General features: G+C 42.7%; 13 protein-coding genes across 30 annotated transcripts in view; 7 read left to right on the top strand and 6 right to left on the bottom strand.

Moving 5' to 3' along the window:
• fsd1 (fibronectin type III and SPRY domain containing 1) overlaps nucleotides 1–5,286 on the bottom strand; it is an 8,409-nt gene extending 3,123 nt beyond the window's left edge. The window contains exons 1-7 of one of the 2 annotated variants that reach the window (XM_035647182.2): nucleotides 5,094–5,286; nucleotides 4,162–4,257; nucleotides 3,889–4,020; nucleotides 2,912–3,013; nucleotides 2,106–2,128; nucleotides 1,544–1,665; nucleotides 28–237 (exon numbers count right to left, since the gene is read on the bottom strand). In XM_035647182.2, the coding sequence (XP_035503075.1) occupies nucleotides 28–237; nucleotides 1,544–1,665; nucleotides 2,106–2,128; nucleotides 2,912–3,013; nucleotides 3,889–4,020; nucleotides 4,162–4,257; nucleotides 5,094–5,108 (700 nt within the window). In that variant the 5' untranslated portion in view covers nucleotides 5,109–5,286. The remainder of the gene's footprint in view (nucleotides 1–27; nucleotides 238–1,543; nucleotides 1,666–2,105; nucleotides 2,129–2,911; nucleotides 3,014–3,888; nucleotides 4,021–4,161; nucleotides 4,258–5,093) is intronic. The other variant, XM_035647183.2, reaches the window with a different exon arrangement.
• Nucleotides 5,287–11,343: 6,057 nt separating this feature from the next.
• Nucleotides 11,344–27,224, top strand: si:ch211-129c21.1 (uncharacterized protein LOC563087 homolog). The gene is made up of 14 exons (XM_035647181.2): nucleotides 11,344–11,629; nucleotides 18,302–18,806; nucleotides 19,199–19,341; nucleotides 20,026–20,088; nucleotides 20,475–20,573; nucleotides 21,783–21,882; nucleotides 22,153–22,263; nucleotides 22,445–22,596; nucleotides 23,598–23,770; nucleotides 23,985–24,141; nucleotides 24,240–24,462; nucleotides 24,935–25,050; nucleotides 25,181–25,400; nucleotides 25,515–27,224. Exons 2-14 carry the CDS (start codon nucleotides 18,698–18,700, stop codon nucleotides 26,282–26,284), a joined length of 2,436 nt encoding a protein of 811 aa, XP_035503074.1. The 5' UTR covers nucleotides 11,344–11,629; nucleotides 18,302–18,697; the 3' UTR covers nucleotides 26,285–27,224.
• A 1,121-nt stretch (nucleotides 27,225–28,345) lies between these two features.
• On the bottom strand, nucleotides 28,346–36,192 carry scamp4 (secretory carrier membrane protein 4). 4 transcript variants are annotated; one of them, XM_035647188.2, is made up of 7 exons: nucleotides 35,997–36,192; nucleotides 33,615–33,641; nucleotides 33,081–33,209; nucleotides 32,789–32,945; nucleotides 31,282–31,383; nucleotides 30,165–30,282; nucleotides 28,346–30,035 (listed from the first exon to the last, which is right to left on the bottom strand). In XM_035647188.2, exons 1-7 carry the CDS (start codon nucleotides 36,037–36,039, stop codon nucleotides 29,847–29,849), a joined length of 765 nt encoding a protein of 254 aa, XP_035503081.1. In that variant the 5' UTR covers nucleotides 36,040–36,192; the 3' UTR covers nucleotides 28,346–29,846. The 4 variants fall into 4 exon arrangements, with proteins under 4 accessions (XP_035503081.1, XP_035503083.1, XP_035503082.1 ...); XM_035647190.2 differs by lacking the exon at nucleotides 35,997–36,192 and adding an exon at nucleotides 34,133–34,311 and having other exon boundaries at nucleotides 33,615–33,687; XM_035647189.2 differs by lacking the exon at nucleotides 35,997–36,192 and adding an exon at nucleotides 34,133–34,309.
• Nucleotides 35,142–44,651, top strand: chaf1a (chromatin assembly factor 1, subunit A (p150)). 3 transcript variants are annotated; one of them, XM_035647177.2, is made up of 16 exons: nucleotides 35,142–35,446; nucleotides 36,948–36,995; nucleotides 37,513–38,183; nucleotides 38,382–38,444; nucleotides 38,567–38,811; nucleotides 38,939–39,020; nucleotides 39,098–39,166; nucleotides 39,932–40,149; nucleotides 40,587–40,755; nucleotides 41,002–41,082; nucleotides 41,691–41,789; nucleotides 41,902–42,151; nucleotides 42,763–42,928; nucleotides 43,050–43,371; nucleotides 43,523–43,607; nucleotides 43,792–44,651. In XM_035647177.2, the coding sequence occupies exons 1-16, from the start codon at nucleotides 35,383–35,385 to the stop codon at nucleotides 43,902–43,904; spliced, it is 2,745 nt and encodes a 914-aa protein (XP_035503070.2). In that variant the 5' UTR covers nucleotides 35,142–35,382; the 3' UTR covers nucleotides 43,905–44,651. The 3 variants fall into 3 exon arrangements, with proteins under 3 accessions (XP_035503070.2, XP_035503072.2, XP_035503073.2); XM_035647179.2 differs by lacking the exon at nucleotides 35,142–35,446 and adding an exon at nucleotides 36,415–36,721; XM_035647180.2 differs by lacking the exon at nucleotides 35,142–35,446 and adding an exon at nucleotides 36,415–36,718.
• A 769-nt stretch (nucleotides 44,652–45,420) lies between these two features.
• On the bottom strand, nucleotides 45,421–51,746 carry ubxn6 (UBX domain protein 6). The gene is made up of 11 exons (XM_035647232.2): nucleotides 51,532–51,746; nucleotides 50,808–50,971; nucleotides 49,841–49,905; nucleotides 49,581–49,709; nucleotides 49,398–49,495; nucleotides 49,166–49,241; nucleotides 48,954–49,038; nucleotides 48,548–48,767; nucleotides 48,122–48,252; nucleotides 47,844–47,992; nucleotides 45,421–47,690 (listed from the first exon to the last, which is right to left on the bottom strand). Exons 1-11 carry the CDS (start codon nucleotides 51,612–51,614, stop codon nucleotides 47,565–47,567), a joined length of 1,326 nt encoding a protein of 441 aa, XP_035503125.1. The 5' UTR covers nucleotides 51,615–51,746; the 3' UTR covers nucleotides 45,421–47,564.
• Nucleotides 50,874–63,712, top strand: uap1 (UDP-N-acetylglucosamine pyrophosphorylase 1). Of its 8 annotated transcripts, none has more exons than XM_035647223.2 (13): nucleotides 50,888–51,032; nucleotides 53,293–53,528; nucleotides 53,650–53,780; nucleotides 54,337–54,654; nucleotides 56,007–56,211; nucleotides 56,723–56,898; nucleotides 56,987–57,159; nucleotides 59,363–59,556; nucleotides 59,683–59,823; nucleotides 61,487–61,675; nucleotides 61,935–61,976; nucleotides 62,879–62,945; nucleotides 63,036–63,712. In XM_035647223.2, the coding sequence occupies exons 4-13, from the start codon at nucleotides 54,372–54,374 to the stop codon at nucleotides 63,126–63,128; spliced, it is 1,563 nt and encodes a 520-aa protein (XP_035503116.1). In that variant the 5' UTR covers nucleotides 50,888–51,032; nucleotides 53,293–53,528; nucleotides 53,650–53,780; nucleotides 54,337–54,371; the 3' UTR covers nucleotides 63,129–63,712. The 8 variants fall into 8 exon arrangements, with proteins under 8 accessions (XP_035503118.1, XP_035503116.1, XP_035503119.1 ...); XM_035647226.2 differs by having other exon boundaries at nucleotides 53,650–53,709; XM_035647224.2 differs by having other exon boundaries at nucleotides 53,293–53,519.
• Nucleotides 63,713–65,063: 1,351 nt separating this feature from the next.
• ddr2a (discoidin domain receptor tyrosine kinase 2a) lies at nucleotides 65,064–95,071 on the top strand. 2 transcript variants are annotated; one of them, XM_035648501.2, is made up of 20 exons: nucleotides 65,064–65,241; nucleotides 76,874–76,987; nucleotides 83,752–83,854; nucleotides 84,420–84,651; nucleotides 84,871–85,018; nucleotides 85,804–85,906; nucleotides 86,439–86,622; nucleotides 86,714–86,954; nucleotides 87,214–87,279; nucleotides 87,976–88,112; nucleotides 88,267–88,483; nucleotides 88,572–88,804; nucleotides 88,908–89,035; nucleotides 89,155–89,352; nucleotides 89,439–89,673; nucleotides 89,845–89,994; nucleotides 90,082–92,229; nucleotides 92,512–92,699; nucleotides 94,718–94,808; nucleotides 94,906–95,071. In XM_035648501.2, exons 2-17 carry the CDS (start codon nucleotides 76,906–76,908, stop codon nucleotides 90,211–90,213), a joined length of 2,589 nt encoding a protein of 862 aa, XP_035504394.1. In that variant the 5' UTR covers nucleotides 65,064–65,241; nucleotides 76,874–76,905; the 3' UTR covers nucleotides 90,214–92,229; nucleotides 92,512–92,699; nucleotides 94,718–94,808; nucleotides 94,906–95,071. The 2 variants fall into 2 exon arrangements, with proteins under 2 accessions (XP_035504394.1, XP_035504395.1); XM_035648502.2 differs by having other exon boundaries at nucleotides 65,066–65,241; nucleotides 88,318–88,483.
• A 2,426-nt stretch (nucleotides 95,072–97,497) lies between these two features.
• On the top strand, nucleotides 97,498–103,616 carry serbp1a (SERPINE1 mRNA binding protein 1a). 2 transcript variants are annotated; one of them, XM_035647659.2, is made up of 9 exons: nucleotides 97,498–97,978; nucleotides 99,472–99,655; nucleotides 100,204–100,353; nucleotides 100,481–100,549; nucleotides 100,898–100,972; nucleotides 101,159–101,324; nucleotides 101,739–101,783; nucleotides 101,894–102,115; nucleotides 102,279–103,616. In XM_035647659.2, exons 1-9 carry the CDS (start codon nucleotides 97,723–97,725, stop codon nucleotides 102,333–102,335), a joined length of 1,224 nt encoding a protein of 407 aa, XP_035503552.1. In that variant the 5' UTR covers nucleotides 97,498–97,722; the 3' UTR covers nucleotides 102,336–103,616. The 2 variants fall into 2 exon arrangements, with proteins under 2 accessions (XP_035503552.1, XP_035503551.1); XM_035647658.2 differs by having other exon boundaries at nucleotides 97,502–97,978; nucleotides 100,478–100,549.
• Nucleotides 103,617–103,951: 335 nt separating this feature from the next.
• il12rb2 (interleukin 12 receptor, beta 2a) lies at nucleotides 103,952–112,301 on the bottom strand. Its single transcript, XM_035647650.2, has 16 exons — nucleotides 112,124–112,301; nucleotides 111,730–111,855; nucleotides 111,331–111,591; nucleotides 110,537–110,660; nucleotides 110,275–110,456; nucleotides 109,799–109,944; nucleotides 109,382–109,526; nucleotides 107,990–108,063; nucleotides 107,148–107,358; nucleotides 106,851–107,033; nucleotides 106,547–106,648; nucleotides 106,189–106,335; nucleotides 105,696–105,827; nucleotides 105,264–105,360; nucleotides 105,030–105,117; nucleotides 103,952–104,952 (listed from the first exon to the last, which is right to left on the bottom strand). The coding sequence occupies exons 2-16, from the start codon at nucleotides 111,788–111,790 to the stop codon at nucleotides 104,494–104,496; spliced, it is 2,412 nt and encodes an 803-aa protein (XP_035503543.2). The 5' UTR covers nucleotides 111,791–111,855; nucleotides 112,124–112,301; the 3' UTR covers nucleotides 103,952–104,493.
• Nucleotides 112,302–112,460: 159 nt separating this feature from the next.
• On the bottom strand, nucleotides 112,461–122,698 carry il23r (interleukin 23 receptor). 2 transcript variants are annotated; one of them, XM_047336848.1, is made up of 17 exons: nucleotides 122,462–122,698; nucleotides 122,236–122,355; nucleotides 121,698–121,827; nucleotides 121,426–121,601; nucleotides 120,686–120,809; nucleotides 120,419–120,585; nucleotides 119,925–120,061; nucleotides 119,655–119,844; nucleotides 119,468–119,535; nucleotides 118,818–119,019; nucleotides 118,538–118,741; nucleotides 118,145–118,243; nucleotides 117,802–117,960; nucleotides 115,608–115,748; nucleotides 115,324–115,411; nucleotides 114,734–114,824; nucleotides 112,461–114,361 (listed from the first exon to the last, which is right to left on the bottom strand). In XM_047336848.1, the coding sequence occupies exons 2-17, from the start codon at nucleotides 122,297–122,299 to the stop codon at nucleotides 113,705–113,707; spliced, it is 2,697 nt and encodes an 898-aa protein (XP_047192804.1). In that variant the 5' UTR covers nucleotides 122,300–122,355; nucleotides 122,462–122,698; the 3' UTR covers nucleotides 112,461–113,704. The 2 variants fall into 2 exon arrangements, with proteins under 2 accessions (XP_047192804.1, XP_047192803.1); XM_047336847.1 differs by having other exon boundaries at nucleotides 112,461–114,364; nucleotides 122,462–122,697.
• An 802-nt stretch (nucleotides 122,699–123,500) lies between these two features.
• On the bottom strand, nucleotides 123,501–130,800 carry LOC118318215 (cytochrome P450 2J2). The gene is made up of 9 exons (XM_035647654.2): nucleotides 130,579–130,800; nucleotides 128,712–128,874; nucleotides 128,428–128,577; nucleotides 127,737–127,897; nucleotides 126,091–126,267; nucleotides 125,860–125,998; nucleotides 125,541–125,728; nucleotides 124,820–124,961; nucleotides 123,501–124,660 (listed from the first exon to the last, which is right to left on the bottom strand). The coding sequence occupies exons 1-9, from the start codon at nucleotides 130,798–130,800 to the stop codon at nucleotides 124,485–124,487; spliced, it is 1,518 nt and encodes a 505-aa protein (XP_035503547.1). The 3' UTR covers nucleotides 123,501–124,484.
• Nucleotides 130,801–131,744: 944 nt separating this feature from the next.
• LOC118318217 (cytochrome P450 2J2) lies at nucleotides 131,745–136,308 on the top strand. 2 transcript variants are annotated; one of them, XM_035647657.2, is made up of 10 exons: nucleotides 131,786–131,927; nucleotides 132,066–132,206; nucleotides 132,558–132,720; nucleotides 133,066–133,215; nucleotides 133,299–133,459; nucleotides 133,542–133,718; nucleotides 134,339–134,480; nucleotides 134,582–134,769; nucleotides 134,861–135,002; nucleotides 135,115–136,308. In XM_035647657.2, the coding sequence occupies exons 3-10, from the start codon at nucleotides 132,633–132,635 to the stop codon at nucleotides 135,288–135,290; spliced, it is 1,224 nt and encodes a 407-aa protein (XP_035503550.1). In that variant the 5' UTR covers nucleotides 131,786–131,927; nucleotides 132,066–132,206; nucleotides 132,558–132,632; the 3' UTR covers nucleotides 135,291–136,308. The 2 variants fall into 2 exon arrangements, with proteins under 2 accessions (XP_035503549.1, XP_035503550.1); XM_035647656.2 differs by lacking the exon at nucleotides 132,066–132,206 and having other exon boundaries at nucleotides 131,745–131,927.
• A 156-nt stretch (nucleotides 136,309–136,464) lies between these two features.
• LOC118318216 (cytochrome P450 2J4) overlaps nucleotides 136,465–137,567 on the top strand; it is a 4,687-nt gene continuing 3,584 nt past the window's right edge. Inside the window, exon 1 of the mRNA XM_035647655.2 lies at nucleotides 136,465–137,522. Coding sequence (XP_035503548.1) covers nucleotides 137,331–137,522 — 192 coding nt within the window. The 5' untranslated portion in view covers nucleotides 136,465–137,330. The remainder of the gene's footprint in view (nucleotides 137,523–137,567) is intronic.

Genomic DNA, 137,567 nt, shown 5'->3' on the forward strand with positions numbered 1-137,567 from the left:
AAAGTTTCCTCACAGTCCTTCTCCTACCCGTCAGTGTGTGCTCCATCACTCGGATCCCCTCCACCACCATCCAGGGGTAGTCCTCTCTGATGCGTGGCGGACCCTCGTGGTTTGTCCGTCGATGCTCCAGTATGTAGTGGTCTATCTTAGTGTCGGGCTCCGATAAGGTCCAGACTACAGACACCGTGTTGTCACACACCTGGCACTCTGAGACCTGGATCTCTGGAGTGGCGGGAACTGAATGTGCAAGAGAAGAAATGGCATTTCTGTTACGAGAGACATCCACAATCAAGCTTGTAGAGTAACAGTCAGTTTGAAATATTAATTCAAGGAAAGATTTAAATGTCCAATTCCAACTTTTATACAGTTTATTCTATAAGTTATTATTGTTGTCTAAAAAAACCAATAAATAAACTTCTACATGAACAATGTACCAATGTTTTGCCACCAATTTCAGAAACAACTTGGTAGGGACACAGTCTAGTATATTTTCCACTTGTAAGTTGCTTTGGCTACGATGTTCATGAACCTTTTTTCAATTCATACATTGCGCAGACACAACGCAACAATAGAGGAGTCGTTTTTCTGGCCAATGTTCAAATTTAGGTCCAATATTCTCTCTCTTTCCTTTGATATCTGACAGTTTCTGCCAGAAAATATCTGGCTCTTTAAGCCGCAACTTTCTTAGTCCGCTCGTCTGTCTGTGTCTCTGTCTGTGTGTCATCAGGTGCTGAAAGGCGGCGTGCCGCGGTTTTATCGGAGCTTTTCAGCAGAGGCCGACCCTTGCTCTGAAAACATGAGCTGTAAAACCACACCAGCTCTCTTAAGAGGTTAACAAGTCTCACACAACTGCAAAGATGGGAGGTAAATCTCTGTGGTTTCATCGCTGTGGGCGCACTCTTACACGATGCCTGTTGTTTGACTCTTTAAAACATGCAATACTGATAAGTGGAGCAGCTCAAAGCCAGTCTCTCAGGCTGCCTGTCTGACAGAGTGTGTAACACTGCAGTTAAACAAAGGCCCACACTCTGAATAACTAAGGTCTCATGGTTTTTGGTACAGACCAAAAGTTTGGACACACCTTCACACACACACACACACACACACATAGACAAAGATTGGTTTCAGATATCACAACATAGCCCAGTTACTTAAGTAAAAGTACAGTGTCAAAACTAAGTAAAAGTTCTGTAAAATGGTTAGTTTCATGGCGAAGATTATTTTATCTAATTTTATTTAAACATCAAAAATCCTCTTTATGTTGAATTGCAATTTAAGTTTAAGGTGCACTGCTGCAGTAGAATTAAAATGGCTTCAGAAAATTTATTTTTTCTTTTTGTGGGAGAAAAAATATAGCTGGTGAAATATCTAGCAAATGGAGCTGTTAAATAAATGTAGTGGGTCAGAAAATACCACATTTCTCTCTGAGGATAAGTATAAAGTGTCATGAGACGGAGATACTGGAGTAAAGAACAAGAACGGTGCTGGTGTAAACTCTCTCGCACAGTTTCTATCACTGTGTCTCTGTAGGGAAGGAGCAGACCTGGGAGAAACTTGAGGCCCTGCAACATCTCCCTCTCCTGGCTGAAATCCACCATCAGGTGACTCATGTTGTCACTGGCTTTAGCCTTGAGGGAGAGGCGAAAGGCTGGAGCCATTGTCACGCTGCAGACAAAGAGACGCACAGAGACACAGAGACACACGGGTGGAAACAACAAGCGTGGTGCATTATTCAACTGGAGCAGAGAGGGGGGAGGAAACAACAACAACAGGTGATACTAGTACTGCTCACTAAGAGAAGGCCACTAGCTAGACATCTGTTACTACTGAACTCATCACCCTGATCAACACTGAGGGAGCAGAGCTGGAGAGGGAGCTGCGTTTATCCAGGGAGGAGCCGACAGCGTATGGTACAGACTTTAAGAGACAGTGGGAAACGGAGACAAAAGGCTCTCGTGGAAAGTTTTCCATAGTGCTTGTTGTCAACAGAATGGGTGTGGTGGTGGCTACACGTTTGAATGCATGCAATTGCTATATGATGAGAGAGCTCATTGGTTACAGGAGGCTATGACAAAAGGGAAGCAATGGATGGCTGAGTACTATACCTATCCTTAATGTCTTTGGCCGCCTGGAGAGGAGAAGCAGAGAGGGAAAAGACAAGGAGAAAAGAGATACGGAGCGAAGAGAAAACTGAGTTGTAGCCCGTCACGATGTCATTTAACACACACACACACACACACACACACACACACACACACACACACACACACACACACACACACACACACACACACACACACACACACACACACACACACACACACACACACACACACACACACACACACACACACACACACACACACACACACACACACAAAGTTGCAGGTGACTTTTAAATCAACAGGTAGAATGACACCACAGATTAAATCATATATATGGTATATACTGTATATATATTGAGTTCATCCTCAATCATTAAAGGAGACATATTCTGGATTTTCAGTTGTTCCCTTTCCTCTAGTTATGTTTTAGAGGGTTTTTTCTGTATGCAAAAGCTATGTAAAGTTAAAAAGCCAAAAGACCGGAGTAAAGGGAGCTCCTCTCCCGGAACTGCGCTCCTGAAAAGGCTCGTCATTAGTCTGGCCGATACTTCGGTAATATGGTGACATCAGGGGGGACTTAAAGAGACAGGAGCTAAAACCAAGTGTTTGAGACAGAGGCTGACAAGTGGAGCTGCAGGAAACTGGTGTTTTACTGAGCATGTAAACCTTCTCAGGTAACAAGCCAAATTAACATTACGAAGCGGAATATGAGCATAATATGTCTCCTTTAAAAAAATTCTGTCTTAATCATCGAGCAGGGGAACAGTGCGGTAGCATCACAGCAGCAGAGGAGTCGCTCAAGTTACCTGAGTGAAGGTGTCCGTCTCGGAGGAGCAGAGCGTCTGGTTGGCCAGCTCCAGCAGCTCCTCTGAACTCTCCAGGGCTTTGGAGCAGGCGCTCAGCTGACTCTGGGCAAAATATCAAGTCACAGTCAAACATCTGCAAAGCTCCGGCCGTTCGTCCTCGGCATAATGGGACTATTATGTTCGCTGCACAGGCATCGTTTGAGAGTTGTGGTTTTGTCCTGCTACTGCAGGGTGTCGGGTGGTTGTACCAGAGATCAGGACAGAACTGTGGGAATATTTTGACCTGAGAGGGATTTTCAAAATGCTTATCTCATCGCGGCTGCGTTGAAATTATAACTCAAAGGGGTATTTATATAGGCATACAAAAAAATGAAGAGTACTGAAATCAACAAAGCCAGAGGTGAACGAATTACATTTTAATTTGGGCCAACACATCTTTTACATTAAGTTGATATTGAAGATGACCTTAACTGGTACATATATATTATCTTATCTTGAGAATTAACTTGCCCAGTACGTTTTAAATGTAGTACTTTACTTTTTTATATATATATTTTTTTAGATGCTCCTATAATACATTTTGTATTGACTTCTCTACTTGTCTTTTCAAAGACCAGACGTCTTTAACTTGTGTATTTGTGTAATGTAATTTTGTGTTTTGTTTGATTTTGCAGCAGACTTGGTGACATTTACAGTTTCCACAACTGAGCCTGATTTTCAGTCAGAGCTCCGACAACACATTTTTAGTCAGACACTAAAACACTCGATTCATTTGATGATCACGATATGACTGAATTTGTATGATACAGAAAAGAGAGAGAAGAAAATAAGAAAAATCCACCACGGTTTGAGTCGTTTTAAATTGAAAATGTTATTCGTTTTGTTCTAAAAAGAAAAAAAGCTTAAATAACTGCACCTTACAAACATACATACTAAAGTACATTTGTTGTAGTGAGCGCAGACATGGCAGCTGTTACCTGTAGCTCGTATGTGCGGCTGGCTCTCTCCTGCTTGATGCGCGTCACCATGGATTCCTTCATCTCGTCCAGAGCTGCGTGGAGGGAGGTGAACTCAGACTGCAGGTCCTCCTGCACTCGGCCGGAGTTTGCCTTGAGTCGTCACAATAGAAGATGAGTAAAAACAGGAAGTAGGCAAGAAGCCAGAATGAATGCATCAACGGAGACTAACTGCCAAAACTGTGCATCAAAACGAACAAGACTGGGGTGCAGCAGCACTGTGTGTGTTTGTACCTCCAGGTTGTCGAGGCTCTGTTTGAGGGTGCAGACGAAGTTGGAGATCTCGTCATTCTTCATGGCCAGCGTGTGGGTGATCTTACGCAGAGACTCCTGTGCAAAGGACAAAATATCCCTTAAATTCAATACTTTGCTTTGCCTGGAAATACAAAAAAACAAACATCTGAAGATTTCAATGAGTGCATGGTTGAATATTCTGCATCCGTGAGAGGCTGAATGGGGCTGCAGGTTTCTGGAGCAGATCAACTGAAGTGCAGCTGATCGGTGTGTGTGTGTGTGTGTGTGTGTGTGTGTGTGTGTGTGTGTGTGTGTGTGTGTGTGTGTGTGTGTGTGTGTGTGTGTGTGTGGTGTAGGCCACGAGCAGCTTTAGGCTGTGAGCTCCTTTTTACACATGATTGGATATGTGATCCAGATGGGACCAGAGAGGGCTAGCTCCTGAGCACAGGGAGGACACTTCACGGGCGGAAGGATGCGCATTCGTAATTGAATAATGCGGCTCCACATCCACCGAACAGCCGACTCGAAGAGGACCAATCGACCCACTGTGACCGGAGCCACAGTGGGTCGATTGTCAACCGAGTTCCACCTCTGAGATGTCGCCCCTCTCACGCGGCCCGTGTCCCTGGGAACGAGCCCGTCCGAACGGGAGACTGTGTGATGTTTATTGGTGCGAGAGGCTGCGCCGAGGCCCCCTGTCCGTCCCCGCTGCGCCGACACTCCGACAACAAAAGTCGTCGATGGCGCGAACGAGCAGACGCTCACCTGCAGCCGGACAAACCGTTAGAACAAACAGCGCCGCAGTGTAACACGAGCCCGAGCCGCATTCACACACTCCCCGGTTCCGCGGCGTCTCCCCCTCCGTCCTTTGTACACTACGCCCTGAAAGGCTCCCCCCATCAGAGACACCTGTTCCTCGGGCTCCGGCTCACCTTCTGGTCGCCCATCTCGCCGCTCACATGCACCGGCGCCGCTCGAGCCGCTAACACCGCCGGTGTGTCCTCCTCCGTCCCCCGCGTTTCTGGGTTTATTCGCACGGCGCAGCTGGTACTGATGCTGCCGGAGAGCAAAACGCATCTTCGGACGGACACCAACCACCAACGCCTTCGGGCCGTAGTGCGAAGAGCGCATGCGGCAGAGGAGGATTCTGGGTATTGGTGTTTCTCTCGCGTGTCCGACCGATGCTGCCTTCAGGGGATGTCGGAGAGATGAGCAGTAAGTAATATAACTATTTCAAAAGAACCTTTTCTTAGTTGAGTTTATTTTAGCTTTTCAAAAATTGTGTCAAAACAATCAAGAAAATAACGTCATAAAACTGACGTAATTTCTCACAAAAGAAGGTAAATACAACAAAGAGGGTTTTTATTGTGTGCTGGAATGTAGTTTATTTGCCTACACGAGACTATTTCGAACAAAAATAAATCAATAAAAGTGGATATGATAAGAATGGAAATAGTAACAAGATCTATATGTGTAAAATATTTACAAAACTCAAGCAGAAATATATTTTTGTTTGACAGAAGGGAGGAGAAGAGGGCGTTTCAAGTTTAATTCATAAACGGACACATTTCTGACCCTTTTTTACTACTTAATATATTTTATTTTACTTTTCAATTCTCAACATTTATCTAACAGATATATTCACTGGTTACTTTTAAGTTCATTTTATAGAAGAAAAATCAATAAGATAAAGTTATAAAATACAACACATTATCACAAATTAAATTGTTGGCTCACTGCCTCTCAGTATTGGGACCCCATACTAATATTCAGTGTCTTCTCCAGACACGCAGTCATGTCCTTTAGAAGTTGAGGATTTGTGTAGTAGAAATGCTAATTTTAATGTTTTATACTTCATTTAGTTTGTCTTTTTTATTACTTACTATCCATACATAAATTAACTTTTAAATGACACACTTTTAGTAAAGGTAACCAAGGAAATTTATAGTATGTTTCAGTTTCGTTAAAGATGTAGACAAGTTATGTTTCAGCGCCCACTCAAATCTTTGTAAACTATTGTCCTACAAAACAAATGATTTGAGATTATTTCCCTTCTACCACTTCCACTTTGAAGATCATGAGGTTGAAGTTTCTTAAGTTACACACCACCTGTAAACTTGATGTTTCATCTTGTTGACTTCATTACTTTTCACTGTCATAATCATACACAGTCACTTATTATCATGCTCCTTCAGTTGACTTAAAGTGGAGCAAAGACAGTTTTATGGCAGATAATCAGAGCAACATAGACCCCTCATTTATAATGTCTAACTATAAAATGTCAAACTCAGAGGTTATTGTGTTTTTACAGCTTCCCTGTAATCATCTCCTGTCTCCTGCATGGAACCACACTTTAAGGAATATAATTGTATTGTTTGTGTGATTTCTGTTGTCTCTCAGTCATTATGTATGTTGTGGTTGGAGATTTACCCATCATAGTTCTGTCTTCTCACAGGAAGCCAAGTGCTCCTTCAAGACACAGTGGGGAGACTGTGTGTAAAATGTGTGTTCGCACCCTTGCACCAAAACCCACAGGGGTTTCACGAACCCCTCATATCATCACTGTACATAGTACGACAAGTCTGCACATATGTCTGCAGAAGTGTGCAGGATGTACATTTTTAGCTTTGGCCTAGCAGTAGCGGGCCACTTTGATGTCTTTCAGTTAGGAGAATAACCAAAAGTGCTTTAGTGTTTGGTCCGGGTTCTCTTTTTGAAAGCCCATATGAGATTCCATCTTAAGTTTTTGTTCATATCCCCTCCACTACAGTCAGTTGTACAAGCAACTTTTGCTCATAGAAAAAAATAACCCCTCCTCCCACCCACACAGGTTTGCATCTAGTTCTGACAGATGTAAAGACGAGTAGGCAGCAGAGACAGGGTGAGTCTGAGAAGAAGAAGAACACATCTCACATGACAAGATGGAAATGTGGCTGAAACAGTCGACTCTGGTGCTGCTCACAGGTGAGACTGAATGAAAAGACTGAAATTTGTGTGTAGAGCTAATGACTCTAATTTCAAACTGAATAAGGATCAAATTATAATACTATTCTATCTATCTATCTATCTATCTATCTATCTATCTATCTATCTATCTATCTATCTATCTACAGTGGCAGTAGCAGTCATGGTGGTGACAGGCCATGAATATGTGATTCTGGATGAAATGCAGAGAAAAGTGGTGGTTGAATTTGGTTCCTCCATGACTTTGCGCTGTCGTCTGCGGACGGACAAGTACGAGAGATTTCGTGTGCGGTGGTATTTCAACCCCTCTGGATCTTCGCTCGATAAATCCACCAACATCTCTGAGAAGATCTCTTTCCACTCTGCAAACACCTCCACCGAGAAGACCGGGCAGGACTCGTGGAGAGGAGGGCGAGACAATGAAGAGACACACTGTTTACCTAATGTTTCACACGAGAACAGCGGATGGTACTTTTGCAAAGTCATAGAAGAGATTCCCTCTAATGAAAATATCAACAGCAATGCAACACAAGTAGTTATTAGTAAGTATATACAGTATATGCAGACAACATAATGTGGTTGTAAGCAGATGTGATGACTTTTTAAAAGGGATGTACAGCATTCGTCAATATATCAACATATCTTTACTTTTGAAACATATTTAATACTATTAGTTGCTACAGGCAAGTACATTAATAAACACTTACCTGTGATATCCTAGAGGCATAAATATGTTTATATGCTGCTTAGAAATGCAGAAAGTTAAGTCTTGCCATAAAACCAATTATGACAAACCATTTAATCAAGAGTATATTCATAAATACTGTGATTACTATGATTAAATGAATGCTTGTTAAAGCGTAATTGTGTGTGTGTGTGTGTGTGTGTGTGTGTGTGTGTGTGTGTGTGTGTGTGTGTGTGTGTGTGTGTGTGTGTGTGTGTGTGTGTGTGTGTGTGTGTGTGTGTGTGTGTGTGTGTGTGTGTGTGTGTGTGTGTGTGTGTGTGTGTGTGTGTGTCAGCCTCAAAAGCAAACATTCCTGGTGGAAGAAAAGGTGGAGATTCTCTGCTGAACTGGTCACATCTGTTTGTCTTTCTTAGACATACCTTGATACAGTTAATAAGTTGACAAAAATGTGATCACACTTTTTCTCTTACACCCACTCGCACAGAAGACCCCTGGTCTATCACCTGGTGGATGTGGGTCCTGTCGGGGGTATCGATTTTTATTCTGATCGCCCTGCCGGTCACATGTGTCATGCTGAGAAGAAGATGCCGCGGACGCAGAGGTACCATTCTTCCTTTTTCAGTTTGAAGGGTTTTAGACAATTGTTTTGACTGTGTTACTCTATAAACAACAACTACAGATTATGGATAAGCTCTGCAGACAAGAGCAACTGCAGGACTGTGGGTAAAAGTAAAGCAAGGCACGAACTGACAAGACCCCGTCAGTTCAGAAATGCTCTGGTTCAAGATCGATTTGTGTCAAAGAGGAGAAAAGAGGAAGAGCCAGGTATTTCAGAATGAAAGAACAAAAGTGAGAGGGGGCATTGTTCATATGATAGCAGGTAGTTAGAGCTGCACAAGCTATGGCTGGTGGAAGCAACCATGCAAAGAGTTTTGTAAAGTTAACCAGCACAGCGTGGGACAATCTTAAAGTGTCATCTTGAAATGTAGGACATGCAGCTGAGGCTGTCTGTCTTCTCCCGTGCGGTCTGAGCAAAAAACACACAAAGGTTTTAATTTCTAGAACAGAGCACAGACAAGACGAGACAGGCTGCATTTTGGGGGTTTGTTCGGACCAGTTCTGAGGACAACATCAGATATTTGCAGAAGTAAAGGATGCAACCCCGATAAAAATCCACCCACATCGCACCACCCACCACATTTATTGCTTTATGTGTCATAAAGAAAATGTTTACATGACAGTAATCTGTCACTTTCAGTTTGTAATTCACAAACAATATTAATTTCTATATAGACCTTTGCTGATTCATTTTCTATTTGAAAGGGAGGTGCAGGTACATTTCTAAAACAAAAATAACCTTAAAAAATGTATTCGCACAAACCTCAAATCATAATTATTCTTACATCTTTCACTTTCTCCATAGCTGAAAGTTTTATTTTATTAATACATTGGCACAGAATTAATCAGCAGCTACTTTAATAATTGAGTAATTGTTTAAATAATTCCATCAGTCAAGCGCTAGTGTAAACTAAACGGGCTTCAGCCCTTACAAAGGTAAGTACGTGGGTCTACTGACATCGGGGTGCCTGGGCTGTGGTTTGGCCACAGGAAGTAGCCCCAGAGGATGGAGCACCGGATACAAGCTACATATAAAAAATGGTTCTCACATGCCAAAATGTTTTAATTTATTTATTACTTTAACTATACAGGTATAGTAACTGTAATGTAAAACACACAAGAACAACTATTGTCTCATTACACCAATTTATATGTGAACTAGAAATCTTAATAATAAATTAAAACATTTTGGCATGTGAGAACCATTTTTTATATGTAGCTTGTAAAGTAACTGTAAAGTGCTTTACCGTTGAGTACTACAACACAGTGGAAAGGTGTACGTCAGCTTGTGGATGTAGGCTTTTGGTTGAAATATTTTTTTTGTTTGACATGTTATTATTCAACTTGCTATTTAAAACACTCATGCATACATGCAGATTTACTTTGCCTTTTATTAATTTTGACTTTACAGATGACTTAAATTTTAGCGTCACTGATGCACTTCTTGATTCATTTCCATCTCCCTTTGGAGAGCAGGTCAAACATTTTGAGAGCGTGATGGCTTTTTGCAGGATAAAGGAAGTTTTGTGCTGTGACTATAAACAAATGTGGTTTTAGCAGTTCGAGGACAATGGTACATATTTTTTTACGAGAGAAAACTTGAACTTTTAGGCAGCAGCCTTTGCGGTGGGCTTTCACCAGGCCAGACTGATTGTTTGATTGGCAGAGCATATGAACTACAGCAATGGCTGATAATTTAGTTACTGGAAATAAATGTGTATTTTATTTTTTTTCAAAAATGAGGTCATACATTGCCTAATGGACTTCTAACCTGACACCATTTACTTAGATGAGAAAATTGTTTACACAGTAAAATCTTAGCAAAAGAAATCAGCAATTTCAAAAGGTCACCATATACTTTCTTCATCAATCGTTACCCCAAATACATTTCATCTATCTTCAAAAACACATTTACTGTATAATTTTGTTATTCTCTTTCATCTGGAACCTCTAACATCTTTAATGATGTGCATCTCGAAGAAAAAAGGCAAAATACAGCATCTTTAAAAAAAGAAGAAGCTGCAAACCAAGACTAATAGGGTCACACATTCAGACAGCATCATACTGACACAAATAATATTTCAGATTATAGGTACACTATATGTACAGCATATTTGATTGACAGATTAACTCTGAGAGGCCTAACAACTGGAAGCGTGTTTCATCGTGCTTTTACTGTTTTTTAATGCAGCAGAAGATCCTATCTATTCAAACACCCGCCCTGTGGCCAACAAACAGCCCTCACCTCGGCCAGGTCTGCCGGGGAACCAGCTGAAGATTGTCCCTCCCTCCCAAGACCTCTGGACCCCGAGTCACAGCAGGAGACACGACGACGGCAAGCAGAGGCACAAACAGTGAGGAAGACACGGAGCTTTCACTGGAGGCCTTTTCCTAAAAACTGGACATTTGTTTATTATTTTATGTAGACTGTGGAGTGGAGCCTATATTCTGTACAGTAGCTATTATGTGCCACTAGATGGCAGATGGTGCATTCTGAGAAAAAGGTGCAAACTGTTATTTTTGCCTTTAGCCTTTAATTCTTAAAACACATTTTAATAATTCAATATGTTGCCAACAAGTTTTATATCGTATGTAATCATGCAGAGATACATTGCCATGTAAGTTATGTATAGTGATCGGGGGCCTAAATGTAGTTTAATGAACTATCTGCTTGTTTGTGTATTACATTTAAACATGCTTAAAAAAAACTGTTTTTGAAAAATTGATAACAGTTTGATTTAAATTGTGTGATAGAGGGCTGCCCCTCTATTAACATGCCTATTACAATTAAATTTTTGCATAAAAAAAGAGATCCCAAACTTTAAATAATACATACAGAACTAGAGTCTAGAGACACTGATATGACTTTTCCCTCCATGTGATATGTTGCGACGTGAGCGAGCGCTTTTAAAGAGAGTTACCACAACCAGTCACGTGACCAGGCTCAGCTCGGCGGCTGCTGGTCCGACGAGGAGCGCAGGAGTCAGACGAGGAGCCAACGTTACAGGTGGAGCGGGAGGCGCGCGGAGTCGGTGCTGGACGAGACGGAGACGGAGACAGAGACAGAGACGGAGACAGAGACGGAGACAGAGAAGGAGACGGGAACAGCGCGCATGTTTTGTGCCGCAGACCGCTCTCACAGCGCCGGACGCGATCGAGCCGCTGTGCCGACTTTTGACGCACGGACTTGTTTGCGCGCAGGTTTGTGTCCCTCTAGCTTTTTGTTTATGTCCACACTGCTCGGGCTGGTGTGCGAGTGTGTGTGTGTGTGTGTGCGTATGCGTGTGTGTGTGTGTGTGTGTGCATGTGTGTGTGTGCGTGTGTGTGTGTGTGCGTGTGTGTGTGCGCGTGTATCTGTGTGTGTGTGTGTGTGTATGTGTGCGTGTGTGTGTATGTGTGCGTGTGTGTGTGTGCGTGTGTGTGTATGTGTGTGTGTGTGTGTGCGTGTGTGTGTGTGCGTGTGTGTATGTGCGTGTGTGTGTGTGTGTGTGCGTGCGTGTGTGTGTGCGCGTGTATCTGTGTGTGTGTATGTGTGCGTGTGTGTGTGTATGTGTGTGTGTGTATGTGTGTGTGTGTGTGTGTGCGTGTGTGTGTGTGCGTGTGTGTATGTGCGTGTGTGTGTGTGTGTGTGCGTGCGTGTGTGTGTGCGCGTGTATCTGTGTGTGTGTGTGTGTGCGTGTGTGTGTGTGTGTGCGTGCGTGTGTGTGCAACCTGTGGTGTTGGAGAGCTGCCCTCTGCAACTTGTCCGTCCTAACCAAAGATTAAAGGATATCCTAATCTAATAATAGTCCGAGAGGCAGACCGAGCAGTGGCAGGGCACTTCACCCTCCGCAGACAGTGGGTGATCCGGGGTGGTGTCACACCGGACAAGTGTCTCGGGAAGTTCTGTGGACCACAAACTAAACCACTTTCATTAAATGTTTGATTTTTTTTTTTTTTTTTTAATCCCCAGAACCGTCGATTTGAACCGTCGGCTTTTCAGACTTTCAAAGGTTAGAAGCACCCTTCTGATAAATAATTCATAAAAAAAAGGAAAACATCAACTGTGCAAAATGTGAAATACCTTTTTAATCTTGTCTGCCATTTTTGGATAGGGCTGTATTTCTATTGCATAATGACTGAAAACAACAACCAATGACTACAGCACGTGCAGCACGTTAGATACTGGGTTTTATTTTGTCCACTTTATGACCTAATGGGTGAGAGCGAGACTCAAGTGGGTTAGTTTAATAGAGAGTCAGTGTCACAGCTCACGACCTGCAGGGGGTCAGTGTCACAACAACTTGCAGAGGATTCCACAGGGCATTGCACAAATTTAGCTTTCGTTCTGTAGCTCGGATGGTGTCACAGCTACACCACAAATAACACCTGCACCCTGTGGTCTGAAATGAGGCTTCACTGTGAAATGTGCACACACTCTCTAATTTGTTTGACACTGCAGGGAAATACTATAGATAAGTTACTTCTTGGAGGTCATGATCAGATGGGCAGTTTAAGAGATTTGAAAATCAATACAGAGCAGGAAAAAAAACTTCCTTGGTTTTGGTTTTAGATCTAAATTGGAAGTCCTGGGCGCAGTTTGTTTTTTCTTGGGTGTTTTCTGTCTGTCAGTGAACCTGTCACACTTAACTGGTGGAGCAGGCAGAGGTGTTCATATTTTCCTATTGTGCCCCAGCTCCTGCTGGGACTTGCCTCTTTGTGTGTGTGTGTGTGTGTGTGTGTGTGTGTGTGTGTGTGTGTGTGTGTGAGAGATTGTGTCTGTGTGTGTATGTGTGTGAGATTGTGTCTGTGTGTGTATGTGTGTGAGATTGTGTCTGTGTGTGTAGCGCATTTCACTGAAGCAGACTTGTCTCATCTCATGTCATTTGTCAGAGCACGACCTCATTGAACATGTTGTTGAATATTTATTCGGTTGTTTGCTTGTTGCCTTTAGTTGTGTTAAATGCTTTGACTGCTGGTCGTCCATTAGGCTAATGACACACGCTGTAGCGGCCTTGGAAACTGCGCACGCATGTTGTTGAAGTATGGCGTTCAGTTAATTACAACTCGCCTGCACGTCAAAACAAAAGGTGGTAAACTACTGTCATTATGACAAAAGATCGGTTTTGTTTTAACAAAACCAACTGTACTTGCAAAAATAAAAACCCGGTGCTGAACTGGGGCGTGTTTTCCAATGTGCGTTTCACAACACAGTCGGTGACACAAGGAGTGTCAAAGGTGAAACACCCTCCCACAACCGGTTTCCTGTTTAGGCCCCTATGATGGAATACTGTATCACGGCCAGCTCACCAGCCGGCCTGCTCTCAGCTTACAATTTAATCTTGACAGAGAGACGGGCAGCAAGCAGTCAACAACCAGCCCGTGACTCAACCTGCAGACCAGTTAGTCAGCCGCTAGTGAATCAGTTACAGCCGGAGGAGGCCTCACCCATACAGCACAGCCTAGTGCAGTCACACACATGAAGGCATGTTCTCCAGCCAGTCACCGTTTGCTCCAGCTGTTGGTTCACGCAGCCTTTTCAGAATTGGATTTGTTATGACTCACGGCGATGACAGCAGGGTGCTTGCCTGTGCACGCTTGGGGTTTTTCTTCGTGCGCTGCATGTAATTTGTAGTGAGACTCCCTCGTAGGCTATTGGAGATACGGGGGAAGCTCCTGAACGGGCTATAAATATCCTTGTGCTTCAAGTGGTTGGAGTCTCTGGAGATACGACCGTGGGCCTTCTTCATCGCATTGTACGAGTTCACGCGCAGCCTTTGAACCCCCAGTTGTTCACACTCTGCCGCTTGATGAGCAAAAAAACCCACCAGCAGCCTTCTAGAAAGATACACGTGGGAGATGCGTGAGCACATTTTACATCTGGAATTATAGACATGTGAAGAAACCGTTTCAGTCACCTTCGTGGTTTTTTGTTTTGTTCCACTTTTCTAGATCATCTTCTGACTCAGTGATACAAATGTCAGGTTGACTTTCAAGAGAAGAGTGTTTTGCAGATACTGTTTCCTTTCTCACAAACGATGTCAGTCATAAATTTGACGTCTTCAAAGAGGAGCATGCGTTGAGGTGCTTTATAATCTAGTTACATCTAGTTGTACGGAGCTGTGTAACAGCCGTGTGAATAACGGATCTTTGAGCAGGTTTTGCTGGATTTACTGGAATCACTCTGGCTCCCTTATGAACAGAAGGTGTAACTGGATTTTTTCACAACGTACGCTTTTCCACAGCGGAGAGCACACCCACTGCAATGGTGGTTTAATATTATTTTGGTCACTGAAGTGTGGGAGTAATGAGGATAAATCTGTGAAGAAAGCACAGAAGTGTTGAGACCTGTTGAGACCTGAGCGCTGAGAAGTAGTGAAATGTGTCACTTTACAGAAAAGTCATCTTCTCCCACTGATGGTTAAAAGAGAGAAGCTGTTGTACATGTCGTCAAAATACACAAAGCCATATAGTTAATGACTTACTAGTATTAATAAAGGTGTGTCATAAACAAATGGTCATAAGCAGCTTTGTAATAAGCCGACAAGTCTGCAGGTATTAAGACTGGCAATGATATTGAGCTGCCTATCCTCCCACAAGGTACGGGGCCAAAGTGTCCATGGGAGGGTCATTCATTATTAATTGATTGAGACAAAGCAAGCAGCTAATGTGGAGGAGAGATTAACATTAATGCTGCGTCATAATCTGGGGATACAAAAGCTCCTTTTATTCATGTGTTTTAATGGATAATTCAAAACATAATCATAAATCGTATTAAATAAATAAAAGATAACAACAGATCAAATAACTAAGTGAATGTGGAAGTTGTTGCGTCTTTTAGCTTGTTGTTTTGGTTTGATTTGGGCCCTGCTGAACCCACTTGCTGTTCTACTTCCCTGTTCAGCACCAAACAACAGACAGACAGAGACTGTGTTAGTTGGTGACCATCTATCAACACCTTTCATCTGAAGAGCAGTTTTCCCTGGGGAGTTGGTGAGGACCTACACAGACTGAGGGACAGAGTAAATATTGGTTTGTTTGTTTGCCAGACACGACTCCACATGGATGCTGCTTCTCAGTGACTGCTATGATATGCCAGTACAACAATGAATACAGCTTTAAATGAATGAATGATTCATTTGATTATTAATGATATATATATATATATATATATATATATATATATAGAATTGGTGCCATTTTTTTTTTACTTGAAAGATGTTGAGCTTTTTGGGGGGGGGGCTTTTTACTGTAATGCTCAGACTATATGATTTCATATTCTTTGTGCAAATATAAATATCAAACGATTGGGAAATAGATGTGTGCCGTTAAGCTGACAGACAAAGCACAATGAACAGATTGTTAGATAAAAAGAGCTGTGTTTGGCATGTGACTTGTAAAAACCTCAACCGTGCACCCGCCCACCCCCACCCCCAAAACACACACACACACACACACGTGCACATGTCGCTGTGCGAGTGTGACCCTGGATAAACAGAGGAAGCTGGGAACAGGGAACAACTGCTGCATGCTCTTCCATACCTGCCTGTCTGCACTGTAGTCTCTGTCAAAACAACCGGTCAGTCATTCCATCCAGTTGTTCCGCTCAGCACACAGCCTTGGGAGGGGGAGGCGGGGGGCTGCCGTCCTGTACATACATGCAGCAGCTCGTCCTGCTGTGTCAAGTAACAACAAGGTGGGAGCTAGGCAGTCTGATGCAAAATGAGGCACATTTCAAACCAGAGGTTGCTCAAAGGGGGGGTGAGGGACGAGCTGCCTCTCGAGGAAATTGGGATGCTGTCATTTTGGTGTCTGTCAACAGATGCATCTCTTTGAAAACGGCCGTACTTTGTATTTTTTACTTTGCGAGCTAACATCTACATAACAGTTGCAAAAGCAGCAGTGTGGGGCTGTCGCTTTGAAGCAGAGTGCAGCGGAAAAAAAGACAAGTGTATTTTTACATTTCTTTCACCCTGTGAGTCTGCTCTTAAGTGTGCTTTGTGTGTTACTCTGAGGAAAAAAAGTGCCTTGATGAATTTTGAATGAGGCTGCGCCGCTCGGCTACAGTAGCGGCTGGTGGGTAACTTCACCGAGGAGGCAGACTATGCAACGGCCACGTACACACACACACCTTCTAGTTTCCGTTAGTGCATCCCACGGCAATGGAGCTGCCGAGCCTGCTCACCATTCCCCTCGCGAGTATCTATCCATTATGAAGCAGCGGGGGTCCACCTGCCGTCTTCTGAGCTCTGTTTAGTTTCGGAGTTGGTCCTGCATCATTTTCTAATTTGAAGCTGGTGTTGGAATGTTAATCTCCAAAATGTATTGACAAGTAGGTATAGCAGTATATTCTCCTGGCCCAGTATATTCTCCTGGCAGGCCTCACACAGTAACGTCAGCCACGACAGGAGTCGAGAAGACACCCGGCAGAAACAACCTGTACTAAACTGCACTATATTTATTCAGTTAGGCTACTACACACAGAATCTCAAACTGAGTGTTATTTTTTATTGTCATCACATATAACTCCCCCCCTCAGATTTCGGAGGAGGCGCTGCCATTCAGGCTCCACTTCAGCATGAGTCCCTGGGTGGTGGTGGAGCGCTGAGGCGGTGCATCATTGTGATCTGTGTGCGTGCCCAAACCTGAACTGATCCCCTGTGCTGCCTGAACCCCGCTGAGCCCAGAGGAAGCAGGTTCTTATCAGGGAGGAGGACAGGAAGAGACGGAGAGTGGAGGAGGAGGAGAGAGTGTGGGGGTTGGTGGGCAGCGTGCGAGATCTTCAGTAACGTCAGCTCGCCCTGTGAAGTTCATTGTTTACCGCACAAGTTTTGCACAGCTATAACTAAGTGGTGCTTGACGTCTCTGGGGAAAGTATTCGTATTCGTCCCATATTTTTGCATTATGTTTTTCACGAATAGATCTTTGAAAACCAGAAAGCAAGTAAACTTTGCACAATATCACAGTCCCTTTCCTCAATATTTTTTAAACTCCGTGTGAAAATTGTTTTACTTCTCATGCAGAGTATTGGGGCCAGGCATAAGGACAAAAGTGAGAGAAGGAGGATCTTTTTCTTCCATTTTGCATTAAGAGAATTCAGGTGGAAAGTTTGAGAAAAAAGTTTGAATGTCCAGAATAAAGAACTTAATCAGGAGAATTTAAAAAAAGAAGAGATTGTGACGAAAACCGCTCACATCAGTCGCTCCTCAAATGGATGTGACGGACCAGAGGACCGACTTTATTCTTGGCATTCTGACTTTGTTCATGAAATTCCTTGAAGTTTTTATTGGTTTGCATGACTCCTTGGCATTTTGACTTTGTTCTAGACATTTCGCTTTCATGTAAAAGCAACAAATATCTTCCTCCTCATTATTTTTTCTAATTTCTGTCCCCAATACCTGATGCGTTCTATTTAAAGATGCTCTTGAGTTGCACTAAGGTAATTGTAGGAGCGAGTGCTTTTTTGGAGTTTGACTCATACAAGGGATTAAAACTCAGGATAGCCCAGCTTGACCGTTCTGTTTTCAATCTGTCTCTATCAGTTTAATGAAAGTGTAATGTTAAATTGCTGTGGTGCCTCTTTCAGACATTTTTTTTTATGGTTGTTGAAAGATGAGAATGATCATGTAAATATATCTTTCTCTTATTCTTGCTTACTGTCACGGCGTGCAGTTGTGTAAACACTAGATAATTAGAGCAACAAACGAGAAGCAACACCGTTGACAGACAACACCACATTCACAGGACTCTACCTACTTAATAATTATCCATGGATGTCAAGCATAGAACTGAAAAGGTGGAAATACAAGGCAAAACGGGCTGCCCTTTTCATTTTTTAAGTGAATAATGTCTCTTTGATCATTTTATTCATAGATGTTTTCATATCTTTTCCAGAAGTGGCGCCATGGACATGATCTCCCCCAGCACCCTTCACCAGTAGCCGGGCAGAATGGCTTCTGCTCCTCCTTCCAGAGAGGACACCAGCAGCTCATTAGCTCTGCGCTGGAGGCTGACGCCGACATAGATATCCACCACTCAGGACGCCAACTTCAAACTCAGTCAAAGCCGGCCGAGCTGCCCTCCGCAGGCCTGGTTCCACATCTGCGTGAGCTGCTCTGAACTCGTGACTCGTGCCAGAGCGGCACATGTCCAGGACAGCGTCGGCGTCCCCGCAGTGCAACAGCGTCTGGACTGAGACCTTGGACCATGTCCTCGCCCTGATTTCGTGCTTTGGTGGCAGAGCTGGACTGTGCAGCTCTTCCACACTTAGACAAACCTGGACTCTGAGCCATGTCTCTTCTCTCAGCCCTGAGCATCATCTGTGGGTTGATGCTCCAAGTGGCATGTGGTGCACCCAACACTCGCTACTGTGTCCCACGAAAGACTGTCCCTTATCACAGTAAGTCACACATTCTCACTGCCTCTGCTTCAATGGGCCAGTAGGTCATGACTGATTCTTCTCCTGCTCTGCACCAGTAAATACCTGAATTTGTTGCAGACTTATTTGAATATTTTAATCAAGAACAAATGCAAATGCATAGCCCGTTGGAGTCCCGGGCTATTCGGGCCATTTTTGATTTTGCCTTTATATACCACATTTATAAAATATAGACCATGGTCCATGTCAATGTTTGGTATCTTTTTTTTCCAGCATAAAATTGTCTATATGACCAGACAATAACATTTTCACTTTTGACATATCCCATAACAGACAGGGGTTACAGCGGCTAAAATTGAGGAGGAAAATATAATAAAAATGCAGTGTGGTGATGCAGACGTTCTCCTGTTTAGATGAGCTGAAGTTGTTCACAGAAGAGGGGATCTCCAACTACTCCACCATGTTAATGATAGATGACCTGGGAGTGCTGCTGCTGGGGGCCAGAGAGGCAATATACGCTCTGGACATCGACGACATCTCAGTCAAGAAGGCTGCGGTAAGAAAAAGTGAAGAGACGGAGATCGCTCTTCTCTTACTTGACGCCGTTTCTTTGTGTCGTACACCGAGTCGTCATACTTCTGCAAAAAAAAGTCCCAGTTGCAGAGACAGTAACTTGATGAAAGTGGGGATAGTATAATTTTTCCATCGCCATTATACTGTGCAAAAAGTGATAACATCATAATGACAAGTTAGAGACAAATTGTTGTATTTCTGCTTTAAGGCTTTGTAGAGGCCCGGCAAAGTGAGGAAAAAGCTCTACATATTGAGACAAATACATATATTAATATTTTCAGCATTGTCATAATTTAAGGAACCCTCAGATTCATCTTGGTTGGCAACAATGCAGCAGGCTGCCAGTTAACTGCTGTGTATTCTGGTCGAGATCAGATTGCAAGACTGAAAAGCAGATGCTCTCATTCAACACTTTTTTTTTTTGGAATAATGAACCATGGTCTGGTTGAACCTGCTACAGTGGTCTATTGAGTCATAGTTGTGGTTTCGCAGTTAACGGTCTGAACTGAAGAGGGATTGGACCCAGCTCGCATGTGCTGACCAGCTCCTAATGTTAGACAAACTGATGTGCGAGTGTAAACAGGGAACGGCTCCAGTGTCGTGCCGCCGGGTTGCGACACCGACCCTGCGTGCTTTGACAAAACTCTCTGGTCCTGTGTTGATGCAGGTGTACTGGCGAGTGACCGAGGAGAAGCAGAGGGAGTGCACTTACAAGGGAAAACACGCCGAGGTTTGTGTAATGTCTTTCAAAACAGAGCTCGCATACCGCAACCGCTAACCCTCTTCTAGGGCAAGGAAACAGCCTCTAAGATGACTTTTGACTGAAAACAGTTTACTCCCCTGTGCAATATATCTCTGCGCATTTGTAAATCATTTATAGGGGAGTGGTTTCTTTTTCCTTTTTTTTCTTTTCAAGTCTTTGAAGTGCTTTACATACATAAAAAACAGCTTCATACTGAAAGCCCTAATACAGGCATGAGAAGAGACCATGACCTTTGGGTCACCAGCTCAACTCCAGGCATGCTGGCCAGTCACTATATGTGGCATGTTTGTATTTTTGCGGCTGAACTAACAAAGCTCTGACCTTGTCGTTCTCTCTGCTGGATCTTGTTGCAGGTGGAATGCCGCAACTACATCCGAACCCTGCACAGAGTGAATAACACTGCAATGTATGTGTGTGGCACCAACGCTTTTAGCCCCACCTGTGATTATGTGGTAAGTTTGGAGCATGTGTTAGGTTTAGAGGATTTAACAAACTGAACCTCTGTTCATTAACAGATTATTTTCTTGTCACTGATATGATGCGCAAACCTTTGCCCCTTTACTTTGATCAAAGATTGGGCTCAGTAGTTTTGCCTCTTTTAAAACAGTACTGGTAGATTTGCACCTTTACAGGATAAGGTTGCTGTGAATGCTTTCATTCCCCGAAAACTACTTATTAGAGCGTTACTGTTTTTCCTCACAATCTATCACATATCTGAACAACATTCTCCGGCCTTACATTTCCAACATTTCATATTGCGGACATGTTCTCCAACCAAAGCAAATTCTTTGTGAACGGGAGTTTTCTGTTTTGACTCTGACATTTTCTTTCTTTAATATGTGAAATATGATTCAAACCATATGTTCTACCCATCTGCAAGATATTCTTTTAATAAATAAATATATAATACAACACTGACTTCATACGTGATCAGCAGGTCTTGAACCCTGGTCATCTCCGCACTGGACGACATTGTGAACCATTTCACCAACATATCATATTGCCAAGCCCTGAAGAAGATATCAAGTATTACATCAATTAATATTTAATTTCTATTTCATCCAATCTTACCCATTGATTAATTTGGCAGCAATTGCCTCCCACGCCGACTGTCTCTCCCTTGCAGCTGGAGCTGTGTGGCTCCGCTTTCTCAGAATGTGCTTATTTTTCCCCATGAGCACAAAGTTGAATCTCCAACTCTAACGGCGTGAAGTAGGAGGACCCATGTTTTCTCCCAGGTTGCCATGGTTACTCGTAGTATCGGAGCTCCATTGATGATGGCTCTTTATAGTCGGCGGGCACGTGCGTAACTCAGAGTGAACATACTCAGAGTTGATTGAACTAACTCAGAACATTTTACCAATGTCGGGGTTGGTCAACCCAGAGTTCAGGGTTAGGTTCAGAGTTTTTTTAAACCTGCTTTCTGGAATACACCCCTGATGTTCATTGCTTTCTAAACCAGGTTTCTAGCATCTTCAATGTATTATTCTGACAAAAAATCTGAAAGAAAGGTTGGCTTTTATATATGTTTAGTTTAATTTGGGAAATGGTGAATAATAAGTTAAATACAGACTAAACATCCCAATTCAGATAATATCCAAGTGGAATCACTGTACTTTGTCTGAAAATGGCGTTTTTTTTCCCTCCTTTATCTGCGACAGACGTTTGTTGGTGGACAGCTGAGCCTGCAGAGAAAGCCAGAGGAGGGAAAGGGGAAGTGTCCTTTTGATCCCTTCCAGAGATACTCCTCCCTCTTGGTTGGTGAGTGTCTGAGTCAGGTTTGCTGCCAAAGGGAACAAAGCACAGAATAATGCTGAGCGTTCAAAGTGCACCAACAGAAAAGATAAGTTTGTGATAACTGTTAGGACCAGGTTATAAATGTAATATCTTATATCTTTGCTGCCGCCACCTTCTCACTCAACATATGACAGTTCAGTTCATTAGCCGGTATACAAATTAGTTATTGTTCAAACTTGATGTGAATAATTGATTTCCAGGAATTTTTCCTCAACTCTTGTTCCTGTCCAACAGGAAGTGACCTGTATTCGGCAACATCCATTAACTTCTTGGGCTCTGAGCCGGTCATCCTGCGCAGCTCAAACTTGGCTCTCCGCACTGAGTTCAAGAGCTCCTGGCTCAGTGGTGAGTTCCTCTGCAGCAAAAAGAAAAAAACAAAGTTTTATATAATGATGTTCTTTAGAAGGAATTGACTGCAGCTACAGCAGCAGTTTTAACACACGATGCTGCTAATGATACACTGTGTGTTGATATTTGACTTTTCTCCACTCACCCAAAGCACTTATTTCATCCTTTATGATTTCAGAGCCCAACTTTGTCTACATGGACTTTGTGGGTGAGAGTTTTGATAGCTCTGATGGCGATGATGACAAGGTGTACCTGTTCTTCAGTGAGAACGCCATGGAGTATGACTTCTACAGCAAAGTTGCAGTGTCACGAGTGGCCCGTGTCTGCAAGGTATAAAAACAGGCCGAATAATCTATTGATGTCTCTGGAGAGAAGCACAACTTCTTTTCATCCATTTGCAAATTTTGAGTGAGATCATGATCAAAAACATGCTCTTGGGACTGTGCAAAAAATTGCTCGTCTGTGATCAGTCAAAGCATTCTTCAAAGTAGAAATAAATTCTTCAATAAATTTTCATATGTTGAATCAAATAGCTTTTGGTGTAGGTTTAATTGTTTTTTTTGCCATGGTATTTTAATCCAATCAGCTTCAGTTTGTGGTGAACTCCTCCTGCTGGCACTTTCAGGCAGCACATGGAAGGGCCAGGCTGGTTCACATGTTAATGTGGAGTCGTCTTTAGCCACTTCTCGCTTTAGCTGCTGCTCTCCCTGAAGGCTCCAAGTGAAGGCTCAAGGAAGAGGTAGGGAGGCGTGCTCTCCCTACCTCAGGCATTCCACGTTAGCACGTGGAAGGGCAGGGAGGTTAAGTTTTCCTGGTGTGGTTGTTTCGGGGGTCACACTGATTATGAGGATCTTGAGGAATAATTAGACCTTATTCAACTTTTATGCCTGTCTGTTCTTGTCAAAAAACAAACATACCAAGTGCCTCATTAAACGTCTTTGAACAGGCATGTCATGTAAACGGTGAACTTGCCAGACTTGTCAGTGACACCAGGCAGATCGAGTCATTGATGCCGGCTCTGTTCCCTTAAGGCTCATGGAATGGTAGGGAGGTGTGCTCTCCCTATCTCAGGCTTCCCACGTATCGACCTGGAAGGGCAGGGAGGTCCCAGAACAGAGCCATACCGCCAAATATAACTAATTGTGATTATTGAAATGAATTAATTTTCAACATAGTGGTCATGGATGAACAAAAGAAGTTGCTTGTGATTCAACTCCCATTTGTATAATTACCTATTCAAGACAATAGGCGTCTTCAGAGATCCCTGCGTGTGGCACAAGTCTGGTTGTTGAATATGTGCACATGACGGAGCGCTCTGTCTCTGTGTTCAGGGGGATATGGGCGGCCAGCGGACGCTGCAGAGGAAATGGACGTCGTTTCTGAAAGCTCGTCTGGATTGTTCCCTCCCTGAACCCAGCCTGCCCCCCATTGTCCAGGATGTCTTCCTGCTGAAGCATGAGGACTGGAGGAAGAGCGTCTTCTATGCTGTCTTCACCCCACAGTCGTGAGTACTTACTGTCAAATCCTTAGAATTTGATGGCTCCGGGGTGTTTACTAAGGGTTACCTACTGTCAGTTTGGACAAAGGGGTTAGCAGTTAATGATTTAATTTGACTGATTTGTGATTAATTCATTCATTCAAGATTTAATTATATTTTCTCCATTCATACAAATGTATCAGTTTGTTTGACTAAATGTGTTTGATCTGGTGTTTTCCAGGAGCTTGTCCCAGGTATCTGCAGTGTGCGCATACAGCGTGTCTTCCATCAGAGATATTTTCAATGAGGGAAAGTTCAAGACACCCGTTACTGTGGAGACGTCCTATGTGAAGTGGGTGATGCACACTGGAGAAGTGCCAGTCCCCAGGCCAGGAGCGGTGAGTGACACGACTCTGTTGCAGCCAGAAATGATGGTTTAAAGCATATGAGTGCAAAATAGAATTTAAAAAAATGATTATAAATGTCTGTATTGCAGTGCATCAATAATGTGGCTCGCAAAATGGGGATGAATCGCTCTCTGGACCTTCCTGACAAAACCCTCCAGTTCATCAGAGACCGTCCCCTCATGGACGAGGCTGTTCGTCCTCTGACAGGAGGGCCGCTGCTGGTCAAGGAAGGAGCTTTGCTGACTCGGATAGTGGTGGACAGTGTGTTGGCGCTGGACGGACAGAGATATGCCGTCATGTTCATTGGCACTGGTAAACCACGTTATATAACAAAATAGATTCAAGGAGAGGCGAGTCTTCCTGAGCTTAGTTTTCTGTATGAATATTTTGGATGATTAAACTTAAAGCCCCCGAAAGTTCTCTATGGCATTACATATTTCATCAGTCAAAGTTTGGAAAAATATATATATTTGGAATTTATATTTCTAGTAGATACGCTGTAGGTTTAACACACATCACTGAGACAGATCAGCAGTTCACTCAGTTTAGGATTTTTCTCTACGTTTCTCAATCTTTCTCTACTCAATTAATAATTCGTTGTCTGCAGTGGAATCTTTAATTTTTTTAAATATTTTTTCAATCAGTGCGTTTTTCATTTATTGACTGATGAAGACACATTGAGTTCATATAAATAATGACAGGGCACTGGTTAAGAGTTGTTTGTGTAATGGGCTTTTTGTATTATAATTACTAAACGTCAGTGATAATTATTGTCTCCTGATAGAAAATGGATACGTTCAGAAGGCTGTCAACTACGCCGGAGAAATGTTCATAATTGAGGAGATTCAACTGTATGAAAACCCTGAGCCCATCAGCATCCTGCGCCTCTCGTCCACCAAGGTAACTCTTACAGTGTGGATGAATCAACTTTGTTATCTCATCTAATTCACTGCTGTTTTTCATGGCAAATGTTAAATAATAAGCTTGAGTCAAAATGTGTGTGTGTGTGTGTGTGTGTGTGTGTATGTAGGGCCAGCTGTATGCAGGTTCACAGTTTGGTGCTATCCAGATGCCAGTCAGTAACTGCAGCCGCTATGACTCTTGTGTGGACTGCATCCTGGCCAGGGATCCGTACTGTGCCTGGGACGTCTCCACTGAGCAGTGCTCCTCAGTCCACAGCTTACCCCCCTCCTCAAGGACTGCAATGCAGAGTCTGAAGGAGGGAGACGTCTCACGTTGTCCTCAGCCAGGTATATTTTCATATACAGTACACAAAATGTACAGTGCATTGTTTACATGCATTTCTGTGAAGACTTTTCTTTTAGTAGAATGCAGTGAGACCAACCTTGTGTGGTTTTTTTTAGATCCACTAGTAGCTTTGGACTTCACCCTCGTTCCGGAAAATAACATCCAGCTGCCTTGCCAGCTCCACTCCAACTTGGCACAGGTCCTCTGGCGTTTCTCTGACCAAACACTTCACTCCAACCACAAATACTATATCTACGGCGGAGGCCTACTCATCCTGAGTGCCTCTGAATCGGATGCTGGTCTTTACACCTGTGTCTCAGTAGAGCAGATAAACGGCAGAACATACAACCGAACTGTAGCGGTTTATCGCTTACGGCTCTACTCTGGCCCAGACGCGGGGAACAGCACCACCACTGTCAACAAAGTGACAAACTCCCCTGACTCTATTCACACTCTGACCACAGCTACACCGGGGCCGGTGCCAAACCACGACAACGAGGACCTGCTGTCCCCTGAGAGTCACAGTGACACTGGCCGGGTCACTCATTTAGAGGTGGCTGTGGCTCTGCTCTCGCTGCTTTCTCTCTGTCTGATGGGGGCCATAGTTTGGCTCATGAGTCGAGGACGTTGGGAATGCTCCAAATTTGTACCAGTGCTCAAGAGCTCCAGTGAAAGCGAGGGCAAACGGCAGTCGTGCGAATACATGCACATCCCAAACAGAACCTCAGAGGTAAAGTTTTTGGGGCCTGATTCTGCGAGACCTTGTGCTGCCAATAACAATCACAGTGCTGTTGACTTCAAAGGGAACGGGGGCCACTTCACACCTATGGCCAACATTTCAAGTCTGGATGGTCTTGGATACATAAATGATGAGTCGGAGATTTGACTCTGCTGAGGTATAGAATTCCGTCCGAGGCCGACACCAGTGCACTAATTATCTTCCTATAGATGTACTTCTGAAGAGAGACAGTTCTCAGAAAAGATTTTCACATTACAAATTCTTTTGATAAGTATCCTGTTTCTCCTCGCCAATTTCCTGCACTGTCTATCATTTCCATACTCTAAGCAGGCGGCTGCAAAAGACAGCGAAAAGACTTATTTCTGGTGGAGGTTCCACTCCAGGAAATTGTTGAAAATATTTTTTTTATATATGTATTTTTTGTACAATGAGAAATTGTGAATACACTTTTGTGTAATATATTGTGTACAGCCAAGACCTTTTTTCAACTATTTATTTGTTGCAGTGAAAGTTTTTCTTTCACCTCAGAAAACACTGTAAATATGGTCAACAACAATGAACAAGTAGAAAACACTGTGACCTCCATCTTCTAGTCACATTTCTTTTTATGGATTCTACTGTTTATTTAAGACAACATTCATCATCCTCGCTGACTGTGTTAATGATTGAATACTCTGTACTAGTCTTTATAGCTCCCGGTGGATGTTAAAAACTTAACTACAGACTTTGTATTTAAACATTCTAATGACACTCAACAGGCGATACAGAGTGAACTTTATACCTCTATCTTCCATAGCCATAAAAAAAGATCATCTCACTCCAGTAAATTTGACATCATCATTTTACAAGTGTAGGAGTGTAACCAACGTTGTTTTTGGCTACACTGCTATACTTTAGATTCCAAGCATATACTGTGCTCTTACTTTGAAAAAGGGTCAAATGTCATTGGGATGTAGATATGTGGGTGTACATTTCTGGCAGTGAGTCGCCTCGGAGAAGCATTTCAGATTAAGTGTTAAGCTAAAGAAAATGCAGTCCATGTTCATATTAATAATAATGATAGTAATAAAAAAAAACTTAATTTGGAGTTTGATGTGTATGTACCTCATCCCTCACTTATAGCTGAGAAATGAATTTGAAAGTCGTGTCGGAACGACGCGCTTCTTGTCTTGATTTTTCCAACAGATACGCCAGTGGATTTTACGGCAGTTAGCTCAGACCTGCTTGTTGTTGTCTTTTTTTCCTCAAACTAAATTACAGGAATTTATCCAGAATCTGCGCTGTGTTTTCCAAACTCTGTCATTACCAACAGCAACTCAGATAGGCCCCATGTTTCATCTCAAGTACTGTAGATATGAAAGGGATGAAGTGGGTCTCTGCTCAATTATTCAACTGTGCATTATAAGAGAATTGGTCATGAACTGATTTAAGGATCTCTATTGGTCTCATCAGGTAATGGATTAAAAAAAAAGATGACCAGTGCAGTTGCATGGATTTTGTTGTTTTAAAAAACAAAAGGCGCTTTTAATGCGGAGCATGGGCATGTTTACACTGGGGAATTAAGACAACCAAACTATACTGTCTTCAGTTTCTGTATTCCAAAAACAGCCACTGGGTTTATACTGAGCTGTTTTTAAGTTCCAGAAATCACTGTCTAAGATATTTTTTTTAGCTTCCCTCTCTTTCCATCGCTCCTCATCTTCCTCCCTAGATTTAATGAGGTTTCTTCTCTCACTTTTAGTTCAGGCTGTCTTGTGAGTTCTGCTATGATGCTCACAGGCTTTTTCAACGTGACAGCAGCCTCTCATTGCCAGGGTGATATATTTTTATTCTAAGGCTGAGGGATAGAGATTCTTAAAAAAGAAAGAAAAAAAATGCATTGAATTCTTCCACTTTGTTTTGAAAGCATATGGAGGTTAATAGAGATGTCTAATAGCACAGACGGCCATTATTAACTTGATAGAAAAACAAAAACAAACTACCGCTGTAGAAGTTTCTTTTTTAACTCAACATTGTTATTGTAATCTTTCGTTATTGGACCTTTCAGTTCACCCATTGTCTTGTCAGATTGACTCGGCCAACGTTGTTTAGACAGTTGGGTGCTTTGAGTTTATGAATAGTCAAATTCAGACCCAACCTGCTTAACTGGCTGCTCATCAGATATTCAGCCATTAATGTTTATCATACAGTCAAGGAGGACAGACAGCACATGAGTAAGAATATTTATTGAAATGTTGCAATATTTAAAGGTTGTTTTAACATCCGTAATCTTTTGTCACTTATCAAATAACAGAAAAAACAAAATACTAAAATTTGGCAGTTGACCACAAAGGACACTTTGTAACAAAAAAAGAAAAATAAATCGTCAAACTATGAGACAGGCACCTCTTCCTTCCAGTTGGTGCTCGTACTTCATATGGGCTTCGATTTAATCATTGAAACAAAATAAAAACAAGTTGCTATATTACCTGCATACAAAGCCACATTCATTGGCTTCAATCAGATTTTTCCAGTGTGATATTTTGATGGAATGACGTAAAATCAGCTGGGACTACATTTGCATGCAAGATTTCACCTTACTGCAGATCCATCTACAGGTGGTTTTTCTTTAAATCAGTTGAGTTGTTTGTATCTGTTCATATTTGTTACATAAGGTCAGTATATTTTAAATGAAAAAATTACTCATACCCATGATAAACTGCATGCACACAGTCACTAAACACAAACAATCTGTCAATCTGAGGAGAATTGAAAAGTGTCTGGAACAGTGACACAGTTGATAAGGTTCTTTCACTGCAGGGCGCTAACCAATGAAAGCAAACATTGCAGATTGGGAAATACAGAAACTGAGAAATACTAAGGCAGAGTACAACACGCATCAACTTAGGTTGCGACATTTTGGCAGTATCAAAACAATGTAAAGACAAGCATTTTTGGCACAGAGGTGCTCAGTGAGAAATCACAGAAGAGGAGTATGCACCAACAACTTTTGAGATGTTTCCACATGTTGCTTCACTGAAGCATAAGTACAGTTTGACAAAAAAGGCATTTGTTAAGGCGACAGTCAAGCATTTTTCATATGCACAATCTACACGTAATAGTAAGGCGCATTTCAAGAAAGCTAAAGCAGGCGAGTGTGGAGATATCGAGCACATCGACTAAAACTTAGCTGAAGTTTGGCCTGAATAAACTTACTACACAGAAAGGAATTCCATCAGATAAAAATCGTGCAGTTTGCATACTTTCTCCTGTTGCAAAATAAAACAACAACAACCCTGTTCTTCAGCTCACTTTAATTTCTAGCATGCAGCTGTCAACACATAAAACAATCCATGCAGAAATGTCCATAAGGCACACGTCCTTCACATACTGCTCTCATGAAGCCGTTTTTGAGTTTGCAATTGCGTATTTGAAAAAAAAGTACATCTTCCCTTTCTTTTGAGCGTAAAATTGTAAATCAAAACTGAAATGGAATGGTACATTTTGAATATAACCCTCTAGAAGAAGTAACGGGCCTCAACAAGCTCTGCTGACAAAACTCTGGGATAAATCTTTCTTTAACAATTGTATCCTCTCATTCAAATAATAAGGATGCATTATAAATGCATTTAGTCATGTAATGGTGAAATGATATGGGCTTTTAGGTGTTCTGCTGTGCACCACAGACATGGTCAGCTATCTGTCTCCATCTAGAGGTGGTGCTTGGCTATCACCAGTGACTGTTGTCGGGATAGCTTGGCACTGCAGCAGGGTACTGAGGCAAGCTCGGGCCTTGGGCTGACTGAGCCATAGCATTGAATCCTGCTTCTCTCACCGGTGCACTCTTCCACACCCCGGAGCTCCACTCTTCCTGAGCGCGCGACATACTCCCGCCACCGCCACGGTACAGTCTGTGCACCTGCCACCGGAAAACAAGGGGGGGGGGGGGGGGGGGATAATTAATAATGTGTATTTGTGTCTGTTCTCAAGTGTCGATAAGCACAGGTGACAAAAGGCGTGTGTGTTTTCAGTGTATGTGTTTACTCACCCTAATGAGCACCAGTGCCATTAAAGCAGTCACCAGTGTGAAGAGCAGAGTTGCGATTAGCATCACTACAGCCGAGCCCACATTTTGGCTGAAAAACATCACTGTAGCGATCCAGCCGCTGTGATGTGTTGGTGAGAGTGAGATGGAGTAGTGCGGGTTAGTATATACGGCAAAGTGGATTTAACACAAATATCATCAAACAATCACTGCTGAGCCATTAAGAAGTGAGGAAACAGATGCAGCGACGAACAGCAGAAAGACAAACGATGTTACACTGACTGATCATGACACATCGTCTCTTGGGTGAACAGTGTTGTAATCATCACAGGCAATGTTCAGTTAGTCGCCTTGAATATCACTCAGTTTGAGGAGATTGTGTTGAAACTTAAAAAAAGCTAAGGGAGGAAACAGCTTTTCTAATAAAACAACTGTTCCACGTGCACGCTGAAAAAGACTCATGTGGCATTTTGATGCTGAGAAATTAGATATAAACAGATTATTTTATGATGCAAGCACACATCATCAAAAATACATCAAAAAGGATATATCCAAAAATAAAGTGTTTTTGTCGAATTCAATTATTAAAAATGTAACTGCAGAAATAAACACTGCTGATTTGAGTTTTGGAGCCATCACAGAATTGAAGCCTCAGTTTTTTGAGTTGAACTCAAATATACTGCATCTTCTAACTTGCCCAAAATACAAATCAAGAAAGTAATTAATTTATGAAATCAGTGGACATACGATCCCTAAATAGTCCCTTGTCTAGTTTTAAGGTTATGGCCAAAACCTTTCATCCTCAATTTACATTCAACATCAACAGGCTGATGGCACAGCAAAGCTGGCTGGCAAATGTTAAAACTCATTACAAATAAAGGTGCAAAAATGTAAAAAAAAAAGTGTATGAGTGAACAATATGGTTATTAGGTGTTGAAAAAACGTATCATGTGAACTAAATGGTTTTATTTCAAACTGTTCAATTAATTTCAAACAGAAAGACATGTGGAAACATGCACATTTTCCAGCTGCCTTGAGTTTTGACAGAAGCCTTCGTGACCTACTCTCTGGTAAAAAGTGGCAGGCAACATGCGCAGTCTTCAAAGCTGATTCCACTCACCATGTTCCCCAGTTAGATATGCCTATAGTCTGGATGAGGGACAAGACACACTGGAGGAAGAATATGAAGAAGAAGGCCATGAAGTTGAACGAGCTATCAGCCCTGTAATAAACAAAAAAAGAGAATACAAAAATATGATACAGTAGAAAAACTAATAAGCGTGGTGTTGCCATGTTTTTGTTGCATTGCTGCATCCTCCTACTGGTTGTCAACATGTCGGTCAAACTGGAAGCAAACTCACAACCCTGTCTGACAGTACGGCTTCCAGGCCGACTGAATAAGGAGACAAGTGTGTCTTGTGTTGTGCAAAATACTGAATACACTATATGTTCATGTGTGCACATATATATCTATATATATATATAGATATATATGTATAACTGTAAAGATCTTTGAAGCTGTGGTGAATTTTGCAAAGTATGATATGAACTACATGTATAGTCCATTACATTTACACTACTGTCACTTTTTACCCACAGGGCCACTCACCTCGCCAAGACAGTACCTAAATAATTGATCTGTGCTCATAAATCTTTGCATGGAAATTTCGGTAAATTTGGTACTTGTGCTGACCACGTCATTATAATTGGTTAATGTTAATGACACATCTGATTTTTCCCCTAGCCAACCCTTGACCTACTTCTACATGGTGGGCTTCCTGCCTCTGGACTGATCAGCTTCCTCTACTGCTCTGTCGTTAACAGATCAGTCTCTGATCCAATTTAACCTTCACATCAAAATTTTGCCGCCCAACTGATCGATCTGCTCTTGAATCGGAGTGGATTTAGCTGAGACCACCTGGTCCAGTGATTTCTACTAGGACACTGTAAAGATCACAAAATGGCACAAAACTATACTAGACTGATTTCGCCAGGCCTGAATCATGGCTTGTGCAGATAGTTATGCTCTGTGGCTATTTAGGTTTACCAAACCTTTTGCCGTTTGATACAGTTAATTTGATCCCATTCCAGTCAACCACATATTTTATTGCCGATTCAAATGTCACGGTCATGTCAATCTTAGAAAAAGGTGGTTGCAACTCACAGCCAATTCATTAGCAATCTTCTTGAAGAGTTTCTGTCTACGTTCAGATCCAACCATAACTGCACTGACCAGGGTAGAACACTACTTATTAAATGCAATGGATTCTAACCCTACAAGCTACGTCTTCCTTCAAGCATGTCAAGTTAAACAAGGCGTGCCCCTGGGATCGGTGCGTGTATCAGTGTATATACAACAGCTTCCTAAATTTGAACACCCAGGGGGTTAGGCTCAGTTTACAACCTTGATAGCATGATTTCTCAGGGACATACAGTCAAGAATTGGGATTTTGGCTATCTATACTGTATGTGCATGTTTTAACATGTGAAATCTGACTGCTGTGTGTCTGCTGTAAGATTTTAACCTGCAAAAGGGACAGAGACTCTTTGGATGATGTGCAGGTAAAATAAACTTTAGTTTTACGGGGAATCTCTTGTTTGTGAGGTTGAACAAGATGATGACTGACCTGAAAGCTTTGTAGAGTGGTCGGAACCAGCAGGTGTAACTACAGGGGCTGAAGAGGATGAGCCAGAGCAGGGAGAAGCCAAAGTTTATGGCACTTCCACCCCCAGCCCACCAGGCAATACATGCGATCACATTTATGCACAATGTGGCTGAATACACTGCAGAGGAGAGAGGAGACGTGTAGGGACAAGGAGAGAGGAGAGGGGGGCAGTAATTGTTTTTTTTATATTATTATTTGGCAATTGTAAAAAAAATTCCAAAATTAATGCATGTATGTATGTAAAAACACTTACTCATCCAAAGAGTGTAAACTCTGCGCACCAACTGCTGGTGGGGTGGGGGAATTTCCTCCTCTATGTTGTGGTAAAAGCATGGCTTTATTCTCAGGAACTGGGGCAGCGGAGGAAAGTTATTCACACGTTCTGAAACAGGAAGCAAAAAGCACATAGATAGATAGATAGATAGTTACTTTATTTATTCCAGGTTGGGACATTCCGTTGTTACAGCAGCACGTTTCACACAGCACACAACAGATAAACAATATATACACAAACAAAAAATATACGAATTGCAAAAATATAGAGAATAAAAATAATATATATAGCATTTACATGAATATTAATAGTGTAAATAGTGCAGAAGTACAATATTGCACAGTGTGTGTAACTACACTGCGGGAGAGGGGAATATGGGGTAGCAAGTGTGAATAGATAGATAGACATAAATATAGATAGATAGATAGATAGATCGATAGATAGATAGACAGATAGATATGAATATAGATATGATAGATATATATATCTATAGATAGATTTAAAGTGACAAACCTGCCATTTCTGAATCCCAATCCTCCCCTGGATGATGGGAATACACAGAAGTCGGAATAGGCAGTTAACACTCCTGCAGGCAAGAAACCTTTCACCAGTCTGCACGTCTTTTCAGTACATATAATCCTCAGCATTGCATGTTTTCGTTTGCTTCGCGGTTAAAGTACACACTGTAGACATGTTGATATCACGGGATTAAAGTGGAGATTTAAAACATGAAACCAATCCATAGGAACTTTGGTCAAACTGTTCACTTATTCTATCACTCAAACATGAAACAGCCCCGCGTCCTTTTCAACTGTACCAGTGCGAAGTTGCCATGTGTTAACTTTATTCGTGACACACAAGATAATGGCTACAGCAGCTGTGTGGTCCGACAGCAGCAGAGATGGGCTAACTGTCTCTTGATCGGCGTTCAGGCTTCATTCGACCGACTGGTTGAGCAGTTGACAAGGAGCGAAGAGACTGTAGCGGCAAACGAGCCCACGCGAAGCAGAATGTAGATATGTCCATATTACCGGAATAGCGTTGTAACTCCTCACTTTCCCGTCGAAAAACGCAGGGGTCGTGGAATCATTCAGAATGCGCTTGTCCAACGAGCCATCAGACATACTGCGCCTGCGCACCATCGTCGCTATTGTAGTTCCGAGCTGTTTGCGGGCAACAAGCCCGTGCAGCCGGACGAACTACAAGTCCCAGGATTCAAGTGAGCGGCAAATGGGAGACGCGTGACTTTTACATGACGCCCGTCCGCACGAATCCCACCCACAGACTAGCGTATCCCACCTCCCACCCACACGATCGCACACTGGGACGAATCCCCAATCGTTAAACAAACACGGACACCCCCATGTCATCTGATAGATAAATAGAAGATAAATTGAAATAGTATGGGTTCAGTCAGGATTAAAGTTTTTCTCGTTTACACATTTGACAACTTTCTCACGGATCAACCAAACTGATAGTAGTGACTGAGCGACAAAAAATCCTTTTGTCTCTCAAAATAAATGTCAAAGAAATGTAGACCTCTATGTTTTAGGAATATCTTGTGCAATTCCTAATTCCTGATATCTATTGGCCTTAATTCCGACACTCCTCTCTCATTTCGCCGCAAAACATCTGTGTTTCTCCGTCCCACAACATGGCAACCCTGACTTCTGACAGTCAAACACCGGGACCAATCACAAAGGCCGAAACATCTGACAGAAGGCGTGCCCTGAGAGACAAATGTTCGGGTTACTTCGCAAGAAGCGCAGGGGTGTCTTAGGTGGGGCGGGTAGTTTGTTTATGTAAAGAGATAACAGATTCATTAGATGGATTGAGATTACATAATTCCGTTCATCTGTTGAACGATGTATGCATCACATAACATTGCGATTGAAACGGGCGATTACAGATATTCCATAGCGCTTCAACACACGGGACACCGAGCAAAGTGCAACACATGTGTATGAATCAAGCGCCTCTAGCTGTGACCGAGGACTTTGCTCTGACCAATCAGCGAAGGTTATTGAAGGAAGCGACACACTCCCGCCAATTCCGACTAAGGAGCGCGAGGCAGGCAGCCGGGTGAACCAGGGGAGTGTGTGGGAGACGCGGAACGACAATGCGTCATGTTTCCTATGAAATAAATTAGAAATACATGTCGTTCCAATAGCAGCATAGTATTTTGGTTAATATCGGGGCAATTCCGGGTGTTTATTCCAATTGTTCCGTTGTCTTGCGGGAGAATATCGCAAACGAGAGGAGCCCCAGGTCAGTGTTTGCGATGTTGGCGGCGGAGAACCCATCTGTAGACGGACATTTGGCAGCATCGACACCCCGCAGAAGAGGTAATGCTAATGGCTTAGTTAGCAGGCTTGCAAATGCTCGTAACATCTTGCCAAGTTGTGTTCAGTTATAACGTGGAAGGAGTGAGGATTCGCCTGTTGTGCTTGGCGAGCACAGAGTTGTGACCACAGTGAAGGTGATCCACTCGCACTATTCACTGCTCAGTTCGGATAGACCAGCAGTCCCGTTCTTCCCCACGCCATGAGTTAACGTTTTCTGTTGGCACGGCTACCTGACCAGTGTTAGCTGGTTTAATGTGAAACTCTGAAGTTATCTGTGTACAGCTAACCTGAGACCCCTGTCGTGGTTGCGGTTCAAGCCCATCTCAGTTTATGACTTGACGTAGCGGGGACAACTGGTCGGGGTTATGAGAAGCATCACCCGGGAGACTGGTGGGGGCCAGAGATAATGGAAGAAATAATGTGATTCGAATAATGGTGTGGGGAAACTCATCCACAGGGAAACGGACTTGGACAGAACACCGGCAGTGCTAATGCTGCTTTGGAAGCGTAAACGTCACATATAAGAAACTATAAAGTGACGCTTATGTACCGTATGTGTCGAACCACCGTCCATGGTTCTGTTCTCGTGTCATTATAGTGGACAGAAGCCTTGTGCCAATCCCTGCTGCCCGGCTTGCTTTGTTGCTAGCTGCTAGCTCCGCCCGGGGTGCTTAGCAAAGATGCTAGCTGTGTGATGTTAGCAGAGGGGCTAGTCATGCTAGCGCCCCGAGATGGTTCACATTAGCACCAAACACGAAAGCCAGTCGCGTCGGTGAGCTCCTCTGCAACCCGCGACGGCGTCGTCGCTGGACGCACACGTCCAGACTGGTCGCGGCTCTCGGTACACGTGACAGCCGTTCGCCGCAGTTGTGCGAAGTCTTCCGTAAGTTGTAACGGTGGCCGGGCAGCCGTCCTTCGCCTGACAGCCCCGAGGTGCGTGCCCTGCGGAACCCGACCGGGCCTTCTGCACCGACGACTGCACCGGTTGGCGGGAGAGCAAACCAAACGCCAGCGTTGTACTCATCGCGGCACTGTCCCCCTGTGCACCGTGTTAGCACAGCGACGTTCAAAGACACCCGTCGACGGGCGGTGTTCTCAACGTCCCTGCTGTTCGACATGGGTTCGCAGCGATGCGGGCGATGAGGATTTGAAGCTTCACTGGCATCTGATCGTCACAGAGGCGAACTAACGCGGAGCTGATGGAAGCGGAGCCTTAAACAAAAAGTGACTGGGAGAAGTTGTTGGTCCGCGAGATGTGTGCTCCAAACCAAGGTTGTTGTTGTTGTTCTTTTCTGATACAGCAGTTTGAAGGAGGTCATATTGAGGCAGCACTGCTTTGTCTTCATCTGCCACAGGCTGCCATAACAGTTGTCAAAAGTGTCACCTATTGATTCATTTGGATCAAATTCGGTTTGACTTTATTATTTTAGACTCAAGTATTGTACAATGAAGTTCTGGCCTTGCTATGCTTTTCTGACGTCCCTGTTTTTGTTCTTTTCAGGCATGGATTGTAAGCCAAGTAAAAATGCCAACAAGAAACTCATACAAGGTAAAATCAAAGTTGATATTTCTTTTTACTGTGTTTTGACACAATTGAAAGATTATACAGGATAAACATCAGGTATTATTGATGATAATTGACGGTAATTTGAATACTATCTAGTTATTTAATCATATCTTACATATACACTGCATGTTAATCATTGTTGCAGCTTTGTTTATTTGTTCTTGCCTTTTGATAAAAATAAATCTCAACCTTTGTGTTTTTTAGCAAATTCCATTTCTTTTTTGCATTATAATTACCTTGTAGCACAAGCACAATCTGTGGAACTATTAACCCAGCTAATACACACAATGTCACAAGTTGAAATTTAGTCATGCCTCTGGTTATATCTGTAAATCTAATATTTAGATTTGTAGATTTGCTGTTTTAAGTCTTACATAATTTGTATTGCTCTCAGAGTATTTTCATGATCACAGTTTTAGGTAGCCTGTCATCTGTTTTACATTTCACAGATAAATACAAAATGGATATGATGGTGATTTTTTGTCCCTTCTGCCTGCAGCTCGACTCCCATTCAAGCGCCTGAACCCTGAACCTAAAGAGAACCACCTGCCTAAACGCCCCTGTCCACACGTCTACCCTGAATCTTCAGACAGGGAAATTGAGAACGAGTCGTCTCCCCTTCCTGAGCAAAGCAGACCACCCTTGGTTAATGGCCGTGGGCCCCTTGATGGCTTCCTGAGCCGAAGGCACCCTGCAGCCTCAGACGAGACCATGGTCATAGATCTGACTGAGGAAAACACTTCGAAGTGCCTTGTTTCACCTGCTGCTCCCTCTCCCTGCCTCCCAACAAAAGACGAGCATCAGGGCAAAGACAAAACCGCCTCTTCTGAGAAACCCAGCAACCTTGATAACGCTCACAAACACACTTTAGACTCTACAGCAGTCAGCGATGACGAAGTAGAGGAGGCGGACGATGAAGATGAAGAAGAAGAAGAAGAAGAGGAAGATGAAGAGGAAGATGAAGATGAAGATGGGAATCAAACAGCATCTATCTCGCAGCTTGACACAACACAGGATTCTGACAGTGAGCCAGAGGAGCAGGATGAGTCAGGAAATGTTTCCAGTTTGGGAAATAAGTCTATGCTGTCAGCTTCATCAGCCAGCTCCATGTCTGAAAGCTCACCAGAGAAGTCAAAGACTGATGACCTCACACCCACTACTACACCTACAGTATGCTCATCTCTCATTTACTGCTTTCTGTTTAATCCGCCCCCCCCACATTTTACTGTTGTTTGATTTTGTGAAACACAAACTGTATCATGGTAATATTATCTCAGTCAGTCTTGTAGTACTGTATCAATATTGTAATTATTGAGTAGATCTGTTGTCAGTCAATAATTATTATATTTATTTTCCCCCTCCTTATAGGAGCCAAAGACAACCCCCAAGATACCATCAGATCAGAAAAAGATCAAAAGACGCTCATTGAAGGTGAGACTTCTACTTGTCGTTTTTTAAAAACACAGCTTACAACATAATCTGATTTGTTATGGGTTGTAAGAGCATATTTTTTTACTCAAAGTGAAAAACTGGCTGAATTCTTGCAATTGTAGAGTTTACAAGAACAAGAGGACAGGCTTCGTTTGCGTCAGGAGAAGGAACGCCAGCGGGAAGAAGCTAAAGCTGCAAAAGAGAAAAAAAAAGAGGAGGCTCGCAAACAAAAAGAGGAACGAGAAAGAGAAAAACGGGAGAAAAAGGAAAAAGATGAGCAAGAGAAAAGAGAGAAAAAAGAGAAGGAAGAAAAGGAAAAAGCAGAGCGGTTAAAAGCAAAAGAGGAGCTGCGGAAATCCAAGCAAGAGTGAGTAATGCAAAGTTCCTGTTAACCTAAAGTCGTGTTTTCAGTTCCATAGGTCTGTGCTGGATGACAGTGGTTGTACTCAGATATTGATTTCGCTTTGCTAATGTTGTGCTTAAAATTGCCTCAGGGCCAAGGTTGAAGAAAAACGGAAGAAAGAAGAGGAGAAGCGAATGAAGGAAGAAGAGAAACGGGTGAAAGAAGAGAAAGATGTAAGTCTAAAGAGTTTTGGTATGAGCTAGGTAGATTTGTCTGAAACGTCTGTTGACCAATGTGTATCTGTTTACAGCGTCTCAAAGCTGAGAAAGCAGAAATTACACGGTTTCTACAGAAATCCAAGATTCAACAAGCTCCAAAGGTAAATAGATCAGTAACACCATAATGTGATATTACGGCACACAGCTCTAGAGTGAAATAACCTTTAATCCAATTAAATTTTATTTGCATAGTGCCCAATCAGGACAAACATTATATCAAGGCACTTTACAGAGAAACCCAACAGTTCCCACAATGAGCAGCACTTGGCGACCGTGGAGAATTTTTTTTTTTTAACAGGAGGAAACCTCTAACAGAACTGAACTCAGTGTCGCCAGAACATCTGCCTCCACCAGTTGGGGTGAAAGGAGAGAAATGGGGGGGAGAGAGAGAGAGAGAGAGAGAGAGAGAGAGAGAGAGAGAGAGAGAGAGAGAGAGAGAGAGAGAGAGAGAGAGAGAGAGAGAGAGAGAGAGAGAGAGAGAGAGAGAGAGAGAGAGAGAGAGAGAGAGAGAGAGAGAGAGAGAGAGAGAGAGAGAGACCAGGAACAGTTTTATAACTGTTGTTTTAAGCTCTGTCTGACTCTTATGATGACAATAATACTGACACTTATAGATGAAATGACATTGTTAATAGTAATAATAATAACAATAATAATACTGCAGGATAATGATAATAATAGTGTCAAATTTGGATCCAGCAGCTCTGGAATAGGAAACAATGACAAGTGTAAAAATATTTTGCCTGTTTCATTATGAAACTGGTGTGGGAAACGGTGTTCTGATCTCCTGTATCCCCCCTTTTATCTTAGACGGCCAATTGCATACAAATAATTTAACTACAACTTGTTTTGTCCCTTTGTCGTTTCAGAAGTTGGCCGCTGCTTGTGGGAAGTTTGCTCCTTTTGAAATAAAGGAAAACATGTCTCTGGCACCGCTGTGTCGGGTTCAGTGTGAGGACTCTGTTTTGGAGGAACTTGACCGGTGTTTGTTGAACCCCAGTAATAACCGAAATGGACTGAAAGACTGGATTGGGCAAAAGCCTCGCCAGTCAGGACCCACCAAACCCAGGCAGAGGGCTTCTCTCAGGTGAGAATAGAAATTATATTTTATACTTGCCAGAAGGTGGCATTGTCAGATCACTGGTTTTATCCAACAAGCAGTGCAGAACACAAAGACATTCAGTTTAATTTGTCGGACAAAGCAGAGTTTCAAATTCTCACACCTGAGAAGCTAAAACATGTATTGTTCACCATGGTTCATACGTTGGCATAGAAACCTCAGCCAAATGATTTTACTGTTGGCATAATTGTGTGGTCCTGATTTCATTTGCATGTTATACAAAATCACCAACTTGGACTGTGGGGGGAAAAGGCAGAGTGAAGAATTTTAACTGTGACAACTTCAGATACTTGTACATCACATGTATGTATGTATTTAGGATAGATTTAGAAATTTAGATTTAGGATAATTATTGTAAATTAAAACTCTTTCCCTCCATCTCTCCATGTTTACCATTTCCTCAGCGAGTGTGTAACAGTTGAGGGGCCTAAGGCAGATGGCGTACCGGACCGTACACGTTACGGACCCATGAAGCTTTTGCAGTTTCACAAGAACTACCGTCCGGCGTACTGGGGCACCTGGAGTAAGAAGAGTTCATACGTCTCCCCTCGTTGCCCCTTACGAAGGGACAAGGTAAAACTATTTTGAAATTACATTTTTCTGTTCAGTTCTGTTGTCGCCTCACAATTAAGAGATCTCTGGTCAAAGGCAATATATTCTTGTTTAATTGTAGATTGGCTGGATTATACTGTCTGCATTAACTGAGAACCCAGATTACATTCCTATGCTTTTTGATCACTTTTAAGAATTTAGCTTTGTTTCAATATTTACACTTATTAGCTTAGCTTTGATTCTAACAGCTGTGTTCTGACACCACAGGATTTGTTGGACTATGAGGTGGACAGCGATGAAGAATGGGAGGAAGAGGAACCGGGAGAGTCCCTGTCACACAGTGAAGGGGTAAATTTCATTTATTCTAATAATATTTCTATTAATGATGTGTCTCTTTTTTCAGCTTCTCTCAGTACACATTAAAAATCAGTTTGTAACTGGCAGAGTGGTTTTGAGCAGTGGCCATATTTGTAGAATCGACATATGATATTTTCATAAAACTCAGAAGATAACCAATACATGATTGTTGAGAAAACAATTTGGCTTGTGACGCACTAACACACAAAGTTGATTTGTCAATGCAGAAGTATCTACTTCCACTCACATGTAACGATAATGTAATTTTTACAAAAACAAATACGATTCAATGCAATGTGATTCTCTCATTAAGCACCTTTACGTTCAAGCTAAAAATGAATACTTCCTTCAAAACTTAATTAACAAGCACTAATTGTCCTTCTTAATACAAGTCTTGTTCATAATTGTTTGGCTATTGAAATTATGCCTTGGATCTGAATGCTCAATATTCTAAATGTATTAACAGTGTTGAAGGAAAAATATGCTCAATGTTTTTTGCCTGAACTTGAACAAGCAACAAACTACACACTGTTATTCATCTTGGATTCACAACACGGAGATGACGAGTGTATGTTTTTTGAACTGTTGATCATTTTCAGGAAGATGAGGAGGAAGGAGGTGAAGATGACGACGACGATGATGGCTTCTTTGTTCCTCATGGCTACCTTTCAAATGATGAGGGGGCACTGGAAGAGGAGGTATGATGGGAGCTAATTTGAAATTTCAATCTGACAAACAGGTGTTTGGGTTTTCTCGCTTCAAAGTCTCCCTTGTTTGCGCCACCATTAACACCCACATGCGACCTCCCAGGAGGGCGGCGACCTGGAGAAGCAGAAACTGCGTCAGACACTGAAAGCGAGGGAGTGGGATGAGCTAATGTCCACCAAGAAGAAGATGAAGGTGCTGGAGCCGGTGGTGAGAGGCTGCATCTGGGAGGGAGAAGGCCCTGGTTCGGAGCACCTCCAGCCGTATGCTGTGTGTCTGGTTGAACCTTTACCCAAGGCAGACTCCAGCCTCAGCCCAGAGCAGCTGTCACAGAAGTGTCAGAGAGAAGCACAATGTAAGTGTGTGTCATGTGAAAAACAGCCATTCTATATGTGACTGAGTTGGCCAGTAGGCTATGAATGTCTGACTGTTGAAAGTTTCTGTTGGTATCACCACTGGCTGAAGTTGCTCCTATCAATCTTTTCAAATTGTACTTTGAGCATACAATAAGCCTGTTAAATCGACATGGCTGGCTAGTTTGTTTGTGGTCAGAAACTTTAATCTTATGCATCAGTTATAGTTGTTTGGCCAGATATTCTGTACATGATGGTGCTACACTGACATAAGGTGGCACAACACTGTTGATCCTCTTTTTTTAAAGTGGAAGAAAAATTGAAATATGTTGGTGTTGATTGTGGCGGTGCCTCAGCTGCTAGAAATATAATTGGTCACTCTTATTTACGTGTTTTGTTTTAGTTTTACTTGCTCATCTCCATTTCCTGGTTCAAATATGATAACAATTATTAGTCAATAATGTCACTCTAGTATGTGTAATAATTGTAAGGCAGGTTTACTGTAGGTTCATCTAAAATTAAACTTTAAGATGAAAATAATCTTTCATGTATTTTTGTTCTTTATTTAAAAGTAGATTTTTCTAAAAACGGGCTCACAATCTTCCTCCCACAGTAATCAGTCAGCTGCTTCCTCTGCTGCACGGCAACGCCAACAGCAGCAAAGTGATCATCAGCGAGTATCAGGAGTTCTGTCGTCGCCAGACATCATCATCATCATCATTATCGTCACCACCTGAACTGTCCAGCCCTCAGAACCCAGCAGAAAACATTCCCACTAGGTGAGTTAATAATACAAATGTCTGAGACATTAGTATAAGAAAATCCTGGAAATGTCATCCTCCTATTCTCCTAAAACATCTTTCAAAAGTTTTTTTTTTTCCCCCCTCCCACTTTGACCAGAATACAGCTGAGGCGTCTAATCAAGAACAACGCTGTTTATGAGAAGCGCTCGACCTACAGACGTTGCTGCTGGTATGTACACACAGACGTCCTGTCCCGTCTTGGCAAGGAGGCTCTCCCCGTGCCCTGCCAGTGGACCTACCTCACCACAGGAGCTCGGGAAGAGTCCCGCGAAGAAGCGCAGGCAGCCACGGGCTCTCAGGGAAACTCCCCCACTACACCTCAGACATCCTCCACCACGTCTTCATCCTCCAACAAAAGGAAGAGCACAGGGAGCATGTCCATCACCAAGTTCATGAAGAGATGTACTGATCCTGGACAGGTAGAGAAGAAAAAACCTTGAACAGATCACTTCTTGTCCACTATGTGTACCTCAATTATTTTTCTTTTACGTCATCTTTTAAAACACATTATCATCTAATGAAAAACTGACTCACACTTACACACTATTACCACCTCACTTCTCTGTCCAGACGGAAGCAACGGAGGCAGACGGTTTTCAGGCTGACAATGAGGATGAGGATGAGGAAGACTGTGTCCTCATCTCCACACAGAGTGGTGAGTTGCACCAAATAGGTTGAAGAATGTCACATGGTCATGGCTTTTTAATATTAATGCCAAGAATCATTTTGACCCTCGTAGTCAGTTAGACTCATCCAAACATCTACAGATATATTTTCTTATTACTGATGAATGAGTTTGTATAGCTTCAATTTGAATAATTAAAAATATGACTCCCTAGGCCCGACCAGAGAGAACTCCTCCAGCAAAGCAGACGTCCTGATGGAAGTCGCCCCCTCCGACACCGCTGCTCTCCCCGTGGCCAGTGCTGCTCCTACACTCGCCACTGCCTGAGGACCAGGTAGATGGTCTCCCCCAACCAAGCTACTCCAGTTTCTTCACAAGTCTTCTCCTTCCTGGTTCTGAACTCTGGTGCTTCATCTTTGAGCAAGGTGACGCTCAACACCCTGGTACAGGCAACTCGCAGCTCAGTATTGTGAGTTCCCCCTCGCCTGATATTTTTTTAAGGAGTCAGGAGCCATTTTGCCAGTAAATGTAATTGTGCATAAAATCGGACTTCATTATTCAGGGCAGGTTTTTCCAGTGTCAATTTTCTATGGGTCTGATTTTTGCATTGAATTTCCATTCAGGCATGTTTGGGTCTCTTTAAAGTGGGAGCGGACCGTCCCTCTGGCACTGCTTTAGCCACAGCAGATTGGGTTGAACAGAGAAAGAGCAGAATGGAAAGCCCCAATTTTCTCGAGAAAAAGCACCCAAGACATTAAGAACAGCATTATTTACGTTTTTTGGCATGTGGAATTCAACATACGGATTTTGTTTATGCTCTAAATGTATATAGTTTACCAGAAATTAGTTGGGAAATGAGATGCCGAAAGTCCATCTCTACCTTTCCCTTGATTTCAGTGGGTGCATTCATTCTGCAAGTTCTGATTCTGACAACTCACTGGTGTAGTTGCTAGATCTGTACTTGTACAGTTAGGTCCAGTGTCACAATGTTTTATAAATATGTATTTTCTGTATTTTCAAGAATACTTGAACAGGATAAATTCATTAAACATGAATAAAAGTACTGCACTTTTATATTCTGTTAATTCCTCGTCCCCTTCGTCCGGGTGCCTCTACCAGGCTAATATGTCTCATCAGGAACTGCTTTAGTGCAGCAGACTGATCAACAGTGATGACACAAAAACAGTGCATGTAATATATATCCATATTTGGTAGAAGCATCTCTGGCAGAAGTTGCAGCTTGAATCAAAGTAATTTGTGCACAGCTGTACATGGCATTTTTGCAAACACTTTATTCTACAGGTTATTTCTTCTGAGGTTTCCTTGATAGGACTTTCCACATTTCTACATGTTCAGTTGACTTGATGTGCAGACTTTGGGTTGGCTGGCAGTTGACTGAAATTTGGTAGAAAGTTTTCCAACTAATGCTTTTCCCGCTGATACATGTATTACCAGATTGCATATTTCTCTACAAGAAATACCACCAAGATTCATGGTGGAGACGGATTGTTTCTGCTGACATGAAGTGTTCAAAAAGCTCAAGTTCAGTCTGATGAAACGGCCGAACTGAGTAACACCCAGGAGGTTAATGCAATCAGTCTTAATTTTCAAAGAATTTAGACCCAAAAAATTTGACAAACACCTCCAAAAGGCAGAGTTACAACCACACTGGTCCAGTCATTTGTTTTGATGAACACTGGAGTTGCAAAAAAAAGTGGTCCATTACTTAAACATTACATATTCAGACATTTATGAAACCCTTAACTGTTTAATTGGGGTTTGTTGTAAAATAGCTTCACTTTAGGTAGATGAACATGTGTCAGTTTTGATTACAAAAACAAGATGCAGTGCAAGCGATCTTTATTACAGGCCGGTTAAAGCGCTACAGAACACTGGCATAGATCACAACTAAGTATGTTAATAAGGTAACAAATCAATGCTGATAACAATAACATCCTTCCGTTTGAAGAGCAGACATGTTGCTTTTGGCTGACTCGGCATATAAATACAGGAACTGTATCAGATTCTGCATGAAAATGATCCTGGACCAACTAATTACTTAACACGCAGCAGTTACAGGTTCATCTCTTTTGGGTGTGCAACTGACGGTGGTGACAAAAAGCACAGACGCCACAAGTTTCAGGATCTACACGTATGAACAACTCAGTTGGTATGTATTCAATGTGTGTTGAGAGGTAGGCTGTTGTCATCTTAACCAACCACAAGCAGGAGAAACCAATGAGCTAATAAAGATTAGCCATGTATATATTCTCATACATCAAAACCACCAACTAAACAAAAGTTTGAAACCTTCAATGACACGTCTCCAGGGAAAGAAGTGGCTCTAAAACTTAACAAAAATTGGGTTGAACATTTTGCTTTTGGTGACATGGTGTTAATGAGTACCACTGTTTGAAATATAAACCCTATTTATCTCAAGTGAATGTGTTTGATACAAACAAATACAAGACCTGTGATTGATAAAACCACCACTATCGGGACAACATGCTGCCACTTAACACAACTATAATTCATCACAACTGCCCGCAAGCCAGAGAAGTTAGTGACACAAAGCTTCTGCAGTGAGCCTCCACCATTAATCCCGTGTGGAGAGTGGTTGTAATTTCACTCTACACCAAGTTTTTTATACAAACTAAAATAATCCTCATTAGGTGCTTACTCTGCTAAAATAATACTTTGGTATTAAATTGACTGCACATTAATAAAACTTTGAGCAATGGGCTAAATAAAGCCTTTGGACCTCACTTGTAAAGCTGGGCATACACTGTTCAATTTTTGAAATGCTGTTAATTTCCGCAGTAAATTTTCTGCGATGTGAAGCAAAAGCTCGAGATTTGTGTGCTCGCACTGTACGGTCCGATCGCCAGCCACGACTTGGTTGCTCACAGCGTATATGTGTGAGGCAGAGAAGTATGGGTTTACCATAGAAGAAGAATCCTGACGAGACAAAAACAGGGCAATTAATCGTTGCTCGCTCCCCCTGTACACTGCATGATGGCAAACGACGCACAACGAAGCGAGAAATCGGGCAAAAACGGGCTTAAATCGCACAGTGAATGCCTAGCTTAAGTCAAACTATCCAGAAAAAAAACAACATGTTTGATGATCTGGGCTTTGCGTTCATACAACTTGGTACATTTAAGCAACCGCAAAAGCCTGTTGTACAACAGTGAGGAGTGTGAGGCCACTGCATAGCCGAGGACAGACAAGCAACAGAAGCTCATGTATTTTTACAGTAAACAAAGCCAGACTTGTATCAGACCAGTCGACCATCAGCTGACAGACGAAACACTGAGCTAACCCAGAACACTGCCAAACTAAACTTCAAGCCGGTGCAGTGACACCAGGCAGCTTTTAAAAGCAAAAGAGCTGCTGCAGGTGCACAGATACTAAATACGATTCCACAGTTGTATCTAACCAGGTTTACTTCACTGTTCTACAATGACTGCAGTCAGAGGTGTGCACTTTCTTTTTCCCAATGCAATGGTTGGAGGTAAGATGGACTGTTTACTTTAAACAAAACGAAAAAGGAGGACGTCGTGACAGTTACAACAAGGTCTCTCCACATGCCACGAGAAGTTTACCCGACTGGTTGACTGTAGGGCAGCGCGCAGAGGGCTGCTGCCACAGTCTGTTCATACACAGCATGTACATTCGGGACACATCACAAAAACACACTTGTCCCTCGCTTTCTCCTCAAAGCTCTTAATCGTGGTTCTTCAGCAGAAAGTGCTGCTGAGACAGACTGTAGGGTGACGTTACCCCCACAGTGAAGAGGGACAGGTAAGCTCAGCAAAACAAGTGCATTAAGGGTGAAGTTAGCCCTAGTCCATCACTGCTACTGACTTATATTAGCGTTTTTATTTTAATGTACACTCATCACCAGTCGTTTGCAAGGAGCAATTTCACCCCTCTAGTGCCAGGGAGGGTCGCCGCAGGAGGAGTTCAGGGACAGAATACGTCTGCTCAGTTCAGGGTCTGAATGGTCTCCAGCAGCTCCGCTTTGAGGAGGGTGGGGGTCTTTCCACCTGCAGCTGCAATGTCGGCCTGCACGGCTGCATCCCAGGCAAAGGTGAGTAGAGCTGCAGGGACCTGAGAAATACACATACAGACAATATTTATTAACGGGCTGGGGCAAACTGCTAATAATGAATGCACATTTGCTTAATACACGACAACAAATGTAATCTAGATACACAGTACTTTGTTGGCCAATTTCATGGAATGTCTCTGGATTCCACTCACCAGGTTGCACTCTGCGAGAGCGAATTCCTCTGCCTCTCGTAGTTTTTGACCTCCAGGGGCGATGAGCTCGAAGGGCTGCCAGCCGTCCACCAGGGACTCCCGCACAAAGCCAAACAACACAGGCAGACGGTCCCACGCATAAAAGGTTCCTGGGGTCACATACCATTTACTCACTATCGTGTGCGATTAGGGATATTAACAAAACCAACTTTTAATAGGTTTTTGACAATGACAAAAAAAACTTTATGCATTCATTTTGGCAAAAAGAACAAACAAACCTTGAAGCAGGCTTCCATCCGGCAGTCGGATCCTGAGCAGGGTGTAGTTGTACTTCCTTCTCTCCCTCTGCTCCTCTTTCTCCCTCATGGCTTTTGTGCGCAACATGGCGTTCTTCTCCACCAACTCACTCCTGAGGAAAACGCAACAAATGCTCGTAACCGAGTGCAAGCATCTGCTGATGGACGAACACTAATAGACCGCAGTAATGGGACGTGTAGGTGATGCAGAATTTGGTGGCTTCTTATGGTAAAACAACAGAAAAAAAGAGGCTTCACCCTCAAGTTGCCCAGCTCAACTGCAATCCACTTACTGTAGGACCATTTCATATTAGCTATACGTACCGTTTCAATTCCAACTGCTTATTGGTGCTTTGATGTAGTTCCTACAACTTAAGACAGCAGGATCGATTAACGAGGAGTCTTTACCTCTGCTGTTGCTCCTTCTTGAGCTCCTCTGCTGACAGGTTGTAGAACTCTGGCGGCAGCTCGAAGCGTAGAGCGTTGGGAGAGGATCTGAAAGCTTGAGGCTGTCTGTCCAGCTGAGCTCTGACTGGCTCGCCTCTCTGAAGACGATCCCTTCTCTCCCTGATCAACTCCAGAGCATCAGGACTCTGCTCCGCTAACACCAGGAACTCCTCTTCCTCCTCTGATCGCCAGCAATGTCACACAAATGAAAAGATGTAATGACCTGACAAACCATTCTAAGGAATTTGTGTTTTCCATGTTGTTTGACTAACAGATTTGTTGACTGTGATATACAAGTGAAAACCCATTGGCCAGTGCACAGAAAACACCTGGCTGATATTAATCAGAAGCACCAGCACTAATGTACCTTGACCCTCTACTGGAAGCATGATGCTTATGAAGCCCAGGGCCTGCAGGAATTCTCTAGTGCCCTCCACAGAACGTACTTTCTCCTTAAAGAAAAGAAAAGGGGATAGATGTAAAAGAAATGCTAAGAAAGTCATTCTATAAAATCTAAATACATGTTATTAGTTCTTAGACAACAAAGTGAAGTGGACAGGAGTCCTGTTTCCTACACACCTGGAACACTTTGTTACTGAGTTTAATCTTCCTGTATTTCTCCTCTGTAGGACACTTGCATATATTGTCCACATACCTGTTGATGAAACAACAACGAAACGGGAAATAACAGGATACTTTAAGACATTACGTTAATGAAGAAATATGTTAGAAAAAAAAGCTCAAGATTAACAAGATTTATTTGTCTTTATTGTTATCAATCAATTATTGCCTCTAATCAAGTGTGTCTTACTTGCTTATGATGTCCACAGCAGCCTTCACTTTCTCTCTGTCTTTGTTAAATGTGTGGACCATCATAACAGAAGCCTCGACTGCATCCTCCTCAAACCGCTGACGGTGAAAACAGAGCACATGTTTTACTCACAGCCCTAATTCGAGCTGGAAAAAGATAAAGTGACAATATCCTTGAACATACCATGAAAATGGCCTCCTTAATGTGTACTTCCCTCTCACTCTTAGTTAAAGTGGCTCCAGTAAGCGGACAGGTGAAATACACACCCGACACCGAGAGACAGGTGGGATCTTTCACTGGCACTTTGGATGTCTGGAAGAGAAATTGTCATTCCACAGGACTGTCATACTAAACGCGTATCACTGTGAACCAAACACCACGGCAATCGTGTCACTTCAGAAACCTTGATTTAACCGAACAAATCAGTGCAATGCCGACTGTACCTCTGCCGTAGCTGCCTTGTCTTGTTCAGCCAATGCAGCCGCCTCAGCCTCCAGTTCTCTTTTAACTACGATCAAAAGGGGAAAATCATGGAGTTACACATCTATGAAAGACACCAGTGTCTTTAGCAGAAAATACAGAGCATCAACAATATCGAACAACGTTGTGATTCTTAAATCAAACCCCCATCTTGCAGTCTAATATGAAGATGGCTGCAAAGTAGTATAGACAAGAACCATTACCTATTACAAACACATTCAAATGCCATCTACTCAGTAACTTAGAATAGTTCAACAGCCATATCCACTTTCCATAGATTTAATGGTTTGGGTATCTTCAAAATAATCTCAAACAAACCAGGAAAAAAGAAACTAGTGTCACCAAATGTCAGAAAACCAAATGATTTGGCCTGATCGTAAAGGTAGTTTGAGGCACAAAGAAAAACTTCTGACCATCAGATTGATGGAAGCACAACTAGTGTAAATCTACGCCATTAATCCAATTTGTCCTAAATGTGCAAAAATATATATGCCTTTTCTACAAAACACACTTTCAGAGAACAGCTTACTTTATGTGTTTTTAGGATGAGACTGTAACAGGTTTTTGCTGATGTTAAGTTTCCCTCTTTATTACTGCAGAGGTCCACAAATAGACAATAATACAACTGGTTAGAATGCCATCGGTGAAAACAATGCCGGAGTGACGCTCGTGTTAACTCCGAAAGTGACATACACTGGTGCCAATGCAGCCTTTAGACTGCCTCCTACTGTAAACCACACCGATGGTCTTCATTGGCACAACCCGTTGCCCTTATCTGCATGAGGACTCAGCCCCCAGACCTCTTCTGACAATTGTATGTCATGACGTCAACAAAGCAACATCACTTCACTCATCTGTGCTCCAAAAACCAACGGGACACGCCCCCTTCCCCTGACCTCCTCTGTGTGAGGTTACGGCCGAGTGTCTCACCCTGGTTCCTGATGTGGTCCTGAGACGTGTGGACCTTCGGCCGGACCTGGTGCTCGATCCTGGCCAGCGCTGCGGCCCCGGCCCTCTGGGCTCCTTCGCTGGGATGAGCGTGGTGCTTGTGCCTGGCACCGGAGCCGCTCTGCACCACCTGGGGCTTGGCGCCGCTGTGTGGCGATAAGCACGGAGAGGCGCAGTGAGGACATTCTCAAAGATCTCTCCGCAAACGTAAGCGCACCGAGTATGATTCACACGCTCACGACAACATTGTTATCGACGCCGTATCTCCATCGTCCACGGGGCAGATTGACACTGATTGTTTTGGCAGAACGTTGCGAACAAACGTGACTTTACGTTACTGGTCGAATTAGCTTGTTCGGGGATTAACGGTTAGCTGCCCTCAAAATAGACCCAGTGTTATATAATGTGTTTGCTTGCGGTGGCAGAACATAAATGCTGCCTTGCGCACAGTGGAACTGTGGAAATCCCTCACGAACATAGCTCCAGTTCGCTTTTACGACGTGTTGTCGTAAAAGCGTGTTGTCGTAAAGAACAGCAGCTAGCTGTCAGCCAACTCAGTTTAGCAATCGTTAGCCAGCTAGCTGTGTTGTTAGCTGCCAGCTGTGTTGTTAGCTGCTAGCTGTGTTGTTAGCTGCTATCTGTGTTGTTAGCTGTGTTGTTAGCTGTAGTTAGCGCTCTGAGCAGCGGAGAAAAGTTCGCTATTTGCCTGGTTTCTGCTGTGAGCTTCTTCCCGGGTCCCGCCGTCTTAAACTTCATGTCTTTCTTGATGTCATCGAAAAACTTCTTCATTTCCTCCGGCTGCTGGTGAGCGTGTGGCCGTAGAAACAGAGCAGCGAGCTAACGTTAGCTGGGAGGAGGACCCAACAACTTGTCCGTTGGACACAACACCGCCTCCTTGTCGCCCCCCTGTGGCCGAGTTGAACACTGAAGAATTACAGAGTTACTGTGCTGCTCACGTTTTATTAAATATTTGCAGCCGACAACTTGTGAACATGCGGACTTTAAGTGGAGAATGTTCGTACATTCAAAGAAAGCTTTCATTCATGCGTTACAGTGTGCACGTAGGCTGCTATGAGGCGACGTCCAAAGTGCACGAGTTTATAGAAGCAACTTCAGATAAGTTTGTTGTTGAGTGTGAACTAGTGATTCAAGATAGTTGTAAAGTAAACGGTTTGATATTAGGTGATTGGTACTGTAGGTCATTGTCACCGCCTTGATACACTGAGAAAACCTAAGCTGTGATGCAGGTGCTTCCTGACTGGTCCTTTATTCAAAGAACTCAGCTGAGACCAACAAAGCAATTGTTTTGAGTTGAGGCACTTTTCATGAACACTCTTTGCGTTCATCAGAATCAGGTTTTGACTCAGAGCATACAAATCATATTATAGGACTCCGTGAGCAGACAGACTCAAGCTGCACAACTGCTGCAGTTAATGCCAAATAACCTCTGCTTTTTTTTTGCTGTGGTGTCCTGTGAAAGTAATTATGCATTAGATCATCAAGATTCTTCTTCTTATTATTAAGTATTTCCAAGCAGGACTGGTTAAAATGCAGGAAAGGTTTGAAGTAATTCATTTTTTGGATGAGCTTTCAACTCTAGTAGCTAATACATCTGGAGTGACATTTAAATGCTAAACACATTTGAACAAGTTATTTTCCATGGCCATAAGAGAGACACATTATGTGTGATACCAGGGACTGTAAAGATATTAAGAGTATAGCCGCGTTTCTGAATCACAGTACAAGGTAGGTCATTTCTTGTAGTTGCACTGATCACAATTTTAACTCATACTTTTAACCCATTCACAATAAAAAAGTGAGTTGCTGAAAGAATTAGAAAATGAAGCATTTGACATGATTGGTTCTTTATGTGCACTATCATTGTATTGGGATTGTTGACTGGAAGTCATGTTCTTGCTGATAAAAATATGAGGATACAGGGATTTTATAAGTAGGCCGCAAATGAATGGCTTACATCACCCGCGTGTCTGTGCCAATATGAATAACCTCTTACTAAAGCTCACCCAGTTAACACCAACCCAACCCCAACATATGTGTATAACGTGTTGACATTTTAGCAATCAATGTCACATTTTCATTTCCTTATTAAAAGGTACTGGAGGAGAAGGACATATTTATATTTATTTTCATCTTTGCCATTGTTTTCATCACGGTAATAGAAGTATCTGCCCTTTGTGAAATCTAAAAAAAGATATTATTATCTAAAATGTGTATTAACATGGTGGCTTTCATATATATTATTAACCCATCATCATTCGTATTTTTATTAGTCCATGTAAAAAGGAAATATTTTCTCTTCGCTTGTTTAAAATCTATATGGTGCGTATGGTGAAGGCTACTTGTGTATATTTGTGTGATATCGTAAATATGTATGTTTGCGTGTGTAATAAATGTTGAAGTTAAATGTAAACGGGGACTTTTTCAGCTCTGTACGTTGACATTTTAGCTTCTCTGGAAAGAAAACATCTCCAAACATGTCCGGGACTTCTCAACTTCCATTCTGTTCTCTGACGTTGGGGATTTGTCAAATTTACGAGGACCACTTGAAAGCAGCATCCCCGCTGGGCATACCGCACTCGCACTCGCGCACGCGCGCGCGCGCTTAGTGCCACGTCAAACGTGACGTAGCAGGAGGTGTAGTCCGGACAGGAGGCGGCGTCATAACCAGCACAAGTAACATAAGTAACCACACACACTCACACTCGCAGCCGCTGGCATTAATGGTCTTAAACCCGAGAAGGGCGCGTGTGCGAGGTAAGAGTTTAATATTTAATCCAAATTTTGTTTCATGTTTATTACCCAGCTCACAGCGTCTGTCCCTGATGCCACGGAGTCTCCGGCGCGGGACGGCGGCTAACGACAGGTTACTAACGTGGCTCGACGACACACAGCAGCTCTGTCTCGTTACTTCACGCACATCCTGAAATCCTCTCGGTGAGGATGAGTAGCTTCAACTTCACACCCCTGCGCAGAGCTGGACACAGCCTCCTGGAAACGTCTGATCAAAGCCTGTGGTTCATAGTTGTGTCGTGATTATGTCTTGGGAGCATTCAGTATACAGTGAGTCGCTGCAGCCGCCAGCAGCCCATTCAAAAGTCACGATCCGATGTTTCCTGGTGCAGCGAGCTGCTCGTCGTGGGTGTTGGTTCAACACACACATACACACACACACAGAGGGAGAGAGAGAGAGAGCACGTTAACATTCCAGTACTAATGTTGATCGTCATTTTAGCCACAGCTTCAGTTGCAGATGTCAAAGGGAGTTGTTTTGTGTTGTCAACGTGTGATACTCTCTAGTTGCCTGGGAGGAGAAATACTCAGGTCATGACTCAAAGTTTCAGCAGAAGAACTCAACCCTCCTTCAAAAAGATTCCTCATTCCTTTCATCATGACTGATCTTATTTAGTTCCCCTTCTGAACATAATCATAATTGGTTGAAAGAATATTGGATTATACCCTCCCACTTATCATTGTCATCTGTGCCCTTCAGTGTGGCAGAGTTAAGCAAAAGCGCTGTTCGTCATCATGGACCCCAGTGTCAGCGCACTCACCCAGAGGTTGGCCGAGGCCGACCAGTCCCACCTCCTGCAGTTCTTGGGCGAGCTGAGCCCCGAGGAGCAGGCCGACTTGACCCGTGACCTCCAGGGAATGGACTTCAAGGAGATCGGCGGATTCTTCAGGAACGCCATGGAGGTGTCCAGCAGCAGCAAGGACGAGAAGATGGACTCCCGCATGGAGCCAGTGCCCCGGGAGGTGCTGGGAAGCGTGACGAGGGACAGGGAGAGTCTCAAGGACTGGGAGCAAGCAGGTGAGCGTCTGCCCCCCAGAGTATTTATTCACACAGACTCAGCCTGAGCCTTTACGTGGCCAGAGTACTATATGTTATATAGACACAAAAGGCATCTTTTTTCTTTCCTTAATTGGATTTATTACAATGTCATACAGCAGTAGAGAGAGATATAAAATTAGTGGAGGCACAATATCCTCCAGAGACACTTGCAGTCTTGTTGTTGGCCAACTTTCATCTACGAAGGGATGGTTCACAGGTAGGAGAGAGGAATGATTTCCTGGTATCAGCCTCGAGGGGATTTAAACATCACATGGTAGCCCAGAGGCTACGATGTTGAGATGAGGCCGTGAGCATTCTGATAAGGTGTGTTACAGAGATTCCAGAGGTAGGCCCTCGTAACAGCGCTCTTAATACCTTACATAAGACAAAGTCCTAGTTGAGAAGCGCCAGAAACTCCCCAATTGTGTAAACTCAACCCAGTCTCACTCTCCTGCATAGATGGGAAATATGAGTAAGTCAGCTTGTGTTGTTCATTATGCTTTGCGCAATCCCCCCCTTGCAGTGGGGGTCTGACCGTTTTTACTGAGACTGTTGTGGGGTTTTTTTCCTGGGGGATGATGACAGTGGAGGTGGGCAGCTGAGAACATCTGGTGTTGATTTGGGCCTGACGTAAAGAGTTTTTGCTTGACTCTCATGAGGTCACCCTGCTCTGTGTGTCTGTGTGTGTGTGTGTGTGTGTGTGTGTGTGTGTGTGTGTGTGTGTGTGTGTGTGTGTGTGTGTGTGTGTGTGTGTGTGTGCGTGTGCGTGCGTGCGTGCGTGCGAGTGTGAGTGTGTGCATGGGGATTTGGGAGAACAGTCAAACTCTAGCAGGCCTGCCTATTACATAGATATATACCTTGTCTTTTGACAACCACAGGTAGACAGATTGTGGTTATTTAGTCACGTATATCAGCAGTTTATGTAAGATAGACTGGAACCATTATAAACCACTGATCTAGTGAACCACAATAAAGGCATCATAGTATCGGGAGGTTATCAGATTTCTGTTCAGGGATAAATATGTAGCATCATTCCGAAGTCCTATAGGACTAATCATAAAATGTTGGGCGCTGGCTCAGTATATCATTTTATCTATACGTTTTGATTCTGTTTATTATCATTTATCTATGATATGCTTACAAGGGCAATGAGAATGCACTATGGCCATCACTAGAGATAAGATATTGTGCCAGTAAACTGTGATCATATTTCATCACATCAGTATAAAGAAATGTTTCACTGTCATAAATTAACTTTAAAGGACACATCTTGCAGATGTTGATGCTGGTATTTATGACCGTTCAAACTGTTCTGTTCTGGGACCCTTCAGGTCTTCACTACATCTCTCAGAGTAAAGTGGCCGTCCTGCTGCTGGCTGGAGGCCAAGGAACCAGACTGGGGGTCTCTTACCCCAAAGGCATGTACGACGTGGGGCTGCCGTCCCACAAATCCCTCTTTCAGATCCAGGCCGAGCGCATTCTGAAGCTACAACAGCTGGCCGAGCAGAAGCACAAAATCAAGTGCTGTATTCCCTGGTAAGACGTCGTGTTATGCTTTGAGAGGCGATTTAGACAGTTTAGTTACCGTGCATGAATCTGCTGCTTTCATTTGAGAAAAATAAACACATCTAAGTTACCAAATACCATCTATTTATTTGTAATGAGAACCAAAATGCTGCATGTTAACTAACTGGGTCAAATCACTGCGGGCATCTTAGGAAGCGCAATTGAGGAAGTTGTGTTTCTGGGAGCAGATTAGTTCCCTGTGGAGCGAGTTTAGGGCCTAACTGTCACTGGTGCTTATGTCAGAAATGGTAGAAAGTCTTATTCTGCTCTGAAGTTTTTTTTATTTCCCTGGGTTGGGGGGGGGGGGGGGGGGGGGGGGTCACCTTAGTTGTAAGTTTTGTTTTGGTGAGTAATCTCTGAAGAATACCTTCGTCAAAAACTACTCTCCTAAGCATACTGCATATCCCCTTGCTCCTCAGCTACCAGTTTTGCTGTTGTTGGAGATCAGATCTGAGCGTGGTTTCTTCTCTTTCGCCTTCAGGTACATCATGACCAGTGGGAGGACAATGGAGTTAACAAAGGACTTCTTTTCACGGCATAACTTCTTTGGCTTGGACAAGAGCAACATCATCTTCTTTCAGCAGGGCATGCTTCCAGCCATGGACTACAATGGCAAGATCATCCTTGAGAGCAAAGGAAAGGTCTCCATGGCCCCTGGTGAGCACCCTCAGGATTTGTTGTTTTTTTCGCTTTATTGAAAGTGCATTTCAGTATGCAAGTTTGCTTTTTTGTGCTTGTGTTTCAGATGGGAACGGGGGCCTTTACAGAGCTCTGGGGAACCAGGGAATCGTCGATGACATGGAGCGGAGGGGGGTCAAGTTCATCCATGTGTACTGTGTAGATAACATCCTGGTCAAAGTGGCAGACCCTGCCTTTGTTGGTTTCTGTGTGCAGAAGGGAGCGGACTGTGGAGCTAAGGTGGGTAACGTGCTCTTTCATGCTCTTTCTGTCTCTCTGTGGGTCTCTCTGCAGTCTCCTGAAGGAATTCAAATATGTCTTGAGATGAATTACAGTGTAAATAATGTCTGAAACGGAATTATCAGAGATTGCAGTCACATGTTTTTTCCACAGTTTTAAGGTTCTTAAAGTTGTGATTTTATGGTAATACTTATGAAGATCACAATACCTCAATAATGAGGCCACAAAGTGTCAGTTTTTACATTTAAATTTGTGTTAACAATCAGGTCTTTAGTAATGTTTTATAAGGCAGTAACATTCTTTCTCTCACATTACATGCTGCAGTTTAAGGAAAGCAAAATTGACAAAGATTGACACAATAGCCACCTTATTATATCCCTGTCATAAAGTTGTGTGATACAATGATCCCTTATTTTTGTGCTCACTTGTAGCTCTGATAAGCTGAGTCGCCTTTTATCGAACAAGGAAGTCAGAATAATAATGTAAGGATGCTTGCACGCAATGATTATATCTTCAGAAATAAGGCCAAAGGTTTCTGCACTACTTATTCACATACTGAAATGTGTAGTGAACAAACTGCGTCAGCAGTCGAGCAATGGTGTCTGAATGGGAACCTGTCTGATCAGTTGGTCCAGTCTTTTAAATTCCACGTGGCTAATTAGTGCTAAAGGGCGATGGGTGAAGATCCATATCTTTCGTGTGTGCATGTGTGGCAGTCGTGTATAAAAAGGGTGTGGTCAATTTGCTGTCACAACAAACTGCCAAGTTTCTACACAGCTGCACCTTCTTCAGCTCACCACTGGGTGGTGATAAACGACACTTTGTCTCCTCCGCTCCCTTCTGCACACAGAAACCAACAACGAGCAATACAATTATTAAAGCTTTCTAGGAAATTTGAGGGTTGAGCCCAGAGTCTGCATCCACTTTTCATCACAGTCTCAGATAACACAAGTTTGTTAAAAAGGCAACAATTTTTCCTAAACTGTCTCTTTGGACAGAGTGTGCTCTCATTTTTGAGAAGGGAAAAAGGCCTTTTCATGGTACAGCAGTCAAACTGGAAACCTTTCCACAAGAAAATAAACTGTCTGAATGATTAGTTATAACTTTTCTAATTGTTTTCATAATCGTTTTACCTTTGTTTGGCTAGTGACACCTATCAGTACAGCCACTGTACTGTAAATGATAAGTTAATAGATAAATAGTTGGGAAGCGTCTCACGGAACCGGTCCATCAGTTTAAGACACAAATTGAAAGAGGTTCTATTGCCAGAACAGTGAGTTGTCTTCTTAAATATTTAGTTAATCAAGAATAACGATGCAAAGCAACAAATGGCTCCATAAATAGCTAAGATCCAAATTTGCATTGGCATAGTAAAGGGGAAAAAAGAGTCATGAAACAAGGGTAAAGATTTATAAATGCAACATCCTATCTTTTCATTCTTACTATTTATACAGTATAAGGCAACATTATATAGAAGTACTGTATGCGATACTGTTGTTGGACATTAGGATGTGACATTTGTGACTAACCATTGCTGTCACACATACGTTTTGAAATAAGTTTATTACAACCTCATCAAAATACCAAATTAAGTTTCCTCATTTTCTTAGTTGATTTTGTTACAGGTTTTCTTCCCCCTGCAGAAAGGTTTGTGTCTCTGAAGTTGTAACTCAGACTTGCTGTGTCTAGGCGTGATATTTCTCACACTTAAATCCTTTTTTTTAATCTGGAGTATATGCGCCATATTTCCAGCTAATACAGAATAGATTGAAATATTTAACTGAAGATCATCCAGACCCGGCTCCAGTTTGACATTATGAATTGTGCGGTGGAGCAGAGATGGAAGGATTACATCAGAGGGAGAGAGTCCCACCCTCCCATCATAAATTACGAAGCTCCACTATACTTCATGTGGCTTCACAACCCCCCCCCCCCCCCCCCCTCCCTTCACCCCACCCCGCTCACCAACCCCCTCATCAGGACTCTACTCTGTCATTATGATGGGGAGAGGGATTTTTTAAAATTCATTGCAGGCTTTAACTTGCTGCTATAGAAAGTGGAAGTTTTTAAAGTCCCATATTTATAAATTGGTTATTCGAGAGAATAGTTCAGTTCTCCATAATTTTTTGTTCCGCAAATCTCAATTATTTTTGTTCCGCAAATTACAAAAAAATAAAAAAATCTTGTGACATCAATATTCCAGGTGGTGGAGAAAACCAATCCAACAGAGGCAGTTGGTGTGGTCTGCAAGGTGGATGGGCGTTACCAGGTGGTGGAGTACAGTGAGATCACCCTGGCAACTGCTGAGAAGCGCAGTGCTGACGGTCGACTGATGTTCAACGCAGGAAACGTGGCCAATCACTTCTTCAGCTTTTCCTTCCTCAGAGACATAGTAGAGTAAGACAAATGTTCACTGAACATGTTTCTGTAGATCTGGTTGCCTCTGGCATGAAGAGTAGCTCAACATCATTATGTAGGAAAGGTGCCAAAAACTCTTTATTTATATTTCTTTCATCCTATCAGGAAGTACGAGCCAAAGCTGCAGCACCACGTGGCCCAGAAGAAGATCCCATTTGTGGATGTTCAGGGTCATCTAATCAAACCTGACAAACCAAATGGGATTAAAATGGAGAAGTTTGTCTTTGACATCTTCCAGTTCGCTAAGTGAGTTACGTTGCATGTTTTTCCACAGAGGGTGCTGTGTGTGTGTGTGTGTGTGTGTGTGTGTGTGTGTGTGTGTGTGTGTGTGTGTGTGTGTGTGTGTGTGTGTGTGTGTGTGTGTGTGTGTGTGTGTGTGTGTGTGTGTGTGTGTGTGTGTGTGTGTGTGTGTGTGTGTGTGTGTGTGTGTGTGAGAGTGTGAGTGTGAGTGTGTGTGTGTGTGTGAGTGAGTGAGTGAGTGAGTGAGTGAGTGAGTGAGAGAGAGAGAGAGAGAGTGTGAGTGACAGTGTCAGCCAATGGCATCGTACCTCTGACTTATAAAGCAATAACAATACAATGCACATCTTTTGCTCCTTTTGAGAGGGGGGCTGAATTGTTCTTCTGGCAATCCTCCAAGCCCAGGGGTTTGACTGGTCCTTGATCTGTTCTTCCATGCACGAACCAACCCCCTTTTTCCAGTCCTTATCCCTATCCACCAGCCTCAGTCATACCATTGCTCCGAGTCCGGGTCCAGCAGACCAGGCCTGCCAAGCTCTCTGCTGGAGGATGGAGGTTTTATGAGCTGTTCACTCATTCCACCTCCTCCAGTGTTACATGACATCAGCTGTGAGTCATGCCAGTACTAATAGAACTTTACATCTAATGAAAGGATTCCTGTAATGATTGACTGATGGAAAAACACTGCAGACATCCCCAAGCTTCCTTCGAGCTTTATTCATACTGTATTTCAAAGCAGAGAGGACGAGAAATAGTTTTTGGTGTTCCTGAGGAGATGGATTACAGTTGTGCTTCGTCTGGAAGACTGGCAGCTCGAGCTGAATCCAGATGGGCTGAGTCCCTTTGCAGTCCAATTTTAAAAAGGGTTCTTCTGTTTTCTGTTCTTCTCCCAGTACTGTTTGGTCTAAGCTCTTATTGGCCCTATTCAGAACTGCTATTAACATGCAAGTGATCCGGTCACAAGTGGACAGCTCGAAGTTCATCAGTTCACACCTGGAATTGCAGTGTGTCTAAGCATGTGTCTCCAGTGACCACTTGTGATCGGCTCTGTGTCCGCTCTGTATGGAAATACACACGTGCCTCCTTTTTGTCAGATTGGGCCATTGCTAATGTTTTTCCATCGGTGTGCGAAAGGGGGTGTAGGGCTGTACACAATCATTACAAAAGGTAATCTGTAAAGCAATGAATACATTTTTCTGAGCTTCACAAACACCCCATAAATTCCTGCACAATGATATATGACCAGAATAGTCTGTATCATTGAATTATTTTATGACCTTCATGTGTTCTAGTATCATTCATAGTCTGGAACCAAGTTATTGTTTATCACAGACTGTTGTTTCACAAATACCTGCAAGTTTATTCTGGAAGCCTATTTATCAAACTATATTATTTGTCATAACCTGTTGAATATTTTGCCAGTGCCAGCTCTTGTTGAGCAGTTTAACCAAGGACATTGCTCTTATTTCAGGAATGTTTTCTTCACTTTCGCACATTCACACCTGAAATCTGTCTCATAAAACCACAATGTGACCTTTAGCTATTACGCAGCTCCTCTGGAGACACCGTGGATGATATTCCTTGTGTCATATGATTTATTATAGCTTGTCATTCCAATAGTCTTCGCTGATGCTCTTTACCTGTGTGCTGATGATGATGTGTTTGCCAACAGGACATTTGTTGTGTACGAAGTGTTGAGGGAGGACGAGTTCTCCCCGCTGAAGAATGCGGACAGTCAGGAAGGAAAGGACACGCCCACCACAGCCAAACACGCCCTCATGTCCCTCCACCACCGTTGGGTGCTCAACGCTGGCGGCCACTTCATCGACGAGAATGGCAGACGCGTGCCTGCCATACCCAGGTGACCACGGCCAGCCGGCTAAAACACATCATCATCCATGTCATGTCCCTTCATACTCCATGTTTAATGTGAAAACGGTAGCAGGTTCCTGGTTCCTTGGGGTCGTTCCCACCTTCCAACCACTCACTTTGTGCACAAACTATATGCTTTGACTTTTTTTTGTTTATATGAACATCATGTTCTTTTAGTAGCCTCACATTTCACTTCCCCCTCTCTCATGCCTGGTCCTGCCCCTGTGTGTCCGATGCAATGTTTCCAGAGACGGAGCAGCAGGCGGTGTCACAGATGATGGCAACAGAAAGTAATTATCCCCCTGCAATACTGAGTGCATGGTGACAGGGTTTTGTCTTTAATCTCCTCTCTCTCATAGACGTGTTAAAACTACTTCTGATCCTTGACGTCCCCTTTCCTTCATTACCGCTGAAAAAAGGGATCCGTGGGGACACATGCCAGACGGCAGCCATTTTTCTGTCTCTTTTTCCAGCCTGTTGTGATGAAGCAAATGACATCGAGGATCAGTTTAGGCGACTGAAAAGGCAGCGCTCTTAATGTCCTGGTTAGATGATGTACAGTCATAATGACCTGCTGACAGGTCATTTTCCCCTCAGATGGTTGCTACTAATACACATAATGTATTGCTTGCTGGGTAATGGGCTCCAGTCACTCCTAATGGCAAACGGCAACAACTCTGCAACAACTGATATCTTTTGATCTGTGTGTGAAATGGTTACACAAGGGAAGCGGGACATTGCTTGCTGATTTGCTTTTGAGTTGAAGTCCGCCTGCTTGATTTAAAAACTGAAATAAATGAGCATGTGCTTCAGAAACATTCATGGATTCCATGAATGCTATTCAGGCTCTTATATCGTGTGCTTCTTCCTTAATCGTTCAGCCGTTCCTTTATTTTTTAATGATACAGCTGCTAAGCTGAACAACCTGAAACACCTGATGTGTGATTAGTAATGGGAAGTCTGTTACGGGCCAAAGGACTAATCACCGGTTGTGTTTGGGTTGGGGATGATGAAACTCTGATTCTCTGCCTTTGAACTCTAATCACAAGCCGCAATAGAAGAACAGCTGTGCTGAGGATTCACAGCTGCTTCACTCCGCTTTCAGTCCCTCGACCCTCTTTTTAAGAGACAATCACTCACTCCATTTCTTTCCATCTTCTGATCCTCCCCTAATTTGTCCCTTCTAACGCAGCCTGAAGGACGGAACAGACCTGCCCATCAAATGTGAGATCTCCCCTCTGGTGTCCTACGGAGGAGAGGTAAGGAGACGCTCCAAATGTTGTCAACCTGAAATAATCCAGTCTGAACTCCCACCAACAATGACCTGATGGTGTCTGTACTTCTTCAAGGGCCTTGAAAAGTTGGTGAAGGAACGAGACTTTCATCCAACCCTTATGATCGACGAGCGTGGAGTCCACGAGCTGGTGAAGAACGGAGTTTAGACAATGACAGAGTGACTGAGACAACCCAAAGACCACCTTCCCTTTGTCTCCTAACGTTTGTAGGAGAAACTGTAATATCATCACTGTGCAACAACAAATGTCACGTGCACGTCTTCTTGACTGTCCCGACCACAAATGAAGGAATGAATGAGCAAGATGAAGTGTATCGTTTACTTATTTGGCTTTGTATGTCAATCGTAGTTCATATTTGTTTCGAAGAACACTTGAACACAGGGTGAAGTGAAGGACAAAATCCCTGTCACAGTGACTGGATGAAGCAGTCTTCAGGGGCTTCTATTTATTTTGCTTGGGGAACTTATTTTTATATGTATCGATAGACCCTTTATAGGTGGAACTCACCATCTAGTCATCAAGTAATTTTTATACAATGTTGGACTGACATGAAATTAACAGGAAGTGATTTCTTAATAGCATGTAATCGAGGTTCATGGTACGGGCTGTGGGGGGTATTTATAATATTTGCTTCTTTTCTGTTTGTAATCATTAAAGATTAGATATTATACAGCTTTAAGACTAACAATGATTTATATTATCTTTATTAAAGAAATTTTCTATTTGAAAAATGTAGGATCATGTTGTGAATGTGTTACATACAACAAAACAACATATGTGAATTTGTGAGTTTTAATTGCCTGTGTCTGCAGCGTTTTGTTTTTTGTAGCTATTCAGGAAATATTATTTATGGCTCCATTGTGACTTGCTTTCCTTCTCACTCTCCACCTCTATGACATAATGATTTCTCACATGAAGGACTCCAGAGTTATTTAAGCAGACAAACACATACATTGATGGTGTCCTAGTTTGTAGGCAGATGATTATGAACATCTACAGGGATCTGCCTTTTGATGTCTTGGTTACAACACAAGAGTTTGCAGTCATAAGAGACTGGTTTAAATTTTTATTAATAGTTTTTCCCGCCCAAATAGTTATTTTCTGTTCAGTCTTGGGTATAGATGTGCTTGGAGTAAATGCAAGGTAAACACAAACATGGCAACATGCTCACAATGGCAATGCTAAAAAACCAATTATAATTATATATGTCATTATTTTGACATTACACTATTCCTGTCTCAAACCAAAGAACTGGACTAACTGTTGTGACCTGATGAGGGTGCTACATGAAATGTCATCCAGAGCAGTTGTCTGTACCAAAGAGGAAATCCGTCCACAGTTGTCATTGGAAAAGTCAAGTCATCACCAAACTCATTAGGCGTACTGTAGTCCCCGTCGCTGCAGGAAACACTGCACGCAGCTTCTCACACATCGGGAAAAACCCAGAACTCAGAATGTCCTTCGTGTTCCCAAAGTGACCATCTCATTTCTGTAGTCTGGTGAAATGGTTCAGGCCACATGGGCAGCAAAACACACATTGTATGACCTGATATGTCCCCGACACTTGACTCGCACTCTGTGATGGATCTGGTTTGACGAGTAAGGCCGCAGTGTCAGCACCACTAAGTTTAAAACAAAAATGGACTTTTGTCTACCTGTACCACAATTGGAGATCAGTTTTTATTTCATCTCATATGATCAAACTTAAAAGGTGTGCTTTATGAATATCTATATCAAACTTAGGTGAAACCTTCTGAGACAGCAGCAACAAACATGTCCTACAAATATGTGTTAAAGCGACAGAGACATGACTTCAGAGGGGAGCGACCCAAACATTACCCTGAATTGTAGTCACTTCAGCCTCGAGCTGTCAAAAGAAAGGCTCTTTTCAGGAGGAATAAAGCTTTCTGATTGAGCGTTGGATTCAGCCTTAATTGAAACCTTGTGTGAGGCATGTGGAATTCTGGGACTTTGGCATGCTCCCAAGAATCCACAGAATGTGAAGGTTTTTTTTCCTGCCTCTCTCTCTGTCCCCCCCCCCCTCTCTCTCTCTCTCGCTCCTCTCCCTCTCTTTTTTTCCTCTGTGCAGGGTTGTCTTACATCAGCCCAATGAGTCCTGGTGCAGGCGACTGACGGTCAGAGAGGGAACGAGCAAGAGCAAGAGGGGCTTGGGTTGTGACACCCAGCCGTCTGACTCACTGGGATAATCGGAAACCGTCTCTGAACAAATGGTCTGAAAGGAAAAGAAAACATCTCTGAAGTAAGTCATCCTTTTCTTTTTTTTACTTTTTCCTCCTCCATCATTCTTCTTTGTCTTTGTGTGGGACTTCAAACAGTGGCCAACATTTCTTGAAGCCCTATGTGTGGGTGCCGCAAAGTTTCCCCGAAGATTTCCTTAGTCCTACTTGCATGTTTGAACTCCATGTACCTTTTGTGTGGAGTGGCTGTTTTTTGTTGCATGGCAGGCCAGAAGAGAGGACGACAGAGCAGAGCCAGATTCAAACTCGCTCTCTCTGTTGTGCTGCTGCTGCTGCTCCAGATCCAGCTGTTTCTAACTGAGGCTATTCCATGTTGTTTGACCTTGCGGTGGCTGTTGGCTTTAAATGTGATCAAGCCCCATTAACCCTTCATTTGAACACCAACTAATGCTCGGGGATGAAGAAAATAATTGACATAGTGGACCTTTCTCTTTGTAAAAGTCGCCCAAACTCAAGTGGAAGCAGATCTTTGCAACTTTCAAACAATTTTTAATCCGGAACATGCTTAAAATGTTGGTGATATAATGAAGTCTGTCTGGACACTGTTTTCTGCATTTTACAAATGACTCTACAGTGCTGAATGGCACCAACTGCCCTTTAATGAGCGATAAAAGATTTGTGTAGAACTTATGTGACTGCTATTTTACTGCTTCAAGCTCACACGCATTTCTGTTTGCTTTATTGTGGCGGGGAGTTAGAAGAATGTTTTTGGAAAAGTTAAACAACTGACTCATCCATGGTTGCCTAGATTCTCCCCGACTTCACTGTGGTCAGCCGGTGAAATGTTGAATATTCGAGTTACAGCTTTTGAAGACGTTTTTGGTCACCCGGGGCGCCACATTCTGCCTTTGTGTCATGGAGGTGGTGTGTATGTTGTTCAGTGTTATGTAGGTGTTACGTAGATGGTATGTAGGTGCCCTGCTGTGGTATGTGGGTGACAGGTGTCCACACAGAGGCCTCTTTTCTACCTCACTGAAGTTCTTCGGTTAGTTAACCCTACAAAGTTTGCAGGAGTCGCGAAGACGTATGAACCCACAGCTCAGACATCCGAGGCAGCGCTCGATGACCTGCACAGTCAACGACAGACCAGAATTGTTATGGAGAGGTCAAGGTGATCCTGAGATCATTTTTGGGAGCGTGTGTGTGTGTGTGTGTGTGTGTGTGTGTGTGTGTGTGTGTGTGTGTGTGTGTGTTTGCGTGAGATCATACCATAATCAAATACTAATCAATAATTTTGACTCTGGCAACTTTTCAGTTTCCTACGTTACTTAGCAGCAGCGTTAGTACCGTGGCCAACTTGATCCCAGCAGCCTGGCCGCTGTCCGAAGCAGAAAACAACCGTAAAAATACCAATTTGAAACAAATAACTTCAACATTCTACTCTAAAACGCTAATACACTCTTGAGGGTGGTATTTTTTAACCTCTCTGCTGGCAGACTGCTCTTTATATGACAAAATATTATATCTACATATTTTACTCATACAAAATGTATCCATCTAAAACATCAATAGAAAATTACTGTGTACTGATTTTTGTTTGGCACTGATATTCAATATTCATGTTCTTATTTGGTATTCAGAGAGACATCCGAAGCAGGGAGAAAGACACATTTGTGCACTTACAGCAGCGTTGGTACAGCGGAACGCAGCACAGGTCTGTGACATATTGGGATGTGGGTGATGAGTGTACCATGTTTTTCTCCTGCTTAAAGAAACACACTTCCCTCCCCTTCTTCTCTGATCCATTGTCCTTTCTTCACCAAAGTTTAGCCACTTTCTCTGTGCAGCACCAAATTTTGGCAAACAAAAAAGTAATGGACGTACATGTAGAAGAAGCAAGTTGCAGCAAACAAAAGGCACTGATCGCAATAGATTTGAGGTATTATCAGATTGCAGATTTGTACTTTAACCTCTTTTTGTCGTGTGCTCGATGGGCCGTTAAATAGGAAACCGTCTTCATCGGGGTAGAGAGGTTCTTTGTCAAAGCAGAATGGAGAAGCCATCGCTTCAGGGAAATATATGAAATGCCTGTGGTGGATTTCAGAGGGGAGTGGATAATGTTCTCACATTCACTATTTTTCTATTTGTTCAGAAAGTTGGAAAATGGAGGGAGGAAACGTTCACGGGCAATTTGATGCCAAGCCATCACTCGTTATCGGGTGTAATTTAATTTATAAATAGACTAGACACACACACACACACACACACATACACAGACAGACACACAGACACACACACACACACACAGACACAGGGCTTTGATAGAATGAGAGAGAGTATAGATGGGAATAATCAGGAGTGTGTTATCACTGCGTCTTTTTTTTTCAACATGTCATTTCAATTAGCAGCCCTTCCCCTCGAGAGGCTGACTGACATCCTCACGTACAGACCCTAATCACACGCCACAACCAGGGCTGTAATTTCACCGCCACATTCAAAACACTGCACCGGAGGCACCCGGTGCTTACTCAGTTCAGTTGTAACTCGATGCTGACGTTGTTTGATTGGAAGTGTTTTCAAATCAATGCCTCCGGCAGGAGAAAACCAGCTGTGTGCTCCGCTCACTCCGGCCGAGGTGCACGCTGTAATTTGGTATAAATAGCGACGTTTTGGGGAACATCATCCCTAAATCACTGCCCTGTTGACTTTGCATCCCGCACGTGCTTGAACTCCGACCCTGCCCAAACCAGCACCTCACTCATCACCTACTGTTTGAGGGGGGTTAGGTTACACGTGGCCTACAGAAATGCATCTTATTTCTGAGCTCTTATTTAGCTCTAGCTATGGGAAATATTGCATACATTTGACTTCTCCTGTGATATTTTCCATTGTGGAATAATTGATGAAGTGAATCTAAGGTTGCTTCTTTGATCTAGACTACAGAAGAGGCCACTGCAGCAGGCAGATGATAGGTGGTGGCCACCAAACCAAATGATTATAAAGGAGCAAAAAGACAGATGCACACATACAGTAACACACAGTAGTGTGTTTATGCGTGTGCGGCCTTGGTGTTTTTTCCCAGTCATTCCTCATCCGTTCTCCGCTGTTTACATGTGGCAGGGTCCTTCTGCTTATCTGTTTGTCTGATGCTCATTATCTGCCTCTCCACGTTGCGCCTGTCTGTCCTGATTGCAGGCCCTCAGGGAAGAGCTGAGGTAATAGTAATATTTCCACATCAAAAGGAGCCTCATGACACGCTGCAGGCTGCCACTGTGCACAAATGACAGCCTGGGCAGTGAATGAGTTGTCACTGCCTACGAATCAACATTTGGCTTTTTGTTTTCACTAACTTGATCTGAATGTTAAAGCACATGTGACCAAGTACTGTACTGAAGTACAATTTTGAGATATACCTATTTTCTCTCCTCTTTTCACTTCTACCGTAGTACATTTCCGGGGCAAACAGTATACATTTTTATTCCACTACACTATCTGACAACTGTCGTCACCATTGCAGATTTGACACAAAACACTTATGATGACTTAAATACAATGTATTGATACAGATGATACCAGTGGTTTCCAGCCTTTTTGGCTTGTGTCCCCTTTGTGTAGTTCCTCTAAGAGACGTTTCTCTGATAAACTTTCCAGACACCTTTTCAAATTACTAAACTTTCACATAAATAAAAGATGAGTTGAAAGTCCAAAAGGTAAATTTTAAATTTTTTAAACTATATCTACTACTGAGAACTAGCTCCACCTTGACCAGCTACAACAGTAAAATGCTAACTACACTTTGATGTGTCAGTCATATACATTATGATAATAATATTACAGGGGACATATATGGCAGGGCAAGTACATGTACATTAAGCTAATAGTACCTTTTTAATATTTTTTTGCACTTTTGTATTCATACTTTTATTAAAGTTGAGGATCTAATACCTCTTCCACTACTGTATGCTGCTGTGAGAGCCTGTGTATGTATAAACTACTTTCATTATTATAGAGTCAAATAAAGCAGGATAGGATTTGTCCTCAGAAAAGGTAAAGCTCCTTCCTCAGTTTAAAAAAAAAGGTAAATATCTGATCTGATAAGATGCCATATTCTCTGCAGATATTTATTGTAACGCATATGTGTAATTTCCCTGTTGAAATTTAACAAAGGACTTTTTCTTGTAGCTGAATTCACAAATGCTCCTGTAGAGCTGGAGATGGATTTGTGCTTTAACAGTGGAAGTGGAAAAGAAAAAGAAAAAAAAGAAGCTTCTTGGCGTGGGCTGCTGTTTTTCCAATCTGACAGTGTTGCTGTAAAGTTCAGGGTCTGGATTTTCAATCAGAATGGATTTCCAGTCAAGGATTTGGAGCTACTCTCTTTACATAACAAACGCCGGCCTTGTGATTGCATGATATTCACAATGAACAGTTAAGAGTCTTTGTCGAGAATGTCTTTGGGTGGGTTTGGAAGGTAGATTAAATACAGTGTTGAATCGGAGGCTCTCTTGCGGTTTCTCCCCCCCCCCCCCCACCTTGTGGCTCCTAAACATCAGCTGGTAGCTTTTTTACGAGCACCTGCACACTGGCTTGAACAGTTCACGTCCTCGGGCAAATAAAGGTCCCTACAGGCTCCATCAGTGAGATACTACAGCAGGTGGGCTACTGCTGGAGCTTGTGTGGCCTGAGTGAAAGCAGTTTCAGTGGCCCCCCTTGGCTTTATGACATGATGTAGGGCTATCAGATCTTACTGTTTGCATGGCTCCACCTTCCTCTAACTGGGAAATGTGATTTGGATTTCATGCCCTTCCCATAAAAGTAAAATAGCTGTGATACAAATGTTACCGCCTTTAGGGAGAAGCGAGAGCATATAATAGAAAGCATGTGTAGATGGTTATGGTGCATAGCATATGGGCACACAGGCCCCGAACCAACAGCGCACATAAACACACACTAACACACACCCATACCCTTACTGTATATGTGGTCTAAGCTATAAGGCCTAGACATAATTTCTGGGTTGAGGTAAATGTGACATGTGATCTGCCTTGTTTTTAGTAGCTCATATACCCAACATGGTTTCAATTATTTACTGTTTATTTAACACAGACAAAATGTTTTACTTTATTTTTTGCCTTTATTGGTCAGTTGCTCTTAGAGAGGCAAACAATACATCAAGCATCAAGCAAGAGTGAAAATCAAATGAACAGAAATTTCATTTGAGAAGAAAATACTTCTTTCATTTTGCCCAAAGTCCCGTAGCTGAAGTTGAACCAGGTACATTGGTTACGTGAGTATTTAGCACAAGGCCACTGGATGCTCCATTGCAACAGAGAGAGCCAAAAGCAAATTTTAATTTGTGGTCCCTGTGACATACCCTTATTGTCAAGGAATTCAAATTGGTTGATAGGTTACTTTTGAAATTGTAACCTTGTTAAATAAAATTTGATAGTTTCTTGTGGTAATACTGACTTGGGCGTTTTCCTGTGCGATGACCTTGTTTCACCACAAGGTCATCATTTTAATCCGTCCAGTATTTGGGGTTGTGTCCAAATACCTGTGAAACTGCAGACATTTCCATCAGCCTCAGTTGTGTTCAGTTCTAATTGGAGAATTTTCCGATGCCAACAGACTTGTTAGCATGCTGACATTAGCATTTATTCCACAGAACTGGCTTCAAACTGCAGTTATCAATGCAATCATGGGCTGAATAATGGTTTGACAGTCGCAGCAGTGTGGCAAGGAACAAGGAAAACACTGGACAGACTCTTTTTGTACGTTATTACACTGCGCTGACTGTAACTTATATTCAAGAGCACGAGGCTTGAATAAATGTAAAAGCATGAAACCAGCACCAAACATTTTGATATGATAGGCCTAACGTCATCTGTTGAACTTGCAAATCAACTCGTCACATTGTTATTCCAAAGTGTTGGAACTATATTTCACATTTTGATCAACATGGAGTCATACAGGGGAACAGAGATTATGTGTGATTATGGAACAAAATAAAATGTAATTTTACGACCGTCACAGCCTCGTGCCTTCCTTCTTTGACGGCAGCAGATCCAGGGCAGGTTTTGTTGGTTGGATGGTAAAATGTTAAACTCGATCTTGACCCACTGAACCTCTGCTGGATGCTTCCTCTTCTGCCGATGTCAAAACCCCAAGTGTCGACGCTGCTGGTTGTGTGTGTGTGTGTGTGTGTGTGTGTTGTGTGTGTGTGTGTGTGTGTGTGTGTGTGTGTGTGTGTGTGTGTGCGCGTGTGTGCGCGAGAGAGAGACAGAGGCAGGGAACTGAGCCAAGTAAACCTGTGTGTTGACTTTACAGGCCTTTCCCAGGGAGCAGGACCTGGTGGTACACCAATGTTACACTGTGTGCTGGGCCCGACCCCTTCCTAGAAAATCTGATTATTTATACAAACAAGAAAGCCTGGGAATCAAGCAAAGTAAAACTGCTCTCCTGTTCTCCACGTGAGAGTTCCGCAGGAGGACATGGCAACGAGCTTCAAGCGTCACGGGACTCGAGCTGAGTAGCCACAGGGTGCCGGTTGGTAAGCCAAGTCTTAATATTTTATTAAGGTGGCCAGAACATTTAGTTTTTACCTTTTTTTTAATGAGTTGCACATATTCGGGAGCTCACCAGTGAATCTCAGATGAATTTTAGTCGTCCCTGTGATTTAAAAATGTAGCCACAGTGTGTCTGTGTCTCTTGGTTGAGGTCTGTGGGCGCGTGGGTTTCTGAGGGGAGTATCTGTCCTTCACCACTTCCTGAACTAGCCAAGGGGGACATGATATTTATGGGGCACAGACCTTTTTTTCCCCCCTCAGAAGCACATTTCATGTCAATAGTTGTTCTATTCAAGAACATTCTGCTCCACGTTGATACAATAAACTCTACCTGCTGCCTTTTAACCTTCTGTGTTTATGATACGTTTATGATAAGGTCCAGTTCATTCAAGTTTGCTCTTTCTGTAATACTTGATGTCTGTCCAGTCTGAATAGTGCTGTGGTTGAGCACTTTAGCCGGAGATATCCATGTTTATATCTGGACATAAGTCTAAGTGGCTCACTGACATGTTACATGTTGTGTTTAATTTGAAATGACAGGCCATAATCCCCCAATAATACAGTAGATCCTATAATTTGCCACCACATTCAGGTACAATTACCATATATGGTTTTCTTTTTCTACTGGGAGAAAGTACCAGCACTGTAAACAGATGTCAAGCTATAACATAATGATATTTATAAAAAGAGAAAAGTAGGTTTGACAGTATGCCCAATAGATATTAACATTTATTTAGCTTGTAACGCATTATATGTATGTGCCATTTTTCTAAAGATGTACACACATATATGTTACTCATTTACATATATGTGTGTATAGCTTAAATTGGAAAAAAATACAAATCAAATATAAAACACTTAACTTAAAATTTTCAAATACAAAAATCAAATTCAAGAGAATGTTATTATCTTCCTTGTTTTAGTTACTCAATGGGTAACACACACACACACACACACACACCACTAACATTGCTAAGTGTAACATATCTGATTATAGGATAATCTTTAATACACATAATACTAATAATACTACTACTAATAATAATACATATATGTCAATTTGTATCATTCAGCGCAATTTATCAATGTTCATATTCTTTAAAAACGGTCACCGGCCCATAGTGGACAAATAACACTTGTCCAGACAAACCGATACTGTCCATGTGTCTTTGCTCTGCTCTGACAGAGGTGGGTGAGGCTACATGACCTAGATCTCCTCTCTGTCTTCCTGCTCTGTCTCTCATGATCTATGAGAGACCATTCCCCCACCTCTCTTTTACTCTTACTTGAGAAATGTAAGTCTTACTGTAAAAGTTGCACCTCTTTGTATGAAACTATACAGGGTATAATATGTTTGACGAAAGCAAGAGCAGAATAAATAAAAGGCAATGGTCTCTTGGGAATTTACAGGTCATTTGACAACGCTTTTATAAGCATATTACTTTATGTTTTCAACATTTTCCCCCTTAAAAGTTTGAAATATGTCTCTAAAAGGGAAAAGGGGAAGAAAAAAATCCTGGAAGAGATACGTTTTGAAACCAAGATCGGACGTGAATAAGATTTTCCTGCTGTATTCCAGTAAGATGAGAGCGAGGAGAAGTTTCCAGGACTGTGAACCTGTGCCTGTAACTACTGCAGCGCTGCTGACCGATCTGATGTTACTTAGGCAGAAGCCAGCTGTGGAATAACAGCTGTTTGCTTCATACAGGTATTGAGAACACAGTTGACCACACCAGGGGACGCTCCAGCAAAATAACTGATACACAGGAAATCTGTTTTCACATTTCAACAGTCGCATGACCATCTCTAGACCGTTTGTGGTGCTGAACGTACTCATCTTACACTATAATTAAAGTATAAGAATATCAACAATTGCTTGGATCTTGTGTTTGCCGTAATTCTGTGGATAATATGTCATCATAAGGTATACATTGTTTTAAATTGAACCCATTTACTACAAATCACATGTAACGTCACACCCATCTCCTCTTTAAAACTTACCAAATACCCTTTAAAATTGATAAAAGCTCATTTATTTATAATTACATTCAGACAGTCACTGATCTCGGGACACTTCAGTGTGGCATTAAAAAGAGTTAATTGTGTTTGCAGTGTTATCTGAGTGGATGTGTTTATACTGGCTGACTACTTCAACGTCATTATTCATGGTTTCAACATATTTCTTTCTGATCGCTTGTCCTGCTGATTTTCTAAAAGCTCAGTTTGCTGAATCTTTTGTTGCCTGACTCATGCTCATGCTCAAACATCGCAATGGTCTTACATCCTTGCCACTAGTGCAGCAAGAAGTAAGGTTCGGTGTGAGGATGGTGCCAGAAGAATGGCCATTTAAAAAAAAAAATCTAATTTGAAAGGTCTTTTCTTGGTGCGGTGGCCGTGTTCGGCCATATTACACTGAGCTGTGTGTCGTCAGATGTGGCTCATCTTTGATCTGAGTTGACTGCGCTTTGCCAACAACTCGGCTCAAATGCCACCGGCTTCAGCTCTCAGACTGTAAGTTTGTGCTGTTCAAATTAATGCTTAATTTGAACAGCAGCTTTAGCTTTGTTCACGTTGATCTCGAAGCCCAGCTGCAGCTGAGGGTGATGAGGATTTATGCTGCGTTACATTATAGGCCTATACCTCGGAGCTCGGCAGTCTGGATTGGTCGTTCCATTATAATCTCGGAACTCGGAATTACCGACCTCCGAGTTTGAGGTTGCAACTGGAACTCCTCCCCGAGTGAGAATTTCGACTCGGAAGGTTGGAGGAACTTCACCGCCCTGAATTCCGAGTTCCGAGTTTCCGAGGTATGATGGAACACAGCATTAAAGTGAGGTCGGGGTATTTCCTGTCATGCATTTAAGTGTTGGATTAGTGGGCATTTTGAGAAGTAAAGGGAGCAACAAAGTCAAGATAATTCATCTTCAGCAAACCATTAATGTCTATTTTACATTAAAACCAATGGTACTGTAAAATGCATGTGATTAGCAGTAAAAGGACAAAAACATTCTAACACTCCAGCATGGCCCTTTGAGAGTCTCAGAATGTCGAACCAAAGGTCAGTTCTCCCCCCTACACAACACAAGCAGCCTTTACATAAACGTTCTCCAGCAGCATGGTAAACATATTTTTGACTTCCTAATGCACACAAGCCATCAGGTGTTTGTGTTTCATTAGCTGTGAAAAGCCGCGCGGAGTTGAGCCCAGTGAATGAGTCTCAGTGGGAAGTTGCTGTAACCCGAGGCAGCAGGAAATGGAAAATAAGAAAAGCACTGAGATTATGTGTGAGCGCACAATGAAAGAATCAAGTCAGGGTGGAACTAGTGTCACAAAAGTCATCTGCGCTGGTCGCACGACATTAGTTTGAGGTCATTTATACCGCTTGAGCATTTGGTTCTTAATTCAAGAAAGACCACAGTTGCCAGGCAAAATTAAAAGCTGTGGAAACCGTATCAGGTATCATTAAAAAAAATGTAGCCTGCTAGGCAAAAATTTAAAAAGTAAATGTGGGCTTGAGCTCAAAATCAACAGGTCTGGATTTGTTTCCTGTAGACAGAGTGCAGCGTACGTGCACCTATAAGCCATATACTTCAGAGGCGAATATGTACAGAGGTCAACTGGAGCATTGGCAGACGTGCCTCAGTCGGTGGAGATCCCCTGTTCCTGTCATGAGCAGGGCCGTTATCATACAGTACAGTCCAGCCACTGACACCTGGCGTGAATGGAGGCGTGTACAGTTGGTCCAGTCTCGTACTATTGTCCAAACCAAAGTGCTACAGCTCTGAGCAGCATGCTGCTGATCCCTGTGTTGGTCCAATGGTGAGATGTCAGGAAAATGTTGATTTTGGCCAGTGATGAAGACCAGGAAATGTCTGACACACACACACACACACACACACACACACACACACACACGCACATGAACACACACATCCACATCCACGCGCACAGCACACACACACACACACACACACACACACACACACATTTATTTATATACTCTTTGTGAAAATTCCCACGTGCGCAGGTAGTTTAGTTTTGTGTCATGTGTATAGGGTTTGGATAACCCTGCTTTGGTTCTATCTTTGGGTGTTTACATTGGAGCCTGTTGCTTGTATAATGATTAAGATTTTAAATTAGTGGACACGGACTAAAATATTAAGAAAGTCTCAAAAAGCTTTTAAAAAACCCTGCAGGTATAGATGTTTCTTTCAAACTAATAATAGAAATGAAACGTCTCTGCGTTATTCAGTTCCATAAGGTGTGGTTAACATGACGTAAACAATTAAAAGACTTCGAGCAGCAGTAAAAGTACCCCATTTGGTTTTTCCAAGTTAATTCAGTCATGATCAGCACAAAGTCATTTACAGCAGGTGAAGCAATCTTTTGCTATTGTGGGTGAAAACTGTTCGGCTGCGTAACTGACTAATCCCTGTCCCGTTGAAAACTTTACGTTTTCATACCTGTTTTATGTGAAAGCACGAAACATGTCCCCATTTCTCTGCTTATCCATTTTCTTGGACTAGATTTGGGCCTTGAAATCCCAAATAAAATAGAATATGAAAATAAACTAGTTGAAATAAGTTGTTTTTTTTTCCTGTTGTTGGACTAAGTGGTCAGTTAGAGGCGTCTTGTTGGCGCTGCGTCTGTCCAGCTGAAGTCATGTCTGTGACTCATGTCTCAATCTCTCTTTCCACTCTTCCTCCATTGTTTTTCCTGCATTCAGTTAGTGTGTATTATGAATAATTATAAAATAAAAAAACTGTATATTAATGGCACAATAATTCTGTTTTGTGAGGCTGCGACTGAAATATCACCAGAGTCACAGTTTAACAGGCCTCCTCTCATAGAGAGATAAAGCACTAAATAAATGGAAATTCCACTGCTATGTGGCAATTATTATGTCTTTTATTGAGTGAAATAAAAAACATGCTTCCAATTAAACTCCAGCTTTCCCCTTGTATATCTAAACAAATGTTTGGTTCCCATGAATACATGGGAGTGAATACAAAGTCAAATGTGTTCATGCTGCAGTGTACAGTACATGCTGAGCTACTATCTAGCCTTTGGTCAAACTATATATTAAACGGAGTCACTGACTTGTGTTTCCTGTTTCCATCTTCTCTGTCAGATTGGAAGCCTGTCTCTGTGCATGTGTTTGGGATGAAGCACCTGTGGGACGTTCACTTCCTCCTGCTCCTCCTCCTCTGCCTGTTCGGAGCCGTCACGTCACAGGTCAACCCAGGTATGTGCCACCATAGGAGGGGGAATTTTATCTTCCAGGTCTCTGGATTTGGGCGTCTGTATTCACACTACACACTCACACTACAAGACTCTACTATAAAGTGACTTTTGTGAGTTTTGGGAAGTGTTTTTTTTGCTTCTGGTGCTGCAGTCCGGTCGTGCAGACTCCAACTGATTCAGGTTTTGGATAAGTGCCGCTTTGTGGGAGCCCTGTGGTCCCCTCGCTCTGGTCTGGCCTCTTTGATCACAGCATGCACGTCTTTCTCCAGCTCTCCCTCCGCTGTACGGGTGGTTTTTGGGTTGTCAATGAAAAGGGACCAATAATTCTTTATTTTCTTTACAAGGAAATAGAGTAGCAACATTTGGTGGGCAGAGACGGAGTCGAAAAGGAATCAGAGAGAGGTTTTTGGTTATTGTTGAAATTGTAGAAATACAGCAGACACTTGCCAGTAAAAACCCTGACCTGGCTACTGTTTTTGATTTCAGTCTCAAAGCCCCTGTCATGCTGAGATTTTTTATGATTGTTGAAAGGATAATGAATGCTTATACTCTGATCTGAACTGTCATTAATGATAGTTTTGTCAAAATAGTTCAACGCAGATTTTACAGGTCATACGGGCCTCACTCTGCCAAGTAGCAGAAGAAAAAAAAACAGTGGGGGAGAAAAACAACACTGCATCACTTCCACATCCTACCACTTTACTCCACCCCACTTCCACATTCGAAATAAAACGTATTCAGTATTTTAAAACTGTAAACCCAATTACATTTTGAGAAAGTATGAAAACAAAAGCAAACATGAGGTCATGATGGCAGCCATATTTAAAACTGTCCTGAAGGGGTTTCATGCTCTAGTTAAAAAAAAATCTACATACATTACATTATTATGTTTAAACCTAAATATTTTTAACAACAGCTGTTTTCTAGAGCATTTCTGCATACACTGAATCATTCTCATACACACACACACCAGATGTAAACATGCATTAAAACCAGGCTTATATTTGTCATTCATGTGTTCTTTGTGCCAAAACTAACAGAATAAAAGAGCATTTTTAAACGACTGTGTTTATAGAGGGAGTTTTTTAAGTAGAATAGAGTGTTCAGGCTGTGGTCGCTTTCAATGCATGTCTGTGTGCATTAATGGCTACATTTCTGACCTATTTAACAAGATGTGAATGTATATAAATACCATTTTGCGTTCAGCAACAAAAAATGATCAACATGAGTATTTTATGAGACATCTCTCAACTACACTTAATAAAGGATTCGAGTGTTTGACCCCAGTGGGACTTTTCTCTTGTCTCTCTCCGTTCACTCTGTGCGTGTGTGTGTGTGTGTGTGTGTGAGTGTGAGAGAGAGAGAGTGTGTGTGTGTGTGTGTGTGTGTGTGAGTGTGTGAGTGTGTGTGTGTGAGTGTGAGAGAGAGTGTGTGTGTGTGTGTGTGTGTGTGTGTGTGTGTGTGTGTGTGTGAGTGTGTGTGTGTGTGTCTGCTCAAATGCATGAACCCGCATGCACACGCATGCAGTGGATCCAGCTATCCCACTGGAGTCTGTGGCTAATGCATACCAGACATTCTGACAGCAGGAAAGTCCATTGAAATAAGCTCTGTCTTTCTCCCCGGCACTTGTGAGTGTATGCGTGTGTGTGTGTGTGTGTCTTGTGCGAGTGTGAGTGCGGTGTGCATTTCCCAGTATTTGACCACTCATAAGTCATGGAAAGGACTGTGTGTGCATCTGATCATGGTCAAAGTTCAACGAGTTCCCCACTTGCATGTAAAATCTGACCAAGTGATTACCTCTAGTGTCACTAAGGGCTTAAATCTCAGCCTGCCCTAATATATGGGAGCAGGATATATCCACCTATAATTCGATCTGATGCCTTAGCTCTGCTGCATTGCGAAGAGAGTCATTTTTCCACAGTCTGGAAATATTCAGGGCTGAATTTAGTAGAGCTGAGAAGTTGAGCAATGCCAACTTTCCCCTGTTTAAAATTCCCAAGCAATGGAGTTATACCATCCCTGTCTTTCCCATTTTGCTCGTGAGTGGGCGAACTTTATTTCACTGTGGAGAGGGAGGAGGAGGTGTGGACACGAGCACAGGCCTGGGCAGAGCAGTCAAATACCATGTCCTATCATGATTGTGTGGGCTTCTTCTCGTGAGGAGGTTTCAAATAAATCCCAAATGAATGAATGCATCAGAACTTTTTCTTTCAACCATCAGAAATCATTGTGAGATTAAGTTCAGAGTGAGGAAATGATATTCCTCCCACCAATCAAAAGCTGAGTTCATAAGCCACGTTGCCTACCTTTCGATAGATGTACCTGACTGTGTGTTGACATAACCGAGTCAATTCACAGACAATATGTTTTTACCTTTGCACTACTACAATGCTAAGTTTTAGCAAGTCACAGATGAACATTATATAGTTTTCACTCAAGCGTTAAACAAACTGTAAGTCACAGGTAAACATTCCCCTTTGAAGATAACTGAATGACTGTGTCTGAACGTCTTTACAGTAGCAGAACAAGGTGCAAATACAACACTGAAATATTATTGCATGTGAAGTTGTTGTGGTGTTAGTTAACAGTTCTCTGTGTCACACGTCCCGCAGACACAGAGAAGAATCAACCATCCATTGTGTTTCTGGACACCTGATGAATATAACCAAAACACTAAAGTTGCAGGCCATAAACCCAAATCACATAGAACTTGTTAGAACTGTAGAGGCGGATAATTACTTGGCTGTGCGTTTACCACTGCAGGCGACCCATTGTATATCCCATGTAGTCTTTTGAGCCATTGTGAATATAGAAATATTGATGAGTGCATCTTTAAAGCACGCGACTAAAGAGGATCTTAAACTGTGATCCTGCAGTTTCCACCTGCGACCACAGGGGCCACTGTTCAGCCAGTTACCAGATCCCATTTTTTAAGGATGTAATAAAACAGATAGTAAACTCATAAGAAACGCAACCAAAACTGCCCTGACGTATAACTGACAGGTATTATGCAGGAGACGTGAGCAGAAATGTGTGACTACACAGTGTGTGTGTGTGTGTGCTGTGTAAGAGTGAGTGTATTTGGAGTCAGCGGATGGACAGCAAACACTGCAGAACAAGCGCGCCTTTCAGTAGTCAGGCTGCGGTAAAGCTCAAGAGGTGAGAGGGGGTTTGGTCCGTTACTCCTTCACCTCTCTCTCTCTCTTTCTTTCTCTCTCTCTCTCTTCCTTAACCACACAAGGCTGGTATTTTTCCACCTTTTCTCGGGTGATATTTTTAGATTGCTGTGGCCAAATGTGAAGCCTGATGGGTGGTGGGGTTGGTGTGTGTGTCTGTGCAAGGGGGATAGATCTGCATATGTGTGCGCGCGTCTTAATGTGCACAGCTCACCTCAGGGGTCAGCTCTGAGTGGGCTGGGTAGATAAATAAACACAGCAAAAACCCAACATTTGCTGGAGCGGTCACACATCCGGCACGACATACTGAAACCTGCTTCGCTCTCTGAATCTCTCTGGGATGTGGTTAAAGTCTCTGATAATGACTCCTATTTTCATCAATTACGTCCCGGGCAATTGCTGTGCTTCCCCCAACCGGTGATGTTGCACTGTCCGTGGTCTGGGCCTCTGTGTACGTCTGGCAAGACTTCACAGGAAAAAATGACACGACTTATGTCACCACCTCGTGACACATGACTTCCACATTATGACCCCAGCCTTTCCACAAAGACTTCTTTTGGCCTTTATGACAATGTTTCATCCCAGTGTGGAAACCGGGGGGGAGCAAAAAAGGGTAGATGCCGCTCTGTGCTCCTCTGATTCTCCGTCTTGATGTCTGTTTACACTCTTCACCTCTGTGTGAATTAGGCTCTACTGGCGGGAACGCCAACCACCTCAAACCCCATAACCTCTGGCTGGGCAGCAGCCCTGTAACACAAGGACAGATACAACATGTTCGCCTCCTGATGCCAGATTTTATCATTCCAAATGTTCCGCTTTATTGTCAAATGATTCCCTTTCATCTTATCCTGCCCAGATTTCGTTTTAAATCATTTGTTGGGGGAAATAAACCCTTCATTTGCACATGATGTTTGATGAAAGATGGCTGAACTTCTTTCACAGTGGTGGATAAAAGAATGAACTCGATGGGCCTCAGTTGTCTTTACTTGGATGTATTAGTTTATTCAACAAAATTCTGTACACAGAGAAGATGCTTGGTACAGCTCACATGCAGACAGCCAAACCAACAAAAAAACTTGAAGTAAAGTAGAAGCATTTTGAGTATTGTACCAAACAGGAGGGAGCAGATAATAAGTCTTGGTCACTAGAGGTCATGTCAGCGTTGTTATTATCTTCTGGAGAGAACCCAACATCCTAATCTAAGGCATTCCTGCAGGAGCCTTCAAACATCCCAGGTCAACCACTCAACCTGTGAGACATAACTTTGGTGAGTGATTATAAATATCGTACACAATATTAAATAAATGAAAAGATGTTTTTGTCATTAAATTCTCCAGCACTTGAAGCAGGTTATGACGACTTGTGCTTTACTACAGCTATCATCCGTGCAGTTTGAGCGCCCGCACCTCTGATCGAAATGGTTCTGTAATTGTGATTGTAGCCAAGCAAGTTTACCACTAATATGCTGAGAATATGAGAGGAGTGAGATGGTTTTCGGTTGATGTGGTTGGCTCATACCCAAGGCGATGTGGTGCGAGGAGTGCGTCGGGGTAAACAGTTATGGATAAATGATGAGGGCTGAAGTGAAGGGGTCAGTGCGGAACGAAGGTTGGAGAGGACAAGATGAAAGGAAGACAAGAGGAGTCAAATGTAGACATCTGGAAGAGTTTTTGTTGTGCTGCCTGCTTCAAACTGTCACTGTGTCACTGCCAAGACCGAGCATGCGTGTGTGTGGTTGCATCTACGCCTGCTTTGTGTGCAATGTGAGCTGTGTATCAGATCGTCACAGTCTGCTCCTAACCCTTCAGGGGTTTCCACATCTTGACTTTTAAGCAAATACTTGGAGGAGGACTAAGAAAAGAGAGGAAGAGAGAATCACGTGGAGAGAAAGTGGAGGCAAGAAAGAGAAGGAGAGGGACAGAGCAGGCCTTGAACCTCCCGCTCTGCTGTTGCTGGCATCTTCTCAGAGGGTTTTCTGTGAGACAAGGGGCCAGGTTAACAGGGTCAGGCTCCCCTTAACTTCTGCCCCCAGCTCCACTGAAAGCCACATCCTACTGCTATCACATATACACAACATAAGGTTTCCAAATGCTCTTTCATCCATACGTGAGGTTACCTAGCGACCATATCCTGTGTGGTGGAGTTATCAGTGGTAGACAACAACAACCCAGCCCTTCAGATAAAACATGATGGAAAAGTGCCCTTTCACTTTTATCCCTGGAAACACCCAGGGATCAGTGAAATCATCCAGAGTCTTGTAAAAGTTAATAGATACCATGTTGGCTGTGTCAGGCTCAGCTAGCCACTAACCCACTGACTCGTAATGAGATGAAGAATTTCCAAATGGCGGCGTTAATCTTAATCGACTCTCAGCAGTGAAGGAGACAGAAGAGAAGAGCAAGGGGAGAGAGACCACACAGGAGGTCAGGACAGGGAGGAGACAAGAAAAGGAGGATGAGGGGGTGGAGGGGTATGCAGGAGGAAACAGAGGGCATATTGCTTCTATTGACCACACAGTGGAGGCGTGATGGGCACGAAACCAGCCAGTTTCACCACACACACACACACACACACACACACACACACACACACACACACACACACACACACAGTAACTCCTGTACAATTGCTATTTGGGTTGGCAGAATGGGTCCAACTTATTATTTCAATAAAGCAACCACAATTTGAGTGCAAAGTGTGTGCGTGTGTGTGTGTGTGTGTGTGTGTGTGTGTGTGTGTGTGTGTGTGTGTACTCCTCTCACCCCACGGCTTCATCCAGCACGCCATCACATTTTTGCAGGGGCTTGGAGTTAAGTTGTTCTTTCGTTGAAATGTTTGAGTGTGTCTGGTGAATGTTTGAATATGGTTTTGAATTTTCAGCGCTAACCAGCGCTGTGGTTGGTCTGAGGGAAGCGAGGGGAGTTGCATGGTTCATAGTTTGATTGTTCAGGTAAAACTGGAGGGGAGGGGACGACTATTAGACTACTGTCCTGCTGTTAAAAACACAATCATTTATCAAGTCGAAGAAAGGAATGTTTTTGAGTAACAGATACTTTGTTGTATAATATCACTTTGGGATCTGACATCTGAGTTCAGTATTAACAAACACTGCTACTGTAACTGACAGCGAGGGAAGAAGTGTTTTTACTTAAATAAATAGTTAAAGATTTTAGAAAGTGCGCTAATTCCTTTTCTAGCTTTAGATCTCTGATATCTATCTGCTGCTTACGCCCCTTTACATTGTGTCTGAGGTAGTTGCCCGGCAACAGTCTCACTGAAGTCACTTTCCCTGACCAAGAAGCAGTTTAATCCACGTTTCTCTGTAATTCTGTATTTTGCAGAGCTGCATAATCAAAACTGGACTTACTGTAAGTGAAATTACTGATTTCGGTGTTTAGCCAAAATAGTGCTGGTCAACTAAAAAGGCCAGTCTTTTTAATGACAGTGCTTGTAATGAGTAATCCACCTTTTGGTAAATAGTGGCAGAACAAATCAAAGGTCATCGTGTGGTTTTTCACTGACCATCATTCCACCTTCTCATCTGCGTGTTTCTTCCAGTCTTTACATGAAATGTGTTCCTGTGTCTCAGGTGTGTGTCGGTATCCTCTGGGCATGTCAGGAGGGCAGATACAGGACGAGGACATCTCCGCCTCCAGCCAGTGGTCCGAATCCACTGCTGCTAGATATGGCAGGTAGGTCTTCAAACACACACACGCACACACACACACACACACACTTCATATGTTTACCCTGATAATGAGTGTGTGTGAAGGTACAAGGAGCCTGTGCCTTTGTATTTGCAGCGAACCACAAGTTGGGGTATCAATTCTACTTGCAGCCACATGATTAAGGAAGCGTGTGTGTGTTGTGTGTGTGTGTGTGTGTGTAGCAAAACTTGGGTGGCCTTCAGTAAGTATCAGGATAATGATGTACTACACTTCCCCCATCCATCCTGTCTGTGTTTCCAGTGTTGCCCAGCTCCCCCCTCTCCCCTGAAGCCCCTCGCCCAAAACGAACAGTTTAAGATGAATTTACAGCGCAGGCTGTCACCGAGGTGTTTTCATAACAGGCTGTAAGAGCTGAAATCCACCACCGCACTCATTCTTACTTTCTTCTCACCTTTCCTTTCACCATCCTGTCCTCATTCTTCTTCTCCCATACTCCTTCCCCTTTCCTGCAGTAAATGCGTCTGTGAACATCCACCCACTGTTCATCGCTTAACTTTTCCTCCTTCCTTTTCCACTTGTCTCTCGCCAGGCTGGACTTCGAGGACGGCGACGGCGCGTGGTGTCCGGAAATAACGGTCGAGCCAGACAGCCTGAAAGAGTTCCTCCAGATTGACCTGCGCTCGCTCCACTTCATCACCCTGGTGGGCACCCAGGGTCGACACGCGGGAGGCATCGGTAATGAGTTCGCCCAGATGTACAAGATTAAGTACAGCCGCGATGGGAGCCGCTGGATCTCGTGGAGAAACAGGCAGGGCAAGCAGGCGAGTCAACCCATCAATCAGTGCACTGGCTGGGGTATAACCCAAGTATTTCAGGTTTATATATGATGTGTTTCCATCTCTATAACAAACTTCTGATCAAGATTCACTGTCTACGATATTTCCCCTCATGATATAAAGAGGCCATCACTTTGTTTTTTCAAATCATTCTGAGTCGTCAGTGCGTTCCTTTGTGATGAAGTGTGTTTGTTTCACATGCAGGTGATTGAAGGAAACAGAAACGCCTATGACATCATACTCAAGGACCTCGAGCCGCCCATCATCGCTCGCTTTGTCCGCTTCATGCCCGTCACAGACCACTCCATGAACGTCTGCATGAGGGTGGAGCTCTACGGCTGTGAGTGGCTCGGTAAGATGTGGGTGAGGTTGAAGGGGAGACACGGATGCGAGTAGAGAGGAAGTGAAGAGCAAAGATCACAACAAGGCTGAGGGCCAGGTTCCTTTCCTTTGAGGACATGAAGAGGCAGAAGATCAGCTGATTCTCTGTCATCTTTTTATTACAAGCAGGACACTGTTGCTCAAACAACACGGATGTACACTACAATAATAATATGGCAACCTAGTGTGTTTGAAAAGTGTGCACTTTTGTACTTAGTGTATACTTAGACACAACTTCTGATATTTTCCTCTTATTCCTTAACTTAAACCTCAAATTTGCGGTTCCCATGCTCAGCAACTCATATAAACTTGGCACACTTTCCTGCTGTTCTGCGAATTTTGGTGATAGTTTAGTTTCATTCATATTGCTAATTTCCTTTGCAGTTACTGAGAACACCCTCTTGAACGGATTTGGAAAACACACACACACACACACACACACACACACACACACACACAAGGAAAGGAATTTGCATCGATTCTTGTTTTTCATACATATTAATAATCTGAGATGAGTCCCAACCGGCTTATTCGTGTAATGTTCAAAGACATAATATATGTTTTGTATCTGTTTCTTAGTGCTTTATTGAAGTAATTCAGAGCTTAACCTGCAATTATTCTAAAAAGTATTGCAAAAAATCTCTACTACAATTTCAACCAAATTTCTGTGGTCTGAGAAATCCTGTTTTGCACAACATAAATTCGAAAATGCTGGACTAACAATATGTTTTAAAAAAAAATACATCTGCTTTCCAGATGGTCTTGTGTCATACAATTCTCCGGTAGGAGAACAGATGACCTCGCCTGCTTACCCCGTGTATCTCAACGACTCTGTCTATGACGGGGCTGTCATCCACAGGTATGTGTTTTAGTGTGGGCATCATTATTCTCTCCTCACCATCTTCTCACACCACTGCACTGCTTCATCATTGCTCTCGTCCTTCATCAGTACCCCCACCCCACCCCCGCTCCTTGTTGTTGCTTTGGTCACCATGGCGAAAGCTAAGAGTCAGATGGTGGTGAGAAGGTCATGGTGGTTTGCTGTTAAGCAATACATCATGGGACCGACTGACTCAACCGTGTCTACAACGTTTCAAAACCTGGATGAACAACTCATGTCCTTTGTCGACGTTAGTGTTTGGATTATGGCTTGGTGAATAATGTCCTCCATGACACAGGCCTCAGGAACAGTGCAGATGGAAAATAAAATGGCCCATGTTACAATATCACAGCCAACAGCAGACGTGAGGAATTGGTTTGATAATGCTGCCACCTAGTGTTGAGTGGTTGGACCATTAAAAACTGTTTGCCTGGGATGATAGATTGGAGAATAAAGGATGTTGCCAAGACATTTTTCTCTGCCTCTTACCTCTTGTCTGTGTTTTTCTCAGTATGACTGAGGGCTTGGGTCAGCTGACTGATGGAGTGTGTGGTCTGGACGATTTCACACACAGTCACGTCTACAACGTGTTGCCTGGGTACGACTATGTGGGCTGGAACAATGAGAGTTTCCCCAGTGGATATGTGGAGATCATGTTCGAGTTTGACCGAACGCGAAACTTCACCACCATGAAGGTGTGGCTCCTGATACAACAAGCTCATCTTTTCATAAGTGCTCATTTATTTCATCTCTCGTCAGTGCTAAACCTCTGTGTACTGTGTCCAGGTCCACTGCAACAACATGTTCTCCCGGCACATCAAGGCTTTCCGCCAGGTGGTGTGTCATTTCCGTTCTGAATCGGACTGGGAGGCCTCGCCGCTCACCTTCAGCCCTGTGGTGGATGAGAAGAATCCCAGTGCCCGCTTCGTTACCGTCAACCTAGCCAATCACATGGCCAGTGCCATCAAATGCCAGTTCTACTTTGCTGACGCCTGGATGTTGTTCAGTGAGATCACCTTCCAGTCAGGTATTGACTGGAGAACTGTATGCACAATATGTATCTGCAGTGAGATGCCCCCTGCTAGTTGTTTATTCATATATTCTTCTATTTTTTGTATTCCACGTGAATGCATCCATATATTATTTGTTTGATGAGTTCAAGTGGTGCAAGAATATGCAAGAATTCTGATTACTAACGAGAAAGAAACTATTAAAATCAATTTTGATGTTGCGATTTAAAATCAATAATTATTCTCTGCTCCGCTCTGTGCCATCTCTCCTTTCAGACACAGCCATGTATAACACAACTCTGGCTCCACCCAAGACAGGACTGCCACCCAACATACCACCAGGTTAGCGATCTACACACACACACACACACATGCACACACACGCACACACACGCACGCACATGCAGACACACACACACACATACACACATGGCTACACTACTAATAATAGACAGGAACATGATTCATTTAATAATTCTGCATCATGCATGACAATTAATAGTATGTCCTATTTCTTGTTCCAACATTGCCACACAAAAACAACATGCAAACCCAAACTGTAACATAACTTTTTCCGAGGCCAGAGACATTTCCCTGCAGAACCCAGAAAGTTATGACAGCGTCCGTGTGAACTATGATTCAGCCATCATTCAATTTGTTATTTGCACCTGCCCTTTTCATACTGTCACATGTCAAAATGTCTTTTGTGAAAAGGACCAGCAGACTTTCCTCACAACTAAATTGTCGTATGTCAGAAAAAAACATTGGGTGGAAGCAATCTCCATAATTGACTGGTACCTGTTCGATAAGTCAAATCATTAGCCTGTGAGATTGTGAGGTCTATCATGTCTTTGCAGTACAATTCACAAAAAACGGTTTGCGTTCTCAAAGTAAAATATGTCCCTGGGTCTAATTATTTTGATGTGCAGATGCTTCAGGACTAGTCTGAATGAATTGCAGGTCCACTGTTACTACTGTCTACTAATCACATCCACATCCTATCATTAAAAATTGATGTGTCTTTCTGTCCCTCCACAGAAGATGACCCCACGCACAAAGTAGATGACAGCAACACCCGCATTTTGATTGGTTGTTTAGTGGCCATCATCTTCATCCTTGTGGCCATCATCGTCATCATCTTGTGGAGGCAGGTGTGGCAGAAGATGCTGGAGAAGGTGAGCTCACCACCTAGTTACTGATGCAAATGCATTAAGCGATCACCAGACTGCAGATGTCTGCGGAGATTTTGCACATTTTCATTTTGATTCCTGAGTTTTCTTTTGGGAGGTGATTAGATCTGTTCCTTCACCCCCACATCCTTTATTCTAGGCCTCTCGTCGGATGCTGGATGATGAACTAACTGCTAGTTTGTCAATACAGAGCGAGACGTTCGCCTACAGCCACAACCACAACCAGTCCAGTACATCCAGCGAACAGGAGTCTAACTCCACCTATGAGCGCATCTTCCCGCTCGGCCCAGACTACCAGGAGCCGTCACGCCTCATATGTAAGCTGCCGGAGTTTGCACAGAGCTCAGAGGAGCCTGGTAGGTTGACGCACACTTGCCTATACACTTCATTTTAAACAGATATGCACAATATAATCACTGATTGGCATGTCCCATTTTGTCCCAGCTTCTACCAGCACAGCAGCTTCTAAATCCACCACGACAACTGTCGCCCAGGACGGCGTCCCTCACTATGCAGAGGCAGACATTGTGAACCTGCAAGGTGTGACGGGTAGCAACACGTATGCCATCCCTGCGGTGACTATGGACCTGTTGTCAGGGAAGGATGTTGCAGTGGAGGAGTTCCCACGGAAACTGCTCACTTTCAAAGAGAAGCTGGGAGAGGGCCAGTTTGGAGAGGTGTGTGCTCTTTGTCAGTCTTTCTACAGCTTTTACTCACAGCTTTACATGAGCTGAACGCAAAGGCCAAGTTATAACTGTAACTCCTCTCCTCTCCTCTCAGGTGCACCTGTGTGAGGCAGAAGGAATGCAGGAGTTCATGAATAAAGAGTTTTTATTTGACATCCCCGAGGAGCTGCCAGTTTTAGTGGCTGTGAAGATGCTCCGTTCAGATGCCAACAAAAACGCTAGGTATTGACTCTTGGTGCCTCTTGTAGCCTGTAACTTGTAAACATGATGTCAACATCATTCTGATTTCTATCTGTGTAAAATAAGTCACTTAACTTATGCATATGCTTTTATGTTGGTAGGAACGACTTCCTGAAAGAGATAAAGATCATGTCGCGTCTGAAGGACCCTAACATCATTCGCCTCCTGGCAGTGTGCATCTACAGCGACCCGCTCTGTATGATCACAGAGTACATGGAGAACGGGGATCTGAACCAGTTCCTGTCCCGTCATGAACCCGAGGGACAACTCGCCCTGCTCAGCAATGCACCTACTGTCAGGTGAGTGAGTGGCTGCTCTGAATGCAATGTTTGTTTGTTTTTCCCCTTCCCAACCCATGATGCCATCTCCTCCATCTCATTTCCAGCTTCAGTAATCTGTGCTACATGGCCACTCAGATAGCATCGGGGATGAAGTACCTCTCCTCCCTAAACTTTGTTCATCGAGACTTAGCCACACGAAATTGCCTGGTGGGCAAGAAGTTCACGATAAAGATAGCTGACTTCGGCATGAGCAGGAATCTGTACAGCGGTGACTACTACCGCATCCAGGGCAGAGCTGTGCTGCCTATACGCTGGATGTCATGGGAGAGCATCCTGCTGGTGAGGGCTACTACTTGAATTCTAAAGAAAATTCCTTAGTTAAATATTTTTCCCAACATGTTAATGGTCATATTTGCTGAGCTCCCCTGTGTTCATGCGTATATTTCTCGGAACCAAACGAACACATTTGCAGGCTGTGCAAATCACTGTGTACATCGTCTCGTTTTGCAGGGCAAGTTCACCACAGCTAGTGATGTGTGGGCCTTCGGGGTGACCCTGTGGGAGATCCTGAACTTCTGCAAGGAGCAGCCCTACTCTCAGCTCACTGATGAGCAGGTGATAGAGAACACAGGGGAGTTCTTCAGGGACCAGAAAAGACAGGTGAGTGCCGTTACTTACATTTCACCTGCATGTAAAAGAAAAAAGCAGCGAAACCATGGCCTGAGTTTCTCTCTCCCTGTCGAGCAGATCTACTTGCCTCAGCCCGTGCTGTGTCCAGACTCGCTCTACAAGATCATGCTGAGCTGCTGGAGGAGGAACACGAAAGAGCGGCCCTCCTTCCAGGAAATACACCACGCCCTCCTGGAAATACAGCCGTAAGCCGTGGCTATGCTTAAGACAGTGATTCCCAGTCTGCACATCATCTGGACACATTGGTGCTTGACAAAAGACACACTCCAGGTTTAAGCTGTCTGGTTTGAGTAGAGAGAAAAAGTGTGAGAGCCACTTGTGGGCTACAAGCTACAATTTAGGAAACACTCCTTCCATGGACTTAACACACTACAAAGATGGACTACCAGAGACACAATGTGCGTTTGAGTTTATTAGCACAATCACGTTGGCTCAGATGTTTTATAGAAATACAGGTATTCTTAGGAGATTCTATTCTGTCTTTTTGTACACCAACCCTGAAAAATACGGTTGTGTTGTGACTCATGTTGTGCAAGTCAAAAGTAAATGTAGCAAGTGACATTTGGCACTTTTGAAAATCTATTTTAATTTCATTTTGTTGATACGAGTTTAGCTTTCCCATGTTTACTGTGCTTATTGACAAACGTATGAAACATTGCTGAAGAACTTTCTTGTGTTTTCTTTTGGAGGACTGCTTGAATGTAGTAGGTAAAAGTGCAGCGAACTATTACTGTTACAATTCATTATGTTTCAAGTATTTCATCTCAGTCGCTCTGACAAAGCTCCACCATTTTTAAATTAGAACATCAAGTAACTCAGTCTTTCTCATCTCCCTGCAGTTTTCCTACAGTGATTTGAACACAACATGTATATGACTGTGCATATTCAATAGATAAGTCTAAATCTGAAATATCAATTTTTGTATTTTATATTTATATGTGTTTGTTCTTATAATGTTATGTTTATACGTTTGTTGTTGGTTTGCGCTTTAAGTTGATGAGTGTGGAGTCGCATTTTGGATTTGATTCAGTAATTTTCTTGCTAAAACTTTGGATTTAGACACCGAACAAAAACAGTACTGAAGAAAAAGAAAAAAGGAATCCAGGTTGTGTTTTAAACGTGTGCTCTGCCGGTTTAACAGTATGTTTACAGTGTGTATCGTTGAGAAGATGTTTGTAGATGGAGCAGTTATTGAGAAAGAAAACCCTCTTTGAAAGGAGGAATGAAGAAGAAAAGGGCACGCCGACTTCAAATCATGTGTTTCATTGATTTGACTGCTGCAGATCACGTTCACGTCGTCTATATTGGCTCACTCAAACTCACTGTAATGATGCCTCCATGGTAATTAGTAATCAGCAGTCAATTTTCTCTTTCTATCATTGATACTTTCTTTGTCTTTTCTATGTGTTTTTCCACAGTGAATAACTCTGTGCTGGAATACCTTGTACTTCATACTGCATACAACTGTTTCAGCGAGATCAGCAGTATTTACAGTTTCTGCACTCATATCAGAGGCCTTTGTCCCACTGACCTTGGACGTTAGAGACATTCATATCCTCCCCAATGCATGGCATGTCTGCCTTTATGTCACTCTTATCGTTCAGTACTTTGCTAACAAATCTGTACAAATCTGTGTCATGTTCTATTTGGTTTGGAGACAAATTTAGGCATTAGTGATTCATGTGGTGCTTCTCATTGAACAATGAAGTCTTTTCATGGCATTTACAATCTTCTCTTTGTTATAAATAAATTGGTGACAGACGTACAGCTGCGAAAATTTTAATGCACCCTGGTAAAAATTTAATTTGTTTTGTATTATTACATCTTTGTACTCAAGCGTTTGTTTTTTTCAGTGAGAATGTTTTTTTTATACACATTGTAAACTAAAGTTGTACATTGAGAGACAAATTACAAATAAAACTAAAACAGGGAAGTGTATCTCTCCCTGAGCTCCTGTCTTATTCATGAGAGCTGGATAGGTTACAACTGTGTGGGTGGTACCTGAGGCTGAGCACACTGCAGTCTGGATCTCAGTGTCCAATCACAGGATGGAGGTGGAGTGAAGAGTAGCACATGAACCAGACGCAAAACTTGTTGCATTGAAGAACTTTTAACTGTAAAAAATACTGTTTCCTGTATCTTAACTTGTGTCCTGTTTGGACCAAAATATATGAATTACGGGATTCGGGGACAGGGAGCAAAAAGGTAATGACTGTGTTCATTGTTGTAATTATAAACCTCGATAAAAAACCTGTCTTTAAAGATATTTAAGGCTATTTAAGGATTTTTAAAAAAGACAAGAAATGTATCTATTAAAAGTTTCTTCTTAAAGAGAGTTCCAGACTAAATGTCAGCGTAATCATGTTACTTACATGACAAGAACATTTAAAAAGCAAGATTATTGTGGTCAGATTTACACATTATTATCTTAAAAACCCTGGTACTGTGTTGGTAATAATTCTAACAACTATGGAATGTGTTTCCCAGCAGTGGCCTTAGCCTGGTGCTTTGTGAGCATCCCCTCTGCCTGGACATGAGGGGCCTGCAGGAGCACGTGTTGGGCTGCCCTCTCTGCCCTCCTCACCCCTCGGCCCGGAGCTCAGGTGGCCCCTGCTGCAGATGGACGCCAGCAGCATGTCCTCCGTCATCGGTGCTGCACGGGAGGTCAAACTCAGGTGGGAGGATGGCCTTGCGGCTGCATGGGAGTCAAAAACACATTCACACACCCACATAATCACTAAACAGATTAACTTGCAGGTTCTTCATGCCAGTTAGAAAGCAGCACAATATAAAATCTTTGCCTTTGCTTGTCAACATATAACCGGTTGGATTACCTCTACCTGAACGCAGGTGTTGAGCCAAACCCACTGTTTGTACAAGCCTTTTTCAAAGGCCTCTTCACCAGGTACATTGTTGATTTCAGATGCTCCTGGGTCCTGAAGCTCCTCCGTGTCTGGTGGATTTTTATAATCTGATGCAGTTTACTTGATATATCCATTCTAACGTCGCATGTTTCAGTCACTGACGCTTTTTCCCATACTGCCTTCCTAGAGCTCGCATTTCTATAATAATAATAATACATTTATTTGTTTAGCGCTTTTCACAGACAAAAGTCACAAAGTGGGCAATATGTATCATACAAGTCTATTGCTGTGCCTGAGATGCCCACCAAGTCTCGTAGCCGCTTAATCAGGGTTTGATGGTCTACTGTGTCAAAGGCAGAGCTGGTATTGGATAAAACCTTGGGATTTTCCTTGTTGAACTAGAGATTAAATTTGCAAAGTAAGCTTCCTTTGTTGATCTTTTGTGTCTAAGGTCTTTATGAAATAGGCGGTGCACTTCTAGCCCAGTGGCTTTCCATATAGTCAGTCAGAATCAGTCATCCATGGAGATGTGTTGCAGATGCATCAGTTACTTCTGACGTAGCATATATCAGCAATATTATTACACAGAAGGACAATGTCACCTCTGGTTTGCAAGAAGTTTTCATATCCAACCTCCTTGGTCACTTCTCTACTCATGAGTCAGTGGAACTTTATCAACCAAATGAGCTGGTATTTTGGTCTGATTCTATTGTGCAAAAGCGCATTTCCTTCATTTCTCTTGTCAGCTGTTTACCCTTGTGGAACAAATATAGGTGATACTGGATCTGTCTGTCACTTTGCAGGGATGCTCATTAAAAATTAACAATGCCTACTGTTCTAGCCATGAGGTCACTGTGGTCAGATTTCTGCACACTCTTCGTTTCCAGGTGAATTCTGACCTTTATATCAAGTTGCCATTTAAGAAAAACCTCAAAGTCTACTCTGCTAGAAGATCAGAAATGTATCTTTGTTGTTTTATTCACACATAGTTTTGAGACTCAAAAAAGTCAATATTATTTAACATGAATTTAACTTTGTTAATTAGTTTAATGCTTTTGAATCTACATGTAAAGAGATGCCCCCTCAATGTTGTTGTTGCCTAAAAGCTATATCTTAATGACTGGGTTTAATATATATGTTGTGCAAAAGTGCATCCATAAGTGAAAGAATCATACAACAAGTTTGCAAAATTTAATTCACTTTATTTTTTAAATTCAGCAGGCTGCAACATTCGGTCTTGTTATAAGACAGAATTGCAGTGGAAACAAAAGTTCTATATTTTATTATTTTCTCTGTTATTCAGGCTAAAATTGAGCCTTAATGACACATTAAGATGAAAATTGTATTCTACTGCTGTGGTGTCCCCTGTAGCCTCACTGAACCACCTACAGAAATGCTCACCGCTGCACTTTTGACCTTGAAGACATACAGCGCCGGCCCATCCGCTTCTTCTAATATGCCTCCAACCGGCTCAGCCCATAATGCTCAACACACACTACAACAAACAGGTCATCTCTCACAAAACCTCACATGCTGTATATCACACATGGTCTAAGGATAATGATGACCATCATGCCCTTTTGCTCTCTGGGAGTTGTACTCATCTGTGATTTGTCCCTCAGTTTGTGATGATTTTGCTTGTGAGTGCAGCTCTCGCTGTTCAAATTGTCTACATGTTGTGTGTCTATAATTTATCTACAGTTTTGGAGTGATTTGTTTTATGTCTAAATGCACCCGTCTTCCATGTTAACCAATACCTTCACGCTGGAATGTGAAATATAATGTCAAATTTTTATACACACTTAAGTACAGCTACATTTTTTTTGTAGTTCTAGCAAAATCCTGAATCACTGGACCCACAAGTCAAGTATATGCAGCTCAACATCTGGACAAGGCAACAACTACACATAACCAAGTAAGGTATGACAAAGAATACAATCCTTTAGAAATAAGTTTAAATACAGTCTTGTGAAATTGTTCACATAATGAGTTTTGTGTCTTCTCTTCCTCTTTGCAGATGGATCTAGATTTGGAAACATGTTTGGAGGTCAACAAAAATAATCCCAACCTCGTCTCCAACATGTCCCACACAGTCCTGCAGAATCTGGGTCATCTTGATATCACAGTTTCATCCCTGTCACTTGAAAGCTGCAGTCCCGATAGAAATAACACTCCTGAAGCAACACACCTGAATTCAAAGTGTTTTAGTTTGAATTGCTGCTTCCATCTGTATCAGACACACAAAAAATGTCTGATGTGATGGCTTAGCAAAGAGTATAGTTCATGATATTATACGAGGAGAACAAAACAATTTTGTCAATATGCAGACATGGATGATCTAGATCATCAGTCGTTCAGTGTGCGCGGTGCAGGAGGGGCCATATCCAATGTGGTTGCTCATTCCATGATCCCCACGACCAAGAGCATTGCAGTCTGACAGCAGACTGTCCGTATCATCCCAGAAGTTGACATACGTGCTCTGCGTGAAGCCGGTGGACCGCGGTGCCGGCGCCACGTGCGCACACACGCACCTGAACTCCCCCTCCGAGCGCTCGTCCCCGCGTGGCGCTGCTCGGTTCCCCGCCACGCACTCCTCCTCTGCTCCGCTCAGTTTCGGGTTGCAAAAAGCCCAAACCATCCCGCAGAAATAGACGAAAAACGTGCCCATGACCATAACCATGAGAGCGTAGGACTCGATCATGGCTTTGTTGACTGGAGACGTCATCTTTGAATGCGCAGGAGTAATAATACTCAGCGGAGTGCGTTCAGGAGACACGTCCAGTGCGTCTGGCATCATCCCACCTGGCTTCAGCCACGCGAGATGAGACAATCAGAAATGATCTCGCTGCGTAAACTGCATTTATAAATGACCGTTGGTGTGCAAAAACTCAAATGTAGGTTTAATACACCATTTGATGTTATAAACTTGTTTTAAAGTAACATTGCACAAAAAATCCCGAAACCTGAACATTTATAATTAAACTCTTAAATCACCTTCCTTCATTTTTGAGTATAAAGTCTGATTACAACAAAATCAAAATGGTCGACTAAACTGAGAAGATTACTACTAATGGGAGAAAAGACATATTTGCAGCATGGCTTATTGGTAATCAAATATGGCATTCAGTATCTGGCCCATATTTTTTGTGACCAAGAATGGTAAATAACAGGAACTACAGATTCCCGTATGAAAATGCAATAAAGCAAAGGAGGAACTGCTGAAAAGTCCAGTGTTGAAGCTGGCAACAAATCATCAAACCTTTCTGACAAACTTCGTGGACTTTTCATTGAGACCATTCCAGGAAAAGAATTTAGAAAACGGATTAGGTTGAATTTAATTTAGGGAATTCTGCGCAGCCACAACACAACTGTACAGATTCACTATACCCACAAAACTTATACCATTTAAGGTTAACATGAAATCCTGTTGTAGTTGTCTCTGTGTGTAATGCCTGCAAGTAAGAATGTAAATAATGAAACTGCACATTTTTTTCTTACAAAAGGATCTGACCGAGAGTGAATGTACCAGTATTCAATCAGGACTCAAGAGCCTTGAGTCAGTTGTCCTCTGGGTCAGTGTTTCCTGACAGGCCCATCAGCTGGCAGGGATTGACTTTCCTTATAAGGTCAAACACCAGCTGCCAAAACTCCCAAAATACCATCAATGATCAATGAGACATTCATGCTTAGTGCCTTTTTCTTTGGGATTTATATTTGAATATGTTAGCCCAGGTTTAAAAACTAACTTTGCAGAGATGGTACAGACATCCAAGAATAACACTTTAACATCTTTTACAAATGTCACAGTATATTGGGATATGCCATGTGAGCGAAATTCATAGGATACTGGGAATTTTCCAATTAAAGTCTCTCATCGGAGCATTAAGTCTTTATTTCTTAGATAAAGTGTTTATCCATTGAAAAAGAAGCATAACAAACATGAATACAATGAAAACAGCGATTCCAACTGACGGTATTTTGTGTAGCCTTCAGCATAGAAGTGAATTGCTTTTCGAACTCCAGATGGATGTGTTAATACATGTAATTTTACAGTGTGCACGTTATAAAGATATATACCAGTGGAAATTGTACTGATTCGCATATGAAACACATCCACAGAGTGAGTGAAATCATCATTCATTTAGTTCCCCCCTACTTATTTGTCATGTTACTCAAAACTCTTTTGTCCCAGTCAGGATCCTGTAGTAGGATGACGCTGGTTGTCCAGCGATCTGATTGGTCAGTCCTTGGACTGGTGACTGGCTTTGATGTATTTTATCTCTGTCAGTGTAGTTTGAACTGTGATGAACTGAATATTATGACAGTTATACATTGTTGTCCCTTCCTCATATATTGTTTCCCAATTGCAATACATTAGCGGCTTACAGATGCACCTGCTGTCTGTCTTTTAGGTTTACAAAGGTACAATACAATATAACACAGGCATGAAGAGCAGTAAATCTCTGTTTGTTTTTAAAGCGGACACAAAATGGTGGAGCAGCAGTTGAAAGTCTGAGAGAGAAGAAGAAGAGTCAATACAAGAGTGCAATACAATATAATTGCCATGCTTGGCTTTACTAAGGCTAGCAACACTGGCGAGAACGGCATTGTGGGTAGTGTAGTTTTTATGTAAGCGTATCCTGCATCAAAGCCCATTGCCGCGCACTGTCAGAGAACTACACGCCCCACCCGCGCCAACCCCCGAGGTCCCGGATGTATATCGCGCCGGAAGAGAAGAAGGTCCTTTTCCCAGCCATCTTGTGGCTTCATCTAGCGAATTGTTCGCACCAAGCCTCGTAGAATCGGAGGAAAATCCTGCTGAAGGGGCGCCATCATGCCCGGACAAATGCAAGAAGGTTTTGGCTGTGCCATAGCCAATAGGTTCGACCAATTATTTGACGACGAGTCTGATCCGTTCGAGCTGCTGAAGCAGGCCGAAGTGAAGAAGAAGGAGGCTCCTGCTCCTGGTGCCGCCAAGACTGCAGCGCAGGCTGCCAAGCAGCCGAAAAAGGAGTCCCAGAAAGACAGAAAGGTCCCACTCTCCGACAAGAAGGAGGAGACCCAGGCCCCCGTCCCGCTCAAGAAAGATGGTAAACCCTATTTCTGCGTTTACGCTCTCGGTCGAGCGGTGAACCGAAAGGTTTCCAGCTAACAGGCTAAGTCGCTCGCTCGCGCACTAGCTAGCAGCGGTTAATAAGCCCCCGTGACATGAGGTCCGCATGGCTGCTTTTGTGTCCGCGCCGACTGTCATTTATGGACAAAACGACATCAATACCGACGTGTGTCGCGCGGGGGGCTCGGCGGGGTTAGGCGAATCGGGGACGAACAGTTTGCGGGCCGACTTGTTTTGGCTCGTCTGGCCATCGGCCTTGTGGAGCAGGTGGAGCCAGAAAGCCTGCGGACCTCGAGACAGCGGCTCTGCGATGCACAATAGTTGCTCCTGTCAGGTCGTCGCCGTCAGAGGACGGTTGTCGCCGACTCTGGCGCGATCTGGCGCTTTCCACGGACCCTTTTATATATTTTTAACCTATTTGCGCAAAATACGTGTTCACGTGAAATGCGACACAGCCGATTAAAACGTGATGGTAACTCTACATTGAGCCGTGGCTCCGAGGTCATGGTGGTGGGCGAGCCGCAGGATTCGTCGCGGACGTCGGGAGCAGCGGTGCTCGCGGTGATGAACCTCGTGGTTGCCGTGCGGGGCGTGTTGAGGCACAAGTCTCCAAACTGCCACTTCCCATCGGCGCACGATGCATGTTGGTGCGTGCAGTCGCCCTGCTTCTGTTTCACCAGACATATTAACCACCTATATGGCAATAAACGTTGATTTTACACTGTGATCATCAAACAAAAAAAAAAAACGTGGTCACAAAGTTTATGTCCCGACGTTGCGATGTGTTCGGTGCAAACTTCAATTTGCCCCACGCGGACGCGAAGCATCCAGATTACATTGATATCTACGCTCCGGCTTTCGGTTGGTCATTATGACGTCAGGCAGCCAAGTGGGCTCGTATCTGCTGAGAGCGGTGAGACAGGTGCGTCGACCCGGTGCAGCCAGCTGCTGCTGTGTTCTGTCTATTTTGGTAGCTGGTGTTTGAGGCAGGGGGGTGGGATTGTGTCAGTCGCAGTCGACCATGTGCTGATGGGGGGGTCAAAGATTACCACGGTGTTGAGTAGCCACAGTGACCGGCAGCACACTCTCAAATGGAATAGGACATAAATGATAATGCTGCAAACAACTGAGGTCCTTATCATGCGAATTCACCCACCTCTGTTAAAAAGTTGCTTCCACAAAACTATGGGTACATTTTGTGCACACATGAAGTTGTTTACACTGTTTTAACTGTTGGATCACACTGCAGACAGAAGAAAGGTGGAGTATTTAATAAATGGATCCTACCAGTCAATTCTTTTCTTTTTGGGGGGTTTGATTCTGAACATTAATTGAAAATTATTTGCTCCATTTCAACAGAACAATTACCCCCCCCCCCCCCCTCTTCGTTCTCATGTCTGCTGCCCAGCATAGGGTCCTGATCTATCAATCCTATTGGTCCTCTAACCCTTCTGTTGTGGTCAATCCTAGGTCCCGGCATGAGGAGAATGGGCCGCAAGCCAGAGGGCGAGGGCTCCAGACCCCAGGGCATCCAGGGCGAAGGGCGCCCCCCCACAGACAGACGGCCTGTGGACAGGCGGCCCCCTCGCCGCTTTGAGAGGCCTGCTGGTGAGCCTGGCGAGAAGCCAGAGGGTGGCGAATTCTCAGTGGAGAAGTGAGTTTAATTTCCAATCAGCAGATGTTTTAATTGAACATAAACCGTTTTTACAAGAGAGGGTCTCCACTGCTAACATAGTGTTTTCTATTTCCACATGAGGCAAAAGCAGCCCTCATTAGGATGGGTGGGTAGAGATAGCAACTGTTTAGGCGTTGTTTGCAATGATAAGGCTTTGTATGTTTTACCCAGACTGCTGCAGGCAAATTTACCTCATCACTTTACTTCTTTTTTTATCTATCAATTTTACAAAAGTAATGTCCAAATCAAGCATTAGACCCCCTGAAAAAATAATTCAATGCAGGCTAAGTCAAAAGCCACAATCCCCTTTTCTCTGTTAACTTGTCATTCAAAGCATCTAGAGGGAAATGTAATTGTCATTTTTGTGTTAGTCATGTTAACTCCTCAGCTTAAAAACCAAAAAATCAGCCGAACCAGTCAACAAATTAAAGCCTGTAAATGACCCTGCCTTAGATCTAAGCTTCTGAATGCTGGTGAAGCTCAGACATGTTGGACCGTTGACTGATGTTCTTTGTCAATCTCTTTAGACCCATCGGTGACAGGCCAATGAGAGGACGTGGTGGTGGTGGCCCCAGAGGTGCCCGTGGTGGTGGCAGAGGACGCGGCATGGGTCGCAGCGATGGCTTTGATTCCCGAGGAAAACGTGAATTCGACAGACACAGTGGCAGTGACCGATCGTAAGTACCTTTTCAGTTCTTATATAATCCTTTAAAAAAAGTATTTTACCCTCAGGTCAAGATCTTAGTTTGTTATAATGCAGTACATGTTTAGTGATCGTGGCTAAAGCAAATGTTGTTTCAGTAGTCTGAAGGGCGAGGAGAAGCGTGGTGGAAGTGGATCTCACAACTGGGGCACCGTCAAGGATGAACTCAAGTAAGTTTCTGTAAATGCAAAATGACAAACTTTGCATGATGGGAGATTGTGGAGCTATAGAGTATGTACCTCCATGTTTTATCCTGGCTGAGAATATTGACAAATAATTTGAGTAAGAGATTAATTCAAAATACAGTGGTAAGTACATATGGTTAACACATATTTTAGACTTTCGATGAAATTTAAATGCTCTTTCCAGTCAATACCAGTCAACCATATTGTACATAGCACATGTGCATTACAGGCAATGTGATTAGTAATACGGTCCAAAATAGGAAGGGAATTCATCTGCAGTGTTTTAGTGAATGACCCATTGACATCTGACTGATTTTCTTCCCCTCCTAATAGTGAGCTTGACCAATCAACCAACACTGAAGAGACCCCTGAAGGAGAGGAGCATCCACCTGCTGACTCTGAGAACAAGTAAGTTCTTTTTAATCTACTCAGTCAGATTTAGGTAAAGAAGATACATATAGAGGGTATTCTGGTTTTGACGTAGTCTACAATATTACTTGTGCCGATCATCCTGAATTTATATTAAAATGTAAACTTTAATTACAGTGATGTCAATGCTACTAGTAACACACCACTGTCTTGTTTTTGTTAAAGGGAGAATGAGGTAGAAGTCAAGGAGGAAGGTCCCAAGGAGATGACTCTGGATGAGTGGAAGGCCATGCAGGACAAGGAACGAGCAAAGGTGGAGTTCAACATCCGTAAGGCCAACGAGGGAGCTGATTGGAACAAAGGATTCGTGCTGCACAAGTCCAAAGCAGAGGTGAGTCAAAATCATCGCTGAAAGCTTTTTTTCCACCTGATCCTAATTTCAGCATCATCAGTCATAGTTTAGCTAATTTTGGCAGGTTGTTTGCGTCAATTTGAATAAGACCACATTTCTTTGTTTCGAATAAAGATCACAGAGAAACACATTTCTTTCACTTCTGATGTTTCAGTTTGAAACCATACACAAATGGAATCAACAGTGAATACCAAAAGTAACAGTAGCATTAATACTGCCTTAGTTTTTAATGCTTCTGTAAAGGCAGTAAAAAAAAGTTCAGGCCTTTTTATAGGATGCTTTCTTTTTCTATATAATCAAATTTTTGTTTCTCTTAAATCATTGTTTGTACAATCATCTTTCTGCTTAGTATGTTGTGTTAACTTTTGTAATATTTTGCATTTCTCATCACAGGCTAAGAAAGAGGATGTGATTGACCCCGAGATCGAGGAGTCTAAGGTAAATTCTCCGCTGCTGTTGCACAGCACACGAATAATACTTATAAACAAAGTAAGCCAAAGCTGTGAAATAAAATCATAATTTCCTTACCCCTCAATTTTGTAACTCAGGTAGAGGATGAGCACCACTTCCGGAAGCCAGCCAATGACATTACGACCCAGCTGGAGATCAACTTTGGAGACCTGGGCCGTCCAGGCCGCGGACGCGGAGGACCACGTGGTGGCCGGGGAGGTCGTGGCCGTGGGGGAGCTGGTCCTGGTCCCGGTCCCGGCGCTGGTGCTGGTGTTGGTGGTGAAGCCCCTAGGCCGGCCCGCGGAGGAAGGACTGACAAGGTAGATGATCCAGTGGAAGCTTCTCTGTTGTCATGTGATTAAAACCCCAGTCTCTGCATTTTTGTCCTTAAATGGATTCTTGCTACTTTGACACCTTAAATGAGCCATGACACATCTAAATGACATTTTCTAACTCCTGCTTTTGTTTACTTTTCCTTTCCAGTCATCTGCGTCTGTGCCCAACGTGGACGACCCAGAGGCCTTCCCAGCCCTGGCTTAAGCCCCGGCTGCTGTCCCTCAGGCCTACAGGAGCCTCCTGAGCACCTCCACTACGAGGCTTGCATGTTCCTGGATCCTTCAGCAAAGTGAATTGATGGAGAAGACTGTCATTAACTATGGCACTCAATGTGAGGACTGAGTTTTACCCAATAAAAACAAAACGAAGATGAAAAACAAAAAAACAAAGTAAGGAAAAAAATTAAAAAAAGAAAAGGACTTCTTGCTACTCCGGAGCAACTTATTGGTAGAGGTTTTGTACTTGGAAACAAAGTAGCAGGGATGTTTTCATACAGTATTTTTTTCAGAGGTTATGCATTGTCCATTGATAAATTTTTGTAATTGCTGCTTGAAAATATGCTTTTCGAAATGTAAGCATAAGGAGAGTATCTTTTAGCATGGTGTGCCATTGCTTGCTTGCTTGCTTTAAAATGGCCACTGCAGAGCTTCAACCCAAACTCTGAGGCTCCGCCACACCAGGTATTACTGATGAAGTTACAGCTTCAGTCATTGAGATCTAAGGATTTTTTTTTTCTTTAGCACTGGGGTATTGTTTTACATTTTATACAGGAAGTCTATTCTTTTATGATCTTAGGCCAGTAAATCTTGACTATTTTCATAAATTCGTTCAGAGACTGGATTTCACATGGTGCAAATAGGACACAATGAATTGACGAGATGGCGCCAAAAATCTGATGTTTTTTACTGAAATGTTTTGAAGGAGGAATATTAGGTCATTTGAGGAACACATTGGTTATTACTCTACTAAATTTGCATTGATCCTGAGACATTTGTCAAGTGGATTCATTTGAAGCTGAAAGTTATTCCATGTGTACTGATTTACTTGTATTTTGGAATGCTGTTCACAGTCTAGTGTCTCTTCCTCCTTGCCCATTTCACCTCTGATTACTCGCCATGTGGAAGTCATTCAAAGTCAGTTTTTTTTTCTTCAAAGAGTGATACAGGGAGGAAGTGTCTTCACACAGTTGAGATGCGGCCACGGCCTCCCTCAGACCTCCGACTGTTTACACACTCCACTCGAGCATCCTTCCACAGATGTAAACTCAGCCCAGCGTCAGTTTGTTTCTGCAGTCTGCTCTGTGCTGATATTTTCCTCCACTGCTGAATTTGCCCTGTAGGTTTCACAGTGGCACCACTGCATAATTGCTCTGAAAGAAATACAGTCGTTCATTGTGTGGAACAACTGAAGTGCTCTGCAAATGTGTGAATTCTAGCCCTGCTATTAGAGACCTCTGTCGGTAAATAAAGATGGTCGATAAATTTTTGCATCGTCACTTTTTTACCCTGCCTGCAGACAAAATGATTTTACAATGTATCTCCATCATATCCAATTTAAAGAACCTCTGCATGGTTTAAGGTTCTGTTTAGTGAAAGAACCTGTAGAGCAGGTTTGTGAAATGGTCAACTTTCACCTCGGGTTACTATAGAACTATTTTTATTCACGCATGTGAAAGTTCAACAGAAAGCCCTGGTATGTCGGTGCCTCACCCTCTGCCAGCTCTGACTGATGTCTACTCCTGTAGTCATACATGTAGGCCATTCAACAGAGTGATGAGACAAAAAGGATGTACACGTACCTCATCTAACTGCATGAAGATGTTGCTGCCAAGTGCCAGGGAAGACATTTATTTAAATGATATTAAAACTGACAAATCAACACTGAATCCGGCTGCACAATTAAATGAGTAAATCCAAGGTTTGTATGTGATCTAAACTGATTTCTAAACATGGTGATTGCAAATATTTTGAGTGGTTGCTGCTCATCTGTTCAGAACATGGCTGATTCTCCAAATATGTTGATACATTTTTTTATTTATATTGTAACAATGTTTAATTTTGGTTGTGGAATTAGCGTGTCCATAGCCATCCTGAAAAGAAAACTGATAATGCATAGAATAAAAGAGTACAACAATTATTACTGCTTAGATTAGCGCAAGACAGTTGTAAATGGTCCAGTTCTAATGTCAACAAGTAAAGAGGTAGTTCATCCACATCCCAATGTGCTGGCCCCCCCGCCCCCCCCCCCCCCCCCCCCGAAAAAAACTTGTCCAATCTCTTTCGTTTTGTTCATCAGCTCGTCCTCTGAAACATGTTCTCCCTCAGACCTCATCCCACCAAAAAGCTCTGGTTACAGGTGAACACTAACTGTTCTGAAAGAAGTCACTGCAGAAGTTGATTTTCACTGCATCCAGGGTCAACTTTCCTCCAAAGTCCGTCGGCCCTATGAAGACGTTGTGACTGGGAAAGAAACACAGCATTTCTTCCGTCTCCTCCTGGTCCTCCTCCTCCATATCTGCCAGCCCGTGTGATGAGATGTAGTCGACAGTTGTGGTTGTTTCCACAGAGGTCTGTGTGTGGTCGGAGCTGTCTGAGTCGTGGGAGAAGCTCTTGATGTACGTGGTCAGAGGGTACAGCTGTGTGGCCGGCGGCTGTGTCCCTGGGCTCTGGCTGATCTGAGGAGGGAGTTGCGAGGTGATGTTTGTCGATGCGGAGACGCCACTGTTCCGCCCGGGCAGCTCCTCAACATCCACCAGGATCGGATCATCTTCCTCCTCGTTTGCACCGGAGTTGCTCAACTGCAGCTGGAGGTTCATCTTGCCCTGTGTGGGAAGATGGTACAGGCTCAAACTAGGAACAATGAGCTGCATTGGAGCTTTCTTCACTTTTACATAAGTACCTTCTCTTGAGTACACTCTTTCGCCCATTTGCTGTTTGCAGGATCTGGCACAACATCGAACATGAGGCAATGGAAAAACACCTTGAACCTGAGAGGGAAAGAGGAAAACATGAAAATGCATCTTTTCTTTGACAATAAAATGGTGTGTGTTGCAGAACTGTAGATGAAGATCAATAAAAACTTGTTATTTGCTTTCAGTCATGACTCCATATGGAGCTGCGGTCGCTCACGTACTTCTGCTTTACTGCAGAATTCTGGAACAGACACACTAAAAGCGACATCACCAGGAAGACGACACCACAGGCTATAAAGGTGGATTGTGGACTTTCCTCTGCAATAGGGAGAAAAAAACGGAGAAGATATGAAGTTACAGCATGCACATTTAGCTCCTCTAGTACAGTCGGTTATTAAAAACAATAAAAAACAAACAATGCAGCAATATCACAGCTGTCATGTTGTCTGTCTTTAAGCTACAGTATGTCCCTGGACAAGACTGGTGTCAATGTCCCAGAGAGTCTTAAAGAGGAAAGTGATCCATTGCAGACAAAATTGGTCCAGAGCAGCCTGAAACAGGTGGTGGAGTCTCCACGATCTTCATTTCTAACTTTCCAAGAAAGTGAATAAACACATTCACACCTATTTCCTGAAAATACCACGTGATCTTACGCTGGATGAGGAACTTGAGTTTTAGACCCGCAGGGCCCTCTCCTTCAGCAGTGGAGGCAGTCATCCACAGGCTGAAGACGCCTGGGGACAGGTCTGGGATGATGTACACCGTGTCCGATGGCGCTGCGGAGTCTGTAATACAAGGTGTATTCACACGGCACAGGAGCAATTCAAGGAGAGTGACTCTTGTGTCTGTATCCAAACACTACGTGCTACAAACAAGAGCAGGTGTGGGCAACCATATATAAATGCTCATATCATCTTATATCATTTTATGAAGCTTGTAGATTACCTTTTTTACATAATCAACCTCGCAAATGTGAAATAGAAATATATAGGTAAAGAAAAAAAGAAGATGAAAAGAAATAAGACCCTCCCCTGCTCACTTAAAGACATCAGACTCCATAAAACCTCACACACGTCCTTCCCTTTCCTGACCCCTCTCCCTCCCTTTTGTACAGTCCCTGTCAGCCACGGATCAAATTGTTCTTACATCGCCGCTGGTGTCCACTGCTGTTCTCTAAGTAGATGGTGTAGTTGGTGATACAACCCCCCCGCTTGCTCCTGGTAAGCTCCGTCCAGGTCAATGTAACTGTGCGTCCCTCGACCGACTCTTGAACCGACGGACCAACTTTCGGGGCTGCAACCAAAGAGCAGAACCCAAAAGACTGATCAACAGGATGGACAACAGGAACATTTTAATATTTCTGTGAAGGACACTGCCGTTTCTGCCAGTTAGAAGTAGTACGACTGCTAATGAATGTGATATTCAGCATTTCTATGATATTTTGGTTCAGTGAATTAGTAATTAATAGTCAAATAATACTAAACATGCATGTCTCCGATCTTACCTGACTCCAAAGTGCTGACGCCTGAAAACACCGTCCTACTCACTGAGCTCTCCTCATAGAAAACATACACGGCTCCCTCGTAGCACTCAAATGGCTTCAGACCTGCACAAAGAAAATGTAGGTCAACAATATAACTTTGGAAGAAAAAGAAAAAATTCAAATGAAATGGAAAACAAAAAGAATAATGGAAAGAGGGAGAGGAAAACCTGGTTGCTCATGACTAATTTCAAAAAGGAAGGAAGTCACCAACATTTCTGAAGTAAAGAACTGTTCATCACTGACTTAGTATTTATTGTAGCACCACCTGTGATGACTGCATGGTCGTCCCTCCTGCCCAGTCTGACCCATCCGAGCTCCTCCATCTTCTGACCCTCTGGGTACCACTCCACCACGTACGAAGCGAGTGGCGGTGCAGTTCCTGGCGTTCTCCAGGAGATGGTGACATTGCGGTCGCCCGCCGTCACTCGCACATCCTGAGAGGACTTGGCTGTGACACGAGGAGCATGTGAGAATATTTTCACTGGCTCATACAAGACAAACACAGTCGACACGGTTCTGTTTTTTTGCATCCCAAAAAGCCTGCTTGTTTGGGTTTATCTACCTGTTGTGTGACGCGCTGGGATTCTAGCAGGAGGCGACAACCCTTTGGAGTTGCGAGCCCACACGGTCACCTCACAGTTAGCACGGATCCGGACGGAACAGTTCCTGGCATCACTGCCGACGTTAGTGACATTGTCCAGTCCAGAGTCTGGGCTAAAAACTCTAACCGTGTACTCAATGATTTTCCCTCTTGCGATGGAAATATTCGCCTCCTGCAATCAGAAAAAAACGTTTAAAGGCAAACGAATGAGTTTAAAATGTATTTACTTTTATCGAAGGAAATGAAAAAGCCTTGCAGGCAAACTGCAGGAAGTAAACGTGTGCCTGGGATTTGTCTGTCTGCACAGGAGGCTCAGAATCAACACACACTGCAAGACGAGTGAGTAAAAGACATCATTTCTGTTCAGCTCCTCTTTTTCTAGTAAACTGAAACTGGTGTCTGCTGTCAGGTTTCACTCACCTTTCACTTTCTTTATGTGTGTGTGTGTGTGTGTGTGTGTGTGTGTGTGTGTGTGTGTGTGTGTGTGTGTGAATTTGTGGTAGAGGGTGGGGATGTTTGAGTGTTAGTGTGTGTGTGAGAGTGTGTCGCACTTCAGAAGTGGTCAAGAGTTGACCTTTAGCTGATGCAGAACATAGAAGTGAGGCAGTAAGATCAGCAGGTGTTACTATGGCTACAACACCGCACAGCAGGCCCACACAGACAGCGAGGGAAGGGGGAGAAGGGAACCGACTTCAGATGCCACAACTGATGAAACAGTATGGCGGTGTTGAGTGCTCAATGTCATTCAGCAGTTTAGACCAATGAAAACCACACACTCAGAAAAAAAACCGTTCAGAACTTACCTTCCAGTAAACTCGCAGGAATTGTAAGTCTGATGCATCCTCGGCGTACCACACATCCAACTCTTTAGCAGGGGCTAAAACAATAAAACATCACTGTGACTAAAATTACACTAGAATTCTGTGTTGTTTTTTTGTGAATGAATGCATCAACATCCTGGATACTTTATTTATTTAACTACTACTTTTTTTTCTTCTTTCCAATCTACGATGGAACCTTTGAAATCCTTTGAAAGTGACACACATTCACGCTGCAGGTCTGTTCAAGTTTCCTACATAAGCTCAAGTCTGAGAGAAATGACAAACACTTCCAAGAAACCTCGTACATGGAATTTCAGGCTTAATGGCAGATATTAAGAGCCTTTCTTTTAGTAAAGAAAAGAGAGTAGATATTTCTTTAAATAAAACTGAAGGTGTTTTATTTATTCATAAGTAGCTCTTGATGCTTTCTCCTGGATTGCCTAAAGCTTAAATGTGTGTAGCTCCTGCTGCAGAAAGCAAAGTCAGTTTCCACCGTTGTAGCTCTGTCCCAACACTGGCATATGTGTGACATGTGGGGAAGTGAAGGTCCCTCCGCCCTGTACTGTCTATACTGTCAATTATGTACTATACATAGGAAGTCACGAGAGCACTGTCCCTCTCTGCACTGCTGCAAAAATATGTTTAAATGAGATGGGAGAAAATAAATGGGCTTAAACAACTACACTTGGAACTTTGGATATATTGACATAAATGCGTACTGTTTTTTTAAAGCACGCCACAAGTTTTTAATTTCTAACCTTCCAGTTGTGATTTTAAATATGAAAATCAAATTAAAGACACATGTAAATCCACCACATTCACATCCTGTTACTTTTTAACCATCAGACAGTATGTGCAGACTCAGCAAATGAGGATGACTGACAGATGTGATCCATCAGATTCATCCACTGAAACTAAATAGATGTAAAGGGTTAAGATACTGTTTCTTCAGCGACCTCTACTGCCGCTGGCTGTTCGTGCAGAGCTGATGATCTGTCATGGCTGCACGGTCATGCCTTATCATATGTAGACCGGCAAGTCTTCACACCAGCAGTACTACAAATATCCTGCCATATTTCCCATTACTGTCTTCTGTACCACTTCTCTTTTCTTCAGCGTGAACCTGACACAGAAGCATATTTGACTGTTTTTGCAATTGTGTCTTATCACTTGCCCTCAACACACAACCCAGTGAGGCCTGTTTCGGTGGCTTCTAGGTTTCCTGCAGGCAGACAGTGGTGAGCTGATTACTGCCTCAAACCACGGAGATAGTGTAATTACTCCATTCAGATCCGCCTGATTGGCTTTGGAGAGAAGCAGCAGTGCTTTCATGCAGGAATACCCTCAGGTAGGTTCTTTGGAAACTTCACTTACCCTCCTCTTGAGTCCAGCTGGAAAGGTTTGTGCTCCACTGACTCCACAGGCCGGTGCCAAATTTGGATCGGGCTCTGAAATGGTACAGCGTGTAGGGCTCCAGAGAAGAGATGGACCAGTCCTGAACGGTTCTCATCTGCACCCTCTGCAAATAGAAAAAGAAAGGTGTATATTTATTTCTTTGTTTTTTTAATTGATTTGAACTCACTCATCGCTGCTCTGACTCAAGATGTTGCTTGCAGTAAAGAGCCATCTATGATCGCATTGTAAGAAACCCTCAGCGTTTCTTTTGACACAACCGCCGCACACTCATATCTGTGATTTCATTTGAATCAGCAGCGGAGGTATGATCGTGCAGTTTAATCCTCAACGGTTTTTAGTAACTTTCTGAAATATCTGCGCGTTAAGACATCTCACTTGGACTGAATAGGAGGTCCACGTCTGTTCTGCGTCTGCCTTGTGCTGGATCTCCAGGTGTTGAGTCCTCACACACTGCTCCACTTGGATGAGGCACTGCCGCGAGGAGCACTTGGGTTGGCCGAGGGCAGGAGTTGGTGGAGTTGCTGCTCAGATCAACACAGCCACCGAAATGGGGTCAGATATAATGGCAGTTAAAGTCTTGAACAGCTTCCACAGGATCAGTTTTTCACATTTTCTTTACTTTGAAAACAAAAATCACTGCATCATTTCATTAGTTGGAAGGAGAATGGAGGCAAGACAAAGTTTAGAGTATAAAAGAACAACAAACTTCAGGGCAGATCAGGTTTCAGGTTCCAGTCACATTATCATCATCGTCTCATGTCTTCATTTGAAACTGTCATCACACGTAATATAATAAATATGTTCTGTATGCCGGATTTGCCAAGCACCTCACAAACTGAAGTGGATCTTACCAATGTCACTGAGAGTGTAGTTGATGGTGGAGGACACGGCAGAGCCCAGTTGATTTCGGGCTTGTACCCACACATGGATGAGCGGTACAGATCTGAGCACAGGGAAACTCATGGAGAGTAAATCCCTGGAGACTGTGTGTTGCGCGGGTTCACTGGTGTGATTTCCCGACACAGTTCTCACCCTGAAACACACAAGGCCAAGTTTCATTCAGCAGTCTAATCAACATCACATCTCAAGTTTTCCTTTGTTTTTCAAACTCACCACAACACTGTACTGTTTTGAAGAAAAGTGTCCCGTCCTCTGTTCCAAGTGCACAACACATCTCCACTGTTGTTATTTAAGACCTTGTAGATGCATGAGAGGTTTTTAGGGGGATCTGGCAGATCTGAAGGACAAAGAAGACAGAGGAAATACTGAGCTTTAAGTTCTCATTCCAACACATTAACCATATCCACTTGGTAAAGTATCATTATTATCATAAGTCATTGTTGAAAATGGCCAGTGAGTAACAATAAAATGCACGATTTAAAGTAATCAATGACATTGCTCTAAAGGCTTGAATCTTTTTAAATGTTGGATGTGTCATTATGTTACAGTATGTGTCCCAGAGAAGAAAAAACTCTGTGGTCAGAATAAAAAACTCCTCGCAGACACTTAAATGCACTCGGACTTCAACATGTGAACATTGTCAACTCTAAATAAAGAAGAGAAAGCAGAACCAGTGGTGTGTTTTTTAACGGCTCGTGCAGCTTGAAAAGAAGTCATGCCTTGAGAAGAAAGTCTCACCTTGACTTAAAACACGCTGCGAGATTTTGGTATCTATTCACATGCGTTTTAAATGAGCATAATGTGTAATCAGAAAGTAAATTCGGCGATAAAGCTGCTGGCTCCTGTTGAACTGACATTATGGTGTGGTCTATTGTAACTCACGGAAAAAAAGCTTTGAGATTTGAAATCCAATAGTCTTTAATCCATTGAAAATGTGCATAAACAAACGTTGCATTAGTAAAAGGAAGTTTCAGACAAGGCGTAGTGCCTCTTTACTTCATACTCACACCCAGTGGAGATGTCCAGTCCACAGGGGTCCAGTGCAGGATGGCAGTTACACTGACAGCTGTATGTTCTGTTCTTTGTTATGTTCACCACGTTAAAATATATAGTTGTGGAATTCAGCTCTTTGTGGCTCTGTAGTGTGGGTGGGTGGTCACTGTACATGGATCCCCTGCACCTGCAGTGAAATGTGCAGTACATCTTAAAACTGGTGCCTCGCTGCACCAAGCGCCCCGCACTGGACCAGATGGCACAGGATTTCTCACCTAAAGGCAGACATAATCACGTTCAACAATTCATCTCCAGATCACATCAATGAAGAAAATATGAAATCTTAATTAATACCTTACATGCCAACACAAATGTTAGGAGTGTGTTTCCACACAGCCGTCTGTAGAGCTTACCTATGCAGAGCTGCACCAGCAGCAGTGTAACAGCGGAGAAGATGGACCATGTTTGGGACATGGTGAGTCATCAGCTACTGTCCTTCTATGTGATTCTTACATTGTAGCAGGAGCTGCTAAGTTAATCTTAAAATAAGCACAAGTACACGGATGCATTAGGTCAGAAAGGTGCTTGAAATAAAGTGATCCCGGTGATCACTCTAAGGATTAATGATTCTCATAAGTTTGTTTCTGGGAAGCCGATTAGTGCTCTGTGAATTCCCCTCCTTATTTCAAGTGTAACTATATCCCCATGTATTGTCTATTCCTATTCAACCACTGTCATTGAGCAGAGGTCCCTGGACAATGCAGCGGTGTTAAATTATTGATGTAAAAACAGAGGGAATACACTCACCTAGACATCACATCCCACATCCCCACTTGGGCCCCTCACACAGCAACGTCCGCTATCGTAGGTCACCAAAAAAACATCTGTGTTTGGCGCTGCCTGTCTTGCCTCATGTGGGGAAGTGGCAGCGGAGGAGACACCGCTGTTGGCTCCACCTCCGGTGCGACACACTTCAGTATCAAAGTCACAGTTCATCAGTGAAGCCTAACACACACACACACACACACACACACACACACACACACACACACACACACACACACACACACACACATGCAGGTGTCGTCCTATCTAGTTTTGAATCCCATTTCGGGGATAATAGAATTGATTCCACCATCGTGACTTAATTCTTCAGACTGATTTATTGATCATACCACCTTTCTAAGGAGGAGTTATAGGCGACAATAACAAAACAAACCTGTCAGATGAATTTTCATCATCATATTTTCCACACAGCCCAAAAATCTTTCTCTACGTCAACCATATCCACACGTGGTGCAGTGGTGGACTTTCCCCTGTAGCGGCCCCACATTTAAGCAGAATGCAAGGTTCAGTATTAATAAATAAATAATTGCACTGTTGCACATAAAGCATTTGCAAGGTGATTATTTTAATATGTGACGAATGGAGATTTCTTACAACTCAAGTGTGTTGGCAAAGGCGAGACCCTACTGAAATGTTGACTGCCAGTGAGGAAGTGAGACAACTCTCAGGAAGTCTTAAAGAAACGTGTTTAACGGCAGATGGGGCTTGTGTGCGTAGAACTTGAGGCTCAGAAGCAGATTACTGTAACAGAGAAATCCCCAAATGAATTTGATCTTGGTGTGTTTTTGGAATAATTTCACACTGTGTCACTTTACTCTCTAACAAAACAGAACGTTTAATATTAGAAACATACATAGGTCACGCCCCTCAATTTGAAACAGAGAAACCCCTTCAGCAGTTAACACAGGACAGGTGTTTTGACCTGGCAGGTGCATGATGATTACTTATACTTTAAAATTTACAATTATGTATTTACTTTCAGTGATACAAGAAGTTCCAACTATGACTTTCCTTATGGCGAATATATAATATATTAGTTATAAACCAGTTTTAAGAAGATCATTTTGGTTGCCAGGTTGTGGAAAGTCCATTTGACTGCAGTATATCCTCCTCTGACAGGAACCTATGTTTGAAGGTTGACACTATCCGTAATCAGTAATGTAGCGACTCACTGTCTGGTTCCTGTATTTAATTTCATGTGCAGTTATAATTCTAGTCCAGATCAATTATAACTTTTTTTGCACAAATGTTCCGTATAAAAGGGCTTTGAGTTAAATGTGTCGGGGGAGAAGTTTGCCTTCAACACAAAACCATTAGTTAAGTGTGTCTTTGGAAAAGATGAATGGTGAATTGCTACTCACTTTAATAAAACCCAATTTTTTAAATGTTTATCATGAATTAAATTGTTCATTTAACAGATGGTTAGCATTATTGCATTATTTTCCTCTGATCTCACAAAGTCAGTCTGAGCTCATCTCTTGGTCAAGTGGTGCTTGGCTAATACTTTCTCGAAAGTCAGTCTAGTAGTGCAGATTGTCCCAGCTACCTCTGTGCGTCACAGAGTGTGATGCTGCAGACAGCTGCAACCTGAGGGAAGTAACCGCCGGCCAGTGTTGGCCCAGCCGCATTCTGGGACAAGCAACGGTCTGCCATGTCAGGAGTCGGTACGTCACCCTGGTGTAACTCCAGAGAGGGACAGTCCGCTTGAACCGCGCTTTCAGTCGCCCTCATCCCCACTGTGAAGCCTCTACTCAAGACATCTATTGTTTCAGGAGTTTTAGGCCACAAAAGGCCACCAACTGAGCTGAGAGAGAGGGGCGAATCAGAGAAATCCACTTCCACACTGGTCTGCAGGCCTCCAAGGAATCCCCCAATTACGCTTGAGAATATGTCCTCCTCCCCATTCGCCGGTATGTCCCTGGGCTCCTCTTCAGTCTCCTTCACCTCCTCGCATTTTGAGGCCAACATGGCAATCTGAGGTTTGTAGCTGCCATGTTCCAACTGCCTGTCAACAAGCATTGTCCCAGTATCTGACGCTTGTACAGGTGTCTCTGGTGTGGGCTGTCCTAATCCAGGCTGAGACACTTCGACGTGAATGGAGGGATACACGTCGTCCCGCTCCTCCCAGGAGATCAGAGTGATTGACGAAAGCAGAGGGTCACTGTCGGTGGACAAGAAGAGCGGCTCCCTTCTGTCCTGCTGCTGACCAACAAAAACAAATAAAAGCATGGTTAGATTCGATTGGCTCACCCGACGTGATGAATATATACAGCGAATGTGATGGACAAAGATGCACGTTTTTTTCACTTGTAGCAGATCACAAGGTGCTGGACGCTGTCAAGGTGAAAGCAGAAACTCATCACCTCATGTTAAAGTCCAGTGTGGTAAGAAACTAAAGTGTTTTTAGTATATTTCAGTATATTCCAAATTTGTATTTGGAACATTTTTTGATAGCATGTTATTGCTGGCGACGGTGCAGTTGTTGCAGATGGAAGCTGTTGATGTTATGGTTATTGTAGTGAAAGAAGCTCACACAAAAAAGAGGGAAGCAGGACGGGTCAACACAGTTACCTTCAGCAGTCTGATGGCATTACTGTTTTCTGGTTTTGGTAAGTTTTCAACAAGACAGCCAGGTCCACAAGATATACACATTTGTTTCATCCTGAGGTAGAAAGACAATTAGGTTACTCAGGATTGATGATGACAGTTTAGTATCAGCTGCAGTGAAGGTACCGCAGAGTTTTTTTTTTTTTTTAAAACACACAAAAAGTCTTATTCTGCCACTGAGCACATGTTTCAGATGTGACGCTAATGTCATAATATATTAAGCACACACATTAAAATCACCAAAATTAGCAGTTTTTGCTCCATTGTTTAGGTTTCTGTTCATGCCAGTCCTGTGGGTTCTTATCGTGGTGTGCAGATATGCTCATCTTGTGGTGTGGTATTTCATGAAACCAGCCACAGTGGCATTTATCCTGGTTACTAATTATGAGAACCTATGCACATTCAAAATCATTCGCAGGCGACTGCAATAAATAAGATAACCATATCACAGTTATGGGTATCTTAACAATACTTGATGCTGATGTTGTTGTATGTTGTGATGATCTTGTGTTCCCTGGAACCAAGATAGATATTAAAGCAATATTGTTTGATACCTTTCTCTCACACAACTCCAGCACATCAGGTTGGCTATGATTGAAACAAAGAGGGTGATGATGAAAACAACAGCAATCACCAGGCCGGCTAGAAGAGAGGAAAAGGGAAACACACGTACGTTTAGTGGACTAGAAAAAAAAGTTTGGCTATTTTCCAATTTAAAATGGCTGGAATGAAACTAAATGAAGAGGAATTACAGCTGCAGGCAAATGCATTCGAGTCGCTCCACGAGTCGCTGTAGGTGTTTTTAACAGGAACAACAGGACGGCAGCAGGAGACTGACCTTCAGCGGCTGCAGGCTGAGACGTGATCCTGCGGCCCTGCGGCCCTTCTCCCGCCGAGGTGGATGCAGTCAGCCGTAGAGCCAGAGCTCCTTCAGGACAGTCCAGCCACATCTGTCTGGGGCCAGAGCCTGACAACATCACTGGAGACAAGAAATATTCGGTCAGACATGAATAACAAAAATACACTGAGACATAACTTCAATTTGCAAGAGCACATTATATTTGGAACATTTCATGTCAGAATGTGTTTTATGTGATGGTGGTGAAGCCACTCTCACTAGATTCCTTAGTATAAGGTGGGAATATCTCAAATATGAAAACATATCAAACCTGGAAAATGCATTATCTGAAGAAATAGCAGATGGATTGCTGGCTTGAATTTGTATGAAGAAGAAGTATGAAGCGTTGAAAATATATTTTAAAAAAGGGGATGAAGAATGTAAACTGCAGTGTAAATAAGGGCCAATACTATTCTGAGCTTGTGAAATAATGTTTACAATTCTCTTATATATTAAAAATAATTTCAGCCTGTAGTTGTATATCACCTACTGTATGTGGGGGGAAAATGCATTCAAGTATCTGAATGTGTGAAATTGGAAAATAAATCAATTATCACAAAATCAAGTTCGTGAATATGCAATAATATTTTGCAGCTATAAAAATATTTTGTGAATGTGTGAAAGCTCAAATGAAATCTCTAGCTGAAGGTACGCTGAAAGTTGAATGTCAAAGTGGTTCCAATTCATTTCAACTGGCAGCAATCCCACCAATAAGGCAGAGTCCAATCTTAAACGATAGTAAGAAGAAAGAACAATGGCATCCTGTATAGGACATGTCATGAAAGGAAAAGGTAAAAGCTCAGGTGCCTTTACACTGACGTTCCAGAAAGAGTGTGTCAAGCAGGCTGGTTGGTGGCATCCTTTGGGGTTGCATGTGAGCATGTAGCCACATGGCTTCCTGTTCGTGGTCGAGGCCCGTTCTAGAGAACTCTTATGATTCACTGCAGATACTGTGAAAATGGTGACAACCAGAGTTTGAAACGTCACCGGCTCCCGACTGAACATTCACATTTCACAGTAATATGTCGAGAGCTTTGCTCGATACACAGTCAGATAGAGCGTCAGGCGACTTCGGCACAACAACCAGTGTAGATATCAGATAAATGGAGATTTCCAAAGGCTATCTGAACTGTCATTTTCAATGCATAATTGTCTTTGTTATTTCTTTTTGTCTGTTTGAATAAACAATTCCCAACCCCCTCCAAAAAAACCTGAAACAATAGCCCTGCACTGCCACGCTTGAAATTACTGGAAGTAAGAGCAGAAAAACCCTGCTGCACTGAAGCTTTGTGGGAGGGGAGTATCAATGGAATGCTGGTTGCACACTTTCCATTATGTAGCACCCAACATGCATACTACTGCATATATGGTTTCACACACGTGTGCATAGACACAGACTAGCTAAAGAGCCTCAGCCCGACCAAGGTAGAGTACACAGATAGACATATGGTTCAATGAGCACCATAAAGAGATGATGATGCAATAGAACAGGAAACCACTCACAGCGAAGTACTGTTTCCTCCAAAGCATCAGATCAACCCAAAGTGTCATTTTAGTCTGAGGGAGCATGTGAAGATCCACAGATTATAAAAAAATTAATGATATTTGTTGTTTTTTTAATATAAGTTGCATTTTTTTTAAAGGATTAGTTCACCCAAATTATAAGAAAGCAGTTTTTCTCATTTACCAAAGTGGTGCATAAACACACAGTTTTGGTCGTATAAGAGATAAGATCAGTGTATATACTGTATATCTCTGAGTTTTCTGTAGCCAACAAAACCCAGTATAGCAGATTATTTTAGAAGAAGAATTTAGACAACCCTCTATATTATGGATTCAAAAGACCCTTCAACTAACAATTAATCAGCCGATTTTCTTTCTTCAAAATGCGCTGGTGCTCAAGGTGATTATGTTGTAATACCTACAGCCTAAACCCCCACAATATTCACTTTTCCATCACAAATCATTAAGAAGAGCAGTGAATCCTTGCAAATTGAAAAGCCAGAACCAGTTAATTGTTTTGTTTTTTTGGCCAAAAATCAAAATGACGGTCAACTAGTCGATTATCAATTGTTTTAGCTCTTTTCATAAATAATGGACAGACAGACATCAGGGCACAGTACAACACGCTCACCCCGCATGCTGACTGTGTTGCTGTGTTCCAGTGTCTGGACATAGAGGGTGTAGTTCGTGATGAAGCCCCTCCGCTGGTCCACAGGCAGCTCGTCCCACATGATCAGCATCCGCCCGGCCTCATGAACCAGCGCTGACAAGTTGGGACCAGACGCTGGCTCTGAAATAAAAAAAGTGATGGTGACTTAAAAAGAGGATGATGGGTGAAGACTCCACTCAGAGTATGTATGTGCTCTATATCATGTGTCATCTGAACCCTCACAAAAGCACAGAAGCATAAGGATGATAAGCTTGATGAAAAATCTCTACAGTTCAAACTTGTCCGGTGAGTCTGTGAATCTTACTCTGTTCTTTGGAGTACACCAGACCAGATGATGGAGCACTGACACCTCCGGTGGTCACAGCATACACAGAGATGTTGTACCTCACACCTGCAGTCAGACCTGAAATGACACAGGAACACTGAACAAATACTCAACTTTGCTTCTGAACTTTGGATTCAGCCTTTTCACTACGATTATCATATGAATTTTAAATCCTCAACGGGTATTGTAATGATGGGAGCACAAACTAGAGTAATTCACCAATTACCCACAAGAGGGCACCGCTTGATCTCAGTTGAAGCCCTGAGCCCTGAAGGCTGTGTGTGTGTGTGTGTGTGTGTGTGTGTGTGTGTGTGTGTGTGTGTGTGTCAGGTTCTGTGCTGCCCTTGTGCCTGAATGTTAACTGTCCTGTACCTGTGATGGATGTGCTGTTTTGTTTTTCGTCCAGCATTTGCCACTGCAGCTCTGTCCCAGGTACACGCATCCACTCTACCACATAGTGCAGCGGTTCTCCTCCAGATGTGGGCCATTGTTTGGTCCCCGGCCACGACCAGGAGACGAGCACGGCACTGCCATTAGCTGCGGGAGCCAACTCTCCCAGAACAGGCCCGGATACACCTGAATAGAAGGTACTACACTTTATTGGGCTCCGTTTACGACCCGGTTTTGTATTCTGTGTGGAATGTTTGTGTACCTGAGTGTCTGAGTGGAACATCAGCTGGCGGAGTAGATCCATATGAGGTGACAGCACTGATGCTCACTGCCTGACCCTCTGCTGGTACATGAACGGACCACTGGCTCAAAGTCGCAGGACAGGTCACTTCCTCTTTCTGATCATTAGCCAGAAAGATTTTGTATTCTTGCACCTCGCCACTGTGGTCCTCTGGCGGTGGAGGCTACAGGGAAGAAGTCAATTCATCGCCTCAGGTTTGCTTTTCTCCATCATCCAGTAAGAGCGTTAAAGGAATAGTTGGTAATTATAGGAATAGTTTGACAGTTTGGGAAATATGATTATTCTTTTTCTTGCCAAGAATTAGATGAGAGAGAGATACTACTTTAATATGTCAGCACATATAACGTCCCTCTAAAGCTCACTTTAGCATATCATATCGTTGTTGTTTAATATGTTCATAAATAAATAAACAAAATAAAATTTCCAGGAAATGGCCACGAAGAAAAACTTATATTTATCATATAAACGTGATGGTGGTAGTGGTAGCAACATTCTACCTAACGCTTAATAATAATTCATTGTTGTATGTACATGTATGTAATGTAATGTAGTGTAACAAGATAAACAGTATCAATATAAAAGCCTGAATAATTTACTTTTATCACAATTACCTTCCAAAAAACGATCACCATCCGCCGGCTGCTGAACATCCTCCACACATGCAACTGCTGAGATGGACCTAATGATAAGTTGAACCACAAGTGTGAGTGACGATGACACGCTCGCCCGTTATCTCATTCAGTTGCCTTTGCGACGTAAAAAAACAAAAGATTTTGAGGTGTGTGTTTGTGAGCTTGCCTATCCCAGGGCTTGTCCCCGTCACGGACGGGCTCCATTTGCTGCAGAACCGCGTTTTGCCGGAGGTCGACCCGGGCATCAGGCCTGCTGACGAGTTACACGTTCTGATCTGGAACTCGTATTCCGTCAGAGGCCTCAAGTCGTCCACTCTTATCAAGCCCTTACTGAGCTCTGTTTCCTCTCTCTCTTCCTATGAAACATCAGGAGATCAGGTCGCATGTTGTCTGATAAAGGCTGACGCTGTCAGTGACCACAAAGCTTTCATTTTACCCAGGGGCCATTAGGTGTGCAGAGCCTGACGTGGGGTATGAGATTCACTGAGGAATCATTGGTTGTCCACTGCAACACCGCTGCTATGGGGCCATTCACAAACTCAATGTGTGCGATGTGGGGGGTATCTGGTATCACTGCAATAGAAAAGAACACAGAACATGTGCAGTGGTGATGAGTTCTCAGCCATACGTTATCTAAAACACACACTAAAACACTGATCAAGCTGACTGAAACAGTGACATGTACAGAAGGGTGGGTCGATAATTCCATTTAAAGAGATATTATAAAAACTGAGAAACAGTTTCGCTGATAATCAGGCCACATTAGTCAAATGGTGATTGTTGAACAACTGTCAACACGACAGTTCACAGGATGACTCACTTATTCAGAAAACAGATTAGAACTCTCCTAAAAAATGCTGTTGGAAGTTGTGTTTATGTAGATGCACAAATATTCATGAATATATGTGTTCAGCAAAAGTGAGGGCTTACCTATATCCTGCACACACAGGCTGAATGGATCCGACTGTGATGCTCCAAAGTGGTTGAAAGCCGTGATGACTAACTGGTAAACAGTGTTTTTATCTACAATGCCTCGTGGTATCGCGATTTTTTCAGCATCCTGGACCTGATCTAAATGTATCCGGGTCCCATTTTCTCTGAAATCATGTGAAGGAATTAATGTTGGCTGAAAAATAAGAACATATTACCCCAGGGGATAAAACAATAGCTCAATTTGATGTCAAAGTAAAACCGTACCCATAGACTGAAACATTGTAGGTCTTCGAGAGGTATGTTTCCGGCCCGCTCTTCCATGAGCAGTCTATGGCGCCTGAGGCCCTCGTCGTTTCACAAGTGATGCTTTCAGGTTTTTCTGGAGGGACTTCAAGAGAGAAAGGTGCGGAAGAAAATAGAAAAATAATGAAAAGCAGGTAGAGATGAATGCAGGCAGAGATGAATGAAAACGGCATCTTTCCTATATCTCCAGATACAATAATGGGAGATAATGTGCACATTTTCAAATCGAAATTGTACAGCTTCTTTCAATCTATATGACCATCATTTATCCATTAAATGGTTCACCATACTACATTTTAAAATATTTTTCAAAGCTTTTTAAAAAAGTCTTTACATACAGTTTAATAATCAGTTGAGCACATGTCGTCATCCACTTATTCTGCTTTTTGTACAATTTGAATCCTCATAAATCAAATTATTCTCTCTCCTACAACATCAACTTAAGACTTAGCTATCTAGGTAATTCTGTATTTGCACATAAATTCTCTATCGAAAATGATGCTGTTTCATTTGAACTCATACAGACTTAGCAACATGTTAGACTCATTGGAAGAGGACCCGCTCCTGATGTAGACAATAAGGGTTCTAGTAACAGGTGATTATACATGCATATTATATTCAGTTTCAATATTCCTATCCTATCCTACACACTGGACCTTGAATTCTATTCGACTGTAGACATCAGAGTAAAGTGTACATACGCCCGCCATGCAGGTCCAGTCCATTGACGATGTTGGACAGATTTGGACTTTTCAGCTTGCAGAGCACTATAGATTGTGGCGTCCTGACATTGGTCAGACTGAACATCACCGTTCTGCAGTTGACTTCCTTCCAGTCCTTCACAGTCTCACCATTCAGCTCCAGGGATATTTTAAACCTGCAAGACAATAGCACAAAGCAGAGGAACAAGTTTGGATATTGGATTCATTGATTTAATAGAGTTACATTGTGTTGAATTTTCTACCATCCCCACCTGTGATGACAGCTTTTAACGTGGCAGTACACTGTCAGGTTCGAGCCTATGAGGAACAGAGGAGCTGGCTCCACTGTCAGGTGGCCAAGTTCCTTGAAGCGCAGGCAGCCAGCAGGGAGCAGTGGGCGACCTGTCCAGAAGACACACAGACGCTATAGTGTCGAGCAAGGCGGAGCAGTGATGTGAAGAAAATCAGATGGTACATATGTCGGGGACGTGATGTGAAACAAACTCTCACAAAATCTCCTTTCTTCCCAGTTTTATGGTAAATTTCCATTGTTTTCTTTGCAATAGGCTATGCCAGGAAAGGTTTGAGACAAACATGCATGTCTCTCCATGGTTATCTGGCTGCTACACAAACAAATCAAGACATTTTCTGTGTCACCGCTGTGGTCGGAGCTTCAAACGCTGGGTGTAAAACCTCAACAGCGACCCGGCTGTTGAAATGCACTGTTTTCTCACAGAATCAGAGTCTGAACCGCACCAGAGAGAAACACGGCAATTGTTACAATGTCGATAGACGGACGGATATACTCACGCTGGATGGAGAAATTGAGGAGAAGTATGATTGTGCTTCGCCAAATAGAACAGGAGGGATTCATCTCTGCTCATCTTTGTTTTTTCCCCCCCTGACAAAACACTCCGGGTAAATCAGCATCTGTAAACGGGAGTTATTCTTGTTAATCACAAAATATCATGTTCCCTTATTTCATACATCATTTCTTATATTTCATATATATTATGAAGTGATCTTCAAAACTTACCTGAGCCATCTGTGCGGAGCAGACCCTCTGACTGAGAGGAGGAGGAGACAGTGTTGTGTTTAACCGTTTTCTTTTTTGTCAAGAGTAAATCTGTAGCTGATGTGTGACACTTGCAGCTCAGATAAAGCTTTTTCTCATGAAGATGCCGTGCAACCATCCGATTGTAGCCGTGGTTACAGGATGATGCAAGATGACTTGCTCTCTGAGATGAGTCTGACTAAAGTGATCCCTGTTGTGCAAATGAAACGTCTTAAAGAGGCCGATGACCTAGTTCAGTGGTATTTTGGTATGGGCAGAACTTTTGAACAGGTGTTTGAGTTCTTCAGTGTCCTACTTCAGTTGCCTGTGTTTCATTACCACAAACCTTCAGTCGACTTGAACACGTCAGTGTGCTGCAGCAATGTGCTGTGATCAACCCAACATTTGACAAACTGATACTGCTGACATTAGCTCCACAGTAACCTCATTAACATTATAAAAAAAACTTTTTTTTTAATGGCGCTGACACTTTCTTACAGTAATTCAAAATGTGCTGATGCAGTAAATGACAACGGTTATCAGTACGGACACTGTAGATTCATCAATCATCTCATAAAAAACACAAAATTATAATACCCTGATGTCTGTGAAGTCCGCCCTCTAAATAGTTATCTTGAGGTCGGTGAAACAAACTTTCTATTTTTAGCTTGAAAGACGTAATTCTTCGTATAAAAAAGCCCAATCCATGTCATTTTCACTGAGTTTGTCGCTCATATTCAGAGATTCAGAGTGAAGGTGTATTCCTGTGTTTGACAGGCTAACGTAGTTTTTTTGTGGTTTCCTTTTGCTCGTTTTTTCCATCTCCACCTTCAGAAGCTTGCCTGGAAAAACCCAGAAGTTAAAGGGTGTGCGTGTTTATGGAGAGATAAAAGAGACCTCGAGTTGAGGTTTGCCGGATTTCAGAACTGTTATGAATGTTTAGGGTTCATGTAGAAGGAAGAAGCTAAAAGGGCAACTTTTTAGAAGTTGGTGCTTGATGCAGGAAACAAAGCAAATTATGTGAAAATTAGACCCAAAGTAGTTTATTTAAAATCTCGGTGACACTTCGATACACCACAGATAGCTGACAGACTGATCCATGACAGAATGATCCAGTTTACAGAAAGGTGCAAACTAAATTCTTAACGTCAGGTATCACACGTGGTCAGGCTGATGAACAGCACTAAGACTGGCGGCATGGTATTCTGTGTCTTTCTCACCTGGCAAAACCTCAGACTGAAACCACCATGTGAGTACATAGGTCTGAATGAGAAGCATGAGCTAAACGTCAGGTCATATAATGTCTGAGGAACACAACGTGCAATGGATATCAAGGAAGAAAACATAGTATAACCAATTATTAGTTTAAAAAAATGTTGTAAGCATAATGAATTCACTGTGTTGAGAAACAGATTTGTTTATTAATTATTATTTAGTGTTTAAAGGCCAATCATATTACATTCATATCTAAAGACTCTGCTAGCTATTACTGCTCTGTATTTATACTATGTATAATTACATTGGCTACACATTGTTAGGCCTTCTTGTCCATATACCAAAACCCAGACCATAGACAAATAACATATATCATCAATACTACTATACTTTACCACTACAAAAAATACAAAAAAATAAACAGTTATAGAATTCTCTTATTATGATACAATAAAATATGTTATCATACTATTACAAATATTCTATCTGTACTCTTTTTTATCATCACTATTTTACTATTATGCCAATAAAACACACGCATGCACGCACGCACACACGCACCATTAGTGACTTATTACAATATAAACTGAATTTCTTTGTGTGTATTATTTATTCGGCCAGTCATGGCTAGTTTTTACTGCTTTTATAAATGGGTGTGCAAACAGCTTCTGTCTTTATATCGTATGTTTCGTTTATATGTTGCAGATATTTTTGCACTTGAGATATTACATTTTGTTCAGCCGTGCACTTTCTATGAGGATGAAATGACAATAAAAGTCAACCTGATACTTTATCGTGGTACGGCACAGAGACGGTAAGGTTTGGGACTGCGGAAGGCTCCCAACTTGAACTCCAGACAGGGCGGCTCCCCAGCAGCTGGCGAGAAGGAAAACCTCTGCAGGAGGGAGGTAAAGAAGAGAAATAACTCCATCCTGGCCAGCTGTTCCCCAAGACACACACGCTTACCTGAGAACACACAGAATCCAAAGTGATTCACTTTGATCACAGACTATTAAGAAGAGACAGAGACACTAATCCTCTACAAACTCTCATACTATTCCCGATAAAGCTCTTTGATAAAAAAATATATAGCCGAGTTCAAGAGGGTTGTAGCAACGGACTGACCTGCGGAAAAGGGAAGGAAGGCCTCTCTCTTCCTAAAGTTACCATCCTGGTCCAGAAAGTGTTGCGGGTTGAAGGAGTGTGGCGTTTCCCAGAACGTCTCATCATAAAGGACTGAGTGCAGTGTGGCCAAGATCATGGTGCCCTTAAAAATAAGTCATTGAAATGTCAATCAAACCGATATCTTTTCAGTATTTGTTCTACTTCATTTCTCATACATGTTTGAACAAAAGAGAAACTTTTTTCTCATCCATATTGGCTTAGAGGTTGAACTTTAAAGTTCTTTTTGATGCTCAAAGCAATCACATAAATGGAAATACGTAAACAATTTAGCAAGTTCAATCATGTGATACTTTTGTCAACCTACTTTAATCTTTTAAGCACAAATGGATAAGAGGTTCTTCAAGCACATGAGAAAATGGAAATCTGAACATCTACAATTGCATGATCGAGACCACAGGATATGATCAAAAGTTCCAGAACAGCAACTAAAAGGACCTTGTGTAAAGAATATTTTGTGAAATTACAAGGTGTAAAATGTAATGAAGAACCAGCAGCATCAACATTTACCAAAGGTTTTGTACTTTCTTTTGCAATAACCCAATGAAACAGGTTCAGTACATACATTCTGATTATCGTCCAAAATATAAAATAAGCCTTCAACGCCGAGAAATGTTAAAATGCCCCAAATAAAGCAGTTCCCTCTTAAATGTGCATTACGTGCCTTTGGGATTGTGTAATTGTTGAGCGTGGTGTCCTTGCTTGCCATGCGAGCCACATTAAGGGGGAGGATGTCGCCCAATCTCTGGATCTCATGGATGACTGCATCAGTGTAGGGCATGTTTTCCCTGTCAGTAATCGAGGGCTGTCTGGATGACCCAACCACTGCATCTATCTCAGCATGGACTTTGTCTGCATACAGCAAAAATAGGAAACAACGTGAAGCATTACACTCACTCGTCTCTCGTTCATATAAGGGCTGACCTGTGACCCACGGAACACATAGGCATGGGGCGGGACAGATATGAGTCACACGCACCCACCTTGTATGTGAGGGTAGTGGATCATGTACAGCAGTCCCCAGTGTAAAGTAGTTGTTGTAGTTTCAGTTCCCGCACCAAACAGGTCAATGGTGCAAAAACACAAATGTTCTAAATCAAAAGCGGAATCTTTGTCTTCATTCTGTCAGTGACAAAAAAAAAAGGCAGTAGAGCGAATACGTTTAGAAAGCAATAAAGAAAACGCCTGGGAAAAGAGAAACCCCAGACACTCACCTCTCCCAGTTCTATGAGGAAGGAGTCGATGTAGTCTCTCGGTGAGAGGGGGTCAAGGCTTTCTGTGTGCTCTTTAATCTTGATTTTGGCATAGTCGAAAATGTTCCGTACCAGAGCGAACATCCTCTGGTGAGTTCCAGGCAGCCACTTCATGAGCCCAGGCATTGTGTTGTAAATCTACAGAGCACGAAGAAAAGTACCAGCTCATCAGACGGTCTGGAAACAGTCATTCATTTGAACACAAGACATAAATGGAGGCAACAGCAAACATGCAACCACAGGTGTCTTCAAAACACTGATGAAATCTTGCAAAACTGAATCTGAATCTAAAACTAAATTTAAAAAAAGACAGACAATCTTATTGGTTCAAACCCATCTCTTATTGGATTTGTGTAAAACTCACTGTAACACTTGTACAGTGGGCAAATTAAAGTGTGATTTTTTTGTATGGAATCAAGAACCAATATGATTCTAACCAGTTCCTACTGGTGAGTAAAGGCAGGTAAAGTAGAAAAAAATCGAGACTATGAAAACCAAGTGAGCAAGAGTTGGGCAATTTTTAGTTGGAAAGGTGAAAAAATTCTATATTCAAATACATTTAAATCCTTTTTTAAAGTTCTGTGTACGTGCAGCGTACAGTAGGGGGGAGCAAAACTGAAATCAACCTCGTTCATAACAAGTAATTAGTTAAAAAAGAAAAAAGATGTAACAGCCCACATGCTGGATCATTACTGAGGCGTGTAAAACGTTCATTGTTGTTTCACTCATTAGCAAATGTTACTGAAGCGTATGAGAAAATGAAAACATCAAAAGGGAGGTTCGCACTTACAGCACCTCAATACAGGCCGTTCACATCATGTTTTCTTCTTCATTGTAGGATTTCGTATGATGATAAGATGAGAAATTGTTTATACTTTTAAACATAGCAGCTCACATGGCGTGATGTGGAAGAAAAAAAACTGAGGAGGAAAAACTACAGCTTAATAAAGTAATGTAATCAAATACCATATTGCAGCGTATCACTCCACAAATCAGCTGTTCCATTCAGATCCGTGTACTCTGGTTCATAAAGGTATCCTCTCACGTTAACAGTGAATGGCATGTCTTCGTCGCTTTCACAATCACTTTCCTTTTCTCGTGTCTCTTGAATAAGCCGCAGTAGCTCTGAGTGGAACAGATGATTTGAGTGATACGCTGCTGCTGCTCTGCACCGGCGCGAGTTGGCAATACGTCGCCGGTGTACGCTTGAAAAAAAAGTGCAAAAATAAACGGCTGTCTGGCGGCAGTCTGAAGCAGTGAAAAAATACACTATTTAGCGAACAATTGAACCGATTTTTTTCCTAGGTGAGCATTTAAAAATGCGGGCGGTCCCCTCTGCGACAGTAGGACTCTGACTTTCGCTACATCCACTTCTCCTCCAAACTCCGTAAAATGACAGCGCTGATCACCATCTCCATAAGGTAACATGTTAACTATAAGTACCTCATACAACCCTTCTTCAAAATCACTGAACTATCCCTTTAAATGAAATGCTGTGGAGTCCTTTTGGAACATTCTTACTGAAATGAATAACTTCTGGGCTCTGGCTGGATTCATTCTGAGTCAAAACAGATGCATGCTGCATCTTGTTTACGGGGAGGTCTCACCTGCGCCCCCAAACTTCCCTCTAAGTACGTTAGCTCACTGAAGTCCTGGAGAATACACTGATACTGCTTGTCAGAGTACTCAAACCGTTCCCCAAACACCAGGCAGCAGATGATGTTGGACACAGCCTTGTTTATCAGTGACTGCACATCAAAACGCTTTCCTGTAACATAAAGGAAAAGAAAAAGACAACATACATAAGACGAACAAAAACAGTGTAAACTAGAAGTAAGGAAAAATGACTGTTTGTCCATCGACCTTCTTGACAACTGCTCATCCAATCAACCACAAACGAGAGCAAAGGCAAATGTCGAGTGAAGCATTTGGAAAATGTGGAATAAAGACAAAATATTCTATATACTGGGCACTGCAATAATTAATGATGCAGTGCCCAGTGAAATCACAAAATGTTGCTTTGTGAGCTTGTAAACGGAAACCATTATCCCTGTCAGGCTATTTTTGTCACAATGCCAAACAGACACATTTTGAAACAGCAAAAAAAGGGGCATAGTTACTAGTCAAAACCTGTGATTAGCATAAAGAGAGGAAAAGTATGAAGCAATATGAAAATATATGGTCACATGCACATGGTCTATGGCACAGGGTCCAAAGCACGGAGATGTTGGTACATGCTTCTGTGTTGCAAAGTTGGAGGGAAAGGGAAATCGTGAAAAAATAAGATTTGTTCCGTGCCTTGCTGAGTTGCAAGAGCCTCAGTGAGATACTGGCACTCCTGCAGGATGGAAGGCTCCAGGTTCTTCTTGCCCAGACCAAAGTTCCTGAGAGTATGAAGAGTAAATCTCCTCAGCTGCTTCCATTGATGACCATTTGATAACACGATACCTTTTGGAAACACAAAACAGCATTAAACTAGGTTACTGGAACTGGATGTACTAACAGCTGACTACAGGCTAATATGCCTATTACGGTGTCATCATGACCTAGGACCTGTTGAAATAAAATGCAACACACGCTACCTTTATTCCCTCCAAAGTCTTGGACTAGTGGTATAAAGGGACGATCTGTGTAGTCCTGTCCTTTTTCGACGAGGGCTTCTCTCACAAGTTTGTATCCATTGATGACCACAATCCTTCCACCAAAGAGGCTAAGGCTGAAAACCTTTCCATATTTCTCTGCAAACTGAGCACAGAACAGTTCATGTGGCATGTTTAATTTCTGGATGTGGTCGCTTCGTTTGACAATACTGAGTTCTCGCCTCTTCCAAAATGACAGTATGAAAGTGTGAACAATGCAGCAATGCTGCCTCACAAATATAAAAACCCCTCATTAAAGGAAACCAGGCTGCAAACGCATGACTGTACGGAGCCACATTCAATTTACTGTAACAGAAGACAATTAAAAGAAGACAAACTGTATGTAGTAGAAATAGTAGTAGTAGTAGTAGGTTCATGGCTTAAAAAAAGACCTAAATGATTAGCATTAAAATTGTTGCCAGTGAATTTTTGTCAGTTTGGTCAGTTTCAGCTTTAGTTATGATCTGAGGCGTCCTCATAACTTATGACTGTTGCCCTTTTTTGGATTATGAGCACCAGAGTGACAAATTGTAGGTTCTTTCTTACCTACATGGATATAGACTTCAGACATGTGTCATAAGATGGTCATACACAACACACTTGATGCAACTACTTAAAATCGAACCCTTTTGCATCTTGAACTTCTCTGAACGTGTGAAGCTGGATTTCTGGATTTTTCATTGATAATTAGATTTAATTACAATTTTAAAGTACAAAAACTTAGCCTAACTTAAAGGGTAAACTTTCACCGACCTGGGGCCTGTCCTATGACGCAGTACGTAACATCACGTACAACCCTGAGACTTCAGGGTTAGGGGTTCAATTCCTAACAGGATAAATAAACATAGTAACTTATGCTGCAACTGTAACCTGCTCTAGAGCAGCAATGGAAAACTTAGAGTCATCGTTCTACAGGATCCTGACAGGGACAGTACAGTTTACAGTCAAATGACAAAGCAAACAAGACCAACAAATATATTTCTTTCTAGACTCTCTGTGTGTCCACTCTAATAAACAGAGGGGGAGAGTTTATCACACTATAAAAAATACATGTAAATATATCACTTCATTTTAATTGAACAAAGATTCTTTGGTCCCTGACAGTGTTGATGCTTTTACTTTCTTATTCCATCCCTGCAGCTCTGAATAACACGAGGAGAATGTGTGACGGTGATATTAAAAACTTAACCGACTGATGTATAATAAAATGATCCTCACACTGTTCAATAGTTCCCATGATTATAGATGGACATTTCAGTCAGATTGACCTCACAGACTACTTCTCTCCACTGTGCTTTAGCAGCAGAAACAGTCTGACATCATCGAAGAGCAAAAAACACTCACGTAATAAAAGTCCTGTGCTTATTGGCAGTAAGTCTTTAGGATGACTTTAAAAATCACAAATATTTGAGTGCTTTTTTTCTATTCTAGTTACTTGATCATCGTTTTGTACATTTGTGTAAATAACAAAATTGGGTTGTAACAACTGTGACTTTGAATGTGTAATCTCTACTCATTTAAAACGTACACAATATTATTTCCGGTTTTGTATACACACGCTTTTATTTTGAAAGTGACTCCCCGGTACAGGCACGGGGCTCTTTATTGGCAACTTGACGAAGGCGAAAACGGATGAAAAACAGTGAAGTCTAAAGTCCAAAAAAGTAAAGTTTGTGGTTTTAAAAACCTTCCGAAGAGACACGAGGTAATTACATTTATTTTTATACTGTAAACTGTAATATTTAGATGTGTTTTATGTCTCTAATTATGTTCTATTTGTGTGTGTGTGTGTGTGCGTGTGTGTGCATACCTCTGTGAACTGCAGGTGCATCCTGGTGGGGCTGACGCGATGCAGGTCGCCTATGAAAGGCAGAGGAGCCCACGGTCCGGGGGGAAAGTTCGCCGGCGCTCTGTTCTTTAAAACGTCCGCCAGCAGCAGGAAAACACACAGACATGCCAAGAAAGTCCATCCGTCGATCCAGTCCAAGCTGAGCACGTTGTACATTGTCTCCATGGTAAACGAATGATGCATGTTGAGTTTTTTTCAGGGCTGTCTCGATCACACAGCTCAGAAAGTCTCTGCTCCGGTTTGCGGAGGCGTCACCTGATGGTCCCGCCCTGGTGATTCTTAAATGAGCTGCTGCTTTGTGTCGCGGCAATATAACATATTTACATTTGCTAAAAGAACCCTAGTATAAAATATAGTCCAGTAGAAATAGCGTTTAATATCAGAATAATATAGTATAAAGTGAGATGTAGTAGAAGCAGTACAACAATATAAAGTGGGTATAGTAGTACAGCAATATGCAATAAGATATTGTTATAACTGTATAACTATACAAACACACAATCTTGTACTTCTATGTAAATGCGGACACTCACAGCCCTCAACCCAAACCATATCCATCACCACTAAATGCCTAACCCCCGCCTGAACCTGATTCTACCGCTCGCCCTGAAAGCAAGTCTCAACCCTCAGGCAGCCCATTGAAAAGAGTTCTCAGCTCTTTCCACATTTGTCCAGTTGGATTAAGAACAGGCCAGTGTTTTCATCTAATCCATTCTCGGTTGCTGACGGGTGTTTGTTTTGGGATCGTTATTCTGTTCTGACCTGCGATCGCGACAAGAGTGCAGACACTGGGCAGTGTGTTCCCTCAAGTACGCCTTGGTGAGATAAAGATGGATACAAACTCAAATGTATATGAATCTGTCTCGACATTATGGTCTTTGAATTGTTACTAGGAAGACGTCTCTAACATGCAGCCACAAGTAAGCAGTCAGCATTCGGCTGGGAGGGTTCAAGCTCCAGCGTTGTTTTTCACTCATTCCACGAGGTTAGAGGTCCTGTGGGACCAGCGGTGTTATATAACATTTCCTTGTTTGGGCCCTCTTCCCCTCTTTGCCTCATTCACTCCTCGCCCAAATGAGAAGGAACACGCTGTGCTTTTCCTTAGGGCTGTTTGAAATATCCTCACCATGATTTTTCAAGCAATTTTCGATCGTATGGACTTTACCGGATGGCTCCTGTTGGGTTTTGCGTTGCTGCTTTTGACTGACGTGATAAGAAACTGGAGGCCTCACAACCTGCCGCCCGGACCCTGGGCCGTGCCGTTTCTAGGAAATGTCTTCACTGGGGTTGACTTCAAAACTATGGAGAAGGTGAGATGAACAGTGACACTTAGAACACACACATCACATCAGAGGGAATGGTCTCTCACCCGGTGCCATGTGCATGTTTGTTCATGTTTGTTCATGTATTTAAGTCAAACCAATATTTATTTTTCTGCTGCCTATTAGGATGCAGAGGGTAAACAAAAGAGTGCAGGACCTTGTGGGAGATGACACATAACAGTGGAGGTCCCAAAGAACACCACAAAGGTTCAGGCCTGTCACAATCTCATACGAAAGAATATCAGTCGCTGACAGAAGCATTTTCCAGTAAGTTTGTTAAACAGAGTATGTGAAATTTAAAGGTCAATATGTAAAAAAAAAATTGTTCTAATTTGTTTAGTATGTCAAATACGACAGTTTAAAAAATAATCATAAAATCATGAACTAAACACAGGCAACCTGCATCAACATGGTAAACCCATTATTATGAGCCAAAAAAATGCAGAGACCAACATTGTGCAGCAGTGGTTGAGAAGCCTTTGTAGGTTTCTATAAAGTCTTTATGTAACTGGCATGTCAGTCGGCAAAACTCACCTGTATTTCTATTCTACATATCATTCATATATCTATGCCAAACATTTTTCTTTCTCTTGAGAAGTTATTTGTTTTTAAACGCAGCTGGCTCAGGAGTACGGCCCCGTGTTCAGCCTGAGGAGAGGCAGTGAGCGGACGGTGTTTATTTCAGGATACAAGATGGTCAAAGAGGCACTTGTCAACCAGCTGGACAGCTTCGTGGACCGACCCGTCGTTCCTCTCTTCCATGTTGTCTTCAAGGGCCTTGGTGAGCTGATGAATGAACGGTGCAACAATCTGCTTTCCTCCACAGTAGAACTGCATCTTTTTATGTTGTGTTGAAAGCCTTTCACTTGCAATCATGGTTCAGACAGCCAACTCGCATATACAAGATGTGCAGTGTTGACATGTTGGCACCGACACCTCGTCCCTCCCTGCGTGAGTTGACAGTCACAACTATCAAATGTTTCTGTTCAAAGTAGTGGTCGTGAGCAACGACCATGCAACTGAATAAATGCAGCCTGAGACGTGTTCTGAGACTAAACGCAGGAATCTTTGTGAAGTTTCTGGTGGATTTTTTTTTTTTTCACAAGTTGACAGGACATTTTCACAGGCATAGCATTGAGCAACGGTTACCTGTGGAAGAAACAGAGGAAGTTTGCCAACACTCACCTGCGTTACTTTGGAGAGGGCCAGAAGTCACTGGAAAAATCCATTGAGGTGGAATGCACCTGTCTTTGTGAAGCGTTCAGAGAGGAACAAGGCAAGTGGCTGGCCGACGCAACTCTGGATTGATTTTTCCAGTACATTTTGTCATTACTTGAATTGAATTTACTGTATTCCCAGGAAGACCCTTCAACCCCCACTACACCATAACCAATGCAGTGAGTAACATCATCTCCTCTTTGGTCTTCGGGCATCGCTTTGAATACAGCGATGAAAGCTTCCGCAAGGTTCTGAAGTTGGACAACGAAGCCGTTCTGCTCAGCGGCTCTGCTCAGACTCAGGTCATTCCCATGTAAACTGTTACCTTGTGCTCACGGAACCAACTGTGCAGCCGGTCTATAACTGATGTGTCCCGTCATGTAGCTGTACGATGCCTTCCCTGGCCTGATGAAGTACCTGCCGGGGCCCCACCAGAGCGTCCACGCCAACTACAAAGAGATCACGACGTTCCTGCGGAAGGAAATAGAGAAGCACCAGGAGGAGTGGAACGCTGACGACCCTCGAGACTATATTGACGTGTACCTGGCAGAGATCGAGAAGGTAAGATATTTTCCACATTTTCAATGAAGCTCACTGGGACACAAAAAAATTCATCCAATATATCATATCATAACATGCACAAAAAACACAAAAACTATATGAATATATTCCTCTTTCACCGTTAAAGACCCTGCACACCCACAACAAGGGTGTTTAAAAAAATTCTGGCTAATCGAACATCTGCTCAGACTGAAATTCATCGCTTCCAGAGACATTTATACTGATCAGCCACAAATATTAAAACTAGTTACATGTTGGAAAGAGTTCATTCTGAGCCATGGCTAAATTGACGTGAAAATGTTTTCATGGTTTTAAATTATTCACCGTGACTTCATGGAGTATAGTCGTTCAACAGTCATGCCTTTTCAATCCTCCTAAGAATTACAGGCCCTCTCTTACACACGACACAAACTGTAAACATACTGTTCATGCCAGTTGCCGCAGTCACGATGAGACAACGGATTCATGGAATCGAGCTGAGAGAGAATTGTGTGTGTCCAGTAAGAGATTAAACCCATGAAAATGTTAAATATCATGTTCCATCAATGAATGACAATGTACACAGCCATTTGTGTCATGTTTTATAACATACCATGTGTTTATTGTTGACACACTGCCAGAAAAAGGAGGATCCTCAGGCTGGCTTCAACATTGAAACCCTGCTGATTTGCATCCTGGACCTAATCGAGGCCGGGACGGAAGCGGCTTCCACGACCTTGCGCTGGGCGCTCCTGTACATGATACGCTACCCAGAGATACAGAGTCAGTCGATCCATCCTCACTCATCTTGTTGTGTACTGGAGTCTTGTGTGTGATGGCTGATGGGCTGTGTGTTGTGGCGCTGACTCTGCTTCCTTACTCAGAGAAAGTCCAGGAGGAGATCGACAGAGTGGTTGGACAGTCTCGCCAGCCCTCCGTGGCCGACAGACCCAACCTGCCCTACACTGACGCCGTCATCCACGAGACTCAGCGGATGGGAAACATTGTTCCAATGGGATTCCCCAAAATGGCCAGTAAAGACACATCACTGGGAGGATACTTCATACCCAAAGTAAGGGTATAGGGATCAATGTCGAGTTGTGACAGCATTAATGATTTACACACAGCCGGTATCAAAAGCCTCTCATGACTCTTTTGTCCAGGGCACAGGTATAACTACAATACTAGCATCTGCGCTGTTTGATAAGAACGAGTGGGAGACTCCAGACACCTTCAGTCCTGAGCATTTCTTGAATCCTGAGGGCCAGTTCCGCAGGAGAGACGCCTTCTTGCCATTCTCAGCAGGTCTGTTCAGTACTCTTTCTGCAATGCTGTCCGTCTTACTGATAGCTACCAACATAATTCATAACAGGAACACGTATCATAAGTGAGGAATCTGCTTCCCTGTACCCTCCAGGTAAACGTGTGTGTTTAGGGGAGCACCTGGCCAGAATGGAGCTGTTCCTTTTCTTTACATCTCTCCTCCAGCGCTTCACCTTCTCTCCTGTCCCCGGACAAATGCCCAGCTCCACGGGTGTGCTTGGCTTCACCAATTCGCCGGAGGAGTTCAGGATGCAAGCCACACCCCGTTGACGTTCTTCATCTCTTCAGCGAACCTCATCCCAAGCAAAACACACGCATCAATGAGTGGGCTCGCATACTTTTTGAGAAAAATGTAAAGATCTTAGAAATTGTAAAACAATAACACAAGGATTGTATGTCCAACTTGCAACTGAAAAATACTCGGCATAATACCGTACGACCATTTTAGCTCCACGTGTGTCTGAAAAATGAAATGACCATGACAATGTCTGTCAAGATTCCCTGTTCTCTAAGTTTTCTGTTTCAAGGCCAAAGCAGCATGACCAATTAAAGAATCAATTATTAAAACCAGCATTTGTGAAAAAGATAATAACAACAAAGAGCTAAGAAAGATATCCCACCTCCCCATGATGTAGGAGGAATATGGTGCAGTCCAATTGGCAAAAATCAGTATTTATGCAGGTCTGAAGCAGCTGGGACTCCCTATGACGACCAGCCAGGCAACGACGGCCAAGAACTGGGTGCTCAAAAAAAACTGTATAAACTAAAATTGACAAAGACAGTTAACAAAATGTGTGCACTCCAAATTGATAATTGTATTGTCAAAAATTTGCGAGTGAGTATATTAGACAAATATCTGTATGTAGATATTTGTGTTTGTGTTCCTTCTGTTGCACAATATTTCTCTATTTTTAATCCCACTGAGCATAGACATGATATAAATATACATTTTCACGGACAACCAGACACCATGTCAAACCAACCTCTCATGTCACAGTGGTCAAAAACGCTCTGCCACTCTGGGGTCAAGCACCTGACCACAACACAGTGACACCCAGTGTGCGTAGAGGGAATTTAATTTTTTCAATAACATATTTTGCTCCAACAATATCAATATCTGTTACATCAGAATATGTTAAGCATTAGGTCAATGATAGTAAAGCTTGATTTCCATTGACTAAAGGTTTTAAATATATGTTGATAAAACTCCACCCTTTTGCGTTGTATGTGAACTTTACCCTTTTAATCGCACCTAATAATAAATTAGTAATAAAAGCTTAAACTTTGACACATCTCCATTGTTAATCTCTCACTTAAATAATGAATAATACTGATAAGAAAAACCTCAGACATATTTGGTCTGTGCCCTGTTTTCATGAAAAGTACCCTTCGTCTTTTCACTTTCTTGTCAAAATATCACACTTCATGTGATCAAAAAAGATCACAAAACAAAACCTTAATTCACCTCAGATATCTGCCAAACAATTCAGCACCTCCTGAACATTTGTATAAATCCCCAGGTCCTCCAAGAGCTGAAAATGAGAAAAAAAAAATAAGAAAGAAATAGGGAATAGGCTTCAAGAGTAAATTTGTAAAAATGGTAAAAATTGTGACAACTGGACAAATAGTTCCTTAAATGTCGAGGAGCATTTTCCGTCTATGATAAAAAACAAAAGAAAATAAACAATTAGACAAAATACAATAAAAGTCATTACTTTATATTATAAATCTGTATTAGGTAAATAAACCTATAGGTGACTTTAGCTGCTCCATTGAAAAACAGTTTACAATCAATTGCCAACACTTGGTATGAACAAGATCATTCTTTATCTTTTCATAAGGTTTGACAGTGATTCCGGTGGAATATTATTTGAAAAGATAAGTCATTGTTATATGATTTACATTTTTACAACTTCTGAAAGACTGTAGACTTATCTCTTGGGCTTGTTCTTTCAGTGACCAGGCTTCAGTTGTTTAAAGGTAAAGTTCAACCCTGTTATGGTTGGTGTTTGAATGACAAAGTTGGCGAAAGGGCAGAGACCAGTAAAAACAGAGACAAGAAAGAGTTTTAGAATGTGCAGTGATTGGTTAGACATGACAGGTGACTACTGAGGTGGCGTTCTATTTATGGGCCATGTTGTCACGTGGTCTTAACCCTGACAAAGGTGTTGTTTGGTCTTTAACTGGTTACATAAGTACAATATCAGCACCTTTGTACTTTTTTTTTTTCATGATTTTTTTTTCTCAAGTGAGGAGTAAAATACATAAAAGCACAGACCTTCCTCCTGGTGCTGGTTTTACTCTTGAACCATGTGGCTGTACGAGTTTTTGCTGAGCTTGGACCTTAAGGGTCTGCTTCTGTTTATTTTCGTTTTTCTTCTTATAGCAGATTTTGTCAAAAACAGGAATCCACCAAATTATCCTCCAGGACCGCTGGGTCTGCCCTTTGTGGGGAATTTCTTCAGTGTGGACAGTAAACACCCGCACATCTATTTCACCAAGGTACAGTTTATAGCTTTCACTTGACAGTGTTTCAAAGTTATTTGG

Source organism: Scophthalmus maximus, chromosome 13, assembly GCF_022379125.1.
Source record: "Scophthalmus maximus strain ysfricsl-2021 chromosome 13, ASM2237912v1, whole genome shotgun sequence".
In the NCBI taxonomy this organism is placed as follows: Eukaryota; Metazoa; Chordata; class Actinopteri; order Pleuronectiformes; family Scophthalmidae; genus Scophthalmus; species Scophthalmus maximus.

Excerpts from the sequence above, each read along its gene's own strand:
- il23r (XM_047336847.1), bottom strand. The coding sequence starts at position 122,299 with ATGAATCCCTCCTGTTCTATTTGGCGAAGCACAATCATACTTCTCCTC. Across the intron at positions 120,810-121,425 it reads ACTGGACCTGCATGGCGGGC|TCCCTCCAGAAAAACCTGAA; the intron begins GTATGTACACTT and ends TCTCTCTTGAAG. Across the intron at positions 119,536-119,654 it reads GGGGACAAGCCCTGGGATAG|GTCCATCTCAGCAGTTGCAT; the intron begins GCAAGCTCACAA and ends ACTTATCATTAG.
- LOC118318217 (XM_035647656.2), top strand. The coding sequence starts at position 131,745 with ATGATTTTTCAAGCAATTTTCGATCGTATGGACTTTACCGGATGGCTC. Across the intron at positions 132,721-133,065 it reads TGTTGTCTTCAAGGGCCTTG|GCATAGCATTGAGCAACGGT; the intron begins GTGAGCTGATGA and ends ACATTTTCACAG. Across the intron at positions 134,481-134,581 it reads ACGCTACCCAGAGATACAGA|AGAAAGTCCAGGAGGAGATC; the intron begins GTCAGTCGATCC and ends TTCCTTACTCAG.
- si:ch211-129c21.1 (XM_035647181.2), top strand. The coding sequence starts at position 18,698 with ATGTCTCTTCTCTCAGCCCTGAGCATCATCTGTGGGTTGATGCTCCAA. Across the intron at positions 18,807-19,198 it reads AAAGACTGTCCCTTATCACA|ATGAGCTGAAGTTGTTCACA; the intron begins GTAAGTCACACA and ends TCTCCTGTTTAG. Across the intron at positions 19,342-20,025 it reads TCTCAGTCAAGAAGGCTGCG|GTGTACTGGCGAGTGACCGA; the intron begins GTAAGAAAAAGT and ends GTGTTGATGCAG.
- il12rb2 (XM_035647650.2), bottom strand. The coding sequence starts at position 111,790 with ATGTCCCAAACATGGTCCATCTTCTCCGCTGTTACACTGCTGCTGGTG. Across the intron at positions 107,034-107,147 it reads CCCAGCGCGTCACACAACAG|CCAAGTCCTCTCAGGATGTG; the intron begins GTAGATAAACCC and ends CTCGTGTCACAG. Across the intron at positions 106,649-106,850 it reads CGACCATGCAGTCATCACAG|GTCTGAAGCCATTTGAGTGC; the intron begins GTGGTGCTACAA and ends TTCTTTGTGCAG.
- chaf1a (XM_035647177.2), top strand. The coding sequence starts at position 35,383 with ATGTTGGCGGCGGAGAACCCATCTGTAGACGGACATTTGGCAGCATCG. Across the intron at positions 39,021-39,097 it reads GGGTGAAAGAAGAGAAAGAT|CGTCTCAAAGCTGAGAAAGC; the intron begins GTAAGTCTAAAG and ends ATCTGTTTACAG. Across the intron at positions 41,790-41,901 it reads AGGGGGCACTGGAAGAGGAG|GAGGGCGGCGACCTGGAGAA; the intron begins GTATGATGGGAG and ends GCGACCTCCCAG.
- scamp4 (XM_035647188.2), bottom strand. The coding sequence starts at position 36,039 with ATGACACGAGAACAGAACCATGGACGGTGGTTCGACACATACG. Across the intron at positions 33,210-33,614 it reads TTGGGATTCAGAAATGGCAG|AACGTGTGAATAACTTTCCT; the intron begins GTTTGTCACTTT and ends TTCCTGTTTCAG. Across the intron at positions 30,283-31,281 it reads ATATCTAACTGGGGAACATG|CGGCTGGATCGCTACAGTGA; the intron begins GTGAGTGGAATC and ends AACACATCACAG.
- serbp1a (XM_035647658.2), top strand. The coding sequence starts at position 97,723 with ATGCCCGGACAAATGCAAGAAGGTTTTGGCTGTGCCATAGCCAATAGG. Across the intron at positions 99,656-100,203 it reads GGCGAATTCTCAGTGGAGAA|ACCCATCGGTGACAGGCCAA; the intron begins GTGAGTTTAATT and ends CAATCTCTTTAG. Across the intron at positions 101,784-101,893 it reads CCGAGATCGAGGAGTCTAAG|GTAGAGGATGAGCACCACTT; the intron begins GTAAATTCTCCG and ends TTTGTAACTCAG.
- LOC118318215 (XM_035647654.2), bottom strand. The coding sequence starts at position 130,800 with ATGCATCATTCGTTTACCATGGAGACAATGTACAACGTGCTCAGCTTG. Across the intron at positions 127,898-128,427 it reads GGCTCTTGCAACTCAGCAAG|GAAAGCGTTTTGATGTGCAG; the intron begins GCACGGAACAAA and ends TTTATGTTACAG. Across the intron at positions 126,268-127,736 it reads AGGGAAGTTTGGGGGCGCAG|ATTTACAACACAATGCCTGG; the intron begins GTGAGACCTCCC and ends CGTGCTCTGTAG.
- ubxn6 (XM_035647232.2), bottom strand. The coding sequence starts at position 51,614 with ATGAAGAAGTTTTTCGATGACATCAAGAAAGACATGAAGTTTAAGACG. Across the intron at positions 49,242-49,397 it reads GCTGTGGACATCATAAGCAA|GTATGTGGACAATATATGCA; the intron begins GTAAGACACACT and ends TTTCATCAACAG. Across the intron at positions 47,993-48,121 it reads GGATGGAAGCCTGCTTCAAG|GAACCTTTTATGCGTGGGAC; the intron begins GTTTGTTTGTTC and ends ATGTGACCCCAG.
- uap1 (XM_035647225.2), top strand. The coding sequence starts at position 54,372 with ATGGACCCCAGTGTCAGCGCACTCACCCAGAGGTTGGCCGAGGCCGAC. Across the intron at positions 59,824-61,486 it reads GACATCTTCCAGTTCGCTAA|GACATTTGTTGTGTACGAAG; the intron begins GTGAGTTACGTT and ends GTTTGCCAACAG. Across the intron at positions 61,676-61,934 it reads CGCGTGCCTGCCATACCCAG|AGACGGAGCAGCAGGCGGTG; the intron begins GTGACCACGGCC and ends CAATGTTTCCAG.
- ddr2a (XM_035648501.2), top strand. The coding sequence starts at position 76,906 with ATGAAGCACCTGTGGGACGTTCACTTCCTCCTGCTCCTCCTCCTCTGC. Across the intron at positions 86,623-86,713 it reads GAAACTTCACCACCATGAAG|GTCCACTGCAACAACATGTT; the intron begins GTGTGGCTCCTG and ends TACTGTGTCCAG. Across the intron at positions 87,280-87,975 it reads GCCACCCAACATACCACCAG|AAGATGACCCCACGCACAAA; the intron begins GTTAGCGATCTA and ends GTCCCTCCACAG.